Below are 144,179 nucleotides of genomic sequence, written 5' to 3'. Positions count from 1 at the left end.
TGATTATATCTCCAGACCAGCCTCTGCAGAATCACAGAACCGTCTATCCCCAACACCAGTAACGATAGCAGTGCACTATTATTTACCAGACCTATAAGTCACAGGTCTTCAAAGCTCATGTATGTTGCAGAAACAAGCTTTCTTACTTAGTTTTAGTACCATATGTTCAAGTACTCTCTCCGTTATGTCCAGAAAATTATTACTCATAAAAGCAGTTGCTTTAGCTAATTGAAGATAGGTGTTTCGATACTAGTTGAGTCCAAACATAAAGGACTTGAGTCATAAAGTACTATTAAAAACTTTACCTGCCATTTTGATTCAACTCATTTCTGCCAGCAGCAGAAAAGACCAAGCTGAGTTATACTCCAGAGTATTTTAAGTAAAGACGAAAAGAAATGTAAAAGAACAGTGTCATTCTGTATTTCTTTCAGTAAATTTAATTTACTTTTATTTGGAAGGGAGTTAATGCAAATCATTCACAACCATGGCTCCAAAGACCTCCAACGGAACCGAGGCCATGGAGGCATAACTCTCTTGGGATATAACTCAAAGAGGCAATCAGAGTTTTGTTTTCTGGAAGGCTGTTGGATCTAGGCAAGCAACAAAGATTAAACCTATGAGAAATGAGTGGTGCATCCTCTCTGGATCTCCTTCTGACAGTTAAAAATTCCCCTGGCTTCAGAAGAAATCCATCTCTGTCTAAACTCATCACTGGTTCTCTGGGAATAAATGTTGACAAAGAATTATATAAATTGATGCTTTAAATCAAGCTTGTCCAACCCACAGCCCACAGGCTGCATGTGGCTCAGGATGACTTTGAATGTGGCAAAACACAACATTATGAGATTATTTTGTGATTTTTTTTTTAGCTTATCAGATATTGTTAGTGTTAGTGTATTTTATGTGTAGCCCAAGACAATTCTTCCAATGTGTCCCCGGGAAGTCAAAAGACTTGACACCCCTGTTTTAAGTGGTACTTTTAATTTTAGAGATTTTGAGAAAATTTGATAAACTTGGGGTGAAAGAAAGCAAATGTGGAGAAGTAATTTATTGAACTACTAATTAATGGATTCCACCCCCCTTTCCCCACCGTATTTCTATGGGAGACTTAAAAACCAGAGAAAAATTCTATTTCCTCTTCAACCCTAAGGCTGTGTTTGCATATTTAAAAACTGAGGTTTTGTTTAGTTTGTCACATTATTGTTATTCATTTACTTTCCCTGGAGAGAATTACACCAGCTCCTGGAAGGGGATGGGAACCAGGGACTGCAGGGAAGTGATGTGTAAAGCAGAAGAATGGCTCCCCAATTATGTCCAAATTCCATTTCCTGGAACCAGGAAATATGTCACCTTACATGGCAAAAGGAAGTTATAAAAGAAAAATGTTCAGAGTGAATAAAATAGTGGGACTCATCTACATGCTGTTTACAAGAGATAACCTTGTTCAGATACAGTGGCTCACACCTGTAATCCCAGCACTTTGGGAGGCCAAGGCAGGCAGATCACTTGAGGTCAGGAGTTCAAGACCAGCCTGGCCAAGATGGTGAAACCCTGTCTCTACTAAAAATACAAAAATTAACTCAGCATGGTGGAGGACACCTGCAATCGCAGCTACATGGGAAGCTGAGGCAGGAGAATTGCTTGAACCTGGGAGGTGGAGGTTGCACTGAGCTGAGGTTAGGCGACTGCACTCTAGCCTGGGCAACAGAGCAAGACTCAGTCTCAAAAAAAAAAAAAAAAAAAAAAAAGGAATGCTGGGAAGATGGCCGCCTAAGAACAGCACAGGACTTCAGCTCCCAGTGAAGGTGCAGAGGGTGAGTGGACGCCGCATTTCCAGATGAACTCTTATTGCCCACAGACCAGGAGATACCCAGGCAGAGGGGTCGCCAGCGTCGCAGTCCCAGCGGGTGCGGCTGTTTTGGCCCCTGTGGGGGCTGATTCCGCCCGCGCAGCTGCTGTGACCACGCCCTGTTGCTGCAGTTCTCCGTACAAAAGCCACTGGTCAGGGAGCCCTCTTAGCTGACGAGCAGAGCCCTGAGACGGCAGAATAGCCCATTCATCTGAAATAGCGAGCCGGGCCAGGAGATTCCTAGGCAAAAAATCCGCCAGGAGCCAGCGCCGCAGTTCGAGCCGACTCCGTGAGTCGCAGCACGGGAGATCCCGGCGCCTTTTCAGCAGGCGACCCAAACGCGAGGTCCTTCAACTTAAAAGAAAAGACTCTGAGTCAGGGAGCCAGGTGATCAGGCTCGGTTGGTCCCACCCCTCCACCCCCAACAACGAAAACAAAAACAGTAATTGGAAACCCTCTGGGTTGAGCCCTCCAAACCAAGCACAGCTGAACCTGGACGGTCCAGCTCCGTGGGGGAGGGGCTTCCGCCATTACTGAGACTCTCCACCACTACAGAGGCAGGCTGCCGTTGCCGAGGCAACCCGCCGTTGCCTAGGCAACCTGCCACAACAGAGAGAGTCCGCCATAACAGAGGCGGGGCCACCATTGCCGAGACAGTTCTAACTACGCCCATATAAAAAGGACTACAGGGAAGAGCTCAGGGCAGCTGGGCGGAGCCCACAGCAGCTCAGCAAAGCCCCTGCGGGCAGGCAGTGGCTAGGCCTGCTGCTAGCTGGGCGGGTCAGACCTGAAAGAAAAATCAAAAAAGGCAGTAGTGCCACGGAAACCCGTAAAGCTCCAACTCCCTGGGACAGAGACAGACAACAGGTGGATAAACCCACAAAAATGGGAAGAACCCAGCGCAAAAAGGATGAAAACTCCCGAAACCAGAACATCTCTCCTCCTAAAAGGGATCACAACTCCTCACCAGCAAGGGAACCAGACCGGATGGAGAAGGAGGGTGATGAAATGACAGAATCAGACTTCAGAAGGTGGGTAGTAAGAAACCACAATGAGCTAAAAGAACATGTTCTAACCCAACGCAAAGAAAATAGGAACCTTGAAAAAAGATTGGACGAACTGCTGACTAGAATGGACAGCATAGAGAGGAGTATAAGTGAATTGATGGAGCTGAAAAACGCAACACGAGAACTTCGTGAAGCATGCACAAGCTTCAACAGCCGAATTGACCAAGCAGAAGAAAGGATATCAGAGGTCAAAGATCAACTCAATGAAATAAAAAGAGAAGGCAAGAACAGAGAAAAAAGCACAAAAAGGAATGAACAAAATCTTCAAGAAATGTGGGTCTATGTGAAAAGACCTAATCTATGTCTGATAGGTGTACCTGAATGTGATGAAGAGAATGAATCCAAGCTGGAAAATACTCTTCAAGATATTATCCAGGAAAACTTCCCCAACCTAGCAAGGCAGACCAATATTCAAATCCAGGAAATACAGAGAACACCACAAAGATATTCCTCAAGAAGAGCAACCCCAAGGCACATAATCATCAGATTCACAAGGGTTGAAATGAAAGAGAAAATGCTAAGGGCAGCCAGAGAGAAAGGTCGGGTTACCCACAAAGGGAAGCCCATTAGACTCACAGCAGATCTCTCAGCAGAAACCCTACAAGCCAGAAGAGATTGGGGGCCAATATTCAACATCCTTAAAGAAAAGAACTTTCAACCCAGAATCTCCTATCCAGCCAAACTAAGCTTCATAAGTGAAGGAAAAATAAAATCCTTTGTGAACAAGCAAGCACTCAGGGATTTCATCACCACCAAACCTGCTCTACAAGAACTCCTGAAAGAGGCTCTACACATATAAAGGAACAACCAGTACCAGCCACTCCAAAAACACACGAAATGGTAAAAGAGCATCAACACAATCAAGAATCTGCATCAACTAACCAACAAAACAGCCAGGTAGCATCAAAATGACAGTATCAAATTCACACATAACAATACTATCCCTAAATGTCAATGGACTAAATGCCCCAATCAAAAGACACAGACTGGCAAATTGGATAAAAAGCCAAAACCCATCAGTGTGCTGTATCCAGGAAACCCATCTTACATGCAAGGATACACAAAGGCTCAAAATAAAGGGATGGAGGAAGATCTACCAAGCAAATGGAGAGCAAAAAAAGGCAGGAGTTGCAATTCTCATCTCTGATAAAATAGACTTTAAAGCAACAAAGATCAAAAGAGACAAAGAAGGACATTACATAATGGTAAAAGGATCACTGCAACAAGAAGAGCTAATGATCCTAAATATATACGCACCCAATACAGGAGCACCCAGATACATAAGGCAAGTTCTTAATGACTTACAAAGAGACTTAGACTCCCACACAATAATAGTGGGAGACTTTAACACCCCATTGTCAATATTAGACAGATCATCCAGACAGAAAATCAACAAGGATATCCAGGACCTGAATACAGACCTGGAACAAGCAAACCTAATAGACATTTACAGAACTCTCCACCCCAAATCCACAGAATATACATTCTTCTCAGCACCACATCACACCTACTCTAAAATTGACCACATAATTGGCAATAAATCACTCCTCAGCAAATGCAAAAGAACAGAAATCATAACAAACCGTCTCTCAGACCACAGTGCAATCGAGTTAGAACTCAGAATGCAGAAACTAACTCAGAACCGCACAGCTTCATGGAAACTGAACAACTTGCTCTTGAATGTTGACTGGATAAACAATGAAATGAAGGCAGAAATAAAGATGTTCTTCGAAACCAATGAGAATGAAGACACAACATACCAGAATCTCTGGGACACATTTAAAGCAGTCTCTAGAGGAAAATATATAGCAATGAGTGCCCACATGAGAAGAAAGGAGAGATCTAAAATTGACACCCTATCATCAAAATTGAAAGAGCTAGAGGAGCAAGATCAAAAAAACTCAAAACCTAGCAGAAGACAGGAAATAACTAAGATCAGAGCAGAACTGAAGGAAATAGAGACACAAAAAACTCTTCAAAAAATCAATAAATCCAGGAGCTGGTTTTTTGAAAAAGATCAACAAAATAGACAGACCACTAGCCAGATTAATAAAAAAGAAAAGAGAGAATAACCAAATTGATGCAATAAAAAACGATAAAGGGGATATCACCACAGATTCCACAGAAATCCAAACCATCATCAGAGATTATTACAAACATCTCTATGCACATAAACTAGTAAACCTGGAAGAAATGGATAAATTCCTGGACACCTGCATCCTCCCAAGCCTAAACCTGGAAGAAGCCGAAACCCTGAATAGACCAATAACATGGTCTGAAGTCGAGGCAGCAATAAAGAGCCTACCACCCAAAAAAAGCCCAGGTCCAGATGGGTTCACAGCTGAATTCTACCAGGCATACAAAGAGGAGCTGATACCATTCCTTCTGAAACTATTCCAGACAATCCAAAAAGAGGGAATTCTTCCCAAATCATTTTACGAGACAAACATCATCCTGATACCAAAACCCGGCAGAGACTCAACAAGAAAAGAAAATTTCAGGCCAATATCCATGATGAACATAGATGCAAAAATCTTCAATAAAATACTGGCAAACAGATTGCATCAGCATATCAAAAAGCTCATCCACCATGATCAAGTAGGATTCATCCCGGGGATGCAAGGCTGGTTCAACATACGCAAGTCCATAAACGTAATTCACCACATAAACAGAACCAAAGACAAAAACCACATGATTATCTCAATTGATGCAGAGAAGGCTTTCGACAAAATTCAACAACGCTTTATGCTAAAAACCCTCAATAAACTAGGTATTGACGGAACGTATCTCAAAACAATAAAAGCTATTTACGACAAACCAACAGCCAATATCATACTGAATGGCAAAAACTGGAAGCATTCCCTTTGAAATCTGGCACTAGACAAGGGTGCCCTCTCTCACCACTCCTATTCAATATAGTACTGGATGTTCTAGCCAGAGCAATCAGGCAAGAAAGAGAAATAAAGGGTATCCAAATTGGAAAGGAGGAAATCAAATTGTCTCTATTTGCAGATGACATGATTGTATATCTGGAAGACCCCATCATCTCAGCCCAAAATCTCCTGAAACTAATAAACAACTTCAGCAAAGTCTCAGGATACAAAATCAACGTGCAAAAATCACAAGCATTCCTATACACCAGTAATAGACTTCAAGAGAGCCAAATCAAGAACGAACTGCCATTCACAATTGCTACAAAGAGAATAAAGTACCTAGGAATACAACTAACAAGGAACGTAAAGGACCTCTTCAAGGAGAACTACAAGCCATTGCTCAACGAAATAAGAGAGGATACAAACAGATGGAGAAACATTCCATGTTCATGGTTAGGAAGAATCAACATCGTGAAAATGGCCATACTGCCCAAAGTAATTTACAGATTCAACGCTATTCCCATCAAGCTACCAATGACCTTCTTCACAGAACTGGAAAAAAACACCTTAAACTTCATATGGAACCAAAAGAGAGCCCGCATAGCCAAGTCAATTCTAAGCAAAAAGAACAAAGCAGGAGGCATCACAATACCGGACTTCAAACTATACTACAAGGCTACAGTAATCAAAACAGCATGGTACTGGTACCAAAACAGAGATATAGACCAATGGAACAGAACAGAGGTCTCAGAGTAAATACAACATACCCACAACCATCTGATCTTCGACAAACCTGACAAAAACAAGCAATGGGGAAAGGACTCCCTGTTTAATAAATGGTGTTGGGAAAACTGGCTAGCCATGTGCAGAAAGCAGAAACAGGACCCCTTCCTGACACCTTACACCAAAATTAACTCCAGATGGATTAAAGACTTAAACATCAGACCTAATACCATAAAAACCTTACAAGAAAATCTAGGCAAAACCATTCAGGACATAGGTGTAGGCAAGGACTTCATGACCAAAACGCCAAAAGCAATGGTAACAAAAGCCAAAATAGACAAATGGGACTTAATCAAACTCCACAGCTTCTGCACGGCAAAAGAAACAGTCAGTAGAGTGAATTGGCAACCAACAGAATGGGAAAAAATTTTTGCAGCCTACCCATCTGACAAGGGGCTGATATCCAGAATTTACAAAGAACTAAAGCAGATCTACAAGAAAAAAACAAACAAGCCTATTCAAAAATGGGCGAAGGATATGAACAGATACTTTACAAAAGAAGACATACAGGAGGCCAACAAACATATGAAAAAATGCTCATCATCACTGGTCATCAGAGAAATGCAAATCAAAACCACATTGAGATACCATCTCACACCAATTAGAATGGCGATCATTAAAAAATCGGGAAACAACAGATGCTGGAGAGGATGTGGAGAAATAGGAACACTTTTACACTGTTGGTGGGAATGTAAATTAATTCAACCATTGTGGAAGACAGTGTGGCGATTCCTCAAGGACCTAAAAATAGAAATCCCATTTGACCCAGCAATCCCATTACTGGGTATATATCCAAAGGATTATAAATCATTCTACTACAAGGCCACATGCACACGAATGTTCATTGCAGCACTGTTTACAATAGCAAAGACCTGGAACCAACCCAAATGCCCAACGATGATAGACTGGATAGGGAAAATGTGGTACATACACACCATGGAATATTACGCAGCCATCAAAAACGATGAGTTCACGTCCTTTGTAGGGACATGGATGAACCTGGAAACCATCATTCTCAGCAAACTGACACAAGAGCAGAAAATCAAACACCGTATATTCTCACTCATAGGTGGGTGTTGAACAATGAGAACACATGGACACAGGGAGGGGAGCACTACACACTGGGGTCCGTTTGGGGAAATGGGGGAGAGGCAGAGGGGTGGGGAGGTGGGAAGAGATAGCATGGGGAGAAATGACAGATACAGGTGAGAGGACGGAAGGCAGCAAACCACACTGCCAAGTGTGTACATATGCAACAATCTTGCATGTTCATCACATGTACCCCAAAACCTAAAATGCAATTAAAAAAAAAGATAAACTTTACATATAAAACATAAATAATTTCAAAGAAAAAGGATGAGATGATATACACTGTTAAAAGACTTAGGCACATTCGAGTTGTAAAAAGTTTATTTGAGCATTCAGCAATTCATTGAATTGGACAGTACTAGACCACAAGCAGTTCATGACTCCTTAGAAAAGTCTCTGGTTAGAAGTTAATTGGTGGCTTTTGATTAGTTAGGTTTAGGTATTGTTTTCCTGCTTACCCTGAGTGAGACTTGGTTTGCTTACATAGAAACTCAAGGCACTGGAGGCATTTTAGCCCAATGGTCTCCCGAGTAGTTATTTTAACAGTATCAGGTGAAAATATAACCTTTAACTAAAGGCTTTCTACTTTAAACAATCAAATATTTTCCTTGGGTTGCTTTAATGAACACCTTATAAAAGGTTTCCCCTCATGCCCACTCTGATGTTGTCTGGGGCCTGGCTCAGCTGGATGTCCCAGAGAAAACTCCTATGGAAAAATTAATATTGACAAAGTAAGTTTCCATACCAGAAATAGAGAAGAACATTTAATAATGAAAACAATCAATTTATGAAGAAGACATAACGTTTCCATATGTACACATACATAATCTAAAATCAGGGCTCTAAAATATAGATAAAATCTGTATCATAAGGATATAGATTTTAACACCATTAGCCAATTTGTGGTCATCAAAATTGATGAAACACCACACTCAAAAATTGCAAGGGCATTTTTTTCAAAACTCCAAATAGGAACCTTCATGGACCCTCCATTAAACAGGGCCACAAATTAACTAGTCCCTCCTCCCTTCAAGTGGTACAGTTTATTTTCCCACCTCTTTGATGTGAGCTGGTCTTGTGACTTGTATGGCAGAACTGGTATTCTACCACCTGTGAGTCAAGGCCACAAGAGCCCCTGACACTTGCTCTGCCCCCTTTTGGAATGCTGCCTCCACTGTGCAAAGAAGCTCAGGCTGATTGCCCTGAGATGAAAAGAGCACATGGAGAGAGGCCCAGCCGTGCCAGTGCTCCAGCTGAGTCAGTGTCAGCTAGCCCTCTAGCTGAATGCAGCCTCGTGAGTGTGATCAAGGGAAATTAGCAAAACAGTCATCCAGACAGCCAACAGAATTATTGAAAGATCATAAATGGTTGTATTTGGGCCACTAAGTTTTGGAGTAGCTTGCTATGAAGCAATAGACTGCTGATACCTAAGAAAGACCATATACTTGGCTATAAAAATATCTTCATACATTTCCATGGATCAAAATCATACAAAGTTTCTTTTTGACTACAGTGAGTTAAATTCTAAATACTACAAATCAGTAACAAAAAAAAATCTAGGAAGGCCATAAATGTTTGGAAATTAAACGACATAGTTTCGAATAATTTATAGGTCAAAGAAGAAACTGCAAGGGAATTTTTTATGAAATGTTTTGTACAGAATAAGGAAAAGAATATCAAAACTTGTAAGATGCAGTAAAAACGGCACACTTAGAAGAAAACTTATAGTTTAAAGTGTTTAAGTTAGGAGAAAATAAAGCTGGGCGTGGTGGCTCATGCCTGTAATCCCAGCACTTTGGGAGCCCGAGGCAGGTAGATCGCTTGAGCTCAGGAGTTTGAGATCAGCCTGGGTAATAAGGCAAAACGCTTGTCTCTGCAAAAAATACAAAAATTAGCCGGGTATGGCGTTGTGCACCTTTAGTCTCACATACTTAGGAGTCAGAGGCAGGAGGATTGCCTGAGCCTGGGAAGTTGAGGCTGCAGTGACCTGAGATTACACCACTGTAATCTAGCCTGGGTGACAGCCAGCCCCTGTCTCAGAAACAATAAAACATTTTAAAAAAGGCTTAAAAAATAAAAAATAAATAAAGGCTTAAAATCCATAATCTAAGGTTCTATCTTAAAAAGCTAGACAAAGGACCAAATGTGTGCTTCATGTCTGTAATCCCAGCACTTCGGGAGGCTGAGGTGGGTAGATTACCTAGGGTAGGAGTTCACGACCAGCCTAGCCAACATGGTGAAAACCCATCTCTACTAAAAATACAAAAAATTAGCCAGGCATGGTGGCAGGCATCTGTAATCCCAGCTACTGGAGGGACTGAGGCAGGAGAATCTCAAACCCAGGAGGTAGAGGTTGCAGTAAGCCGAGATGTTGCCATTGCACTCCAGCCCTAGCGACAAGAGCAAGACCCTATCTCAAATTTAAAAAAAGCTAGACAAAGAAGGCAAAAATTAAACCCATGTTTTATAGAAAGAAGGAAATAATTAGTCATTATGTACTGATGTAGACTTGATCGGGTAGAGAATGCCAAGGAGTCAATCAGCAGCAATAAAAGCCTATGACAATAATTAGTGGAATTAGCAAGTTCAACATAGAAAAGTCAATTTTGTTTCTATGTACTAACAATAAACAACTTAAAAATAAATAAAAATACTACACTGTATACAAAAACAAGAACATATAAAATACTTAAAAATAATTTTAACAAAAGATGTAAAAAACCTCTACGCTTGAAACTATAAATGTGTACGAACACAACCTTCTAAATAAACACCGAACCTTTTGGATAAATGCCTTTTTTAAAAAAAACAAAAGGAAATTTTAACCCTCTTCCTTTTATTCCCTTTTATTTAGAAGGCAAAAGGGAAAAGCGAGGGAGGGTTACATGATATCACAGTGGTGGGAAAGGTGTGCAAGGAAGTTCATAGGCCTTTTTTTGTAATAGCTTCAAACTGGAAACAGTTCAAATGTCCATGAATGGGAAACTGATACACAAACTGTGATATATTCATGTAATAGAATACTATGCAACAATTAAAAAAGAGCAAATAACTGATAAACATAACAACATGGATGGATCTCAAAAACATTTGAAAACAAAAATTGTCAGATACAAAAAGTATGTACAGCAGTATATGGTATGTACATATTTTATTTATATGAAATTCAAGAGCAACCAGCCCCATTTTCTCCATCAATAACTCAATAGACATTACAACAGCTTTTACATCTGGGAGGCAATGGATCTCAATAGATGTTACCTCTGGGAGGCACAGAAACTCACTGAAAAGAGGCAAAAAATAACTTTCTTGGGTGGTAAGTTTGTTCTGCATTTTTCACTGGGATATTTGTGGCACATGCATATATATTTTTCAACTGCAGTTTAGCTTGTGCATCTGTAGTCTGTACATTAAAACTCAATGAAATTAGATTATAAGAGAAATATGAATTTTCACATCAGTCAGGGGTGTTTTCAAGGCCTGGGACAAGTAAAACCTATAGGGAAGACAGCCCAAAGCCTGGAGCTCATTGCAAGGTGACACTGGCAAGACTAGGAGAGATTCAGATGGCGGGTGGTCCACTGAGAGCCAAGATGGGGATGGCACAGTGGGGAGTAATAACCAAAGTGCTTTGGAGCAACCGCCATGCATGATGAGGTGACAGAGGAGGCCTTCGGGCTACCAGTGTAGCAGATGCGGTGAGGCGCAAAGCCTGCTCCCAAAGGCTCAGGGCAATTAGTTCTGCCCCAGACAGAGACCAGTGGGGCTTATAAGAATCACAAGGGGACCACCAATGTCTCTTCTCCCATCTCTGCAGGATTACATATAACCCTTCCTCCCTTTTTCCTTCTGCCTTCAGAGTTAAAGGGGAAAAAAGGAAGATGGATAAAGATTCCTTTCTGTTTTAAAAATGAAATTGGGCCGGGCGCGGTGGCTCACGCCTGTAATCCCAGCACTTTGGGAGGCCGAGGCGGGTGGATCACGAGGTCAAGAGATCGAGACCATCCTGGTCAACATGGTGAAACCCCGTCTCTACTAAAAATACAAAATATTAGCTGGGCATGGTGGTGCGTGCCTGTAATCCCAGCTACTCAGGAGGCTGAGGCAGGAGAATTGCCTGAACCCAAGAGGCGGAGGTTGCGGTGAGCCGAGATCATGCCATTGCACTCCAGCCTGGGTAACAAGAGCAAAACTCCTTCTCAAAAAAAAAAAAAACAAAAAACAAACAAACAAAAAACCGAAATTGACCCCAAAGATACAGTTTTTTATTTAGAACATTGTTTTAGACCAGAAGAAACTGAGTTGTCTTGACTGGAAAATTCAAATCCCTTGCCCCAACTCCAGCTCCCACCTTCAGGGAGAGTGGAGACTCCAGAACCACTTGAAGCCCAAGGCTACAAAAAGTAAAGTTCCTTTTTGTTTTGTGTTTGAACTGTTGGGTTGCAGTGTGCGATTTCCAACTCAGGTCCATGCTGGTTTTCAGTCTCCATTCTGGCTGGAGTATTGTGTCCATGTGGGGTCATGGCAAGAAATGAAGCTGGGGAGATCGGAAGGGGCCAGGCCCTTGGGTACCATGTGAAGGAGCTTCGATTTTATCCTGAAGGCAAAGAGAAGGCTTTGGAAAAATTTAAGTCAGACAATAACATGATTAGATTTATGACTTAGAAAAATTATTCGCAGAAATGTGGGAAATAATTTGAAGTGACAAAACTAGAAGCCGAGAGAGTAGATAAGAGGCTATAGAAGAAAAATAGGCCGGACATCTGGAGGGTGTTTATTAAGGTGGTGGCAGTGGGCATGGAGAAAATGGGATTGGATGTTATTAAGGAAGTAAATACACAAGTAAGGTGGAAGATAACAATGATGCCTCTATCCTGTCTTAGACGACTAGGAGGATTATGCCATTTACTGAGGAAAGGAATACGGAGTGTGTGCATTTGAAGGCCTCCGGGAAGGAAAGATGACAACGTATTATCGTGTGTATTCGTCTGTTCTCACATTGCTATAAAGAACTACTGGAGCCTGGGTAATTTATAAGAAAAAAGGTTTAATTGGCTCACAGTTCCACCGGCTGCACAGGAAACATGGCTGGGGAGGCCTCAGGAAACTTACAATCATGGCAGAAGGCGAAGGGGAAGCTGGAACTTCCTACGTGGCTGAAGCAGGGGGACAAGAGAGAGAAGTGGGAAGTGCTACACGTTTTTAAACAATGATCTCGTAAGAACTCACTCACGAGACAGCACTAGGGGTATGGTGCTAGACCACGATCCATCACTCCTACTGGGCCCCACCTCCAACTATATATAGAAAGTATACGTATATGCCTTCTCATCCATAATTTTGAAATAGTATTCTTAAATTTATTGTAACATTTACCATCTATAATAAATAAGTAAATAAAAATGAAAGCAAGTGAAATTCGAACGTGATTCTGCTTACAGGTCTCTCTGATCCCATTTCATTGCCAGTGAATTCTACTGGGCATCTTAATTCAAGAAATGTTCCCTGGGAGCTCTCTGCCATGAAGGAATGACTATGAAATTGAAGCAGTCTGCTTTGTGATGGGATCCTCCTAAAGCATAAGCAGGTAAGCAATTTGCAATTTGAGTAAAACTGCGGAGAGCAGTGCTGTCGACACTTTGCCTTGTTGCAGTGGTGGCTCTCGGTCCTGGGAGTGAGGGCAGAGCAGGACATTTCTGTTTCCCACTCATCCCTTGTTGGGCTAGTTGGTGAGCAAGACTCTATATGCTTCTAAGATTGAACTGTAAATAATTTGATGACTCAAGTATAATAAGATAAATTCTCTGGAAATGTATCTAGTCCATACAGAAAACTATACTTGGCAGTATCCATGTCCAACTGAGTCAAGCATTTGGTAGACTTAACAAAAATTTGGAGACTCAGATCAATGTGCTTGCACACGAGCTCAGACCAAACATATCTGTGGTTAGCAGAATGATGGCCCCACAAAGATGTCCTGATTACGTTTCCCTCAAACCTGTAAATATTTTACCTTATGGGGCAGGTAAACAACAACAAAAAAAAAACCTGTGATTAAGTGAATGATCTTGAGATGGGAAGATTATCTTGAATTATCTGGGTGGACCAATCATAATCATAAGGATCTTATAAGATGGAAACAGGAGAGTGAAAGTCAGAGATGAGAAGTAATGAGAAAGCAGAGGTTGAAGTGGTGTGCTTGGACGATGGAGGAAGGGACCACAAGCCAAGGAATGTGAGACGCCCACAAGCTGGAAAGAAAGATAAAACAAATTGTACCCTGGTGCCTCCTGAAGAACCAGCCAAGTTGACACCTTAATTTTAGCCCCTTAAAATCTATTTGGGATGTCTTCCCACTGTAACTGTAAGATAATACATTTGCGTTGTTTTATGAAGCCACTGAGAAAGCGGTATTTTTTAATAATAGCAATAGGAAACTAATATGAGATGTTATCTTCTGTTTGTTTCTTGGTCATGTGTCTCAGCATCGCCCTTCTTATCAATTAGTCAGCCTTACTTAGGGAGGAGGCCAGGTTGAAAGATGCTTCATAAGTAACTTTGAGCCATGAACAGCCACAGCTGCTGGTTCTTCAGACCACATCCCTCTGCTCAGTCCTTACACACACACCACTTGACTCTCCCCTTTAGACACTAGGTCTGAGTGGTAGAGCATCTAGGTCACCAGGCATAGGGTTATGGGGCTCTCCTTCCTCATCGTTATTTGAATACCAGGAAGTAGTGGCTGTTCAAAACCCAGGAAATGCAATCAGATGTGGGCACGGCTGTGGAAATTCAACCTGAGTTGAGATTCATCCAAAGGATAGTCTCAACAAGCTGCAATTGTCAAATCCAAACTTCTGACCCATACACACTATAAGTTCGAAGGAACATTTAGGGAAAAGGTATTTAAACACCGTCTCTCATATGCATTCAGTGTCAGTACAGCTGACAGCCTAAGAAGTTACTCCACCTTAAAAAAAAACTCTGAAACACCTTCTGTACCAAGTGCTCCTAGACAGACATTAAGTCACTCAACCTGGCTCTTGCTAAACGCCTCATTTTTTTGCCAACTGGGAAGACCTCTATGTAATTTCATTGACTCTGTTGATCACCAATATGCTACAGAGGGCATTTAGACATTAATTGCACAGGCATTTTTCCAGCCCATAGAGAAATCTTCAGGAAACTGATACAATGAGTAATTGATCGTTCAGTAGACATTAGACCAATTCCAGATATGCAGTAATGAAGTTAATCATAGCCTAATACATTCAACCCGGAACTTGTAGATAGCCTATCTTAAAGTATTTCCAACAGACAAATTCTTTCATCCTTTCAGAAAACTTTATTTAAGTCATAAAGGCCCCTAAGACATTTGTAGCCCAAGGATCCCAGCTGGCAGAATAACTCTTGAAGAAATAACCTATTCAGGAAAGAAAAAGTGTTTTCCAGCCGTCATATACATTGTATTTCTCCATTGTTTCTAAAATGATGGCAGCCAGAAAGAGGTTTGTTGTGGCAAAGAAGAAATTGAAGCTAATTGTGGAGTCTGATAATGGTGCGTTGGTTATGAAGAAAAAGAAAGGGAAGGAAGGAAAGAATAAGAATAAGATGGAGGAGGAGGAGGAGGGTGAGGGAGGAAACTGCCAAGTGTCAGAGCTATAAGAAATCTTAGTGGTTATATAATCTGATCAGCACGTGCATTGCAATCTCCTAGCAAGTGAATAATAGTGATTTATTTGGCTTTGAACATTGTCACATGATTCTTTTTAATGCAAAGTTTGTCCAGTTAACACTGTATGCGGTGTTGATCAAGGCATCCTTCTGTACAAGTTAACTTACTTTGTGCAAGACTTTATACTTAAACCCAGGTGTGGGGTGCACACATGGCTGACCCTGTAGAGTCACGGTTTCTGGAATCGACTGCCCCAGACAGGCCTTCTCTTCCCCAGGTCCTTTCCTTTCCCATCCTCTGCCATATTTAAACTTCCAACAATCTCCTCCAATCCTAACATCTCCTTTCTTATTGATTGCATATTCATTTAATTTAAAAAAAATTTGTCAAGAGTGTACTGTGTGCAAATTCATGCTATGTGCCAGTCATGCTAAGCAGCAGGGGAGTAGCATTGAACAAAATGTAGCCCCAGCTCTCATGAAGTTTATGTTTTAGTGGAGGAAAAGAGTAGTAAATGAACATATACTACATTGGGTGCTGGAAAGTTTTCCAGGGAACATAAAGCAGAGGGAGGGAGTAGAGATCAGGAGGCGAGCTCCATTTTAGAGTGGTCCAGGAGGACTTCAAGACAGGAAGGAAGCGAAGTGGTCCATGAGGACATGTGGGCAAGTGTGTTCTAGGTTGAAGGAAAAGTGAGCACCGGAAGATGCTTTATACGTTTCAAAGCTCGCACAAGCCGGACTGAGCAAGTAAAAGAGTAGGAGGAGCTGAGGTCACAGAGGTAGATCGTGTAGGACCTTGTGGGACTCTGCCAGGGCACGGGCTTCATTCTCAGTGGGATGGGACCCCACTTGAGTGTATTTAAGTAGAGGAATGACATGACTTGATTTACATTCTGAAATGATGACTCTGCTGCTCTGAGCTAGGACTGGGAGCAAGAGGAGTGTATTAGTTTTCTGTGGCTGTCATAGCAAATATCAAAAGTCAAGTGGTTTAAAAATTAGACACATTATTTCATGGTTATGGAGACCATAAGTCCTAAGTCTATGTGTCAGTAGGTCCATGGCCACTGCGAAGGTTCTAGGGGAGCATCCTTTTATGTTAGCTTTGGGGACTGCCTACAGTCTTGGCCCTCATGGCTTGCAGCTCCTCCATGCAATCTCTGCCTCTATCATCACATGTCACATTTTCTTGTGTGTCTGTGTCTCTCTGTGTTTCCACCTGCTTTTCTCATAAGAGTGCCAGTCATCGGATTTAGAGCTTATCCTCAGCCAGTTTGACTTTGTCTTCACTAATTACATATGCAAAACCCTATTTCCAAATAAGTTCATGTCCTGAGATTCCAGGAAGACATAAATTCTGGAGGAGACACCATTCAACTCAACACAACTGACCTCAGGGAGCTATTAAGATAGTTCTGTGAGACATGATGGTGGCTTATACCAGCAAGGGAGGTGAAGCCTGGTGATTAGATTTGGAAAAATGCTAAAGACTGATCTAATAGAATTCACTGGTAGATTGAAGATGGGATACAAAGGAATGAAGGATTTAGGGATGATGCCAAGGTCTTCTGGCTTACGTAACTACAAGAATACAATTTCGATTTTTAGAGATGACAGGGGAACAGGTTTTCAAGGAGAAGCAAAGAGTTCTGGTTTAGAGAGGTTGAATATGAAGTACCGTGTCTCCTATTTCAAAGAGAAAATGGAAGCCACCAGCAGAGTTCGCTAATTTTCTTCTAACCAAAGTTATCCAGTTACATGCCACCCTACTCCAGCTCTACTCCTTCCCTTCTGGTTGAAGTTGCAGCTCAAATGCTGTGCAGGGTTCCAGACCCCACCCCCACACCCTCCGCCCTCCTCAGGAAGGTTTATCCCCCTTTATTATTAACAATTTCAACTCCATTTAAATGTGCTCAGGGAGCTCACATGCTGAAATGAAGGAAAAGAGAGAAACAAAGAATAAAAGATAAAAAAGGAGGAAGAAAAGGAAATCTCATTTTGAGAAACACAGCCACCACCTGCTTGTCCCTGCCATTCACAATTAGACTGTAGCTTCTCCCCTACCTGCAATTTCACTGAAACTCAAGAGCACCAAGGTCCACCTTGCTGTTAAATGCCACAGGCTTCACAGTTCTGGTTTGACTTTTCAGGGACATTTGATACTCTTGTTTCTGAAGCAGTCTTTCCTTTTGGCTCCTAAATATTTAACGCCCTTGGTCTTTCTCCACACTTTGCACACTCTTTCTCCCCAACTCCATCCTCACACCTCCCACAGGTGCTGGTCCCATCTATGTCCCTGACGGATAAGGCTGTACCAGCAATCTTGCTTCTGAGTGTTGGACTCACACATCTGATTGCCCCTTGGTCATCTCTACGTTGTATTCTGTGCACACGAACTCAGCGAAGCCACCAAAGGACATAGGATCATTCTGCCAACTCCTGCTGCCCTGAGCTCCCTGTCCCAGGGTCAGCACAGGGCTCCCTCATCCTGTGACCCCAGGAGGCATCAAGGCAGCTCTCCCTTGTTTTTTCTCTCTTTTTGACTCTGTATTAGTTCATTTTTACGCTGCTGATGAAGACATGCCTGAGACTGGCAATTTACAAAAGAAAAGTTTATTGGACCTACAGTTCCATGTGGCTGGGGAGGGCTTACAGTCATGGAAGAAGGTGAAAGGCACATTTTACGTGGTGGCAGACAAGAGAAGACAGCTTGTGCAGGGAAACTCCCCTTTTAAAAACCATCAGATCTAGTGAGACTTATTCACTATCATGAGAACAGCACTAGAGAAACCTGCCCCCACGATTCAATTACCTCCTGTTGGGTCCCTCCCACAACACATGGGAATGCAAGATGAGATTTGGGTGGGGACACGGCCAAACTATATCAGCCTCTTACATGTAAATTGCCAAGTGTTCTGCTTCTCCACAAATGTGCCTGCTTTCTGTGCACACTCTGTCTGCCTCTTCAGTTGGCCCTGCTTCTTCAGGTTCTCAATTTAAATGGTTACCTCCTTCAGGGGACCCTCCTTGAACTTTTGGTCTCAGCTGCTTGTCCTTCCCATGTGCTCTTCCTTAAGTTCTCATTTCTGCAAAACAGCACTTACACCACTCTGTTCTAAATGCCAGTTTACTTGACTCCATCCTCCACATGACCATCAGCCTGTCTCTTATCCTGTGTTCCCAGCAGCCTCCCCTCCTTTTCACCTCACAGGGTAACTTTTGGGTTCATGATCGCTGTGCCCCACCCTTTCCTCATCCTCTCCTTGGCTGCCATTGCTCCTGGCTTGTTCCTCACCTCCTTGTGACGGGAAGCCACTGCAGCTCATCTAGGGCACTGATGCTCATTAACACACCCAGCAGGAGCAAGCTGGACCCCACTACAAGCCTCAACAATGGCACTGTAGGGAGAATGCTGCTGTGTTTGCCCAAGCCAAGATTAATGAATGAAGATGGGGCCATAGAGATGGAAGCATCCTGAGAGCTACAGCTAACAAAAGCAGCCTCATTATAAAGGACTTAGTTGAAGAGTGCTTTTTCCCTTCTGCTGGTCTCCTACTCCATGCACTAGTTCTTTTTAGTAAATCCTGACATTCTCAAGAGTATTACGGGAAGAGTGTCCTAGTGAGTTCCTATAGCTTCCACCCATTGTTCTCATTGCCACAGCAGCTTCTGCATAGATCTCCATGGTCCTAAAGGCCCTGAGCAGCTGTGATGAAGCGCTAACTGCACCACTGTAATAAGATGTTTCTCGTCATGGTTCCTCTTGCCCACAGCGGATGCCCCTTCTGAGGTCCAGCAGTTGCCATGAATATCCCTGCTTGATGGGTCCATAGGCAAGATTTGTAAATGTCCAGTTCATCATTACTGATGCATTAAGCTCCCTCCTCTGTATATATTAGAGTGAACATTTTTTCCCCTACATGTAATATCAGAAAAAGATAATTCCTCCCCTAAAAGCTATGTTGCATGTAGAAAACAATATGAAAAGTTGCAAAAAAAAATTGAATGACTGCTGACTCATTTTGGAAAAGAAATAGAAAATACTTAATCCCAGCACTTTGGGAGGCCTAGGCAGGTGGATCACTTGAGGTCAGGAGTTCGAGACCAGCCTGGCTAACATGGTGAAACCCATCTCTACAAAAATTAACTGGGTGTGGTGGTGCATTCCTGTAACCCCAGCTACTTGGGAGGTAATTGCATTCCAGCCTGGACGACAAGACTGAAACTCCGTCTCACACACACATAAACAAAACCAACATGATTAAAAAACACAATACCAAAATTTTATAGCAAACTGTGAATTAGTTTCATTCTCCTAGGGAGAAAATGTCTTAAAACAACTTTTTATAAAAAAAAAATATTGTTTTCTGAAGATGGAGCCTGGCTCTGTCACCCAGGCTAGAGTGCCATGGCACAATCTTGGCTGTCTGCAACCTCCACCTCCTGGGTTCAAGCGATTTTCCTGCCTCAGCCTCTTGAGTAGCTGAGATTACAGGCGCCTGCCACCACGCCCAGCTAATTTTCATATTTTTAGTATAGATGGGGTTTCACCATGCTGGCCAGGCTGGTCTTGAACTTCTGACCTCTTGATCTGCTTGCCTTGGCCTCCCAAAGTGCTGGAATTATAGGTGTGAACCACTTGTCTGGCCAAAAGAACTTTAAATTCCTTAACAAATTCACCACATAAACCTACAGGGTACAAAATGGTGCCTTTATGAAGGAATGAATTAACCTGTAGGTACCACTGGGCTCCAGAACTCTGAGCTTTGCTATAAATTATAGCATCTGCTGCAATTCTGTATCACCAACACCTGATGGAAGCATTTTTTTCTGAACTGGTAAACTGGCGCTGAGCTAGCTGCCTAAAGTATCTTTTTAAGGTCTTTAACCTATTATTTCTTAATATGTAGAATATCATATAATTTTGTATACATTATGTCATTTATGCAAATAACATATTATGTACATAATGAAATAATTATATATTACATTATTTTATTATGTATTATAGAATACTTATTTCATACATAATTTAAAACAAAATTTGCCACATCTTAGCTTGTGAAAGGTTGAACTTGGAAAGAGAAGTTTAAAATATTGGCTATTTGTAATTTACTGCTATTAAAAGGTATAAGTTAAAAACTAAGCTATATACTAAGAGACATATAGGAAAAGCAATACCTCTGTTTAAAAGTGACACATCAGGCCAGGCGTGGTGGCTCACACCTGTAATCCCAGCACTTTGTGAGGCCTAGCGGGTACATCACTTGAGGCCAGGAGTTTGAGACAAGACTGTCTAACATGGCAAAACACTGTCTGTACTAAAAATACAAAAACAAACAAACAAAACACGAGCTGGGCATGGGAGCTCATCCTTGTAATTCCAGCTACTCAGGAGGCCGAGGCACAAGAATCACTTGAACCCAAGAGGTGGAGGTTGCAGTGAGTTGCGATCACCACACTGCACTCCAGCCTGGGTGGCAGAGCAAGGCTCTGTCTCAGAAAAATAATGGTGAATGAATGAATGAATAAATAAAGAAATAAATGTGACACATCCATTGCTAGATGACAAATCCTCCTCCCATATCTACGCCAGGGAAGAGGGTACATTTGTGCATCATCAAAAATAACAGGCCAGGCTAACATCCCTAACTTATAAAGGAACAAACAGAAAAGAGAAGCAGTCCCAGTCTGAAGCAAAAGCAAGAGAGAGAGCTTGCTTTATTATGGCATGTTTTTAGTTACTGGGATGTGTAGAATAAAAAACAACAAAAAATATTGGCTGGGTGCGATGGCTCATCTGTAATCTCAACACTTTGAGAAGCAGAGGCAGGTAGATGACCTGAGGTCAGGAGTTCAAGACCTGCCTGGCCAATGTGGTGAAACCCTGTCTCTACTAAAAAATACAAAAATTAGCCAGATGTGGTGGCAGTCACCTGTAATCCCAGCTACTGGGAAGCTGAGGCATGATAACTGCTTGAACCCAGGATGCAGAGGTTGCAGTGAGCCGAGATCACGTCACCCCACTCCCCATTCCAGCCTGGGCAATAGAGCAAGACCCTGTCTCAAAAAAAAGAAAAAAAAAAAAACGACCAGATGACAAAATGTATTTACCCTGGAAATTGTTTGGGGCTCATTTAGTAATGGAGAAACTGTCCTCTACTGCACAGAGCTACGATGTGCTTTCCTCTTAAGAATGATGGCCTTTGCTGGGCTGGGTGCGGTGGCTCAAGCCTGTAATCCCAGCACTTTGGGAGGCCGAGGCTCACAAGGTCAAGAGATGGAGACCATCCTGGTCAACATGGTGAAACTCCGTCTCTACTAAAAATACAAAAAATTAGCTGGGCATGGTGGTGTGTTCCTGTAATCCCAGCTACTCAGGAGGCTGAGGCAGGAGAATTGCCTGAACCCAGGAGGCGGAGGCTGCGGAGAGCCGAGATCGCGCCATTGCACTCCAGTCTGGGTAACAAGAGCAAAACTCCGTCTCAAAAAAAAAAAAAAAAAAAAAAAAAAGAATGATGGCCGTTGCTATCATCCCAGAGAGGAAAACAAAGCAGCATAGCCCATTTGATGCCCTAGTATTTCCATTGCCTCATTGAATTTGCAGCAACTGGTGGAGAGAGAACATCCATCCCCCACAAATGACCCTGCTAAATCTTACCACCCACTGCTCGAACACCATCTTCTCTATGAGATTCAGTCCCAGATACCTATAGTGGGGTCATGCCTTCACCTGTGGCCCACGGTCCCCTACATGAAGCCTCTCCATTGCTGGAACATGCCTTTTATTCCACAGCTGTTCCAGAGTGTTCTGTCATTTGATGGGCAAGTATTCATTCATGCTTCCAGACCCCACGGCCTGTCAGCTTGTCAGGGACACCTTTCCCGGCTGCCCTAGGGCAACTGACGACCCCTCTATATTAGCACCTTGGTTCACCTGTATGATGACACATGCAATGCGGTGCAGCCTCTCTGCACACATGGAGTCTCCCTGACAACCTGGCTTATCCATGCCCCGCCACGAACGGTGCCCAGCACAGAAAGTGCTCTGTGTTTCTACTACAAATTATTGAAAAGAGACAGGGTGCATACAGCTTCTAAATCCGTATAATATTGAAAAAGATTTTGAAAATAATAATTTAAAATATTTCCAACTCATTTTCGTATTATAGATGTTTTTGACAGTCTGAAGTTGAATTATAGCTCAACTCATATAGAATGATATTAGGCATTTTAATTATTTTAAAGCTCTATTATTTAAATTCTCTAAATGCATTCCCCACCCTTGGAGTGTTTCTTTTGAGTTTCTTTCTTTTTTGTTTTTTTGAGACAGAGTCTCAGTCTGTCTCCCAGACTGAAGTGTAGTGGCACAATCTCATCTTACTGCAACCTGTGCCTCCCAGGCTCAAGTGATTCTCCTGCGTCGGCCTCCTGAGTAGACGGGATTACAGGTGCACACCACCACACCCAGCTAATTTTTGTATTTTTAGTAGAGACAGGGCTTCACCATGTTGGCCAGGCTGGTCTTGAACTCCTGACCTCAAATTATCCACCTGCCTCAGCCTCCCAAAGTGTTGGGATTCCAAGCATGAGCCACCACGCTCTGCCTCTTTGGAGTTTCCATGCAATCATTTCATGGATGGTAAATTTTGTTGAGTGGAAATTCTGCCAGATTTCTTATTCCAACATTGATTCGGGGTGTGTGGGGGTGTGTGTGTGAGAAGGTGGGAGTTGTGAAGAGAGGATGTAGACAAAAGATACATTAAAAGAGCAAGGTCTTGGGAAACAGGAAGGCTAGGTGCGTGTTTCTTTCCGATGGACATTTCCATCATCCACTCTCCTATCCATCATACCCTCATCTCCAGCCGCCTCCACCTCATGCACCCACACAATCGTCACAGACAGCAGGTTTCTCATCCTCTGTCCCTTTTTGTTTTCGAGTGAGTTGACATGAATTCAAGGGTGTGCACTGATTCAAAGGGCAGTGGAGCAGTGATAGTCTAATTTGTGTCTAAAGTGTCTTAGTCCGTATTTTTAAACACAGTGCTCTAAATCATAATGTCAAGAGTAACCACAATATTTCCCTATTAAGCTTTATATTGTTGATGATCTGCCTTACTGGTGTAATGGTTCAGAAATCTCACCCAGGACTGTGCTCATGGAACATCAGATTAAAACAAGCAATCAATCAACATTTGAAACACTGTTTAGCATTCTCACTGCCTAAATCTTCCTTTAAATAATGGCTGAATTTTCCTTCTTTTATGATTCCTTCTTTTCATTTCTGCAAATTGTCCCATCCTTATCATTTGTGACAGTTTTCGATTGGAAAAATATTACTTCAAGTTTCGGGAGAATTTGCTGTGGAGGAATCACAATGTATTCTGTGAAGTATTCCATTATGTAAACGTGAACTATTCTATTATTAATCACCCAAAAGTCATTTTTAGAAAATACAATGTGAAGCATTTTATTTTATATGATTCAAAATCTAGTCATTAATTACTTTCAACAACCAGCACGTTCAATTCACGTTTCTAGGGAAAATCTCCTTCTTGCCTTCTCGTCTGCTCTGTGGTTGTTCATTAAAATGTGCCAATTACCTCCATTAGGTAGATAAGAAGGTAGAAAATCCTCAGGTACCACTAGTTAGCAACCTGTTCCTGGGGAGTCAATAGCCTCATTTTTCGTTCCCTCTTTTCATTTAAAAAATACGTGCCTAGTGAAAGAAAAAGACTTCCCACTACTGGCAAACATATTTCATAAAACCTCATTAAACCAAGTAATAGGGTTAGCATTTCAATGATTTAAGAAGGTATGTAAGGTTTTACAAAACGAAAATCTAATTAAGATGGTGCTCAAAAAATTCAAGACACTAATATATAACCAAATTAATTGTGATAGGTCTGTCGGAAGGCTGTGCAAATGTTAGTCATTATCATGATTGCAGGTACCAGGACACAACATTTTGGTGAGCCTTTGGGGTTGTAAGTATGCACGGCTCTGCTTATGTAATATGTACCGGAGTAAAACTATTTTTATTCGACTCCTTTTTATCTTTCTACAAGCTCTCTGTTTCAGAAATTAGATAACAAGCCATAAGTCCTAGACCATGCATTCCTGGTGACTGGTTACCTCATCACAGCAAAAAGTCATCCTTCAGTTTGCCAACCAGCCCGAGGCATGAGAGCATCACCTCCGAGCTCTCCATGTTGCAGAACCAACAGGCATTTTGGAATCTGCCCGCAGCATCCTAATCGCTTACCCATTTGTAACAGGTCTGAAAAATTACACACAGAGTGAAAGCTTTCATAAAAATATATTTAAAACAAGCAAGAAAAAATAGTTTTGACCTTAAGGATAACTTCCATTGTTCTTTTAACCAAGTATAGTTAAATTATATGTGTAATGATTTCAAGTACCAACTTATAAAAGATGTGACAAATCAGACAATGAAGAACAAGAGGACTCTTTTTCTCAGAAAAATGTATTTGCAATTCAAATGTTCATATAAAAAGCATAAATTTAAAAAAGTTCCTAGATGTGTGTTTTCAGAAGTGCTATGTTCTTGCCATTCATTGCAATTACATTCCAAAATGTGCAGGGCAGTCCACACTGCATCCTCTTATGCTTTTGTCACACTGAAGTCACTCTCATCACAACCTCCCCCGAGCTGTTATCTTCTGATAAGTCTTCATGGGGTCTCATCCGATTGAAGAGGTGCAATAACACGTAGCCACACTGAAACCTTGGCGAGGTTAACTGAGTTGGGTGAACGAAGTTTCTGTTCCGCAGAGCTGTCAATGGCAACCACAAAGTCCTGCTTGTGGAAGACTCTCCCCGGCTGCTTTCTTCGATGTCTGTGGCTTTGTCATAATTTAACACATCCCAGTGCAAATTCACAGCTCGCCAGCGCTTAAACACTCTGTAAACTGCAGCTCCTTCATGAACAATGAGACCTAAAATTTGGGGAAATCAAAAACCAAAAAGACTGGTGATGATCGAAGGTTGGGAGTGTTATTTTGTATACAAGCAAGGGATCCAAAAATAGTTATGCGATTCATCATCAGCAAAGCATATGCTATTCCGTCTATTCAAATAGTATGACTAATGGCAAGTTGCTACCCATACGACACAGAAATAATCCATTTTTAAAGAATAAGAATACACTAATATGTATAGAGAGTCAAGCTATTGTGGATACAATTTCCTTGCTCCATCATGGTTCAGATTTTGCCGTGGGCATTTATATTGCCTTAGAAGCATAATCATTCTTAGAAGAATCATTAGATTCATTTATGAATTTAACACATATTCTTAAGTGCCTATTGTGTGGCCAAGCAATGTGTTAGGGGCTTGAACCCAGCTGGCAATTTAATTTAAGAAAGAGACAGACGTTAAGACCACGACAGATGCTAAGGTTACTGCTTTCCCAGTTCCTAAAACAATGCCTGATGCGGAGCAAAAACCATATAAACTTCATTTGTACTCTCCTCAACATTTCAACAAAAATGAATTGAACAGTTACTTTAGAGGTTTATGAATATCATCCCATTTAGTTCTCACCAGAGCTTTATAAAGTAAGTCCTAGCACTTCCCCAGTTCTACAAATAAGGAAACCAAGCCTTCAGGATGTTCAGAAACTTGCTCAAAAACAAGCAACTAGTCACGGTGAAGAGCAGTGATTCAAACCCAGGCAGGCTGGCTCCAGGGTCCTTGGTCTTTGCTGCTGTAAAGTGAATTGGCTCTTTCTATGTTTCTGAGAGAGACTCTTAGGAAAATAATACAGCCAACTTGGAAACCATAAGTCAGGCAGAACGCACTAGCACATGCGCCATCTCCACTATCCACCCCAGATCTACCACACACCCTGCGTTTCACACATCTGCATTTCAGTGTGTAGTCCAAAGGCTTTTGGATTTGTGATCCCTCACAAAAAGTAGTCCCTGGGGAAGGTCTCCCAGATTAAAAAAAGGAGGACGAGCTCTCCTCTTCGAGGAGGCTGAAAGTCCACTGAAGTCGGTGGAGAGATCAATGAAGAGCCTTTGGCAGATGAAGCACAGCATGTGAGCAGAGCATGTCAGTTGGCACAGCCACATTTTAATAATACATTTTAAAATGAGCAAACTCTACCTTTTAGCATTTAGACCTTTGGGTATATGCCCTAGAGAAACTCTCACAAATATGAACAAGAAAGCAAGTTTAAATATGTTTACTACCTAATCGCTTGTATTTGAGGGAAAAAAATTGCAAGGGATTTCAATGTCTATCCTCAGAAGAATGGATAAATTATTTGTAAAACCAATGGATAAGAGTAATGAGATAAAGGGAAATATAGTCATATGCATGAACGTGGATACCTCTGAAATCATAATGACAATCCCAAAGTCACAACAGAGAAAATGAAAGTTGCGGAAAGAAACAACTGGAATGAATAAATACTACATATACATTTTAACGAAGGCACATATATGTGGTAGACATGTAAAAGCAGCAACGAGAATAATAACCACTAAATTCATGGTAGTAAGTAAGGAAGGAAAGAACCAAAATTGGGAAGTGGTTTCAACATTTGGGTGTCCCAAATGTTGCATTTTAAAAACTGGGTGGTAGGGATATTAATGTTCAGCATATTATTCTGTATATTTTGGTGCCTGAAAATTCAGAATTTCAAAAATAACAGAGAATTTTCTGGAAAAGTTAATCTAAAGTGGATTTGGGGAGTTGGATGCAATAAGGAGGTCACTGCATCATACGTAAAGAGGCGAGTGATAGCAGTAAGGATAAGACAGAGAAACAATGTAGAAAATTCTTAGAGAAAATTGACAGAAACTCTAATGGAAAAAAAGGGGGAAAAATCGGAGTCCCATGTTTTTAAGACCAGAGGAATGGGTGACTGAAAGATTGGTAGTAACTTTCCAATAGGTACGATGAGGTAAGTGTTTTGAGCATGTTTTTCTTGGAGAGACGATTACATGTTTTTGTCAGATAAAACAGTGCCAGGTGGGTGACAGACATACCCAGTCCTTGGGGGTGTTGAACAAGGAGAAAACAAGGACACAGGGAGGGGAACATCACACACTGGGGCCTTCATTTAAATTAATTAATTAATTAATTTAAATTAAATAAATTAATTTTAAAAAAAGAGATACCCAGTCCTTGAAAAGTGACACCTACCTAATGTCAAAACTTAAGTTCTGTACTTCTCCCTTACCAGGAGGTAAATTTCTGATACATGTCACTTACAAGTATTCCAAACACATTAATATGGGCTACATAAAAAATGCATGTGGTCTAACAAGCAAACATATTTTAAGCCCAGTTTTTATAATGACCAAAGTACAAGGAAAAATGTAAACTTCTGTTCATCGTAACAATTTCAAATAATTGTTTTGATCAACTCCCTTTTCCAAATGAATAATCAGAGTTGACCTAACTGATCAGATATTTTCAGCAAAAAGCCAGAATGAAAAGTCAATGCTACTAGATTGTAATTGGTGGTTCTATTATTAGCTTTCTGAATTATCCATGGTCAATAATTTAACATTTCAGGTTCTACTTTCCCTCCCTAAAATGAAATTGGAATACCTAATCTTTACATTCAGCCAGGGAGTATAAAGATAAATTGGAATTCATCAACTATAAAGCCCTCACATTTTTCTGGGATGGTAAGTATATAAATACAAGACATTGTTATTAATTAAAAATCAATAGTGAATCTGTGTGGTGGGGAACACACATTCACACTAATCACAAAACAATTACAGCCTGAGACAGGTTCATCCTGGCTAAGTGCGGTGATGGGGGTGCAGGAACACAGCTTCACCAGAGAAACCACTGACTTTGCAGGATCCTATTTTTTTATTGATTTGCTTTGCAAGGGCAGAAATCAGATCATTTACTAGAGCCTAAAGTCACTTTCTGGGAATATATTCCTGGTAGCTCTTTTCTAAATACATAAATCTAACCAATATGCAGAAATAAACCCACAGGCCTTTACAGTACATTTTGAACCAAATTTAAAGAGAGAGAGCTACTTGATGTTTTCATGAAGACACAGTCCTTTTGAATTTCCAGTTCTGTGGGCTGCTTTTTAATTGCTGTAGGTTATGAATGATGTTTAGATTTTGTTTTATTCCCCATGAGCATTCAGAATTACTCCTTGCCCTCTGCAAACTCAGATTTTACTGAAATGCAACGAATTCCATTCCCACACTCAAGGCTGCTCTCTGAAATGTGCATTATCCTTCCTTTACTTTAAATGCTCTGGCATTAATGGCAAATGCCTTTTGTGCTAGTGGTTATGAGAAGGTGTGACTACTATGATCATTAAAGCCAGGGTAAGGATTCATTCAACTCTGGCTCATTCTGTTGAAAATCCAGCTTTTAAAAAACTCTATTAGTATGTTTTCTTACCGAGGATCGAATGAATTGTCACCTTGACATTTCAGGTCATATGAGAACAGACTGACTGACTTTTTCATCTGAGTCACTAAGCCTAAATGAAGCGAAAAGCAATGATCACTTCCATAAAATGTAAATACTAAATATTTTAGGATACTTGCTACATTTATTAACAGCATGGATATCCAAAGCATGTGATACATGGGAATTTAAGGTTTTGAGATTTGAGGAGGACGTGCATGTGTGTGTGTGGCTGGCTGCTTGGTTTTTGTCAGTTTCTTACTAGTAACATTTAACTGGAGCATATCCTTACTGAAGTGCAAAGAAACATTTTTGTTAGAGAATAACCTTGAAAAAGCAGGCTCAAATAACTCTGGTTTGGTTGAAATAAACAGATTTTAACATAAGAAAAACAAACTCAAAAATTTGAAGTGGTGTGTTAGTAGAAATTATTTCTGGTATTAGAATATAGGCTACTTACCCAAAGGAGTGATGGGGAAGGCTATCAGGTACATATGGTCACATGCTCACATGCTTGTGCACAGACACACACACCATTTGTCTATGTTTACTTTAACATGTGAATTGTTATAATTAATAGAGACTTAACAAAATGTATGATCAAATACAAGCAAATTCTATCTGACATTAATTACCAAACCACTGGTCAAAAAATTTCATATCGTGTTACCAGTCTCAGCATTTGTTAGATAAGTTTGGTTGCTTTCATAATTCATAAGATAAATTTGTGTCGAGAACCTATTCTGTGCCAAATACTGTGCTAAGAGCTTTACCTGCACAATTTTCATTTAATCTTGACTGCAACTTTACAAATAGATACTAGTTTTGAACAATGTTACAGTTGAGAAAATTCATACCTAGAGAGCTGTCCAGCATCACGATGACAGAAGAATCAGAGGTGAGATTGGAACACAAATTTGTCTAAAATGTAAACCTTGGGTACTGCAGTCCCATCCAACTTAAATCTCCAAAGTATAGAAGTCTCTTCTAATCAGAGAATAACCAAATAAAAGAGATTACTATGGACTAAACATTTGTGTCCCCAATGAATTCATATGTTGAAGCCCTAATTCCCAGTGTGATGGTATTTGGAAGTGAGGCCTTTGGGAGGTAATCAGGGTTAGATGAGATCATGAGAGTGGGGCCTTCATGATGGGATTAATGCCCTTACAAAAAAAAGAGACATCAGATCTGTGTGTGTGTATGTGTGTGTACATACACCAAGGAAAGTCCCGGTGAGGGCATAACAGGGAGATGGTGGTCTGCAAGTCAGAAAGAGAGCGTTCAGCAGACACCAGATATGCTGCTGGTCAAATACCTGCTGCGAGTTGTGAGTGAGTTAGGTTTCCCAAGGGTCATTTTGATTGAACAGCACACAGAGTTTTTCTCTGCACTCCTTTGTGGTTTCGATCTGAGGCCTGCATTTCCTGGGAGAGCTGAGGGTCAATGTGGCTTCCCAGGCAAAGCTCTCATCACCCACAGTGTTGCCTTCAAATAAGCCTTGCTAACCCTTTCTCCCCATGGGTGGGAAGGGAGGGGAGGGAGTGGCTGCTTCCCCTTCACTAGTAGAGGTATAATAATGTCAGTGATACACAAGGATGGTAAAGATGGAAACTCACTGTATAAGCTTACTTAAATCACAACCTTCAGAACTTAATTCACTCATGTTTTAAATGAGGGTGATGCAATTCACCTACAGCCTCAATACATCTCATATATATTTATGTACCCAAACTCTATAACACATAGATATAACCCATGTCATTCTGAGTAGTCAATGTGCACAGGAAGCAAATGAGGACTTTGGGCTCTGTTTAAGTCCATGTGCTAGAGGAGCAGTCTAGAGCCCTTTGAAAAAACTGGTGCCACTTTTGACTCCTTAATTTCTGCTGCTACTTGGTGAAGACCAGAGCATGGCTGCTTCAAAGAGGATTAATCAAATGAGACTGTGGCCCAAGACAAGCTTTGCTGTGATGATCATTGCTAGAATACAATAAAATGCATGAATCCTCTTGACACTTTCTCGACCTGCCCCAAACTTAAATATCCAAGAGTTATGGAAACTTAGATGTGAGTGTAGAAGTAATCACTTTAAAAGTCACTAATCCATTGATAGGTCTCATTAATATGCATCAAAGCAATAAACATAAGTCATGGTTACTTCCATATGTACTAATGATTTTTTGTTGGACTGAACTATATATGAAGCTATATACAAATAACTGTATATGAACTATATATAAAAATTTAATGTAAAATAATGTAGAGTAATATATAGAACTACATGCAAATATATATATTTTCAAAAAATGCAAAAGATAAAAGGTAAAGCTATAAAGACTGTAAGATACAGATATGTCATCACAAAAGTCACTGAGCTCACAAAGCAAAGCTGTCATAAATTGATATCCTAAAACCCAGATATCTCGGAACTGCAGTGTCTTAATTATATATGAGGATTTTGTGAATATGCACCTCCCCTGTTGTCCATATAAAAAGAAATAATGTAAAAAAAAAAAAGCAGCCCACAGAAAATGCACTTACAAACTATACCCTAGAACCAATGGACTTAATAGATACTTCCAGATCATTCTACCCAACTGCAGAATATACATTCTGTTCATCGGCACATGGAACATTCTCTAAGCTAGACCACATGACAGGCTGCAAAACAAGTCTCAACAAATTGAAGAGAGAAAATGAAATCATATCAAGTACTGTCTCAGATTACAGTGGAATTGGAAATCAATTCCAAAGGGAATACTCAAACCCCTGCAAATACACAGAGATTAAATAACCTGCTCCTGAATAATCGTTGAGTCAACAATGAAATAAAGATGGAAATTAAAGGATTCTTTGAACGGAACAATTATATCGACACAACCTATCAGAACCTCTGGGACATAGCAAAACTGAGGCTAAGAGGAAAGTACATAGCATGAAATGCCTACATCAAAAAGTCTGAAGAAGAATAAATAAGACTCTCTAAGGTCAGACCTCAAGGAACTAGAGAAACAAGAACAAACCAAACCCACACGCAGAAGAAAAGAAATAACCAAGATCAGAGCAGAACTAAATGAAACCGAAACAAAATACAAAAGATGAATGACAAAAAGCTGGTTCTTTGAAAAGATAAATCACATTGATAGACCATTAGCGAAATTAACCAAGATGTGTTGGTTTTTCTATTGTTGACTATAAATAGTATAGAGCTTTTCTCTTCCCAGAATGACCTAGAACCACGTAAAATTCACAGAACCAGGTTGAAAATGGCATGTTGATCATCACAGCTCACAGCTCAAGGGCTCAAACACAGAAGCATCGTTACCACTGAAAATAAAATCCTCTGTGCAAGAAACACAATAGGGACAGTGAATTATTCTGAAACTTACCATGACACAAAAACCCTTGACACAAAGGGGCTGTCAAATTTCTAAATATTGGTGATCCAACCCACTCCACCCCCAAGTAGGTAAGAGCACACATGTAGAAATGATTAGTGCAATAATGAAGATCCTAAATGAGGTCAGAGTTTCTGCAGAAGCATGCACAAGAAAACCAGTGTTCATCCTGTGACACCGACACTGTCTACATCCTCCTCTCTACTTCATGAAGTCTGCAGCTATCAGCTTGGACACAAAAGGTACCTCTGTGCTAGATCTCCAGTGCTGATGATACCACTGCCTAGAAGAACAAGATGGCAAAGCCCAATTGTCAGATGGAGACTCATCTTTTACTAATTGGCAGTGAATGAAGCATGCCCTTTTCTGAGAGGTTCCGACACAGGTTAAATTTGTCCTTGTCTTGCCATCTCTGTTGTAGTAAATGACCATCCCCCAAGTCAATTAAACCAGAAGCCTAGGAGACACCATGACTCCTCTCTCCTCTTGCACTAACTTCTGCTAATTCTGTCTTCTTAGCAAACCTAAGCTAGAAGTGTAAGATGGATAATTTCCTGGAGTGCCCACTATTATATTTGCACAATGAAGTATTAACTATGCTTCAAGGTCCAGATTCTCTCATAATTTCTTCTCTGATGTACTCAAACAAAATCAAACTTTTCCTCCTTCTACTGCGTACCACTCTACACAGGAAATATCTGCACTGATATCCTTACTACCTGTACTGTAACAATTTGCTTCTATGCCTGCAATCCCTAATCAGCTGTGTGCTCCCTGACAACAGAACTATGTCTTATTTGCCTTTGGGAACCTGTCAAAGTTCCCTGGTCAAAACTCAGTCTTCGCTGAAAAAGAGAGAGAGAGAGAGGAGAGAGAGAGAGAGAGAGAGAGAGAGAGAGAGAGAGAGAGAGAGAGAGAGAGAGGAGAGTAGCCATCACTGGGATCTAAGGGGTCATGAGGAATGACTTAATCTAGTTGTGACTGCTTTATGAAAATAGAAAAGGATCTTGAGTACTGTTCTTTGAAAGGTTAAAGTAATATTTGCAGATGCCAAAGACAAACCAAGACAGGCAGTTCATGACTAGACTGGTAAAGAGTTTAGGGATCAGGGCCCATACTACACCAGTGGGGTTTGGTCTTTAGGAGATTGGTGGGGAGCGAAGGAAAAATATGGGCAGAGGACATGGCAAGAGCAAAAGAGCTAAAATTCTTTAAAAGGATCTGTGGTCAGCCCTAGCAAACTGTAGCTGCCTTCCCCACTGTCTTGCTGGCCAGGTCATCAAATGCTTGCCGTTATCAATCACAAACTGAGATACTGGGCTGTGCCCAGGCCTAAAGCCTAGGAGGCAGATATGGATTTGTCCATGCTATTTAAGGCAAAATAGAGAGAGTATAAAGGAAGCCGCCAATTCCTCTGACCTCTTGTTTTTCTAAGACGCCAATCAATAAATCATTCATTTAACTGATTTTTAAAATTCCTTGCAGATGAGAGTATCTCCTGATCTTCTGATTAGTAACCCTGGAGCACAAACCCACTATTGGCACATTCAAAGAATACTCAAAAGCTGTGAAGTTTATACATTACAAAAAATATGGTCTATCTTTTTTCTTTATCAAATTTTGAAAAAAAAAGATTAATAGAATTCACAGGAGAGAATTATTATCTAAGTTTCTTCCTTATGGTGCTCAAGAAAAAAAAAAAACACAGATTTTTTTCCAATAAAAGAAATAAAGGAACAAGCCCAATACTTTTATAGACAGTAAATATCATAAAGATATCCCAGAGTTCTCCTATAACCGGCAGAATGGACTGGTATCACTTAAATTGCAGTTGAATGAAGTTTCAATTCCATCTCTCAATCCCTGCACAAATGAAACACCTTGCTGCAAAGGAGGAGCTTCCTATATCACAGAAGTAAGAAGATCAGGAGCCTGGCGGACAAGCACAGTCACCGAATTTCAAAATTAAAAAACAGTGGGTACAATTTAGTCTAACCCTCTCACTTTGTGGAATGAGGACTCTGAGACCCAGAGAAGTGCTGTAGTGGGGCTTGCGCAGGGGTCTGTACCTAGGAAGTGCCTGAGCCCCGAATCAGAGGTGGACACAGGATGCCTGCGTGCTTGCTCTGCAACAACTCAGACCTCGGGAGTCGTCCTCGGCCAAAGCCAGTCATCACTGGTGTCTCCTCGGCCTGTGAAATAGCCAGTGGCCAGAAGGGACATTACACTGACTCTGAAGGAAATGATAGAATTAAAATCTCTTTTTTGTAACACCAAATGCTGCGATGGGTAAACTTTTCTCTGGCCTTTATCATAAAGGGTACATTGCAGCATTTGGATAGGGCGGAGGAGGATTATGGCAACCCTCACGCTTTATGAAGATAAATAACTGCAACCCCTGATTCAGTGAAACTGTATTTGGTTTAAAAAGGCTATCCATGTCTCTCTTCTGTGTTAATTTAAGAATTTAGCATGGGGAATTGCTTTGGTAGATTTCCATTTGTTTCCCACACTCTAGTATATGGACTAAGACCAGTTCTTAGAAAGAGAATTTCTAAGACTTTCTAAGAACTTTCTAAGATAGTTGGTGGGCTTTTCCTAGTGGTAAGTGAAAATAAATACAGCTAATTTTCTCCAATGAATAAACTGTCGACTGCAAACTCACAAAAAATGATTTTAATCATTTTACGGTAAACCATACACATATTTCTTATTCCATTTTGGGCGAGCAAAAATAATATTTTAAAATATCTAAATTGAATCATCTAATTAAAACCTGTTCATCTTTGTGACTAGTAATAGGTGATTTCATTTTTGTTGGCTTCATTTTTCACTTTTCTTAAATCCTACAGGAGGAAGGCAAAAATTCCAAACAGAAACTACCATCTAAGTATAATTAAAATTTACAACTCTTCTGTTTCATTGCATGGCACCAGTAAGATGCTTATAATTGAAAATATTAATGAATTTTTTAACCTGAATATAAAAATGCTCAGACACTAGTTTCCTTAATGTTCTATTCTGTGTCCTAGTAAGAAAATTCAAGATTAGGATGTGATTCTTTACATAGATAATTCTTAGTAAGAAATGGTTTCACTCAGAACAGTGGCAAGAGAGAAATGGCTTTCGGTATGGTGTAGTCCATGCTTTCTATTCCCCCATTAATGTTTCCATTTTTTAAACTCTTTTGGACTCTGTTAATTTAGAATAAATGAATGAATACTTTGGGCTTTCAAGAAAATTTTTTTCTCCATTTCTGATATAAAATCAGTTCACCAATTCTTTAAAAAGTATTTATTGCCAATACCATGTCTTAGGTGTTTGAGAAAGTAATTTAAATAGCTTCACTTTATTGTTTATGTAAACAACAGATTGTAAGTTCTTCAAGTTATTCAGCTCAGTATATAAAGAGGGTTTTTTACCAAATAAATAGAATTATGTGGGTCATGTCAACATTCCCATTCATCACACTGGCTCTGGAGCGGCAGGGTCTGGGTTCCTATTTTGGGTCTTGTTTGCCATCTGTTTGATCTTGGGGAAATCACTTCATCTGCGCCTTCGTTTTCTCATCTCTGAGATGAGAATGGTAACAGTACCTTTGCCTCCTGAGGTAGTTGTGAGGATTAAGTAGAAAAATTGAGGTAAAGTGCTTAGAATGTTGCCCAGATCACAGTAAATGCAATCTTAGATCTATCACTGGACATGCGTCTTTAAAAACTCGATGTCAAGTTCCTCACTTGGAAGCGGCTGAAAACATCTATGGGCTTCATTTCTATGCTCAGCTGTGAGGCTCCTGATGGCCCAAAGTTTGTCTCCGCTGCCTGCCAGCACCCACGGTTCCACATCCTCACTGTTCTGCATAGAAGCATCATTTAGAAGAATGGTCGTGTCCACATTCCTTTGAGAGAACGTTCTTTGGTGCAAAATAGTACAAATCCAACTGCTCCCCAAAGGGGCAGGGATCATTCTGAAGAAGATTCATCTGGTTTTCAGGTTAAGAGAGCAGCCTCCTCTGGGCCTTCCCCAGTGAGGGATGAGGACAGGTGGCTCTTCTTGTACTGTGGCCTCTCTGCTGCACAGTCTACTTTCTGCTTTCTCTTCCAAGGAAAGCGTCCCATTCCCATATTGATTTGGCCTCTTACATAAGCTCACTTTAGATTTCCTAGGGATACACTCAGATCTCTCTGAGGCTGTGCAGTTGCTCCTGAGTCTCGTGTGTTTAGAATTCCCACAGCCTCTCTTGTGGAAAACCATGCAGTGACAAGGTAAAGCCACACAAAACACACACATGTGCACGCTCACATGTGGAATGTGCCCCACGGGAGATGTGCCCTCCTGGCCTCTCAGCTACCCTCTTTGGTGATGAATGGTTTGTCCCCTGGCTCCTGGAACTCCTCTGTCACCTGAGACCCACATGATTCAGGGGCCATGTGGATGGCTTGGCCACAGCCCAACATACGCAACCCATTACCCTCTGCTATTCCTCCTTCGCCCCAACCTAGGCCTTGCTCTTCCAGAAACCATTCCAGGTCCAAGCTCTGAAGCTGTCCCATCCCATTGCTGAAAACAACCTCCAACGCCTCCCACTCACCCACCTTCTTAATCTCAGTGCACCCTCTTCCACCTCCTAAAGACTCTGAGGCCCTAGACTGCATGATCTTTTCCCACTGCACCAGCTTCTTTCTGGCTTTGGCTCCTTCCCTAGCAGCCAAGAAAGCTCAGCCCATCCTGGAGCTATTCTCTCCTCCCTTGATTGGGGAAGGCAAGGTTGATCTTGCTGCTCTGCCTTCCAGAAACTCTGCAGAATAAGACCTGATCTTAACCCAGGCTCGCCACTTCACCTCTGCACTGACTCACTCTTCACCCCTACCTGGCCATAGCCACATGACCTTGTGGATCCAGTGGCCCTGCTCCGGTCTCAGGGAGGTGCTCAGTCATGCCCAGTGATTCTGCAGGGGGCTCAGCCTCCTCTCCCCAGTGCTCTCAGCAGCTGAGCATCACGTTCATTGCTCTCCTCCGAGCCTTTTCCCACACTGTGCCTCCGCTGTCTAAGCAGATGGCCACACTACCTACTTACTGAGAAACGAGGCGTCTTTTCAAAGGAAGCCTCTCAATGTCTCATTCTCTCAGAGGAGAATCTACAGATGCCTCCAGCTGTGCCCGCCTCCTTTCAGAACACGGGGTCCCTCTTGTGCAAGGCAAAGCCCTTCCTGGGTGCTGGGCTCTCTTCTCTTCAGTCCCAAGGACGATGAGCTACCTACCTCTTCCCATCTCTGGATTTTCACTCTTTCCTCTGATTTCTTCTGGGTCTTTCTTTCCAGCATTCACCCGTGCCTAATACTAGTATTAAAGCAAACAAACGAAAACCTTTCTCGATTCCACACCTCCCTCTGGCTTCTACCCTCACTTAACTGTCTCCTTTGTCAGCTAAGATTTGTGAACTCACCTCTGATCCCCCTTCTGCCCATCCCAGCCATTCTCAACTCACTACAGTCTCGCATCCACCCACGTTACCCCAACACTGCCCAGTCCAGGGAGTGACTGTTGGCTTGACTTCACCTAACCCTTGACAGGACTCTGGCACTGCTGGCCACCTGCACCTCCTAGGAGCTCCTCCTCCTCATGTGCCTGATCCCACTCTCTGCTTTTCTGGCCACGCCCCTCTCCCTCCCCTTCCTGTTTCTCCATCGTGTTCTCCAAACTGCTGCTCCTCTCACCAAGGCATTTCCCTGCAGACACTGGTTTCAATCACCAGACATAAATCTCCAGCATCAACCTCTAGCTTGAGTTCCAGACCCTTAAATCTGGCTGCATACTGGCCATATCCACTTGGATTCCCCAGAAACTCTGCAAAAAGAAATAGTTCAAAAGGAGCCTAAGACCATTCTCTCCCTTACCCCTCTTCTAAGATCCAGTGTTTTAGCAACTGATGGCCAGATGCATCTGCCAATCAGCCTCTGTGAATAACACCCGAGAGCCTCTTGCTCCTTCTCCCCCACCCATTCACCCTACCTCCATCCAGTTGATCACCATATCTTGTGATTCATCCCTTTTAATTCTAGCAGCTTCCCAGCAGTCTTAATGCAGGCCAATCACTGGCCTGGGTTACTGTAACATTTCTCACTTTTTCATCCTCACTCTCCTTGATGCTTCCAAGCTACCAAATATCTCTCTTCAGTATTAAGTTGATCAGCCACATTCAGCCATCCTTCTGAGGCTCCCTGAGCATTTGGGTTGGTCTCCTTCCCGAGCTCCTCCCACAGGATCCTTTTCCTTACTGCTATGCCTTAACAAACAGCTTTTGTTCTCGCCACGCCAGATTTCATACGATTTCTTTAAAAATGACATGACTTCATACTTTACTAGGTCTAGGCATTTGCCTCTCTTGGGGCCCCATCCTAATTCCTGCTCTTCCTTGAAAAATCTTCTCCCACATAGACTTCGCTGGTCCTAAGTGTAATTAACCTCTCCCATTAGCTCTCACGTACATTTCTCTCCTGGCACTTTTAGGCTATAATTGCTTATTTCCCTAGCTGTCTCTACTTCCTCAGGTGGGAAGTAGGGAATTGTCATATTCCAGTATATTCCAGGGCTCCACAAACCTTTTCTGTAAAGGGCTAGATAGTAAATCTTTCAGGCCGTGCCAGCCTTTCATTCACTGTCACAACTTCTCATCAACAGCACATAAACGGACGTGGCTGCATCCCAGCACAACTTTATCCAAGGGCACCAAAGTTTAAATTCGCTACAATTTCCACATGTCATGAAATGAAATTTTTTAAATGTATTCAACCATTTAAAAATGTCAGAGTCATTCTTAGATCCTGGGCTGTACAAAAACAGGTGGTGGGCTGGATTCGGCCCTTGGGCTGCAATTTGCCAAGCCTCGTTCTATTTCTATCTCTGTCCTGTACTCCCGGCTCAGCACACGGTAAATACGCAATGAATGTTGGCTCAACAGATGACCAGTGCAGCTTTGGCTAGACTGCCTCAATTGAAAGAGACAACTGAAAATGTCACACTATCTCCTACGGAGGAGACGAAAGTCAACAATAACAGATTTGGTCTGCTGCTCTGCAATGAGGTTAAGGTTTCTCCAGAGGAACTTGAATTGTACAAAGTCAAATAAGAGCAAAGTGTTAGGTTGGGATGTGTTCCCCGCTTAAGGAGAACTCAAAGGGTTAATTAGCCTGGAGAGACCATTCCATGCACAGCAGTGAGGGGCAAGAAGCAAAAACAAGTTCCCTTCTATGTTATTTCCCAGGATTTTAAAGGCAATGGTATCACTCATAACCAACCATGATAATAATCTTTAGAGACATTGGTAAACATCAGTATGATTAAGGCATAGAACAACCCATAATTTGTACCTCCAGAGAACAGAAAAAATAATGGCCTACTTCTCAAAGCATATAAAGGATACGCTTTGTTTCTCCTCTGACTATTTCACATCACAAAGGGCTGCTATGCCTCGGCCTTCCAGGGGTTTTCCCAGTATGTGCTCAAAGCATGAAGGATCCGAGGCAGGGACTCGTGTTGGAGAATGTGCTGCTGGTGGTGTTTCAGGCTCATCACGTTGAATCAGACTCCTTTTAAATGAAGCCAAGGCATTTCCTGGGTTGCGAAGCATGGTAAGACAGTCTGAAGCCAGGAAATAATGATCTGTGCTTGTGAAGGAATTCTACTCAATTTAAGAAATGATTCCTAATGAGCTAGGAGAACATGAAAACCCACAACAGTCCTGTCTGCATGAGTAACCGACACCCAGCACGGCCAATCTCACAGCCCAGGGCTCCTCCACTTGAGATGAAATTGGAAGGAAAACCCACAGGGATTTGAGCAAGAGGAGAATGTTCCTGTCCTTCCTGCAGGAGCAGTTTCACAAAGGTTTTCTTAGTAGTCAAACGGTGGTGCGAGGGGAAGATGTTCCCAGATCAAATTATAAAACAGGAAATGGAAGCATTTCCTGTACCTGCAGCAGAGGTGGCTGATATACATCTTCTGTCTGGAGGGAAAATTGTAGTGATGAGACGATTTCAAAAGGAAATACTAGGCTAATCAACTCTCCTGGTTATTAAGCTAAATAGTGTTTAAGGTGAGCTTTACTCTTCACGTGCTGTATGATTTATGCAGACATATTCACATTAATACTTCCCATGAAACTTGAAATGAGGCAGACACAGCAACACCACCTTCTATAACCCGCCTGCCTCCTTACCCAAAGCGTCAACATAGCAGGTAAGCAGCCTTCGGCAACCCCACTCCATGCCTGAATGCTGGCCTGTCAACCACCAAAGCTTGGCTATCCTCAGTGACCACAGGAGCTCAGATTCCAGGCGTGGTAGTGGTGGTGGTGATTGGGTGGTAATTGAGTGGGTGTCTTGTGATGAAAGTCTTTTGAATGAAAACGATGACACTTTTGAATGGGGTACAGCTGCTCTGCTTTCACAGCTCTGAGATGCACAGGGCTGCTGATGGCTGGCAGCTGTGGTCTCCACTTTGCGTAGATAAAGTATCTTCACTGTGCAAGTGGCCCAGAATCAGACCACACTGAATTCTGGTGGTCTTGGCTCTCCACAGGGAGAACAGGAAAGAGCTTAGTCTACTCAGACATTCCCCAAACCACAAAGGCCCTAAAGACTTTAGGGAACATTCTGATTGTTCTCTTGGTAGTTTTACATTCTTCACTTGAAACTATTTGATATATTTTATGTTTATTCATAAATATTTTACAGCTTAAGAAGTTGCTACCTATCTACAATGATCCAAAGGCTACACATTTTGCAAGCCTTACTGACAGTTACTCTTTCCAGCACACTCATCTATGGTTGATGAACCTGTGGGCCAATGAAAGGCTTACAATTTGCCAAGCCTTGTTCACCATATCACCATATCTCACGATATGGCTCTCCTGCATTCTTCACCAAACTCATTTTTTTTTCTGCTGTAAATTATGGCACATTTAAACTTCCAATGCTAATTTCTTTCTCTTCAATTTCAGTAAATATGTTTTTAACCTAAAATAATTTAAGAAATCATTGTCAACTCCTGAATCATGCTGAGAGACACCAGAGGGCATGAAGCATTTTATTTTTTTTCAAAGAGATAGTCTAAAAGTCATGTATTTTTTGTTTGGAATGGATTAGAATTTTTTTTTTAGCAGTAGATTTATTTTCTTAATTATGCTTTCCTTATGCTAGTTGGTTTGTATTCATACAAAGCAAACTACAAGGAGGACGAAGATGACCTAGAAGCACCATTTCAGGAGGAAACAATCCTAGTATTAAATAGACAACTGGCCATCTTGCATGTGGGAAACTTCTTTGTGATCACAGAGTTTAATTATCCTGAATTCCATTTTCAAAATTCTTTATCTTTATTCTTACATCACAGAGTTAGTAAATGTATATTTCAAGTTTCATGTCAATAAAATGTTAGATTATATAATACTTCTAGCTGCTCTATCTGGAAAAAAGTACTAAAGTGAAGCAATATCAAAGTGAGACAAAAATATGACCCTCATTTTAAAACATGTAAATATATGTCCAATATAGTCAATCTAAGACCATCAATTAGCAATAATATATGGTATTTATTATTCTGAAGTTCTATAATAAAATGTGAACATAATCCCAACTGGTAACTCTAAGTAGTAGTTTTCTTGTTTATACCAAAGCAGCTCTAACCAGAGATATTATCAAATAGGGCAAACAGATTTTCAAAAAGACTATTATAGTAACTGTAAGAATTTACATAGGTGAGGAACAGTGGCTCATGCCTGCAATCCCAGCACTTTGGGAGGCTAAGGCAGGAGGATCACCTGAGGTCAGGCATTCAAGACCAGGCTGGCCAACATGGTGAAACCTCATCTCTAATAAAAATATAAAAATTAGCCAGGCATGGTAGTGTGTGCCTTTAATCCCAGCTACTCAGGAGGCTGAGGAAGAAGAATCTCTTGAATCCAGCAGGTGAAGGTTACAGTGAGCCACGGTCACACCACTGCGCTCCAGCCTGGGTAATGGAGGAAGATTCTGGGTCATAAAAAACAGTTTACATGGATTTAAAGAAAAACCATTTCATTTCAAAGTATAGGAAAATAAAAGTTTGTTGGAGTGCATGAAATTTCAGTAGAAGGAGCATTTTTACTTAGTATTAACTATAATTGGTACAATCAAAAGATACTTTGATCTGATCCTCATTCTGGTATATCTCAGGTTATTTTTTAAAATTCCCTGATCTCTGTAGCTTTCTAAAGAAGGAAAACATAAACAATTACATTATACTTTAATTCACTATTTCAAAAGCCCCAAGAGAAATATTTTTGATTCCTCATGGGTATGTATCAGGGACCAATCAGGGATCAGAGTGTGTGTGTGTGTGTGTGTGTGTGTGTGTGTGTGCAAGTGTATGTATGTGTATGTGTGTGTGTGTGTGTGTGTGAGTGTCTGTATCTCCTCCATTGTGCATGCTTGTGCTTTAATTTGAGAAATAAAATAATATGAACAACAGGCAATAACAGAATCAGTACTGTAGCCACAGAGAGGACTATTTTTCTTGAAGCAATTTCAGGGAGCATTTTCTACACTAAAAAGAGACAGACTGAGAAAAAAAATCCCCTCAGCATTAAAAGTATCATAGATTTTTTTTTAAGTGACCCAAGGACTCCTGAATTATGCTATAGAGTGCAGGGTTTTTGAGAGGCAATGATCTCTGATCCTGATCAGTTCTTAGGATTTACAGATTAGAACTCATCTATGTCCCTGCATGTCGCACCCCTGGGGTCCCAAAAGACATCAGGCAGGATGTGCTGCACACTGGCACGACCTAGTGGAGCCATTTCTCTCTCTCTCTTTTTTTTTAAAGATAAAATTGCCCCACAAACTCAAGTGCCTATGGAATTAATTTTAAGAAAACTACTAAAATGATGCAAAACCACTGATTAAAATGTCAAACAAGTAATGATATCCATAGTTGGCATGGTATGAGGAAACAAGACCTCACCTCATATATATTAGGGGCGTACAAATTGATAATGCCTTTTGAGGTGGCAATATAAAAGGACTAATCAAGATTTAACATATGATAATTACTTAACCCAGACTTCCCATTTCTCAGAATTGTGGTAACAGAAAGATTCATATAAACCGATGTCCTTTACAGTATGGTCCCTAATGGCAAAAATTGGTAACAACCTAAAAATTCATCAGTAACAAAAAGGTTAAATACATTGTTGTATATCTGTTATAACAGGCAAAGATCTCTAGATTATATCATTGAATAATAAAAGACTATTTTCTCAACACTATGTACCGTATGATCTCATAAATAAAATGCAGAAGTATCTGTATACCTATACACATGTAAACCTAATGAAAAAATACAGAAGATAAACATCAAAATGCAAAGAGGGGACATTTCTGCAAAGGAAGTAACAGAGAAGAATTGGGAGTGTGAGTTAACTGGTCTTTTTTTTTAACTTTGTAGATTTCACAATTATAAACACAAATTGTACTTGTGCGTGCATATTATGGGGACAATTAAGAAAAATTTTAAAAGACCAAAAGCAATCCATGTTTTTAAGTGTTGTAAACATAACTAGTTTCTTCCTATAGTATTTGAGGGAAAATCGAAACATTTCCAGACTTGGATTTGCCATTAACTTACAGGGTTGATTAGACCTGACACAAGCACTACTATCTCTTTTTGCAAATATCGCTGATTACAGTTTTGGTTTGCTGCTTCTATTAAGAAGAACTTGAACTCACCTCATCTGGTCCTATCAGATGCTAAAATGACTTGGGGACTGCTGTCACTTTATAGATGCAAGTTAATAAAATCAATCCTGACATCACATGGCCCTCTTCTGGTCCCTCAAACTTCTACTCATTAATAAACATTCTTCTTGTGACGCTAGCTTCCCTTGAATCAAATGGTCAATGGAAATGATGGTCTTCTATTTTTTTGTCAATGTGCCCAGGGTGGAGTGAAGAACAAATCCTCTGCCCAAGGCTTCTGTCGGGCAGCCACTCTTCACTTCTGGGTTTGCTCATCTTCCTTTGTCCACTGTGGAAATCTCCTTCAGCAGGGAGCCAACAGGAGCTTTCTTGGCTGTTACTTCTCTCTAAATTACTGCCACTGACTACAACATCTTAGTGACTTAAAACCTTTCTATTAGTTTTCCTGGTGTACAACCATGCCATCTATTTAAACATGTACAAGGGCTCCGCAAATATAATCTCTTTACATTCCAATTTCCTTAAAACAGATGTGAATTTTATAATAAGTACACATCAAAAATTAAATTCACACTGGATCCAGAGAAGTATTCTTAAAAAGTCCAGTAACAAAAAGAGTCATTTGTCAAACATGTCTCTCCTTTATCACTGTCTAACTCTTGGCACACTTTAACACCCTTCTCTTAATTCTCAAACTCATTTTTGCTTTATTCACCTCTCTTGGAAAAGAATTCCTTATCATTTAGCAAATGCAACCCATTTATACAAACCAAGGGGAACCTGTTATTCAAGCTCTTACATACTTACCATTCTACTATCTAGAATCTGTGTCTAATATAGTAGTCACTAGCCCCATGTGGTTATTTAAATTAAATTCAAAATTAACTTCTCATTCTCACTAGCCACACTTCAAGTGCTCAATAGCCAAATTTAGTAAGTGTCAATGAAACTGGATGTCACAGACACAGAATATTTTTGTCCTTGTGGAAAGTTATTTTGAACAGTCCTGATTTAGATGTTTCAACTGTAATAGTGGCTAGACCCTTGAGATAACCCAAAACATTAATAGCAAGAAAAAAATTAATTTTGGGAAAAGAAGAAAATGTATTCATTATGAATGAAGGCAACAAAAAAATGTACCATGCCTAGGAATAAGTAAATAAATCTCCCCAAGTAAATAAACGTTCTCCAAATCGTAACTTCTATTTAACAATCCAACTCTTCCTATGCACTATATAGACTGGCTGGATGATCACATTTTTGCATTCTGAAAAAATCTTCTATGGATTTTCAGAATTATTTTTTCACATAGTATTTATGAAGCTGCCAACCCGTTTTTTCTACTTAGGTAGAATCAAGTTTGGAAAGCTTGGACAGACAGGGAAGAGGGATGTCGCCAATTATATTAATAACCTTTGAATGGGAAGCCAATCTCACATCTTTTCATGGCAAGAAGGGGGCCAGCTCTCTACTTGCCAAGCTATCTGTTCATCTGTTCATTTGCTAGGCTATCACTTCCCCAGGAAACCGGCCTGAAACCTTCCCCTCCCTATGTGCAGCAGCACAGAGCTCATCCCTCCTGGGGTGGTCCAACTACCCCTTCCTGTGCAGCCTCCCACAACCGTGCACATCCTACTTTATTCTAATCACTTACTTACCTGTCTGTCCTCCCCATGAGCTCCTTGGGGGAAGAAAAGTGGTTGACTTTTATTTGTATTCCCAGAACCTAACACTGTTCAACACATAGAAAGTTCTCAAGAAATATTTATTAAACCGAGCTGAGGAAATGGGACTCAAAGTTGTAAACCTGTTTTTCACACTAACTCTGCCTCTAAGTCTTCCAGTCAGGAGAATTTAAGGTACAGTCAATGTAATCTTTGTTACTGTCTGCATTTAATTTGCAGACATTTGAATTAATTTGAAATATTAGCAGGAGCTCTTACTGGCTGCAATCCAATTGGCTATTGGTAGCCTACGAGTATTTTGCTTTCTTTACTATAATAGTTCCTTAATTTCTTGGGGAAAAAATTAAGATATTCTCTGGGCCAGAACAGACTAATTAGTGAAATTGCCAAGTAAAATAAACAATGTTCAATCTGAATTCTTTAATATTTTTCAAAATATACAAATAGATCGCAGAATGATAAAAGTAGGATCTGATGAGCTAAAACAAGCACAATGAAAAATACTGTCTATATTTAAGACTCAGATAAAATTCTCACTCTCCAAAGTGTCTCCAGAAAAATGGCAACTGTTTTTGTTTCTAAGAAATTTGACTTTATAAAATGGGTTAATGCTCAAATTTCAAAAGAGAGGCTTGAAATTGTCATATATTACTGAAAGATTATTTGTTCATCTGCCTGTGCTCTTGAAACCAGAATTGTAATAATTTTGATTAAAATACTAACATTAGCAATCAAAATTTAAGATATAATAATTCAGCACTAAATGCAAATTGTGAAATTTAAAAAAGATCATTTCCTAACCAGGAAATGCATGATTTTTTTTTTGAGTGTTTATATTGATGGCAAGAAAGTGAACTGGACTTTTTCCCTTCTAGGCTGCACTGGGAGCTAACTGGCTCTTTGATTTTGCATCTCCCCTTTTATTATCAATGGAACACCTCATTTTATAACATTCATGCTTAAAGAGAGAATAAATACTATCTTTGAATGCGTTAAGGGATTCAAATCGTGGATCAATTTTATGATTCTTCTTTACTTAGAGCAATGCCCTAGAGATTGTATTTGAATAAAGATTTAGAACTTCCAAATGCTTTCATATGCATTATCACATTTCATGCAAATTGTTCATATACATGATTAGCTCAATTATTCAGGCAACATCTATTCAGTTTATATATTATTCAAAACATTTCATTCTTTTATTTTTTTCTTTCTGGCCTGAAATTTTATCATTTTCTTTCCTATTAGACTTATACTAGTGAGAAAGGAGGAAAGAAAAGAGTGAAAAAAAAAATCAAACAAAATTTTAAAAAATAAAATAAAATAAATCATGGCGATTGTGTTTTAAACGTTTATAAATTTCTTTTAGAAAAAAATGTCTGAAGATATTAAAATTGCTAGTCAAATTGAAGCTCTAGTAAGTAGAGATATTAAATTTAAATGATCTCAAAGTTATTCAATGTTTCCAACTTAATCAAATATACTTAATCTGCAACTGCTAATTAATAACATAATTGTTTCGTAATCATTATTTCCTTTATTTAGACTTGCATGGTTGGAATTATCCTTTTTACAGGTGAGAGAACAGAATTATGGAGGGATGAAGGCGACCTGCCCAAGCAGAGGCCAGGACTAGATACCAAGTCTTTTGATCTCAAGCTTAGCATCCATTCACTGAAGCCGGAGGTCCTCAAGCTTCAGCATGCATCAGAACCTCAGAGGGACGGTAAAACCAAGAAGGCTGGGCCCCACCCCTCAAGTTTCTAATTCAGTGGGTCTGGGTGGAGCCTGTGCATTTCTGCCTCATCAGACAGGAAACTGCTGCCAATGACGTGGAGCCCCTCTACAGCCACCCACACTGCTCTGCCCCTCGACAGCTGGTCACCATTGCGACGCCTGTGCACCTCACACATTCCACCTAAAGGCTGCATGATTGGCTTCCATTTTCTCCCAATACTAGGGAAACGACAGATGGGTCAAATGAAACACAGAAGTAACCTTTTGGTAGGGTTTATTTTAGCTAAAGTGTTTGATACTTTTTTTTTTCTAAGCCACTGAATTTATTAAGTAAAATAAAGAGACACAGTCCAGAAAAGAAAACCATCCCCAGGTCCCTAACCTTCCAAGAGGCCTTTTCTGCCCTCAGAGAATCTGCATAAGCATCATGATGAAAGACGCCCAGATGTCTGTCCTCTCCTCAAACGCACAACACAGTACTGCCATTTGCATTGGGCCAGTGCTTCCCCACCTTTGTAAAGGGCAACTGGTTTGCTCTTAGAAATAAATGACTCTCCTCATATCACTCACTCCAAATAGTTTCAACTCTTCCTCCTTTCTTTTTGTTGGGCAACATCTCACTTTAAATGGGCATTATCTTGTTAATTTTTTTTTTTTCAAACTACATGGGAATATAGATGCTGTGCTTTCCTGGCAAAGCAGCCCAATTGTGACCCGCAGGCAATCCATTAACTGGAGGACTGAGATAACTCGAACCACAACATTCTCTATTAGATCCAAATGGTGAAAACGTAATTGCTGAAAGAAATGGATTACTGACAGTGTGTTAACGTTGAAGGTCATGGTCTTACCTATGCACACTAGATCCATAAAACCATACATTCCATAGCAGATCTGAAAAAGGATGTCCTTCCTCTGCCACACTGCATAGGGGCTGAAGGCTGACCAGAGGAGCCAAGTCACACTGGCTATTAAGAACAGGGATCCTAGGATTACAGCAATCATCTGAACTTTCTCAACCAGTGTTATAGAAATGCTCTGCCACTAAAAGAAAAACAGAGGCATGTAAGAAAGGTGCTGTGTAGAATTAGAAAAGGAAAAAAAAAAACAGTTTCGATCCTGTGTTTCTTTTCATAATGTTAGACCCTTTGAAACCTGAGCAGCCCCCAAATAAATTTTTTCATTTCATCCAGGCTATAAAAAAATAGACAAGCAGATAAAGATTAATGATTTGCCTTCACTTCATTATTTTCAGTAATTTACCATTCTGTAAGTTTAACCTAGTTGGATTCCAGATAATAGTACTGAGTGTGAATAGCTAAGGAATATTTAGTACCTGGAAATCACATTATTATCTTTCATGCATGCATGAAACTAAATACACTCTGACCATTGGGTGAGGACTTCTCTATCTGGTAATTCAGTTTGCTCTTAATACATTTGGCTACTGCAAAAAGAGGGAATTATCTCTCGTTTTTGTAGGAAAAAAATGTAAAAAGCAAATAAGTTATACAAGAACATCAGTGAAAAAGTCATTTAAAATAACACACTAGAATAATCATAAGGGAGGTATAAAACTGTGCATTATCTGTTATTGGTACATTCTGTATACTCAAATATTACTAACTTTTTATTATCTAATGGGTAATGAACAAAGCACTTTTGCCAAGATTTAGAATTTGTACCTACATGAAGTATCTTTGAAGCTCACAAACATTTCAGCACATACTCTTCAGTGGGGCAAATAATTTGGTGCCCTAAGTATCAATATTCGAAAGAATTTACAGTACAAATGACCAAAAATCCTTCAAGGCTGCTATTGACTGGAGACGATTAATTAGTCATGTTCTCACTTTTGCATAATTGAAACAGAAACGAAATCAGAATTGTTATTAAGGTTTGCCAGTAAACCATGAAACTCAAAATGACCTGCCTAATCTCATTCTGTATGGAAGAGCTCTGGCTATTGCAACACATGGCTCATCAGAAGATTCTTAACCAGTTTTGTAAATCTTTTCAAAAACAGGGTAAGCAATCAGTGTCCACAGGATGAATATGAAATTTCATCAAACTCTTTACTTACCTTCAGTCTGAACTTATCTCTCCCTCATTGTATATTTCTGTCACGCTCTCCCTTTCATACACACACAGTAAGTAAATAATTTTCATGTAACACTTTAAGTATGTATTTGACCTTCCATATTCATACTATTAAATTCTCCATTTGTTAAAGATTAAATATCAATGTACATTTGAAATATTTCATTCTCTAAAGTCATTTACCTTATTTTTATTTTAAAAAACAGAACCAAACCACAAAGTTTGGTGAAATCCTGTGAGAAAGAGATTTCTATTCACTTTAATGTAAAGATAATTCAGTGAGAAATGGTTTGTGCTTTTACAATTCTGAATGAATACTAATTAAACAAATTCATAAGTGGGAGTTGAACAATGGGAACACATGGACACAGGGAGGGGAACATCACACATTGGGGCCTTTTGGGGTGGAGGGCAAGGGGAGACAGAGCATTAGGACAAATACCTAACGCATGTGGGGCTTAAAACCTAGATGACAGGTTGATGGGAGCAGCAAACCACCATGGCACATGTACACCTACGTAACAAACCTGCATGTTGGGCACCTGTATCCCAGAAGTTAAAGTAAAATAAAATAAAATAAAAATAATTAAACTAGTGGATATTATGTTGCCATTACAAATGAATCAAGATTGTATTCCAAGATGTGTTTGAACTTGTTTTATTCCTTGTTCCCCGACATAATTCTAAGTACATTTATTCCAAACTGCCAGGCCTTTGTACTTTTAATCATTTCAAATTTGGTGTCACCAAACAGATGTCAAGTGTCAGTATCTCTTGTACTTGTTCAGTTTTGATGCTCATTAAAACTTGTTTTGAATGCAACATGGTGAGAAATGAAGAAAACAGCTATCATCCGTCCTAAATGGGGCTACCATGTCCATACACATTACCTTATCCTTTAGCAATCTATTAATCACAGCAGATAGATGAAAACAAAGCATACTTTTAAGTCCATGAGGCAAAGATGTTCAGTTGTGTGTGTGTATGCGCATGTGTTTGATTTTTACGTGGTGGGCTGCATGTTTGAAATGTGTATGCCTGATTTGGAGGAATCCTAGGTAATCAAAGGTAAGTAAGGAGGATTCACCAGGAAGAGACTTTACTGATACTTATTTTCTGTTTGCCAATAATTCTATGATGAAATCTTAGGGGAGTTAAATTTGAATAGCTCAAAACTGCATAATGAATTATATTTGGCTTCAATTAGACCTACTAATTAATTGATCCAAGCCTACTTGCATGATAATTCAACATTGTGGCTGTAGACCATCGTGTAGTGTGTTAGGCCCTACTGAACACTTGGATTTGGGAAGATGGAAGTGATCGTTGGATGCACTGGCTGACGTGTTTCCTGGGACCCAGGAAATCAAGTGGCCATACACTCACCCTGAGGTGCCAGGCTCTTCCTTTTCTGTACAGCATGCTTCTGACACATGAGGTGTGGCTGCTCCAAGGTGAGGAGGGTGAATGAAGGGAGAGGCTCACCAGAAGCAAGAAACATGGACGCTTCACACTTCTTTTGGTGACAGCTAATTTACATTTGTGTACAGTTCAAATGCTTGGCAGTTTGGAATAAGTGTGTTTAAGATTACATCCGGGGGCAAGGGAAGAAAGAGCAATCCCAGATTATAGTACACTGGGAAGCTTAACTATTCACTGTCATCATAGAAATTATTTTTGTTATAAATATAAGGAGTAATTTGAGATTTTTGAAGATTTTTTTTAAAAAGGATAAATTGTACAAAATCTATAGTGAGCTCCCTGAAATTTTGGGGGGTTTTCTATCACTCTGCTAATAATGCAAATATGTAAATGTACTTAAAAGTAAACAGATGTTCCTCAAATACTGATGAACCTTAAAATTACATCATTTTTGAATAGTTAATGAGGACACACCATTACTGAAACCAAAATTGCTAAATTCAATTATAAACACAGGAATTTTCCTTTGAAGACAGCTGTTACCTTGGTAATTTCTTTCTTTGTCCACTATATATGGTGCTTTCTTATATCTACCATTATGTGTAAAAAGGAGGGCTGCTCTCATTCTTCCACTGGAAGAAAGAATTTTGCCATCAACCAGCAGAAACATTCATCCAGTGTCCTTGCCCTTGGAGGGAGGGCATCATCTAATGGGCTCAGCCTGAAGGAGTCATGTTAATGGGCCATTTGCTTCGATGATAAAAGTAGAAAATAAGTCTCATGAGACTTCTCTCTCTACCCCAATGTTACATCCAAAAGTTTTGGAAATAATCCAAAGGCCAGGATTTAAGTGCATGAGACTATTTTCAAAACTTTTGAACAAAATATTTCAATAGATAAACACAAGGTCTCCTCTAAAGAGATACATAAGAATGTGGGTGTTTGTGTGTATGTGTGTGTGTTCATACGTGCATGTGTGTTTCATTTGTGTGTGTGTTCGTGTGTGTGTGTCCATGTGTACGTGTGTGTTCATATGTGCACGTGTGTGTTTCCTATTACTAGGAAAGTAATACAACAATAACCAGATTGGCTCTAAATAGTTGCTATTGTTTTCTTTCTTTCCGTAATAGTTGAATATGTGTGACTCTTTCATATTCCCGAAAAGCTGTTTACTTCTACAAAACAATTTCATCTACTGTTTCTGGCAAAAGTGGGACCAATTGGCACCTCTTTTGAAAGTTCACCCTCATTTACTACAGTAGAAGAAATAATAAAATTTACTAAATTTTATAATTTAGTAACAATAGCTTATATTTATATAGGACTGATACATGCTAGGCATTTTTCTAAGATATTTTATATATGTATTAAGTCATTTAATTCCTACAACTCCTCTATGAAGGAATTACTATTATTATCCCTATTTTACAGATAAGTAAATTGAGGCAGAGAAGCTGAACAACTTGCTCAAGGTTCACATCTAGTCAGGACTGGAGCTGATGTACAACCCCAGGTAGTTTGGCTTCTAGGGTCATGCTTTTACCACTTACACTAGACCATGTAATAATTCCACTGAGAGTTTTCATAACAATTAATGGCATACACATAATCTCTGCAGTGCCAGGACAACTCTCCTGATGAAACTTCCCAGTCTGTCTTTTCTAGGCTACTGAAAGAGCTTTCTAGCTGAACTTGAAGCTGTGAGTCATTCCCTGCTCCTTGGAGTTAATTCCCCACGGTTCACTCCTAATGAAAGGGGAGCTGCCCCTCTAAGCTTCAGCAAGGAGGGCTAAATGTTTGGTTTAGCACATATCTTCAGAGTCTGGCAGAAGGATGAAAAAGGAATGGAGGGCGATTAATAGGAAGAGAGGAAAGGAACAAGGAATGAATAAAAGAAGGAAGGAAGGAAGGAAAGGAGGGAGGGAGGGAGGGATACCCCTCCATTCGGCTTCAAATGACTTGTTTTTATTCTCCTAAATGTACTGTTTACTTTACACTCTTTCCTCAGCATGCAATGCCTCTCTCCTCTTTTCTCACCTGATCCATCTGTCCATACCTGGCAATAAGGCCACCTCTTCTAAAAAGTGGTCCTCTCCTGCCCTTCCTCTCCTAAACAGGATCCCTCTAGCTGGGCCCCCACTGTCCACTATTTATTCTTGTGGGGAGAGATGGCTTCTTTCCTTCACACTTGAATCCCAGATAGCCATGCCCATCCCCGCTGTCCCTAGACTGCAGGTTTCCTGGTGGTGGAAGCTGAGTCTCATGCCCGCTCCTGTGCACCACACAGCTGAGTACACTTAGGAAATGCTGGAAATACACAGAATTCTGACTTTAGTTTCGACCACCAATCCGATAGCCAGGTTTGCAGCCAGACAGCTGTATCCATTCCATGAGTGCCTATGGGATACAGACCCACTCTGGCCAAGCCACCAGTTAGTCAAGAAGTGAGAACTCAGATCTGTCTCCAAAGCCTCAGTTCTTTCTAAAATGCCCTTCTCTCTGCCTACTCCCTCTGCTCTCACTCCTTCATCCTCTTCTTAAACTGACACATCCTGCATCTGAAAGGAAAACCAACATTGGCTCAAGCATACCTATTTAAAAGGTGGCTGTTGGAATGGAGAAAAATAGACACTCCAAAAGCAGTCCAACAAAGTTCCAAAATCTGGCTCATAGCTTTCTCTCTCTCTTTTTTTTTTTTTTTTTTTTTTTGAGGCAGAGTTTTGCTCTTGTTGCCCAACTGGAATGCAGTGGTGCCATCTTGGCTCACTGCAACCTCTGCCTCCCAGGTTCCAGGGATTCTCCTGCCTCAGCCTCCTGAGTAGCTGGGACTACAGGCACGTACCACCACACCTGGCTAATTTTTGTACTTTGTTTTTTTAGTAGAGACAGGGTTTCACCATATTAATCAGGTTGGTCTTGAACTCCTGACCTCATGATCCTCATAGCTTTCTAAATGGTCTCTCCAAATATTTCTTGAATCTGAAAGCTGCAGTTTGGTAAATTATTAACATGAAGAAGACAAGCTCAAGGAGTTATATCTCTTTAATTGTAATGAAATTTTGGGAGAAATTAACTCACATTGGACGTTACGTAATATTCCTTTTACATGTAGTTGTTTAGAGATGTACCAATAAGGTCCACCAGTCCTACAAAGATTCTGGAAATGTACATGGCCCAGAACTGGGTATCTTTGTGTGGAAGATTCCTTGTCAGCGGACTATTCTCCATGAGAAATTAGATAAGCACTCCAATAATTACCACAGATTGCTGTGAAACTAGGCAAATACTGTATTCTTATCAATGAAGTATGACTAATTAATGGAGGCTTATTACTGCCTTCAGAGAATAAAGGAGGGAAGAAAAAGTTGTGAATTTTCTTTAAGGAAATGGCAGGGTACTCCAAGTCTCTTCCTGTACAAATCCATTCCAGCTAGTAAGCTAAGCACTTGAGAAAGACATACACTCCATCAGGTCTCTAAAAAGCTATTTAGACAAAAGTGGACTTGTCTTTCTGTTGTCTGAAAGAGTTAATAAACCTTCTCAATTTAGGAACCAATTTCCTCTCTAAAAATAGCACATGCTCAGCAGGAACTAGGCTGAACTCGGAGGGAGAGAAGATCTCTTGAGGGGCCTTAAATCACTCAGTCTCAGGTACTGTTTCATCTTTGTTTTTACAAGGCAGGCCAGAATGAATCATAAGTTAATACATTTGTAGTACGATGATTTATACTGTGGGCCATGACAGGTGGGATTACTTACCAGTGTCACAGGAGAGAACACCTGCTCTTAAGAGGTGTCCTCTTCAGAAAATGAATTTAGCTAAAACTTACATTCAGTCATCTTTAGATGGTGTGCAAATTGCATCACTAAAGTTGAGATTTGAAATGCTGGCAGAAAACATCTCAATGTGTAATCAAGTTGACATGTAGATACAAAATTCAGTTAATTATATGCCCATTCTTTGTAGAGCTGTATTTATAGGCTCCATATTAAAAGTGATTTTCATGATTTGGTAGGAGTCCTTTCTGCTAGAAAAGCATTTTTCACAAACTTACCAAAGCTGAGCTAAAGATTAGACAAAAGGAATTTGCTTTGCTTGAGAAAGAGGAAATCTAAACAATCTTGAGAAAATTATTAGAAAACACAGAACCATTTCTCTGGAAAAACTGTTAAAAAATAATTAAATGGAAAAAGAATATAATAAACTGATCCTAAATATGGAAGGAGCAGTAAGGAGAAATTATAAATAAGTTTATGCCCATTAATGCCATAGCGTAAAGGAAATAGGTAAATAAGTTCCTTGGAAAACTTAATTACCAAAACTGACTCAAGAAGAAATGGAATGTATAAATAATTCTACATAAAAACTGAAGTTATCATCAAAAGCCTTCCACAAATGAGATAACAAACACCTCCAGGACCAGTTTCACTAGATGTTATCAAGCATTTAAAGACAAAACCGAATCAATCTTACATATTCTCTGTCGGAAATCAGAAGAGGACAGAACATGTCCCAACTCATTTTACAAGGCCAACGCCACCCTGATACCAAAACCTGACAAGAACGTTACAAGAAAAGACAAATTTCAGGCCAATATTCTTTATGAGAACGTATGAGAAAAAAATTCTCTACTAGACATTAGCAAATTGAATCCAACAACATATAAAAACAACCGTGCAGCATGGGTGAGTCAGGTTCATCCTAGAAACGCGAGGTCAATACAACATCCAAATAGCAATCAATGCAACAGATCATATTAGAAATAAAAATATCCTCTCAATAGATGTGGTAAAATCATTTGTTATACCCCCATTCATGATGAAAAATAGCAAGAGAAAGAAAATTTCTTAGCCTGAAAAGGGCATCTACAAAACACTTACAGATAGGATCATACCTAATTGTGCAGGGTGGCTCGGTGGGTGGGGGGAAGCTATCGTTTCTCTGATTAGGAATTAGAAAAAGATTTTCACCCTTATTAATACTTCTATTCAGTGTGACACTGGATGTCCTACTCAATGCAATAAGCCAAATATAAAAAGAGAAAGTATAAAGATTATGAAGGAAAAACTATAAAACTGTCTGTCTGTGTAGAAATCCTAGGGAATTTAAAAGAAAACCTAATACAATTAGAAAATTAATTTAGCAAAGCCTCAAAATACAAGATAACAGGCCAGGTGTTGTGGCTCACACCTGTAATCCCAGCACTTTGGGGAGGCAGAGGCAGGTGGATCACCTGATGTCAGGAGTTTAAGACCAAACTGGCCAACATGGTGAAACCCCCTCTCTACTAAAAATACAAAAATTAGCTGGGTGTGGTGGTGAGTGCCTGAAATCCCAGCTACTTGGGAAGCCGAGGCAGGAGAATCACTTGAATCCAGGAGGCAGAGGTTGCTGTGAGCCAAGATCTCCCCACGACACTCCAGCCTGAGAGAAAGAGGGAGACTCCATCGCAAATAAAAAGAAAAGAAAAAAAAATACAAGATAACACTTATTGATTATAATTAAATATCAGCAGCAAAAAGTTGAAAAGAGAAATCACAAAAACAATACCACATAAACAACAAAAATCATAAATTACTTAGGAATAAGATTTTTAAAAGATAATCTACAAATGGTTGTTAGATAAAATTCAAAAAGAACAATATAATATTTATTTTTTAAAACTGTTGGGGTGTTCTTGTTAAATGATCCTCCAAACCTCTTCTTCCTTGTACCTACACTCTGATGTAACACTTTTTAGCTTAATAGAAGCCATTTTCTTTGTAAACAGAGGAAAAGAAAAATGCAGATATGAGCATTAAACAAGGAATGCACACCTATTAACTATGGGTTTACGAATGGAGATTTTTAAGAAAGATGATCAAATTTTTGAGAAATATGACCCACTGATTTCTGATTTCTAGGAATATGAATTTGGACTACGATAACTATGAATTGGCTCCTGTCATATCAGCCATATGGTAGAAATTTGATACTGTATAGAGATACATTTAAAAGTGTTTCAAATTTTTATAGAATTATTATAACCCATAAAAGAGAAAGGAAAAAAGAATTCAATTGATTAAATATTATAATGCAAACAATCACTTTGCTGATTTTCCACTGATATCATTCCATTAAAAACATTTTTAAATGCCAAAAATAAATAAAACCCACATAAATTACAGCTGCGGCTAAGAAGACTCACCATTGTTCAGATTGTTATTCTCCTCCATTTTAACTTCAAAAGTAAAAACAGAAGCAAAATCGTATCAGGAAAACAAAAGCTTCTTTTTTTGTTCAGTTTATCAAAAAGTTTTTAAAAAGAGACCACTCATTTGATGTTAATCAGTGTAATTTTAATTCACAGAAATCAAAAAAAGAAAATCGTTGGTTGCTATTTACAAAAGAATCAGGCATGAGAAAATGCTCGAGACTCACTTTCCTGTGTGAAAAGATCTTCGGCTATGGGTAATGCACATCCTCTGAGGGATGGTGTCTTGACCATACATCATCATTCTGTTTAATTAAAACGCCTTGAACTCAGTCATGCAACCAACAGAAAAGCAGACAGGTGGGTTGGGAGGCTCCCCATGTGTACGTGGGAATGCTGTCAGGGTTTCATGTTATTGTACAGAATTTAAATGTCAATACAAATTTTCTTCCAGAAACCTAGAAACCCCAGGGGGTTTGAAGGGCCATGAGCATTGCAGACCCAGGACTATGGCAATGTGCTCAGTTTGATTTGCTGCTCGGGAGGAAGGAATTAAGCACCCTGAAGTATGGGTTACACTGGGGGTTCCTGGGATAAGTGTCCAAGACAATAAGACTGAGTCCCAGGATTACAAAGGAGGAGAGAAATGTTCTTTCCCCAGAAAAGAAGCCCTGGGAGGAGGTAGCCTCTAGGAAAACTTCACTCTGATAAGGAGATTTTCTTCCCCAACCTTCCTCAGGGTACTGGACTTAAGAAGAGTGGGCGTGGGAGTGGGTGAGGTTGCCCTTTAACTCCAGAACCAGGAGAATAAAGTGGTGGATGAATCAGAACAAACGTAAAACTGGCCCAGGGGCCATGGAGGTACTCCAAAAGGAGTACCAGGCCAGGGCCAGAGTGACCAGGTAAGCCAGGAAAGTTCCAAAATTCAATTCCAGGAGGAGGAAAGTTGATACAAGGTGAAGGTTTGGTTATCAAGAGAGAATCAGGACCAGCAGAGCCCAGCGATGTGGAGTAAAGAGTGATGCTAAATGGGAAGGCAGCTGTAGGTGGCCAGGGACCAGGATGCTAACAAAACGAGTGAGATGGGTCTCACAAAGAACTGTCCACCCAAGAAAATCCTTCCAGCAAAGGCTACCCTTTCCCCAGGTGCCAAGTCTTTTAGAAACAGGAGTTGAATCCTGTTTGGAGAATCTCCTATCCATCTGTCTCCATTCATAGCAGGAAGGGATATTAGAGCAGCAGAAGGTGTAAAAAGTGTTCTTAGAAGGAATAAAGATGCTTAGTAGGAAAGTTATGTTTAAATTAGAAAAATCCCTCAATAACTGAGTAGTAACCGGAGCAACAACTATTTGGACTGACTGGCAAACATTAATTTAGCAACTAAATTAATGGGTGCAGAGTCCACAGAAGGAACATCAGATTCTGGATTTTACAAAAAATGAAAAGCATATTTATTCCTCTATTTGCTTCCTCTGATTCCTCCAGAACCATCCATATCTCATCTTTCCACGTTATCTCCTCTTTGACTGTTGTAGATTTTCATATTTGTCAGAGGCTTACTAGTCCCGATTTAACAGTATAAAAGTTGAAATAAAAATGCATTTTAGCTCTTCAGTTTTCAAGAGTTTATGTAGCCTTCTCCTCTCAGTTTTAATTGTTTCTCATAACAAAAGCAGGCTGTTTTTTCAAACCAGGGAGCTCTTCCCCAAGTGTCAACTGTCTAATATGATTAGGCTTAGTAACTAGATTTTGCCCCACATGAATTAAAAGTGTGTATCTGCATGTGATGCATTTTTATTTCATTACTCCTCTCAATATTCAGTATTAATTATGTTTAAATATAGGCTTCCCAGGGGAGCCCTATCTAACTAATTAGTAGGTGGTCATAACCAGATTTACTTGTTCTCTCCTTTGCTAAAGGAGCTTATTTAAACTCTCAACAGGATATTGCTGTTTTCAACACAGCTTTTGGAACAGAATTTTTATTGAAAGCAATGACCTTCCCACTTGAAATATTTTACTTCATGTAGGCCAGTGCAATCTCTCCTGGTGGTCAGAACAACACTGTTGGTAATTAGGGACCATAGCATGAGGCAGATTACTGCTTCCATGAAATTTATGCAGAATCTTTCACAAAGTGGCTTCTCTTGGTGACAGGGAGACGGCATACTATATTGGGACAAACAGAGATTTGTGAATTGGCACTGCTACCAGGTGATAATTCTTCTCATAAGGATCTCAATCTTCCCCTTTATAAAATGGCATTGGGTCTATCTTAGAATAATTATGTGTTGATGCCTCCATGCGTTGGCCTCCTTAACCAGAGTTCTGAGAACTGAGACAATGGCTATGAGATCATAAGGTGGCTGAGTCAGTAACAGAAAAAACACAGCCCATTAAGCCGAGTTGAATGTGCAGTGTTCACTACTACATGGCACTGGGCTTTGCCTCAGTTCTTGGTTAAAGTCACACTGTGAGATGACACCGATAGGTAAAAGAGGCAGGGAAACACTGGGTAGAAGAGGGTGGGGTCCCTGGAGAGGGTTCCACCCTCAAGCCTGGACCTGCGGTCCTAAATGAGAACTTCACATCCCTGGTTTCCTTCACATCCCTGAATGTTGCCTTCCGGCCTATCACTCCCCCTGTCCTGTGCCCATAAGAACCCCAGACTCCAGACTTAACTCAAACACACAGAAGAGAGGTGTCTGAATGTCGACAGGAGAAGCAGCAGCCGGACATTGGAGACTATGGTCAGAAAGGAGTTTAGCTATGGACAGCTGAACTCTAGGGGAAGACTCCCTTCCCACTCCAACCCTGTACCAGCTCGCCATCCCACTGAGAGCCACTTCCACTGCTCAACAGAATCCCCACATTCACCATGTTTCAAGCCTGTGTTACCTCATTCCTCTTGAGCACCGGACAAGGGCCTGGGTGTGGGTCAACAGGCTGTCACGCTGCCTCTCTACTGAGCTGTTTAGTGGCTGCCCTGGGCCAGTACAGGGTTTGTTCCTGCCAGGACCCAACGGCACTTGCCCTGGCTCCTGCACTCACTCACCTGCCTGCTCCCCGTTTCGCAAGGGGTTTGAGCATTGTTAGCTAAGTAAGTGAGCCACCCTTTCAGGAGTCCCACAAAGGGGTCAAGGGAATTATCTTGTCTCAACATCACTGATATAAAAATACACATGGAATTCTGACCCTTTTAAGCATCTAATATGTATAAAGGTATTAATTCAACATACAATTGTCAGATGTCTGGTACATGCCAGACCCTGCAGAAGTCACCATGAGGTCACAGCCCAAGCAGAAAAACAAAACAAAACAAACAAACAAAAACTCCACAGACGTCACAATACAGCTTGGTATACACTGATAGAGAAAAGTGAATACGGTGCTTGCTGAATGGAGAAATTGCATCTGCTGTGGTCATCAGGGGAGGCTTCCAGAACAAGGAAGTGCTTGAGCTGAGTTTGAGTTGGAAGAGTTGGCTCGGTGGAGAGACAGCTAAGGACCAGGGAAGATGAAGGACACACAAGGAGAAGTATGTGCACAGGAGCTGGTGTGTTTGGGAAATAGTGAGGTTTTATTGTTGCTAGAGAGTAGAGTCCACGTGGGCAAGCTCAGGGGTTTTCTAGCATTAACTGTGGAGTTTGAATTTTATCCTGCAAGGCAATGACGATTACAAAGTCACAAGAAAGAACCAGGTTTGAATGTGAAAGAATATCGCAGGGACATTCACCTGCCTAGTCCTGTTCTTGCTTCCTGTATTTTCCAAAGATGGTTAAAATAATACATCCTGTCCATGTGCTTTTTTGCCACGTGGCTCTTGTCATTCCCCATCAAGAAGTTGTGCCCATTTCTCCACCCTCTGGAATACAGGGGATGCTCTGACCAATCGCACATGGCAGAAGTGGCTCTGTATCAATTCCAAACACAGATTTTAGCTGACCTGGCAGCTTCTGTTTCCCCTTTTTTAAAAGCCATGCCACATAAGAAGTACTGAAACCATCATGCCATGAGAAGCTCAAGCCGCAAGGGATTAGGCCCTAGCAGATGAGACGCCATGTGGAGAGGGAGACCAAGGAGCACTGAGGCACTAGGCATGTAAGTGAAGTTCTCATGGGAGTACATCCTCCTGCCCAAGAATCCTAGGCAGATGCCACATTGATCACAGACAAATCAACCAGCAGAACCCTTTCAGACCATAAAATTGTGAGCGAAAAAAAAAAAAAAATACTTGTTTCAAACCACTAAATATATTTGCATCATAGTAACCTCAGGAGAAACAGACTAAGATTTAGAAAACCAGACTCTTACTGTATCACCAACTCAGCTGAGCTGCCCAACTTAACCCTTTCTCTTCCTTATCGTTAAAAATGAAGATTTTGATTAAGTCATTTTATGGCCCCTTTCTACTCTACAATTCCCTAGAGTACTAGCTTCTCTTTATTATTTAAACTTTTCTTTCCTTCCCATCTTTCCCCCTTAACCCATCTCCTTTTCCCCACCACTACCTTAGGAATTCTATAACAAAAAGCCATTAAAGGTATGGGAAATGTTTTGAGGGTGATAAAATATTCTACAACTATATGGTGGTAAAAGTCGAACAAGTTTATAAATTTATTAAAAATTATTGAATTGTACACTTAAAATGGGGGAATTTTATGGCATATAAATATCTCAATAAAATGATTTTTTAAAGACCTGAAAAAAAAATCCTTAAAACAGCCAAATGCATGAAATCTTTTTGGCGATTATTTGCCTTATTGGTATGTGCTATATTCAATTGTAAAATACTTGAAATGCACTTAACTTTTAAAAGTAAATCTAACTCCTGGCACAACCCAACAGAGAGTCAACCCCAAAGAAGTCCATTTCCTTCAAGGAAAAAAGCTCAGAGTTTTTGTTTTGTTTTGTTTTCTGTTTTTTTCTTCCTGGAAGGTTGTAGGGTGGCTAATGAGTTTGGATTCTGAGGTCAAATTTCAATCCAGGGTCTGTTGCTCCATGTCTTTGCTGTATGACTTTGAGCAAAAAGAACCTATTATCCTCACTTTCAAAACTGGATAATAGTAATTATTATTTATGTAAGGTTATGGTGAGAACTAAACACACACACACATACACACACACACACCCCCACATACACACACACACATGCACACACACCCTCTCTCTCTCACACACACACACACTCTCTCTCTCTCTCTCTCACACACACACACACACACACACTCACACATACACTCACACACACATTCCCCCCAGTATCCCACAGGGTCTGGGCACACAGTGGGTGTTCAGATAGCTGTAATTTTTTTTCACAGGTAAAAGAGCACTGACAACTTCTCCGAGTAAGGCAAATCCCTTAGCCCTTCACTTCTGGAGGCTTCTAGATGAAGTCTGATGGACAAATAAGCACCAGTGTGTCTGGGCCCGGCGCATCTCCCAGTTCAACTCCAAATCATGTCTCCTTTCCTGACATCCTGTGGTGCTTTGCATATCGCATTGGTTGAAGTGCAAAGAAATCCTTCCCGCTGACATAAAGAATTGTAAATCTCTTATGTGAGATCTGGCAACTCATTAATCCTCAGTAAGGAATGGGGAAAGGGAGGGATAGCTACGATACCTTCTCATATTTTATTCTTTACTTTGAACAATATTTTAATATAACAAAAAAACAAATGTCTTTCTGTGAGTTCCTAGAATTCCTTGCAGTCCTTTAGTTTTCCCATCGATAAGGGTGGGACAGTAATAATAAAGAACAAGCTTGGCCTCACTAAAGAGATCTTCCCCTTGCTTAAACTTTAAGGCAGTTGTTCACATTTCATTGAGAATTAGCTATTTGCCAAGCCAGGAAGAAATGTACTGAGATACCCCAGCCTCTGGCCAGAACACCTGACAGTCCAGGAAGGGAGAAGATACTTGGCCAATGGCTACAGCAGATCCCCCCAGCTATATCAAGCCACAGAGAAGGTAACATGGGCTCTGGGGTTTTGAAGCATCTGTAGAAGTTCATTAGGCAGAAAGGAATGTGTTCATCAGAAGAGCAAACACCTCTCGCTCTCTGGCTTCCTGTTTTTTCTTCAATTTTGTTTTATCTTTCACTTGCCTTCTTCATACTTTTGAGTTCTCATCCCATGTCTGGTTTTGCAAGTCAGCAACAAACAGTCAAACGGTGACTTGCTTAGCCCTGTTATGTGAATAATCCAGTATAACACGTTTTTTTTTTTACCTTCGAAGAGCTCACAATTTACTTGATAAGATCATAGCACAAGAAACAGAGGGGACCAAACAATACTGCATGTCATCGAGCCATAAACTGTGCAGAAGAGACTGTGAGTTTCCTAATGGTAGCTGGGTGGAGAGATGTCAATGTAAGCTAAAGCAATTTAGAAAGGATTCCTGTAGGAGGCAGACCTCCCTGTAAATGGCAGGGAATACTGGGAGATATAAAAGTCTGAGATGAGACCTTCTAGGCAGGAGGAACTGGAATAAGGCTCCAAGAAGGGGGAATGAGCAAGGGGTGCCTCTGTGGCACCCCATTTAAAATAAGACTATGCCTAATAACTACAGAGGAGTCATTTGCAAAGCAGAGGGTCTGGACATGGTGGCTCATGCCTGTAATCCCAGCACTTTGGGAGGCTGAGGCAGGCGAATCATGAAGTCAAGAAATCGAGACCATCTTGGCCAACATGGTGAAACCCCATCTCTACTAAAAATACAAAAATGAGCTAGCTGTGGCAGTACGCATCTGTAATCTCAGCTACTTGAGAGGCTGAGGCAGGAGAATTCCTTGAACTCAGAAGGCAGAGATTGCAGTGACCCAAGATCACGTCACTGCACTCCAGTCTGGCGACAGAGCAAGACTCCGTCTCAAAAAAAAAAAAAAAAAAAAAAAAAAAGAATGAATGAAAAGGAGAAAGTGTGGGTGGCAATCCGATAGCTCTATCTACACAACATCCAACAATATGACCAATTTTTTCCCCGTAAATCCTCTTTACATACCACCTCCCTGACCGCACTGTGAGCTCTCTACCGGCAGGATGTCTGAGTTCTGTGACTTGGCCCAATGCCATGGGAGCATTAGATCACAAGACACATTGGGCCCATGCACGAAATGTGCTTTTGTTTTGTTTCTTTACATGAGTGGCTTGTGGTGACAGCATGAAAGGATCCAAAAAGCCACATTAGCTTCTCATTCTAGTCCAGCCATTCTCAACCAAGGGTGATTTTGCCCTACCCTACCCTGTCACCAGGAGATATCTGACAATATCTGGGGATTTTGTTGTTGTTGTTGTTATTACTGGAGATGGTGCCATCTAGCAGGTAGAGGCCAGGGATGCTGCTAAATAGCCTGTGATGGACAGGACAGCCCTCACAACAAAAAACCCTTCTGACCCGAACTGTCGGTAGTGCAGAGGTTGAGAAACCCCGTTCCAGTCTATCACATACAAAGACCAAACAGGGGATGTGTCTGGATTGTGGATGCTCTGGTTGTGTTCTCTTTTGATCTTAAAGCACGTTTGTCTTTTACAAGAAACAAGGGGAAAGTCACTTCATTACTTTCAAGATGATTGCACTTTGTGTCCTCGGAAACTTAGCAGCAGTAATGCCCAGTGTGTCATGGGTCACCTCATCAGCCAGCACCCGGCATTAGAGTGACTGCATCTAGAAAGTATATGAGAAACAGGTGGCACATAGAGGAAGATGCCCAGTGATGGCTAAGGTGCTGATAGGGTCAGTGTGACATGTTAAAGACATGTTCAAATTCTCTGTGGTTCTGAATGTGGTAAACTATGTGGGTATATACAGAATAACACGCTCTTTTTTTTTTTTAATGATAAGTGACTCAATGAAGAATTGATAGAGAAAGAAAAGCACATTGCTTAAGGAAAGATTTCTTTGTAACATGGGATGGATGGATAGAAAGATGGATGAATATACAGAGATGACATAGATATATGCAGATAGAGATAGATAGATAGATACATAAAGATGCGGACTGAACTAACCCTCACCCAAGGCCACAGGTCACTATAACTCTGTAATACTATATGTCCATCCTGATTTGTGTCTCCATAAGCTGTAATGACTCAGATTAGAACAGCTGGCCTTTTCTGACTTTGATCAGGAGTTGGACAAAAGGCTATCCAAAAAGGTTAGGATGCTAATATTCTGGTACCAAACAGCTTCTGCATCTGGCCACCCACCTCAGGCCTCAAAGAGGAAAAGCAGCCCAGCAGACTGAATGACAGCATTGATCTGGAGATGGAAGAATTCGTCACACAGGACAGAAAAGCAAAAAGCAATCCAGTTCTGAAATAGTGAATGGGTCCAGGAAGATAGACTTCATCCTCATCCAGATTGGCACATACACAATTTAGAACTTATCCTCACAAAAACACAGTTGGAAAAAGGCAGAAAGTAACTTGGAGGTCCTTTATGTCAAGGTAAAGAAAGAGTGGCCTGTGCAGGGAAGTTAACTGTGGTAACACGGCCCATGAGCCGGCTGTGGGATGCCCACATGACCAGTGGAGTGGGTTCAGTGCTCCTGTCACTCTGCCACAATGCCTCTGGCTCACCCTGAAACTTCTCTCCTTCTCTCTGGAGTCATATCTTCTCACTCCTACTTATTCTTAATCTTTCTTGCCAATTCAAGGGAGGTGGCCCACTACTCATGGAAATGGAAGAAACCACCTGCCCCATGAACGTCAGATAGAGCCAGGCCCTGGCTCAGGTGAGCTGTGTTATGAGTTCCACCCATACTGCCTGTACTTCTGACAACATTTCCAAATGCCCCTACAAATATTCCAAAATAACAAACATTACAGAAGAAATGAAGATGACAGCATCCATGTAACAGCCGAACACCTTAGAAGCAGCTTTACTTAGGACCAGAGCTTATCTGATATAAGAAGTGCCGGCAAATTTTCCAGAGTTTTTCCTCTTTCAAGAGTTGCTTAGAGTGAAAAAATAAACTAAGTGGTTTGGAAAAGAGAGGAGGGCTTGATGGAAGCATTATTGTTTTTATTAAAAATCAGATTACCATATTATTGCTTTTTAGGCAGTTACGTTAAAGATTAAGGAATAATTTAATCTTCAACAAACGTCTGTGACTAAAGTTTTGTGAATGGGAGTACTGGAGTTAAGCATGTTTTGCAAATAGTAAATTAAAGTGGCTTATATCTCCCAAGTAGCTAATAAATTATTAAAGAGCCACAACAACATTAAATGTGATACAGATAAGAGACAGAAATACTGGATAGAAAAGGGTGGTTCCCCAGCAAAGGCCCCACCCTCAAGCCTGGATACCTTCAGCCCTAAATGATGACAGGCATTCCTGTTTTTGTTCCCCAAAATTTGTCTTTTGGCCCATCATGCCACCCTATCCTGTACCCATAAAAATACCAAACCCCAGGCTCTAAAAGCAGATGAAGAGATGAGGAGATGAGTTGACAAATGGCTTCTAGAATGGTGTGGCAGAGAAAGAAAGAAGGGAAGGGGTGTCTGAGTGCCTAGAGGAGTTCTGCTGGGGCAGTCAGAGAGGAGTTCGTCTGCTGGATGGCCAAACTCCGGAAAAAGATCATCTTCCCATTCCATCCCCCTTCTAGCTCCCCATCTATTCTGTTGAGAGTCACCTCTACCACTCAATAAAACCCCCACATTCATCTTTCAAGTCCATGTGTGACCTGATTCTTCCAGGACACTGGACAAGAGCTCAGGATACAGAAAGCTGTCACACTGGCACTCTGCCCTTGTGAAAAGACAGAGGGTCTACTGAGCTGGTTAAACACTCAAGCCATCTGCAGAAAGCAATGCTGAAAGAGCACACTGTAACATGCCTACTTGGGCTTTGGGAGTCACAGACATCTACCCCTAGACACAACCAGAGCTGGGGTGGGGTTGGGGCCCAAAGCACTCGCCCACTGGAGCTGGGTGGGGCTGCAGTGCTCGTCCAGGCTCTAACACTTGTCTGTCTGCGTGCTCCCTCTCCCATAAGGGGTTTGAGCTCAAGGGGGCAAAACAGAACCACACCCATGTAGATGTCCTGCAAGGGGGGCCAGGGAACTCTCCCTTTTCAAAGGTGTCTTTTATTAAAAGAAATAGGCCTATATCTGGGCATTTTTTAGTTAAGAAATGGGAGGGAAGGCAGGCACAGGTTGCAGTGGTGGGTACAGAGCTGGGAGGGTCATGTCTTGACATCTGCCAGGGAGAGAAAGGGACTGTGGGAGGCAGAACTGTTCCCAGGACCCGCATAGGGAAAAGAAGGCTGAGGGCAACAGACATGTTTACTTCCAGATGCCCCAGCTGGCCTGAGGTAGGGGAGATAAGGTAAAGACAAGGCTGCAAAGCCAGTCACCAGGATCTTTGGAAGCTGCTCTGGCCTTAGAGTACAAAGTCAGGAGGGTAGGAGAGTGGGCAACACAGAACAAGGCCAGTTTATCTCCAAGTAACTGAGTTCCCTGAGGAAGCTGTGCTCCAGGGTATTTTCCTCCTGCAGCCACAGAAGCAGAGCTCTGCTTGAAGTCTTTATGGAGACAGCATTTGTGAGGTACATGCATGACTCTACCTGTGTTCTCCACCTGCTGGTGATGATGGTCAAGGTCATAACCTTGAAATGGTCAAACCTCAATGAGAGTCTTAACTGCCATTTCTTATATAACCTTGGAAATTCCCTTGATCTCCAGATCCCCAGTTTCCTTATCTACAAAATAGGGATAATAATACCTGCTTCAGGGATTAAGACTTGTTTGGAGCATTTGTGACATAAGAAATACACTCACACAGACACACACATATTTGGTCTTTGCCCCATGTCCTGGAACACAGCTCCTAGAACCCTTGGAATTTTCAAAGTCCTAAATGTCTTATATTCTAATAAGATGACTGGTGACTTGGGACTCCTGGATGGCCTCAGGATGGGGGCCGGTTATCTGGGGAACCAACTTCATGATTAGAGGGCTAATGCTTTTAGCCCTGCTTCCTGAACTCCACGGAGAGAAGAGGAGCTGACGGTTGAGTCGGTCACCAATGAGCGATAATGTAATCAATCATGACCATGTAATGAGACCTCCATAAAGCCCCAAAAGGACAGAGTTTGTTGAACTTCTGCGTGAGTGAACACATGGAGCTGCCTGAAGGACGGTGCCCGGAGAGGGCATGCGAGCTCTGTGTGCTCCTCACATTCCTCGCCTTATGCCTCTCTTCCACATGGCTGTTCCTGAGTTGTATCCTCTATAACAAATGGGAATATGTAAGTAAAGTGTTTCTCTGAGTTCTGTGAACCATTCTAGCAAATGACTGGACCCAAGGCATGTGGGGGGAGGTATGGAAACCCACAACTTACTGCCGGTCATCAGAAGCTGAGGTGACAACATGGACTTGGGGCTGGTGTCTGAAGTGTGGGCAGCCTTGTGGGACTCAACCCTCAAACCTGTAGAATCTCCAGGTCAGCTGTGTTGGAATTGAGTTGTGCATACAGAATTGAAGACTTGCTTGTGGAAAATTCCCCACATGCCTGGTGCCAGAAGTGAAGTGAAATAGCAGCAGCTTTTCTAACTCAGCATCACAGGAGGTAATTTTCATTAACACACTCAGCACCATCTCTGTAACATATGTGCTCAAAGAATGGATTCTAGTTACTAATTGTTAAGAAGGCCAACTTCCCAGAAATTCAGCCACTGTGCTCTGATGGAAAACAATCTCAGTGATGTTTTATCAAATGGGCAATACTGTACCTGCCATATTTTCTCCAGGCCCATTAGCATAACATATAAGTGAAATCTCATTTAAGGAATATGTTTTTCTCTTGGTTCTCTAGAAAACTGGACAAATTATATTCATATTTTAAAAAATTAATTTAGAAAATTGTATAATATATACAATTGTAAAGGTCCCCTTTAAATTACAAAAATTGTAATGCAAAGAGTCTTGGGGTAGGACACTGAGACATCATGCAGTATCTATATACATAAAATTGCTTTGCACAAATACATTATTAAAAGGAGACCAGACACAGTGCTGGAGACTGACCAGCCCACCTACTTTTGCGTTTTTGCACTGCTGACTTACAGGCTGCAAGCCACAGGCAAAGAGCAGCATCTTCATATATGAAGGGCACAATCACAATGCAACACAATGAAATCATATTAAATGAATATTTATTTGAACTAGAGGATATCACAGGTTTCTTTTTTTTCTTTTTCTTTTTCTTTTTTTTTAAGAAATAATCTGGTTCAAACTCTTAAGAAACTGAAGACCAAGGGAAGATGATCTACCCAAGATGACACAGCTAATGGCCAACATAATAAAAATTATAGGTATTTACATTATTATTATCAATAGCAGATTCAGACAGTAGTATGGATTTCTATCTCTAATATCCAGCCTATAAAGTAATAGTTTACTGTCTTTCTCCAAGTCTAACAAGATAATTGTATCATATCAAAAACTACCAAATTTAAAAATGATACAACCTGACTTGGTTTGGCTGTTTCCCCACTCAAATCTCATTTTGAATTGTAGCTACCATAATTCCCACATGTTGTGGGAGGGATGGGTAGGAGATAACTGAATCGTAGGGGTGGTTTCCCCAGTACTGTCCTTGTGGTAGTTAAAAGGTCTCATGAGATCTGATGGTTGTATAAGGGGAAACTCCTTTCACTTGGTTCTCATTCTGTCTCTTGCCTGCTGCCAACTTAAGACTTGCCTTTCACCTTCTAAGACCTGCCTTTCACCTTCTGCCATGATTGTGAGGCCTCCCCAGCCACACAGAACTGTGAGTCCATTAAACCTCTTTTTCTTTATACATTACCCAGTCTTGGGCATGTCTTTATCAGCAGCATGAAAACAGACTCATATAGTAAATTGGTACTGTTAGAGTGGGGTACTGCTGTAAAGATACCTGAAAATGTGGAAAGGACTTTGGAACTGGGTAACAGGCAGAGGTTGGAACAGTTTGGAGGGGTCAGAAGAAGAGAAGAAAATGTTGGAAAGTTGGGAACTTCCTAGAGAATTATTGAATGCCTTTGACCAAAATGCTGATAATGATAGAGACAATGAAATCCAGCTGAGGCAGCCTCAGATGGAGATGAGGAATTTATTGGGAACTGGGGCAAAGGTGACACTTGTTATGTTTAGCAAAGAGACTCACGGCATTTTGCTGCTGCCTTAGAGATTTATGAAACTTGGAACTTGAGGGAGATGATTTAGAGTATCTGGAAGAAGAAATTTCTAAGCAGAAAAGCATTCAAGAGCTGACTTGGGTGCTGTTAAAAGCATTCAGTTTTAAAAGGGAAACAAGGCATAAAAGTTCAGAAAATTTGCAGCCTGATGATGCAATAGAAAAGAAAAACCCATTTTCTGTGGAGAAATTCAAGCCAGCTGTGGAAAGTTGCATAAGTTATCAGGAGCCAAATGCTAATCAGAAAGACAATGGGGAAAATGTCTCCAGGGCATGCCAAAGACCATTGCAGCAGCACCTCCTATCATAGGCCCAGAGGCCTAGGAGGAAAAAATGGTTTTCTAGGCTGGGCCCAGGGCACCCATGCTGTGTGCAGTTTAGGGACTTAGTGCCCTGTGTCCCAGCTACTCTAGTCATGGCTAAAAGACGCCAAGGTTCAGCTTGGGCTGTGACTTCAGAGTGTGCAAGCACCAAGCTTTGGTCACTTCCATATGGTGTTGAGCCTGCAGGTGCATAGAAGTCAAGAACTGAGGTTTGGGAACCTCCACCTAGACTTCAGAAGATTTATGGAAATGCCTGGATATTCAGGCAGATACTTACTGCAGGGGCAGGGCCCTCATGGAAAACCTCTTCTAGGGCTGTGCAGAAGGGAAATATGGGTGTGAGCCCCCACATGTAGTCCCCACTGGGGCACTGTCTAATGGAGCTTTGAGAAGAGGGTCAACATCCTCCAGACCCCAGAAGGGTAGATCTACTGACAGCTTGCATATGCACCTGAAAAAGCTACAGACACTCAACACCAGCCCATGAAAGCAGCCACACTGCAAAGCCACAGGGGCAGAGCTGACCAAGGGTATGGGGACCCACCTCCTGCATCAGTGTGACCTGGATATGTGACATGGAGTCAAAGGAGATCATTTTGGAACTTCAAGATTTGACTACCCTGCTGGATTTTGGACTTACATAGGGCCCATAGCCCCTGTGTTTTGGCCAATTTCTCCCATTTGGAATGGCTGTATTTACCCAATGCCTGTACCCCCATTGTATCGAGGAAGTAACTAACTTGCTTTTGATTTTGCAGACTCATAGGAGGAATGGACTTGCCTTGTCTCAGATGAGACTTTAAACTGTGGACTTCTGAGTTAATTCTGAAATGACTGAAAATTCTCGGGGACTGTTGGGAAGGCATGATTGGTTTTGAAATGTGAGGACATGAGATTTTGGAGAGGCCAGGGGTTGAATAATCTGATTTAGCTGTGTCTCCACCCAAATCTCATCTTGAATTATAGTTCCCATGATCCTCACGTGTTGTGGGAGGGACCTGGTGGAAGACAATTGAGTCATGGAGGTGGTTTCCCCCATACTGTTCTTGTAGTATTGACTAAGTCTCAAGGGAGCTGATGGTTTTAAAAGGGGAAACCCCTTTTGCTTGGTTCTCATTCTATCTCTTGCCTCCCCAACCACATGGAACTGTAAGTCCATTGTACCTCTTTTTCTTTATAAATTATCCAGTCTCAGGTGTATTTTTATCAGCAGTGTGAAAATGGACTAATAAGCAACCAGAAAGCATGAATTTTATGGTACTGATGATAGGAAATTACTAATACATGGCCAACACCATTAGTAAACTGAAGAGTAAGAAATGCATGATATAGTCACCATAAACTTGACTCCAGCAGATCTACTGTTTTTTCTCAAAATCATTAGTAAATACCATGATCTATAGAAAGCTCTGTATATATTGGATTGACAATATTCAATGTATTCGGCATTGGAGAGTAGAGGATATTTCCATTCTAAAAGAGGCAATCTACATCGAAGATTTGTTTACTATTTCAACAGTTCAGTAACAACCATAATTAATGTTGACCAGTGATCATATGAAAAGTATTACCAAAATTTGGTAGAATACTCCTGAACATGCTGAAGAGATTCAATGTTATTATTGCTTGACTTAATAAACTAGGATTTTACATAGTCTTGTTAGATCAAAGGCTACCTTCCCTAAATGAAACATACATATATGGCAAAAACCACAATTACTTTTGCATCAGGGTAATATTTGAATAAAGCTATTAAAGGAGCGTAATTGAAGAATGATACTTCTTAGAATCTCAACAGTATAGTTCCTTTTTAAAAAATGTAATACAGTATTTTTATTGAAAGGTAATATTTATGGATATATATGGGGTATATATTTTGATACATGCATACAATGTGAAGTTAAGAAATCATGATATTTACAATATCCATTACCTCCAACATTTATCACTTGTTTGTTTTGGGAACATTTCAAATCTTCTATTTTGAAATATGCAAGATATTGTTGTTAACTAACATCTCCCTACTGGGCTATTAAACACTAAATCTTATTCCTTCTATCTAACTTTATGTTTGTACCCACACCTATCTCTTTGGGAGGAAACTCACTTCTTTTCAGCCCCCTTCCTACCTTTCTGAGCCTCTGGTATTTGTCATTCCACTCTCTACCTCCACAAGATCAACATTTTTTTAGCTAAGAAATATGTCTGTGCAAATGTGATATCTGTCTTTCTTTGCCTGGCTTATTTCACTTAACATAATAACCTTCAGTTCCTTCTATGTTGCTGCAGATGACAGGATATCATTGTTTTTCATACCTGAATAATACTCCACATTTTCTTTATCTATTTGTCTGTTTACAGACACTTAGGTTGATTATGTTTCTTGGCTACTGTCAACACCAGGATATCTTTGGGAAACCGTTAATACATCCTCCTCCTTAATTCTAATATTTTATATTCAGAGTATTTTTATTTTCAAAAGAAAGCAATGATCTTACTTTTCTCAGAGGTAGTTTATGTTACAATTTAAAGTAACAGAAACCTGGGCTTTAAGATGAAAACTGAGATTACACAATTAAAGAAAATACACGGGAATCTAAAATCTGAAATTTTTCCATTTCATTTTTGCAGTGATTATGTTTGCAGACAAATAGCCAACATATCCTAAATTTTTTTGTTTTGTTTCTTTTCTTACTTCCAGCTTGTTTCCCAGAAAGCAGCATTACCCTTGGTACAGTGGTAATCTTCCCTTTTCGTTTAGAATCACTCTATCGCCCAAACAGTAAGAACAGAGGATCCACTGCCTGTGTGTCATAAGGGTTGATATTCTTTGAAGCTTTTTTTTTTTTTTTAAGAGAGGAGGTCTCACTATGCTGCCCAGGCTGGTCTCGAATTCTTGAGCTCAAATGATACTCTCACCTTGGCCTCCCAAAGTGCTGCAATTACAGGCACGAGCCATCATGCCTGGCCAGAAGTTTTACCTTTATAATCAAGAAGAAATGGCCCCCATAATTATTAACATGGAATGTAATGCAATGTGGTTTTTTTGTATTTTTCCACTGAGTAAATTTACTTTGATTATTTGGATGGCTAAGAATTAAAAGCTTGTAATGTGAAATCAAAAACCATTTACCTAAGCTCGTCTACTTGATGGTATTTACTTACAGCATTTAACTGCACGTCATGTGTCAGGCTGCTATGATTATTTCATTTTTTAGCAGGGAAAAAATTTTTTTGCCCTCAGTGAGGTTCAGGAATTAAATCATGAATCTTGACTACAGTATCATTTTTAACAGAAGCTGAGGGACTTTTGTAAAGGGCATTTTGCAAGAAGAATAACTTACTTAAAATCATGTATCAAGCCAATTTACGTAAGACAAAATTTGTGAGTCTAATTTAAGCCATTATTTTGTAATAAGTGCCCTCTCAGTTCTTAATTCATCAATTTCCTGCATAGACCTTGCCCCAGATAGGCACTTAGCACCACTTCAGTGCGTCCGTGAATCTCATATTTGGGGCGCTGGCTTCCTTCTCAACTGAGGACAACTGTCAAGTGAGCCTGATATCACAGCCTCATCAGTTTATGGGAAAAGAATGAACTCATCAATCAATCTCAATCAAGAGCCCTGGAAGGTGGAAGACAGGATAGAAGCAACAGGGCACAAGGAGAATTTTTATTTTAAAGTCGCATATTCAGAAAACCTCCATGGTAGCAAGCATCTAGTATTTTTAATACATCGAGTAAGAGGGAAGGAATAAAAAGGCGTACAAAAATTTTGCGCCAGTTAAACTGAAAATTGGACCTTGTTTACTTTTTTACATTCATATCTTTCTCTGGGAAAGTTTCAATGAAAGTGACTTTGGGGTTGGTAGGCATTCTGTAAGGCAGAGAATCATGAGCAATGAGATGGCAAACATTTAGTGGCATCATTGTCGCCGTTGGAACATGAATGTGCTTATTCATGACTACCAGAAGACACATGGCAGATGACAAAGGAAATCAGGCTCTTTTTGTTTATCAAATCACCAGGTCAATGAATAGTATGCTTGAACGTATTAACAGTATCCTCGTATGAGGCATTTCAATCACACTTTCTGTCTAACTCTGTACAGCCACAAAGTTGAATCAATTTCTGTGAAATCAAACGGATCACACTTCAGTGCCAGGGACTGAGAGATTTTCCCTCCCCAGGAAATAGACGGCATCCACTAGACTACCTCCAATTCCATGCTCTATCTAACAAGGAGTTGAGATTGCACAGTTTTTCATGCCTACAACTTTATCAAGAAAACTGAATATCTCAAATAGCTTAGTTCTGTGTTACCGCCACCCTCCCAATTGCAGAGAACTGTTTTACAAGTGATTTAGAAAATAGTTTCTGCTACCATACAAACTTCTAAAAAAAGAAATGCTGTGCTATTGGTTTCACTCTGTCTACACTGACAAAATAAAAAGACCCCATAGTGACTTTAGAAAAACTGATCTAAGGCTACCAGGATTGAAAAAAAAAAAAAGAGTAAAATTTGCTATCAGCCTACCAAACGATGGTACAACATTTTGGAATATTTGGAAAGAATGCAAAGATCCATCATGATGAACAGCTGATGATGAACAGCTGCACAAAAATACCTCAACCTACAAATGAATGTTTAAGAAATGGGATTTGGGGGAAATGCATGAACAGCACCTTTATAATAGAAATTGATTTCTCTGAAATAGTCCCTCCATCCCATGTATGGCCAGAGAGTGCGAGGTGCTAAGACTCATTTCAAGTACAGGGAATAAAAACTCAGAAGAGTGAACGCTGCCCAGATGAGACATTTCAGAAGGACAGAGATAATGGGAGGGAACTTAACACTAACATAAATCATACTGGAGGTTATAATTTTAGACCAATTATTTGACAAGTTAGAAACATACAGAGGACAAATACACTAATACTGCAGTAGTAACTGCAGCAGGAGTTTTACCGATTAGTAAGAAGAGCAAGAGAATGGGTGAGTTTTGCAGTAGCTCTGTCTAAGAACCACCTAACTTAACACACAGAGCAGGGGACTAGCTAAGCATTAAAACTGCTCTGGAAATTTTTCACAACGATTTTCTTCGATACAGAAATAAATAAAATATGACTGAATTGGCTGTGCTAAAGAATATGGTTCATTTGGGATGCTGTGAATTATTCATTCTTATCTATTCATTCGGTATGCTTTCACTGATCTTTTAAAGCCATCTGATAAAATGGTGCAAACTGTTCTTAGATTGACTCATTTGGGTAGACATGTTTAAGGACTAGCTTCCTTCTTTGCACTCCTGAACTGAGTTTCATTTACACCTCTGGAGAAAAACAGCATACACGTAGGCAATGATTTGCAAGGCAGCACTGGTCTTGAGCCTACAGGAAGGCCCCACATGAAGGCAACAGGCCCACAGAAGTTGCTGACTGCTTTCTTTAAACTGTCAGCTGGGTGTGGTAGCACACACGTGTAATCCTAGCTACCCAGGAGGCCAAGGTAGGAGGATGGCTTGGGCCCAGGAGTTAGAGACCAGCCTGGGCAACAAAGCAAGATCCAGTCTCAAAAAAAAGGCAAAAAACAATTCAACTGTCTTCCAAAATCATGTACAAAATAAAATTTACTCACTCATCCTACAGTAACCTCGTGTTCACTTTGTTCTTGATGCTGCTCAGACACTGCTGAAAAGATAGGCCAGTTCCTGCTCATGCGGTACTTGGAAGATGCAGATGTTAGACCACAAAGGCAAAGAGTGAGTATGCGCGCTACTATACATCATAGCATAGTGACAAGTTGGAGACATACTGAGAAGGACAACTATACCAATATTGCAGTAGTAACTGCAGCAGGAATTTTCCAATTAGTAAGAAGAGCAAGAGCAAGAGTTTGGCAGTAGCTCTGTCTGAGAAGAACAACCTAAGTTAACAGACAGAAGAAGGGGACTAGCTAAGCACCAGGATTGCTCTGGAAATTTTTCACATTGATTTTCTTTGATACAGAAGAAAATACATCGTGACAAGTTTTATGAGAAAGCACAGGCTGCTCTGAAAGAGGAGAAAAAGAGGAACTCATCTAGGTTTGGGAGTTGAGTGAGGCTCCTTTGATCAAAAGGCATTTTATCATGACAACTAAAAGATGGATAAGAATTCACCTGAAGAAGAACAGGGACAGGTGTACCTGGCAAACAGAAGAGCAACAAGCATCTCTGGCAATGCTGAGGAACACGCAGAACCGTAAAGGGGATGCGTGGGGGGAAAGGATGAGCTACAAGAAAGGAGCTTGAAACAGCAGGCATGGCTGAGTCAGAAAGAACCTGTGAGTCCTTCCAAAGGGCTGTGAGGTTTTCTTCCAAGCTAATCATGGAACCAACCACGAATGGGTTTCAAGGCAAGAAGTGACATCTCCTTCACTGCTCAAGACTGGATGTGAGCAAGAGAGAATTAGAGAATCCATTCAGAAGGTCATCCAACTGGTCCCAATAAGGGGTGGAGTGACTCGAACCAGGCGGAGGCTTGCAAAGGCAAGTGAACAGGGGTGCTATGCACTGAGACTAGGAGATTGGAGAATGAGGAGGTTTCGAGAAAAAGACAAAGAATTCTGTTACGGACATACTCAGTTCGAAATTCTCATTAAACAAGCAAAGAGACAGTGTCAAGTAGGGAGTGGGATTTATGAGCATGAAATAATTGCCGCATTGATAGAGGAGGGATCAGGATTTCAGAAATCTAAACTACACTAAGCCACGAGCAAGATAAAGGGAACCCACGAGAGAGGAATCAGGAAAGCAAGTGGGCAAAGGAGGACGCCACGTACCGTGTTCAGAGGTGTCTTAGGATCCCTCTCCCAGGTCATGATTGGCTTCAGCAAGGGCAGTTTTGAGAAAGCACTGCAGTGATAAATTGCCTTGGAGTCGCTGAAGGAGGACAGGGCAGTGAAGAGGTGGAAAGAGGGAAGTGTGTATAACACTTTTAAGGAGAGTGGCTGGGAAAGGAGACTACAGCAGTGGCCGGGACAAGGAAATGTTTCTCTATTTGGTTCTTGCTTTTTCTACTCTATTTCTTTGAATGAGGGCATGAGAGGCTACATAACTCTAAATAATGACTCTTGGAAATAATACAATAGAGAGGCACTTAAGAGTCAAGGAAGAGTGGCTGGGTGCAGTGGCTCATGCCTGTACTCCCAGCACTCTGGGAGGCCGAGGTGGGTGGATCACTTGAGGTTAGCAGTTTGAGACCAGCCTGGGCAATATGGTGAAACCCCATCTTCACTAAAAATGCAAAAATTAGTGGTGGCTTGTGCCTGCAATCCCAGCTACTTGGTAGGCTGAGGCGGGAGAATCGCTTGAACCCAGGAAGCGCCACTGCACTCCAGCCTGGGCAACAGAGTGAGACGCCACATTAATTTTTTTTTTCAAAATTGAAAGAAGGGAAGAAACAACTGAGGAACAAAAGCTCTGAGCTTTCAGCAGGGCTGAGCTCTGCAGCAGGAATAGAAGAATGTACCCTGAAGAGGCTGGCATTTCCTCTCTGCTTCCTCATTTGGTACCTCCAGGTGCCTCTAAGAGCAAGACATCACCCAGGGACCACAGCCCTGACATGTTCCACAAGGGGTCTTTCAGGAAGAAAAAAAATTATTTTATTTTTTTCCAAATCTCCAGAGCATGATAATTGGAAGGCTTAAGGGTTTTAAAATGTTAAAGAATGCCTATTCATGAACACTATGTTTTGGGATGCTGAGGTCCTATTAGCCAACAAAACATTTATGTTTACTGATTTGCTGACAATACCATTTAAGAGCCCTCAAATTCTGAGTTTATTCTACCAATTATTCCCCTAAGGCATAAACCCCCCCAAGACTCTGTGTTTTATTATTTCTATTTATAGCAATAAAAACTCAATCCACAGATTCAAATAAACAATGCAGAATGCAAGGAAGTAAAATGAATGCACTTAAAATGCATTCTAAATAACCCTTCACAAATGAATTCCCCTAGGCTTTATGTCTGTATATATGCCGCTAAGTGCTTAGCTCAAGGACACTCCCATCCCAGCAGACATCCAAGGACAGGAGTGAAGACCTACATCTGTGCAGCAGGCCAAGAACAGCCTGGAGCTAGAGGAGTATCCTAAGGAGTTTCTGCGAATGGGGCTCTTTCTGGTTTCTGCAAGTTCACCTTGGAAATGTAAAGCTTCACAGATTCATTTGCTCCCTCTTTAACAAATAGTTATTGAATATGTATCAGGTACCAGCCGTGGCTTTAAGTGCTGAGAACGTTGCATAATAAAACAATCCTTGCCCAGAATGAGCTTCCACTCAAGATGACTGAAAGAACGAGTCAACAGAAAAGGGCAGTCAATGCATGCCTGGAAAGAGTTAACTTCTCACCACCTTTGTGGCTACTTCCCCAGTACAAGTCTCACTTAGATTGCTACCAGAGTCCCCTCTACCTAGTCACTCAACTTTCTCTTGACCCCTCTAGAGTTCTCTTCTCCACAGAGCAACCAGTGGGTTGCTCTTCAATTATCCTGCTAAAGCTCTGCTTCAAACGCTCAGATGGCTTTCCAACCCCTATTTACAATGGACATTGTGAACAAAATGTAAACTTACATTCACACCTTACAAAGGCTCCACTACTCTCTACCTTCATATCTGGTCACCTTCCCTAGGGTAGACTGCAAACATGGCCACATGAGAGGAAGCTCCTCCCATCAAGAGCTGCTGTCTATTTCCCCACCCACTTGAATCTAGGGTTGGCTGTGAGACTGGCTTTGACCAACATAAAGTGGGGAAAGCCACCTGCCACGTCAACAAACATGAAATAACCTGTTGGAGGATGAGAGACCAGTGAGGACGAGAGAGAAACCAACCCTACTTGAGATCTCAAAGATCAATCAGCACTCAGTGCTCTGGCAACTGCTAGAGATACGCGTGAGCCCGGTCAAGACCGGAAGAAGAACTGCCCAGCTGGGCCCAGCCAACTTGCTAATAGGTTAGTGAGCTAAATAAATGGTGGCTGTTCTAAAACAAGTTTGGGGTGGTTTGTTGTGCGGCGAAAGCTAACTGATACATCCTTCTTAATCTACTTTGTTCCCCCGACAATGACTTCCTTACTGTTAATAAAAATATGACAAGTATACTTTGCACTTCGTGGCCTTTGTGCTTGCTCCTCCTGACACTAAACAGCATCCCTCAGACAGACGGCCACAGGTAGATTTCTGCCCAACTGGGATCCATCAGGGAGGTCCTCCCTCAATACATTCATTACGTAGGAGTGCAAACCCCATTCCAGCCAAGCACACCTTTGCTTTTTGTTTTTGCCTGAGGTTTATCACCATCTGGCATACTATATTTACTATTTATTTATTTATTCATTTTGAACATGCCTTGCTCATCAGACTGCAAGTCTCATGAAAGCCAGGACTTTCTCTCATTTGATTCATCCCTTATGTCTCTAGTAACTAACACAGTGGTTGGCACATAGTAGGAACACAATATATGTTGGTTACATGATCAAGTAAATAAATGAATGAAACAAATCAGAAAATCTAAAATGGTAATAACTACTATAGAGAGATTTCAAATCAGGTGAATTAATAAGGTAGTAGGAAGCAGGAGCCTACTCAAGATTGTTGGTGACAGACGGTATCACTGAAGAGGTGAAATCTGAGTTGAGTGGATACCTGAATAAATTCAAGTTCTCCTACTTATAAAAGGTCCAAGGTGCAAGTGTCACACTAGCATTGTTGCTGTTCTCGACAGCAGCTAACTGGGCTGCAATAGCCCAGTGAACAGACTCCATTCATAGATCCAAAAAGCGAAGCTAATATATTTACGCTCAATAAAATAAGCTTACCTCTCCTGAAGCGGGCAGACTTTATCTTCACCACTCCATCAATCCTACCATGAATATTATTGTAGCAACACTATCACAGCTGTCCATAATAATGCTAACACTTTTGAGCAACTGCACTTTGCTGGGCACTAGTCTATGCACAATACAGGCTTCAACTCATTGGTACTATTATTATGCTTATTTGAGTACTCACTGGTACTCTTTTTATCCTCCTAGAAACTAGAAGACAGAGAATTTAGGTACTCTGTCCAAAGGCACATGGCTAAAAAGCAGTAGGATTGGATTTATATATAGGCAATTTGTCTCTGACATCCCTACCCTTTCTCACCCACTGTATGTTACTTCATATCAATCATCCACACCAATCACTCAATGCTTTATTCAGAACTTTGACAGTAGGAAATTCCTGAGCCTCGATCCCTAAGAATGTTGCTTTTCCTGGGAAAGCACACACACGTATAAGCATGCACCAGGCCTGAGTCTGGGAAGAAAAAGAAGTTCCTCCAGGGAGAGAACTGAGAGGCTTCTCCACAGTCTTTGCTAGGAAAGCCAGGCTTGCTGTGTCACCTGCTGTCCACGTTCAAGGATCCTCCTTTGTTCAGCAACCTGGAATGGCAGTGCTCACCATGTGTGTGATCTTTCTGTTTACCATCTTAAAAGCCAAGCAAAGGTAAGTAATATTTGTATTTTTAGGACAAGAAGAATTTAACAAATGTTAGCAATTCACAATATGGCCTTCTTGTCCCCGTGCCCAATGACCACCTTGCCTTTCTATCTCAAAATGAGGCCCATAACAGTTTTGCTACACACCGTCTGGGTCCCCTGTGCAGTCCAGTAGTCTCCCCTCCCTCATCTCTGGCCTCCTGCCCTGACATCACACAAGTCGCAGTGGCCTTTGGCCTCACCACCCACTGCCCCCTTGTTTCAGATTAAACCTCCTTGGCAGCAAGGTGAAAAGTCAGGTGGGATGAAGGTTTGCTGGCCTCATTTCAGAGTGGAAGTCACAAAATCAAAGGAGAGGGCCACGGAGATGTTTAAAAACCATCAGACCCTACACTCATGTCCATGTTCCTTTAAGAGATACCACTCCAGAAGCCACACTGTGCTAAGCCAGAAAGGCTGGTTTATAACATGTTGGTTTCGCATGTATTGCTCAGACAAGTGTTTCTTTCAGTGTTGATGCTGGGACGCTGTAAACGCAATGGGATTTCCTCAGGAGGTGGCTCTTGTCCCTCCCACCGAAAACCTACTTACTCTTCGAAGTCAACTCCTCCAACGCAAGCCATTCCCTCTTCTGAACCCTTTTGCTTCTTGTCTATTCAATTCATTTCCCACATACAGTATGTCATGGGCTGAACGGTGACCTCTCAGATATTTATATGTTGACATCCTAAGCCCAGTGCTTTAGAATGTGGCTGCATTTGAAAATAGCGTCTCTGCAAAAGTGATTAGAGTGAAATGAGGTCCTCCAGGTGGGTCCTAACCTCAAATGACTGACCTCTTCCTAAAAAAAGGAGATTAGGATATAGGTCTTTCCCTTCTCTGTAGGGAAGACCTCACGAAAACCCAGGAGGACTGTCCTCTGCAAGCCGAGGGGACAGGCCCTGGGCAGACCTACACAGCTCTCAGAAGGAAGCGATCTTGCTGACACTTTGGTCTCTGATTTCCAGCCTCTACAAGTGTGAAAAAATACATTTCTGTTGTTCAAGATGCTTAAGTTTACTTTGTTACAGTGGCCCACACAAACAATACACCATACATGGCTTTGGGATAGTCCTGTGTGACCTTGTCACTGAACTCCTAGGGTTTCATTTTATAGCTTGATTTGGTTGCATGGTGGTGTTGCGGTGAACTGTATGATTATTTAAACCGTGTGGGCTCATTTCTACGACAGGAGATCAGGCCAGAGCCATGTATTCATGTACTTCCTCCTAGTTACCTGCTGCAGCAGCTCCTATCATCCTCATCATGTCAGTGTTTAGCAGAATGTGCAGAATGAAAGATGGATTTGCAAGAGACTATTTTTAACGTGTGCTGCCCTGCTACATTAAATATAAGTCACAGTCTTCTTTAATTAATAGGGATAGAGACCCACCTTTTAGAAGTCAACACGTGACATGAAAAATGCACAGATACGTATGGGTCCATGGGATAGAACATTTAAATCAGGACTGAGAGGGAAAAGTCCAGCACAGTCCCCCGTGCTCCAAAATAAATGGGAATTGCAACATAGTAGGTTTTATATGTCTACGAAGTTATCAAGCTGAAATCTTTGAACCAGGCTAACATTTGAACTCGGGAGACAAAAAGAATGGTGTCACGGGCCTGGGGAGCTCATTTTAAGAGATTCTGAGCATGGAATCACCAGGATGGGAAGGAGCGTGGCCTGGGAACAATGGAGAATTCATGAGAACTTGTAAGGAAAAAAAAGATGGCAGAAGAAAACGAGGAACTGCCACCTAGAGCCTGAGGGTTCTAAATGGCAAGCAGTACCTACGTAAAGTGACTCACAGGAAGGACTATTAAGAAGGACAAGGCAGGACTGGATGACCGGGATTGATGGAGAAGTTTCTGGAATTGATTTCTGTTACAGAAACGGAAGAAATGTTCACACAGAACTCTAGACAGTGGTTCAAGGGTATCACTTGTTAGACTATACCGGGGAGGGGATTTTAGGGAGCTTAGTTCAACCTGAACTCAAAAGTAAGACCCAGGAATCCAGGCAAAATTGACCTTTCTTCATCATCCCAGGAGAAGAACCATCAGTCAGGATGCAAACAGCCACCAATGAAGTCCTACATGCATCTGTGAAAGGGGTTACTTAATAGATTTGCAGAGAATACAATAGTATGTTTTCCAGAAATGGAGTCAAAACTGGAGGCAGGTTCTACTTCCCACGGAGAAGGGTAAAAGATGCTGTCTCAAGGAACTTTACTCCCATTCACTTCAGTGATGCCTACAGAGAGTTTAGTATTTGGGGGCTGTTCTTAGTTTGTTTAACCTCAGTTGCATCATCAAATTAACCTTCAAGGTAGCCAGATTCTTAAGACATTCGGTCACCAATTCAGGACAATTAAAATCTCAAGATGGACCAGGAGTGGTCGCTCACACCTGTAGTCCCAGCACTTTGGCAGGCCAAGGCAGGAGGATCACATGAGGTTGAGAGTTTGAGACCAGTGTGACCAACATGGAGAAAATACAAAATTAGCCAGGCGTGGTGGTGCATGCCTGTAATCCCAGCTAGTAGGGAGGCTGAGGCAGGAGAATCACTTCAACCCGGGAGGCTTGAAGTGGGCCAAGATCGTGCCATTAAACTCCAGCCTAGGCAACAGGAGTGAAACTCCATCTCAAATACAAACAAGCACCCCAGATAAAATCTGAGTTTGTATCATTAGTTTATATCTTGAACACAACATGCTTAGGGGCAAGATCCATAATTAACACTGGAATATGTAAATCTGTACTTCTAATAGCTTCTTAATCATTTCTAAGTTTTTGGCTAACATTCTGTCAGATCTCATTAGACTGTCATTATTTTCTCTAGAAACATGGCTGCACTAATGTCAGAAATGTCGACTTGGCCAAGTTCCTGTTGTTTGAGTGCATTATTGTAATTGCCTTCAATCTGAGGTTTCTTTGCAAGAATATTTTCCGGACTCTTGGCAGTTGGGTGATGGCAAAGTGAAGTTGAAGCCATATATTGTAATTTGCAATTCCAACTCAATAGCTCCCAGATAACTGTGATATGTCATGCTGGGCTGAAATGTAACACATGAGGGTGATACTGCTGACAGCTCAGTGATGGCCATCTGATGTTTGAACTGCATACTGGGCCCCAAAGCCAATCTGTATATTAAACATTGGTAAAGCTGCTGTGGTATGACTTGAGGATAATGCATGCCATTATCCAGAACCGGGATATCTCACAGTTCATGTTCAACACATTCTATTATCATCATTATCCTGGAGCTCTCTGTGCTAGAAGGAGTCCCCCAAATGGCCCCCTACCACGTGGGTTTTAAAGCATAGAATTAACTTCCCATTAATGCCTGGGGCTGCCATGAGGAATTCAGTCTCAAGCCTAGTCCCCAGGAATGGACTTGGAGCTTCTAAAGGCAACAGAGACCTTAGGACTAGCTTCTCCACAGTCAACTCTCAGCTGGTGCACCCTGGTATACACACACACACACACACACACACACACACACACACACACTTATGTATACATGGTGCATGTATATATATATATGAAATGTTCATACTGACCACTGCTGTATTATAATATCAAAGGGCCCATGTCAAGAAACCAAGAATAACTGGCCCAACTATGAGGAGATCCAATTCCATTTGCTCTATGAAGGGAAGAAATGCTACATAAGAAAGGCAGACGAAATTTCATACAAATCCCTTATGGGTTAACTTGTCAAACACCAATAGGTCTGCAAAGTAACCTGCCCTTTTACTTCAATCCATAAGAAAGACACAGCAAAGATGTGTTCCGCTTGAAATATGTAGATACTAACTCAGTGTAATGAGAATTTCCTCATTCTGATTTGTGAACATCACTTCTTGCTTGCAAGTTTTAAGAGACTGCTTCGAATAAGTATTCACCATAAGGGATTCAGATGAAATCCTTAACTGTTAGATTCATTAGTTCGGGTTTCTTAAACAGCATCACTCTGGCCAACAGTTACTGCCCACAATTAAGTATTGTGACCTAGTAGAGTCAAGCAGTCATTAACAAAGGGATAAAGAATCCATCATTGCAACACAAACTACAGATGGTCTTAAGCCGGGGTAGTGAGTGAAAGGAGCAGGGATCACAGAAAGAAAGGAAAGATAATTGAGAATTAAAAGAAATCATTTTTTGATTAGCATGGTTCTCCCCAATTCCATGAGGCAATATGCCAAGAGTGTATCAAATAAATGCCACTAATTAACAACAAAGTAATTTATTAGAAAATGTTGGCAGATAAACTAATTCCTAATTTTTAACACATGAATTATTTTGGACTTTATTCCAAGTTATAATACTTTGCATCTGGAATTAAGCTTAAGTTCTTAATGGCAAAGCCCCTATTTAATACTTCTCATTGCTATGACAGCTACTTCTTTATGTCCTGCATAGACATTTTATAAATAAGAACTGACTGCTTACAATAATAAGGAAAAATTATGAGTATATGGTGGTCCTAAATTCCCTAGGGCAAAAAAGCTAAAAGATACGATATCTTTCTCCAGTCTTTGGTCCCGTGTACAGCATTTCAAATGTTTTAAAGTTTCTCATGCAACGAGACACACAGAGTTCAGATTCTAATGAGTACTGACATTAAACCACTTCACCCTATGAACTACTCACCATAATAAAATTCATTGTTTAAGGGATGATATTTTCAAAAGCTCTGCTTTTGTTAGCATCTACCTTTACTAGATTTTTAACATTTTAGAAGAAGTCAAATTAACAACTTGATTAAAGCATTAAAAATTGGGGGAATATTTTTAAGGGGTCATAAATTTTTAATAACAACATAAATCTACCTGCCTACATCACCTTAGCTCCATCAGAATAAAAGCGTCTCCCCAATGGCTCGTCCAAATAATGAGTTGTGGTGATAATTAAAGTAGCACATCGAGAGCAATATAAAATATTGAAGTTTCACAGGGTAAGGTGGAAATTCCCAAGACAACAGGACTTCATAGATATGTACAGTCATAGAGGTTGAATACTCAATTAGTACGTGTTAAGGAGGCCAGGCTCACTAGATGTTATATTCATCACTGAGTTTCAGGCACAGAACAGAGACTGTCAATGTTCACGAAACATCCCGCCTTTTCTTGCAGTCAGGTTGGTGCAACGTGACTACATAAGTGGTCAGTAAGACTTAAGTGACTAGATGTCAGTCACACAACCAAAGGGCATAAAAAAACATCTTATGTGATCCTCTCCCTCCCTTGGAGGCCCCAGGTTCCAGAGGGTATATCTACAAGATAGAAGAAGACCTTGACTCATATGGAACTTGAATGTGAGGGAACAGAACTTTTTATTGAATTAAGCCAATGAGACAGATTTGTCCCCAAATCACAACTAACAAGTCATAGCTGAACAGATCTGGTGAGCCACCTGGGTCAACACAGCAGAAATTTATTTGTAGCTGCAAATAACTTCTGGATAAGGACTCAAGGAACACAAGGAGCACAATTACCACCTGCCATTGTTCCACAGCAGGGAGGGACCATCCCACCTGCAGTGAGGCATCAGCTCTGCAGATTCCTACTCGGATGCAGCTCCTAAGGCACACACCTAGTGTGTTGTAGGAGAGAAGAGGGGAGAAGAGGTATGCCAAATACTCCTGATTTGGCCCTCCAGACCTCATGTCTGTCTTGCTCTGCTTTGTTCTCAATCATGGGAGCTGCCTTCCCCTCTGAGTTCTGGTTGAATGGGGTCAATGGAGAAGACTACCCTGTCAAAGGGAGAAAGTGGAGTGGAGTGAAGTCAGGATAGCTGCTCTGCTTGCTTCTTCCCTTTCTGGCTATCAACTTGGCAGTGGCTACACTTTCCTACACCCTACTCATCCTCTCTTTCACAGCCACACCTGCAGTAACTCTGTGCCTGCCCCTCCCAGCTGCTAGTGCAGTCCCTGGGTGCCTGCCATCTCTTGCTTCTACTTTTAACCCTACTCATACCACCCACAAAACCTACCGAGGGCTCTATCTGCTTCCAACCAGGGCTGATGCAGGCTACCTATATTTCTATTGAAATTTCACAGTACAAGGCTACACTGTTTATCAGGTAAAGCACCACCAGACAAGAAGAGGGAGATGCTCTCTGTACTCTGACTCAAGGCTCAGTGCAGCCTGGCTCTTTGAAGGCTTCCAGACACACACTGACACTTGTGAGTGACTGAATAACACTCACATCTCTGGAGGTAAAAGGACCCAGCAGGGATCACGTTTGTCTGCAGGCAGTTCAAATGCAGGCACAAAAATGTTGGCTGGGTACTTCTGCACAGTGTTGTAAATTGCTGAAGAGCTATCAACTGCCAAGGCATGCCCAGATTCACTTGGATAACCCCTAGGGATACCCAAACAGAGATGGAAAAGGGTTTAAAGTTGATCAGGGTCCCAATGAAAGAAGGAGGGGCAAGAACCAGGGAAATCAAATTTAATGTTCTTCATTACCACTTACGTGATTCTAAGCTGGTATGACCTAGGGGATAATCCTTTTTAGAAGAAGTGGGTATGGGAAAAAAAAATAATTGAACATAGAAGGTGCCCTGACAAGATAACTTCTTTGGAATAGATTTTAGTTCACTGTTCATATGCCAAAACTTGTGTGTTTATGTGTGTATATGCATGTGTGTGTGAAAACATCATTTCAAATGTGTCATTCAAAGTCCATAATCAAATGTATTCAATATTCAAAAATTTAGAAGAAAAATGTGAGCAAGCTTGGCCATCTGTTCATACCAGTAATTCATAAAGCATCAACTGTAGATGGATATTTAAGCTCTAGACATTTACTTATTCTTCCCTGTTGTACTATTTTAATGTTCAAAATTGTCTTTTATTTTGTATATACGACCACACCCTTTTCAACATTTATATTTTTATGTAAAGAAGTCCACTTGATTAGTCAGAGTTGATTAGAAGACAAGCTTATTGCTTGAGTGGCTCTAATTTTAATATCATCATTTAGTCTTTCTACATGGCAATCAGAACTTACACATTGTTCACCATAGTTCATGCCATTGTCATGAAACTGACATGAGCTGGCACTCTGCCGTATACCTCAGCACAATATTGCTTTCATCTCTGGAGCCAGGTGTCTTACAAATTTAACAGTGTAAACTGGGACTGTCCAAACACATTTATAGGTATGCAATATTATAGCATGGCTGGAAATATTTTCTATCATCTTTGATTATCAGTGTTTGTTTGGTTATATTGGCATTGCTTAGGAAAGCTTTATCTAGAATAAAGTGTGTCTTTCATTTCTTTCTATCAAGCAGTATATTAAAATATACCATTTTTAAAAATCATCATTAAAATGGGAACAAATTCTTTATTTTTAAGTCAATTGTTTTATAATGAAATAGTTATGCCAAATTAAACTTGAAGATGTTCATATAAAATATTGTTACTTTATATTCCCATTATATCTTAATTAAGTAAATTATATTCCAAACAACTTGTTGGCTCAGCAATATTTTATTTCTACACTGAGTTTTAGCAACTCTAAAAAGGACTTTGTAAAAATTAACTGTAGAGTAGAATAAGATACTTGCAATATCCTTCTTGAGTTTATTTTCAGGTATTTCAATAAGACATAGTAATATCCAACTGACATTTATTACAATGAGTTACACAATTCTTTTGTTTGAGAGTATTTTATGATATCTGCACCAACTTACTTTTATCTTATATGGCACCAGAGATATGTTACCAAAGCAGGAAAAGCCTATCAATGAGACCAGGGCCAAAAAACATATAAATAAAAAGTTTTAAAAAGAAGCAGCAGTCAAATTTATGCTATAAAATCTGAAATCAATAAAATTACCATCCCTTCCTTTTCTAACATTTCAAGATACATTTTCAAGAAAATCAGTAGAGACACATTATTTTGAAAATTACAGAAAATGAGAGACAAATATTTATTGCCCACTAACCTTCGGTCTAACTTCATTGGGTAAATACAGGTAAACTCTCATTTTAACAAATTTAATAATTATATCCAGATTCATTTTGGAAATCTGGTCCACTTCTCAGCTAATAATTCATGCTAACTCCTGTGCTGATTAAAAAAGCATAAATTCCAGGTACACACACACACACACACACATACACACACAAACGCACACACACACACACACACACACACACACACTAGATGTGTTCATATTTTTGTTAACCTTTACTGTGTATTACTAGCCAATGAAGATTGTGAGCACTTCAATAAGATTCAAATCCTGAACTTGAATACATTTGCTATGCTAAATAGTTAGGAAATTGTGATTTAAAAATGTGCTGGTGATATGTGGGCATTATGAATATTAGTTTTGTTGTTTTATACACTTCTGTAGAGATTATGGCTGGGAAGTTACAGAATACAATTAGTGCAGTGTGCTATTAAACAGAGAAAATAAATTGTTCTTGGGAAAGAAAACTTCTTGGTTCTGGTAAAAATTCTCTTGATGATGTCATATATGAAAGGAGCAGACATAAAAGGACAAATGAAAATAGCGATTTTATCAGTGAAAACAATCCAGAAAGTGTCACTGAATGGAGTCAGGAATGCTCAAGGTACTCTTCTAATTCATATTGTCATTTTTGAGGTAGAAGACAAATGCCATCACAGCCAAGGATCAAACCATGAACTGACGGTCTAACCCTAAATATGTTTATGTATTTTTTATTTTGAGATGGAATTTCACTCTTGTTGCCCAGGCTGGAGTGCAATGGCATGATCTTGGCTCACTGCAACCTCTCTGCCTCCCAGGTTTAAGTGATTCTCCCACCTCAGCCTCCTCAGCAGCTGGGATTACAGGCATGAGCCACCATGCCCAGCTAATTTTGTATTTTTAGTAGAGATGAGGTTTCTCCATGTTGGTCAGTCTGGTCTCTTAACTTCCTACTTCAGGTGATCTGCCAGCCTCAGCCTCCCAAAGTGCTGGGGTTACAGGTGTGAACCACCACGCCTGGCCTTATGTCATTTTTATTAGGCATCACATTTTCTATTCTCACTGAAATCAGTTCACCTTCTAAATCTTTTCCAACTGACACAGCTTATTTTAATGCATATACCTGAAGGCTTCTCTTAATTTACCAGGCAAATATGATCTGATATAGTATTCATTTTTAATTGATAAAAATAATGTTGAATATTTACACATGCTTTTAAATATACATGTGAAAGCCAGCAGTACCTTGAATATTTCAATCAATAGAGGGTAGCCTGAATAATAGAAGAGAAAGGTAAATTAACACAAGTCAACATGTAATATTAAGGAAAGTGCTGTAACAGTTCAAAGTAATTCCTGAAATAAGTTCAAAATTCTGATTTTGATGGCAATGACTCCTAATTAATGTTTAAGGAAGAAAGCAAATAACTGTCATGAAGAGGTAACATGCAGCAATGTACTTTAGTTCAGTAAGCAGTAGCATAACCCCTTTGAATTATCTTCTTTGGAGAAATGGGAGTAGAAAACGATTAACTAATAAACTGGTTTGTTATCTATAATTTTCTAGACAACAAGAAATCAATTATGGAAATATATTCAATCCATTTTGAATTAGAATAAATATACAAATGTGTAATTATACTAAAAGAAGGGTGAAAAACTTGGTGACCCTGGTACTAGAAATGAAAGAAAAAATGCACTTTAAAACAAAATGTAATGTTATTAAAAAAAGAAATGAGAAGAACTGGGGGTGGGGGGGGGTTGGGCAGGGGTGGTAAAGAAAAAGGCAGAGGATTTAGGAGACCTGGGTATGAGATCTGTCTTTCAATTACCCACTCTGGAATCATGAATGAGCCACTCAACCCCTCTGGGGCTCTGTTTCCTCTGATATAATAACGAAGTTGAACTTGGTGGTCTCCCAGATCCAGTTCAGTTCAAACATTCTGGGAACGCTGCCATTTCATGATGGACAGCTTAAATGAAAAGATCACTACTTTGTGCTGAAGAACTGGAGTATTTGTCCTTTTGTTTTTCTAAATACCTACTCAGTTCTAACTTTTGCTGGGGTCTGATGTCAGATATTAAGTTGTGGTGATGTGGCATTATTTAAAGGGAGACACAGTAATTAAGTAGCAGGTGCTCAGTGGTAAGGCAAAGTTCACCAATGTAGAAAGAACAAAAAAGGAAAGCAGCAAAGAAGCCGCCGACTGCAATCCATGAATTTCGTTCAGAGACTGGCTATGGGGCATTCATTTCATCCCTGATCCAGAGCCCCATGACAAGGGCTCAGCGCATCACCAACTGTGACTGTGGAGATGACCCAGATGGTGCAGGGGGATGCAGAATGTGTACCAGCCTACAAACAGGTATACCTCCATGTTGAGAACCAAGTACCAAATTAGTTATTCTCCAGGTGTTTAAATGGCCTAAGAGCAACAATAACAAGAGGAAATAATCATACATCTGAGACAGAAAAGGGACATGGTGTCATCAGTGGCCAGCTGGCTATGTTCCTTTCTGGCCGATCTCATCAACCTTCAGGCTAGCCTGGTGGGTCCCAACAGTCCAACTTAGTACCTGTGTCAGGGTTCCACTCTTTTTCATTTAGGAGTTTTTATTTCACTTTTTTTTTTTTTGAGATGGTTGAGATGGAGTTTTGTTCTTGTTGCCTAGGCTGGAGTGCAATGGTGCGATCTTGACTCACTGCTACCTCTGCCTCCCGGGTTCAAGTGATTCTCCTGTATCAGCCTGCTGAGTAGCTGAGATTACAGGCATGTGCCACCATGCCCACCTAATTTTTGTATTTTTAGTAGAGATGAGTTTCTCCACGTTGGTCAGGCTGGTCTCAAACTCCTGACCTCAGGTGATCTGCCTGCCTCAGCCTCCCAAAGTGCTGGGATTACAGGTGTGAGCCACCACGCCCGGTTTTTCACTTCACTTTTGTCTTCAGAGTCTTCCTCCTTAACATGGACCTCATGACCTTCCTACAGTACCTAACTTCACACAGTCAATGATGGATAGTTTGTACATGGAACTCTAGTTGTCAAAGGAATGTTTTTAAAAAAGCAAAGCACTAGGATAGGGCAAAAACATTTGACTAACAAGGAAACAAGGGGTTGTACTTGGATGTGGATGATTTACATACAAAGTGTTGGAGAACAAAATAGTGTGAAGTGTTGGCCTGAACACCAAGAATAAGAGAGCTAATGTTTTATTAAAGAAAACAAAAGATTGTGAACTTTCCTTGGAAGGAGAAATGGCCAGACATGTGATTATACAATTCAGGGGCTGTGGCCAATGGTCTGAATGGTCAAGGACTTGGAAGGAATATGACTTGAAAGACCAAGTCTTCCAAGAAGACCTACATGGAAGACCTCTCTAGGATATTCTAGAAAACTTCTTGGAAATCTAAGAACTATGAAGGAAGCTATGCTTTATAAGAAATAGGAACAGAAAATAACAAGGAGAGGAAAAATCTTCAGATGAAAAGTTAGTAGGAAGTTAGAGGAAAACACAACTGTCAGCAATGGAAATAAAGATAACATAACAGGCAAATCAAAATTCACACTGCAGTGAGCAACCGACATAAACATGAACAGGAATAGATGCAAAAAATAAAAACATAGTGAAAATCTTCATGCACTTAATAAAATAATAAAATTAATTTTTATAAAAGCTTGACATATCCTAGAAAATATACTGAATCAAAAGGATGAAGAGATATCCCAAAATGATTTTTTTTAAGTTACCCACTACGGAAGATTGAAAAAAAAAATAAATGGCCCCAATTACTCACTCTTCCTTGCATCCATGCCCTTTGTAACATACAAAACTTGTAGTTCCTCCCACTGAGAAGTTAAATCTGTTTCCCCATCCCTGGAATTTGGTTTTCTTCTTTGACTTGCTTTTCTCAACAGAATGTGTCTGAAGTAGCTATGCACAAGTTCTAAACCTTTCTTGGAACCCCACCATTTGAACAAGCTAAGCTAACTTGCTGAAGGAGAGAGAGCCCCCCCTAGTCTAGCACCATCAGAGATCAGCCAGCTGGCCAATACCCCAAAGGCAAGAGATCGCAGCTAAGATCAGCAGAAACATCTCTTCACCCCACATCTGACCACAGAGGCATGAGAGAATCCAACAAGACCAAGAGACCAAAATGACACATAGAAACTGACAAACCATAACAAAGAGTTATTGTTGTAAGCCATTTTTTGGATATTTTCTTACACAGCACTAGTCAACTAATTTACACAAATAGAAACCAAAAATTGTTACATGCACACGCTCATGAATAAAGGCACATAAACATGCAAACTCACACACATACATTTGCAAAAATATGAAAAAATATGAATTATTTAAAAGAGGGTGCCCAATCTTTTGGCTTCCCTGGGTCATATTGAAAGAAGAATTGTCTTGGGTCACACATTAAATACACTACCACTAATGACAGCTGAAGAGCTTAAAAAGTTTCTTTGGTAATGTTTTAATAAAGTTTACAAATTTGTTTTGGGCTGTATTCAAAGCTGTGCTGGGCCACATGTGGCCTGCGGGCCATGGGTTGTACAAACTTGATTTAAAATGTCCTTAAGGGAAATAACCAAAACTCTAATACCCACCCAGAAATTGGGCAAAGGACCTGTTCAGAAAATTTTCAGAAGAAATACAAATAACTAATAAACATAAACTAGCCAACCTTATTGATAAAAAGAAACAATCCTTAAAGCAATGGAGGGTCACTTTTCCTACATTAAATTGAAACAGGTTTAAAAACTCATAAGGTTAAATGCTGAGGTTGGCATGGAAAGGCAGTCACCCATAGTACTGGTGTGAATGTGAAACACCACAGGCGCTCTCATAAGCCATATCCTATCGCTGTGGTTGACTGTGTCCCTCAAAAAGCATGTGCTGGAAATGTAATACAATCATGTGGGATGTGGGGCCTAACGGGGAAGGCACAACCCTTATGAATTTCTTATTGCCAATTACAAAGGGCTTGAGGCTGCAAGTCTGATCTCTTGTTGCTCTCTCTTTGCCTGCTGCCATGCAATGACACAGCAAGAAAGCCCCTGCCAGATCAGCTCCTCATTCTTGAAATTCCCAGCCTCCAGAACCATGAGCCAATAACTTTCTGATCTTTATAAATTACCTAGTCTGTAGCATTCTGTTATAAAGGCATAAAATGTTCAGGTTTATGTTATATAGCTATATGCAGTATTTTGAAATAAAACAACAAAAAGAAATTGACACCAAAAAAATTCTGGCTTATCCTTATATTTAACAGTTATGCAGCCATTACAAAATCCATATATAAAGAATATTTACCAACATGAGAAAGCATAATACAAAGAGAAAAATGGAATACAAAATTTTAGGAATATAAAACATAAGTACAATTCAATAAAATTATATGTGTGCACGTATATTTAAATCTAGAAAAAGCACAAAATCATGCCAACTAGTCTTTATACCTGCAGGATTATAAATGATCTCTCTCTCTCTCTCTCTCTCTCTCTCTCTCTCTCACACACACACACACACACACACACACACACACAGAGAGAGAGAGAGAGAGAGAGAGAGAGAGAGAGAGAGAGAGAGTTTTTTAGTGAACTTAGAGGTCAGTTCCTGGCCAGTACATTTCAGAATATTTTTATCAATGACTGCAGAATGGCAGAACATATAAGCTCAACAGCTCAACAGCTTAGGGTCTGTTACCAAACCAGGAGGCTTTATGAATTCATTTTGACATTGTTAAATGCTGAGGTGAACAGAAATAAACAAGATGAGATTCAAAAGGGTCCCCTGTTGGGTCGTTTACAGAGGATAAACTAATTTCACAAGATAAGGTAGAGAATGAGTGTAGGTGTGTCCAACACAGATCTAGGAGTTAGTGGACTGAAACTGGACATGAATTGGAAAGCTGGTGCATAAAATTAAGTACATTATTGAAAACAAAATTGAAGAATTAAAAAAAAAATTTGAAGAATTAAACATAAGATTAATTCCTCTGACCCTACTGGTCATCTACAATCTCTTCTGAATATTGCCTACAGTTTTTGGATCTACAATTTAAAAAGAAAGGTATCTTTTAAGAAATGAGATCATGCAGCCCAAGAGGGAAACACTGTTGCAGAAACTTTAAAGTGTTGAGATAGATGAAAAGTAATCATGACATAGATGGCAATGGACAGATAGTCTACTGAGAAAATACCAAAAAGTATGAGTATATCACACTATGTAATACATAGTTTTATTTGGGACACTTATTTGGAGCAGTCACACTTTTGTTTGGAATGCTCTCCTCAACGCAAAGATGTGGAAAAATACATCAAAGACCACAGGAAAGGAAGCAAGCAAGCAAGGAAGGAAGGAAGGGAGGAAGTGAAAGAGGTTTTTAAAAAAGGAAGGAAGGAAGGGAAAGAGAAAGAAATAGAAAGAAGGAGAGGGAGGACAGAGGATGAGAAAGAGTAAATGCTGTGGGAAGATCTTCAATAGGAATAAAGGTGTTCTGAAATGGAGGAAGGCAGACCAGAGCTTGAATCCTGGCCACCTGTGTCTATACTATGACTCAGTTTCCCATCTACAAATTAAGGAAGGTGATAAATTAAATATATTCTTAAAAATTCAGGAAGAAAATGATAGTATTTAGGGAAGGAGATTCTATATATGCATAAATGGTGTCCCAGAAAAAGAAAACAGAGCAAATAGTACTACATAAATAAAATGTAATTCAAGAAAATGTTTGAGTAATGAAAGATTCAAGGACACACTGGATATCAGGGGAAAAAAAACTAATATGTAATAATAAACATGAAGTAAATGAATTTCAGTGACAAAGAAAAATCTTTCTGGCATCCAGACAGGATAGAAAGATAAATCTATCTGGAAGGGAAACACATAAGAAACTGTGGGCTTCTCTGCAGCAGCACTCAGTATCAGAACATGACAGAAAGCCTCCCAAGTCCACAGGCAAAGAAGGTTAGGAGACAAATGAGAAACTACAGAAAAATGACTATCAGAGATTACAGAATACTTTTAAACAAAAAATGAAAAGTAAAGCAACTGTGAGAACTATGGTTATAGAACAGAGATGAGCTATGCTTTCACAAATGTGAAATGGGGTAACTGACAAAACTTGGGGATAGACAGAGCAGTGGAGAGGTAACGAAGTACTTTTAATTGACTCATCTTTTATAATTCAAATATGGTAAAGGAAAATAAATGTAAGTTTATTAAAAATATTAAAGTAAATGGTAGAATAGCTAAAAAAGTATAGTCAACTCAAATTAGAAGGAAAGGATGCATGGTGGAAATATGTGCAAAAACGCTTATTTCCTCATAGGTTTAAGGGGTAATAAGCAGTATCTAAAGAAACATAATGAACTAAATATATCTGTGGATCTAATCTAAAAGAGTTACAACATTACATGACCTTTCCAAATAACAATAAAAAATATAAAATCAAATCTAGACTATGTAATAAAAATTAAGTAATAAAACAAAGAACAACATAAAATACACTTATGGTATTAAAACTAAACATATCTATTATATAAATAAGCTTTTATTATGTTCAAAACTCTGAAGAAAAAGACCCCTAGAATGGCTCCTGAAGGGCAAAAAATTAGTATGCTGATATGGTTTGGCTGTGTCCCCACCCAAATTTCATCTTGAATTGCAGCTCCCATCATCCCCACGTGTCACAGCAGGGACCCAGTGAGAGGTAACTGAATCATAAGGGCAGGTATTTCCCATGCTGTTCCCATGTTAGTGAATAAGTCTCATGGCATCTGATGGTTTTATAAAGAGCAGTTCCCCTACATATGCTCTCTTCCCTGCTGCCAAGTATGATACATTCCTCCTTTGCTTTCTACCATGATTATGCAGCCTCCCCAGCCATGTGGAACTGTGAGTCCTTTAAATCTCTTTTTCTTTATGAATTACCCAGTCAGGTATTTCCTCATAGCAGTATTGAAATTGACTAATACAGAAATTGGTACTGGTAGAGTGGGATATTGCTATTAAGGTACCCAAAAATGTGGAAGCCACTTTGGAACTGGGTAACAGGCAGAGGTTGGAATGGTCTGGAGGGCTCAGAAGAAGACAGGAAGATGTGGGAAAGTTTGGTGCTTTTTAGAGACTCATTGCATGGTTTTGACCAAAAAGTCCAGGCTGAGGTGGTCTCAGTTGGAGATGAGGAACTTCTGGGAACTGGAGCAAGGCTGGTTCTTGTTATGCTTTAGCAAAGACACTAGCAGCATTTTTTCCCCTGCACTAGAGATCTGTGGAACTTTGTACTTGAGACAGATGATTCAGGGTATGTGGCGTAAGAAATTTCTATGCAGCAAAGCACTCATGAGATGACTTGGGTGCTCTTAAAAACATTCAACTTTATTCATTCACAAAGATATGGTTTGGAATTGGAACTTATGTTTAAGACGGAAACAGAGCATAAAAGTTTGGGAAATTTCAACCTGAAGATACAATAGAAAAGAAAAACCCATTTTTGAGGAGTAAATCAAGCCAGCTGCAGAAATTTGCATAAGTAACAAGGAGTCAAATGTTAATCGCCAAGAAAATGGGTAAGATGTCTCCAGGGTATGTCAGAGGTCCTCACAGCAGCCCCTCCCATCACAAACCAGGAGGCATAGGATGGAAAAACGGCTTTGTGGGCCAAACCCAGGGCCTCCTGCTGCTTGCAGTTTTGGGACTTGGTACCCTGCCTTCCAGCCATGGCTAAAGGGGCCAATAAACAGCTCAGTCCATTGCTTCAGAGGGTGCAAGCCTGACGTTTTGACAGCTTACATGTGGTACTGGGCCTGCAAGTGCACAGAAGTAAAGAACTGAGGTTTGGGAACTTCTGCCTAGAATTCAGAGGATGTATGGAAATGCCTGGATATCCAGGCAAAAGTTTGTTGCAGGGGTAGAGCCCTGTTAGAGAACCTCTGCTAGGACAATGTAGAAAAAAATATGGGGTGGGAGTCCCCACACAGAGTCCCCACTGGGCACCAACTGGTGGAGCTGGGAGAAGAGGGCCATTATCCTCCAGACCGTGGAATGGTAGATCCATGGACAGCTTCACCATGTGCAAAAACTGCAGACAATGCCAACTTGTGAAAGCAGCCAGCTTGGGAGCTATACCCTGCAAAGCCCCAGGGCTGGAGCTGCCCAAGGCCATGGGAGTCAACCTCTTGCATCAGCGTGACCTGGATGTGAGACACGGAGTCAAAGGAGATCATTTTGGAGCTTTAAGATTTGACTGCCCTGATGGATTCTGGGCTTGCATGGGGCCTGTAACCCTTTTGTTTTGGCCAATTTTACCCATTTGAAACAAGTATATTTACTCAATGCCTGTACCCCTATTGTATCTAGAAAGTAACTAACTTGCTTTTGATTATAGGCTGATAGTCAGAAGGGACTTGCCTTGTCTCAGATGAGACTTTGAATTGCAAAGTTTTGAGTTAATGCTGAAATAAATTAAGACTTTGGGGGACAGTTGGGATGGAATGATTGGTTTTAAAACATAAGGACATGAGATTTGGGAAAGGCCAGAGGCAGAATACTACAGTTTGGCTGTGTCCCCACCCAAAGTTTTTCTTCAATTGTAGCTCCCATAATCCTCCTGTGTTGTGGGAGGGACCTGGTAGAAGTTAATTGAATCATGGGGGCCAGTTTTCCCCATGCTGTTCTCATGATAGTGAATAAGTCTCATGAGATCTGATGGTTTTATAAATGAGAGTCCCCTGCTCAAGCTCTTTCTTGCTGGTTGCCATGTAACATGTGACTTTGCTCCTTATTTGCCTTCAGCCGTGACTGTGAGGCCTCCTCAGCCCTGTGAAACTGTAGGTCCACTAAGCCTCTTTTTCTTTATAAATTACCTAGTCTTGGGTATTCATAGCAGTATTAAAATTTACTAATACATATGGCTATATGTAAGAAAGATCTAAAATAATGTGATTCAGAAAAGTTGAAAAGAGCTTGGGTAAAAGTGTATCAGACCAGTACCAACAAAAAATCAAGAATCTTGATCTTATTATCAGACACATTAAATTCAAAACAAATACAATCCAATAAAAAAAAGCTACTTTAAAAGTGTAGAGAGTATAATCCACAATGAACATGTAACAACTATAAATATGGTATCAACATTTACATAGCAAAACCTATTGGGACTACAAAAGTATTTTTAAAACTACAGAAGTAGTATTTTTGGTTATTTAAGAGTTTATCTCATTTATTGGCCTTCCATTTCTTGACTTGATTGCTTATTTTCTAAAAAAAGTTATGCATTTTTTCTTATTTACTAATATAAGTAGTTTAGGCTGTGAATTTTCCTCTCAGCCCATTATAGCCATGCACAGACATTCTAATAATATTTTTATTTTAAAAAGATGTTGAAATTAATCTCTTCCTTGAGAAAGAATGATCAAGTAAGTAAGAAATAAGAATAAAATTACCAAGCCATTCTAATTGATACATTTCGTGTCTTAAAACAGAGAATGCAACTTCTCTACAAATTTTTTAAGGAATGTTTTCACCATCAATCCAAAAACAAAGCCTGAATAAATCACAAAAGTAGAAATTAAATAGATGATAATTTCTGTTCACAATGTAATAAAAATCTATAACAAATCAAAAAACCAAAACACCATGCCATCTGTAAAATTTTAGTTCCCCAAAATAAACTTTGTGTCAAAAATGAAATCAAAACCAAGAATACGGTATTTGCAGAAAACTGAAAATAGGATGTCCTCTATTGGAATCTCTGTATACAGCTGTAACAGGCTGAGAGAAAAATTCACAGCCTAAACTACTTATATTAGTAAATAAGAGAAAATGCATAACTTTTTTAGAAACTAAACAATCAAGTCAAGAAATGGAAGGCCAAAAAATGAGATAAACTCTTAACCAAAATAAAAAAAAATAGATGTCAGAATGTAGAAATAACCACCGATTATTCACAGACTATGTAAATCATAAAAACTTCTTGTCTCAAAAATATTATAATAAACCTGAAAACCTGGATGATGGGTAATTGCATATATAGCTAATTACCACAAATAAAACTGCGATAAATTGTCAAAGAATACCCCTTCCAAAATGCACCAGACAAAATCAACTTCACACAAGTGAATTCTATGAATTCAAGAAACAGCTCATTCCAGTGCTATTTACAAAACATACAGAAAAAGAAGGAATGGTTTTGAACCTTTCTGTGAAATCAAGATAACCTCTACACCAACCCCCTACAAAGACAGCACACACACACACAAGGAAACCACAAACTTCCCCTAGGTTCTCAATGCAAAAAATCTTAAACAGAATCTGTGCAAGTCAAATTGTGCAGTACTGTTCGACATTTTAAAATACGTCCATATAATTCTTTATATGAGTAAGTACGAAGAGAGAACAATTTTCTCCATTAATGCTGGAAAGGAATTTGAAAAAATTTAATAAAACATAAAGTTTATCCATTCTTGATTTTTCAGAACTCTTAATAAAATAGAAAAGCATGGAAACATCACTAATATCATAATACTAACATTTATATAGTGTTTATTATGTTCCTAGCATCCTAAGCAGATGTGTGCCTGTTCAAAAGTTATTTCTTTTTTCCTGAAGTAATGCTGAGGTCAAGCAATGACAGTCAGTGGGAGTGTAGGGGCTGTGGGGGCTGGGCCAAAGCTGTGGGAGTCCGGATTTATTCTGTGAGTTGGAGAATTGTCTAGTCATCACACCAACAAAAGAGTAAACCTCTAACAGCACCTCCCTGCTTCTTCCCACCCTCTGGAAGGAGGCATTGAAGAGGGTTTATCTAATGACTGATGTTTGACACATCAGGTGCAGGCATACTCACTCAGGGTGCAAATATTTACTAAGTGTCTCCCTGGGGCCATGCAGTATTCTAGGTGCTAGACATATACCACTAGAGAAAAGCTGTCCTCATCTGTCTTACTTTCTGATCTTAAATCTAAAGGCAAGAGGCATTTAGCAGCACAAATCATTTTCATCAGCAGTCAACACTCCCAAAGTTTCAGGCACTGAGTAAAATAAAAGAAAAACTGTGGCCCTTTCCCAAGAGTGCACAGTGTCCACAAGGATGTGAAAGCCATCTGGAAACTGATAAACTGCAAAAGCTCAGCCATCGTCTGTTGGCAAAATAAAAGAAGGATGTCTTTGGATAGTCATCAAATGAAAATGTGAGAGAAACACAGCCATTAGAAGCTAACAGCTTGGGACAACCTCGTCCACACAGCACGATCACTGTAATATTTTGAAGAAAATTGATGTTTTTAAAAAACCAATAAAATCTACTTTCCATTCACCTTGAAAATGTGAATTGAAACTCAAGAGCCAAAAAAAAAAAAAAAACCACTATATGCTGACCCTGCGTCTCGAAAATCTGTATTCTGTGCAAAGCACTTTTCAGTACTCAAGTACTTCACATTCATTGCCTCGCAGCATGAGGACCCCTTAAGGCCCCTTAACCATCAAGACATTGCTAGATTTGTGGAGGGGTTTCCTTCCCATTTTTCTGGAAAACCACTTTTCATACAAAGATTTTAAAAGGCAAAACAGAGCCAACCCATGGTTTCCACATGAGTCATTGCCAAAAGTTTAGAAGACAGCCTTGTGATCATTTTTAAGAGGAAAACGGCAGATTCTATCTCAGTCACACGGAGTATCAACTCAGGCCAAAATGACAAAACCTCACTTGAAGGGTTGGCTTCACTCTTTCCAAAACTAAAATAGTTATCAAGTGGTTAAAATTGGGGGAAGATCGCGCTGTATCACGGTTTAGAGGCAAACCACTTGCAAGTTAAGATTTTAAGAGGCAAAAGCATCCAAGAACTCATAACCATGACATGGTTTTCTGTTCTACCTGGGACCTCTGTCATCATCCCCTCCACTCACGTTCACCTCTTTTTTAAAAATAGCAACACTGGAAGTAATGCCCGTCTAGGAGCATTGGGATGGATTTCAAAAATCCTTCTTCTGAGCCCAATAGTGTCTTAAGCCAAGGAGACAGTTCGTAGGGTAACCACATTAACAAAATGTATTCTAGAGCCCCACCATGCAGGCTGGTTTTCCCGTAAGGAATCAAACTGTAGCATGTTCTGGATGCAGGTTTTGAGGGAGCACAGTGAGCTGTGCAATCCGGTGAACCAAGGGAAACCCACAGTTCTGGCTTCCATTATCCTGGCCTCCCTCTTTTTTTGCTAGCTCCACTTAAAGGGAAAGCCCTGTGTACACTTTTTATATTTTACCTTTTATTAGATAAAAGCAAATAGTATCAAACCTTAAACAGGGCAGAATACCCTACATCCATCTCTCCTCCCCTCTACTTTCTCTGCTCATTAGTTTCCTTACCAGTCCAGCCCTTGACTCTTCATTCTGTGTGAAGCCCTTGTATATGACCCCTTTGCTCTGGCTCTGGTTCTGACTCCTATAATCGACTTGTATGGAGTCAGAGACCACCATGGATATGGTGGAGTCACCAAGGCAGAGTCGTGTGGGAGAGGACAGCCGACAGGGAGGCAAGTCTCGACCTGACCTCCTTCCCCATTTGCCAGCCATTCTCCGTCCCTCTAACAATGCTGGGTCTGGGCCGTTGGACAGAGGCAATTCGACCACGCTGGCTCACTCCGGCTGATCTGTTCCTCCTCACCATGTCCCAGGAGCTGGCTCACGAGGCCACTGGATGTCGATATTCTCCCTATCCCACGGGAACTCCTTTCAACCTATTTCTTTCGCATTCCATTAGTGTAACAGCTAATCTGATACACTGTTCAGCCAGAATGTGCCTTTTGAGGAGACCTGTCCTAAGCAAGGGGTAGGCCCTGGCCAGCATTCCAATAAACAAAGGCATTTTTTCCTCAAATCTGATTCTGTCTTTCTGCATAAACCAGAGAGACTAATTGCAAAATTATGCAAAGAGCAAAAGGCAGATCTTTGAGAAATTTTTTTCTGGGTCCTGGGGAGTATGGTGGCATGGAGTGGAGGTACAGTCAGAATCCAGGCCTGGGTTTGGGTGACACCTCCAGAGACAGTCTCTGCTTGGACATTCGTGTAGCAAAACCTCTTCAAAATACTGGCAGGACTTCAGAAGTAGTTTGATTTAAGTGGACTACCCTTTAAACTCTAAGGGCTGTAGTCAGGAGATCCCACAGGTTCAGCAGTCCCCAGCAGTGACGATGCCCACTCCATCTGTGTTAAAAATCAACTGCATTTCACTGAAGCCAGCTTAATTTCTTAGTTGTTTATCTATGAACAAGTAATCCAGAATAAACAGATTACCCTCCCTAAGCCTCAACGGACCCATCTTTGAAGTAGAACTACTAATAAAACAAACAGCACGGATTTTTGAAATAAGGAGTTACTGAGCTAATACATACAAAAGCACTTTATGCACAGAAAAACAGCAAGAATATCTGTATAATAACTTCTGAGAGAAACTCAGAATGAAAACTGTGAAATAACTTTAGAAAACATAAAAGTCAAGAATATGTCCTTGAATAGTCTCCAAATATTGATTAAGATAACAATGAGTACCCTTGAAAATGAATTTTAACAAATTGCTCCTTGATGCCCAGACCATGCATATACTCTTCTGGGGTGTTATTCATCGTGATGTTCAGCCATCAGCAGGTCCTCCGTGCCCTCCTCTTACGTAACAGAACACTTTCTAACAGCATCGCTCTGCAGAGCTTCTATTCTCCCTTTTCTTTAATCTCCAGCACTAACCACTCAACATGTGCTCACTGATGCTGCCTCCTATCCCATCATCCTCCCTCTTCATCCGCTTGTTTGATGGATTTGGGGATTTTAACTTTTTGTTAAAGCGTGCATTCTCATTCTTAATCAAAGAAACATTGAAATCTGTGTATCCAACACACAGAGGAATGTAGAGATATGAGTCACACAGCTCTACACCCGGTGAAATTATATCAAACTATTAGCCAAGTGAGGAAGTCATGGTGCCAAAGTAAGTATATCACTTCACAGTGCAAACGCTGTGATTAAAAAATCATTTTCAGTTCATTATCTGAATTTTTGGGCTGTTAAGCCAACAGTTAAATTAAGCAGAAACATGGGGATCACTAATTAGCTTTTTCAGTCTTAATCTGGGTTTTAAATGCCATGTGCATGCCATAGAACACCAACAAAAGGAAAAGTGACAGCTGATAGAAATGAGAAAAAGAGGTTGTAGGTAGAGCTTGTGGGAAAATCATTAGATAAAATCTTCTCATTAGGATTAGGATAAGGGATAGGATTGGCGTGCACTTAGACATTACAGGTTAGTAGAACGAGCTGCGTACGTTCATTTTTAAAGTCCAAGATCCTCTACCTTTTGGGTGTGGGCTGCACTTATGGTATAATTTCAAAAAGCAGATTATGGAAAGAGGTGGAAGAGAAAGAATAATTTGACAGTAGAGAAATCCGCCAAACACTACCTCAAGCAAGATGCTATGGTTTGAATGTGTCCCCCAAAATTCTTGTGTTAGAAACTGAATTCGCAACACAGCAGGGTTAGTAGATGGGGCCCGGTGAAAGGCGGAGTCCTCAGGAACTGGTTAATACTGCTATAGAATGGGCATTCAGGAGGGGATCTGCTTTCTCATTTGCTCTTCTACCATGTGGGGACCCTTCTCCCCTCTGGAGGACACAGCATCCAAGTCACCTGAGAAATCTGAGAAACTGGGCTCTAATCTGACGGTGCCTTGATCTTGGACTTCCCAGCCTCCAGAACTATGAGAAATACATTTCTATTGTTTAAGCCTCCAGTTTATAGTATTTCATTACAGAAATCCAAGAAGACTAATACAGTTCTTTAGGGCAGAAAAAGTACTTTTAGAATAAGGGACAAAACATATGTGTGCTATATAACATGATACATGTGTTGAAAAGATCAGTCTGTCAATAATGACAGAAATGGATTTTGGAAAAATATAAACCATGTCACTTTTTTTCTCATTCCGGTACATGATTTGATGAAAAAAAAATACAGAAAGATGAGCTACTTTTAACAGAATCACCATCTCCATATTTGAATATAGATATGACACACGGCCCTCAAATGGGTGTGTTAGTAGTAAACTCCTTTATGTTTCTAGGTAAGATTTATCTACATTTGTCAAAAGTAAAGAATTAGATACAACTTTACCTTTTTATGAACTGAATCTCTGAGAGGGTTTATGTGAAAGCATTTCAAATCCCTTATGGCCAATGCAAACACTGCCCCTAACACTCACAAATTCCATAAATGGAGTGTACCATTCAGTGTCATTGATGTAGGGAACATTTTAAACCAAAGCTCACAATAATTGTCAAGAACAGAAGAAAATTGCTTGAATTTGTAAAGAATCTCAAGAATTGAGGCATAATGTCAACCTCTTCAACCACGAGTGGGTGATAATCTTGTTAATCTCACTGTCCAGATGTCAGGAACGTTTTTGTTACTATTCTATCAAAATAAAGGAGCCAGCAGTGTCCCTATAACCTCTTGCAGTGGCCTTCTTTATATTACACTTAATCATTCAAACACATGGAGGCCAACACCTATTACTCATCAGTTAGCTTCCACTAAAACCAAAAATAAGCAAAACAAGGTGCAGTTAAGCAAAGCCTGTCTCCTTTGCTGAAAGCATTCTATTTCTTCTCTTTCCACTGATAGTTTAGAAACGAGTATTCATGTTGAGGATGATCTCAACTCAAAAGTGTAGAATTCTCTCTGGTTCATCACCACTTGGAGAACAGTAGGAAAGACCACTGGACTCAGGGACCAGGCCCATAGGGTTCATTTATTCCTTCAGTTCTATGACCTTAGGAGTTTGGAGTATATGATGTCTAAGGTACATCATTTGGAGTGTATGATGTCTTCAGCCCTTGGAGCTGAAGTAATTCAATGTTTTTGGTTTGAAAGGCTGTCAGAAGCCAGTTATAAGCTGTTTGGGGTAGGTTGTTTCCAAGTTTTTAAGTCTGTGGCACAGTAGTTAAACTGGGAGGACAATCAGTAATCTCAATTTAGCTTTTAACTATAACACAATTTGAAGGCAGGCCAGCTAGTGCAGAAGCAGACATACAGGCTGTAGCAGTCACATTTCTTAAGAAAGAACAACTCTTACCTTTCATTATAGCACTTTGCAGGAGATGAGACAGCAAGAGGCATAACCAGAAGTCTTAGATTAGCTATCCTGTGCTAAAAATCTTAAAGAGACTGAGACAGAGAGAGAGAGAGAGAGAGAGAGAGAGAGAGAGAGAGAGAGAGTGAGAGAGAGAGAGAGAAAGAAACATACTCAACTAACTGCATTTCAGTTAACCAGGATGAAACTACTGGAAGTATTTCAATAGTTCTCACAAAAATTTACCAAAAGAAAGGAACCTTTCAAAAGACCATCTTTCATTTGATATTATAGTAGATGTCATCGTTGAGGTGACTGCATTTAGAACTGGGCACAGTCACTGGTTTTGCCTGGTCAATCTGTGGAGAGTTCCAAGAACTCCTTGACAATCAGTACTTACTCTCTATGCTTAAACTGTAGGGCCCTTTATTTACAAATCACTGCTAAAGCCAGGTGACATTTACTCGGTGCTTTTTCCATGTGTCACTCTGCTGACTGCATTATGCGCATCATTTCATTTAATCTCCCCAAAACCCTATGACGCAGTTACTACTATTATTATCTCCATTTAATAGCTGAAAAAACTGGGACACTCAGAGGTTAAAATACTGGCCCAAGGTTACAAAGCAAGTAAATGCAAAGAGACTCACAACCTGGTCTGTGGGCTTATTAAATCATGCCCTCAGCTATGAAATCACTTTTAAGACACAGCAGGTCCAGCTACTAACTATCTCTGGGAGCTTGGCTACCTCATCTCCTCTTTGAGTAAAGAGGCTTGGTCTAGAGGATCTTGAATGTGTGACAGAAATCTCAAATTGGGATTTCTCAGATATGTGAAGTGAACATGAATCTGTCCTCAGTTATTCCATAGGAGTCACTCCTGGACAGTGGGATCTACTGGACCTGTTTAAGCAACTAAATACTGTATAGCTTACAGAGCAATCCTAATACTCTTCACATTGGTTTGCAGTTACTTGGGTTCATTGCATATGTGCTACTAGAAATTCTTCAAGACAGAAAACATAATTCATCATTGTACTCCTCCCACACTGCCTAGCCACTGCCTCGCCTATGCTATGCATTCAGTGAGTGTACCTCCAATGAAATGAATGGAGGAGAGACTGCTGGTTCATGGTTCATACAATTGTATATTCCAAAAGTATCTATCCCACCAAGAAGGCTACGTGACAGCAATACATCATGGAGAAATTTCCATAACGCATATTTTTCTTCATCTTCCACCTCATTTTTATATTACGCACTTGAGGAAATTTAAAAAAAATTAAGGAGAGTGCACTGTATAACTTTCAACAGTATATTCATTTAACAAATGATCAGAGGAGGAATTAAGTATACAAAGTGCTAGGAAACAGAAGGCATGAATTTATTTTTTGTTAAAAGAAAACCAGCTGGTAGGATTAAATTAATGAAGAAAGTACATATAATGGGCGGAAACATACAGACATCATAAATGGAGCTTATTTCATAATCCTACTTTTAGACACCCCTTACAAAAGAATGATTACTTAGAAAGTAACCAAATTCAGTGGCTACATGGGATTTTCCTCTTCACTTTTCTTCTTTCCTCACTGGCCTACACAGACCCACTAACATTTAGCAATCTTTCCCTGGTACCAACTTCCAAACATAATCAGTATTGATCCTTGTCCAAAAGCAAATGCAGAATGGCAGGTGTGATGATGGAGACAGAGAAGGAGGAAATAAGCATCCGTCCTTTCATTGCCTGTCCCCACCCCACCTATGGATCTTCCTCCAACCAACTGTCAGCCACCTGTTAGCAGTTTTCAGGGAAGCCAGCTAGTGCAGAAGTACACACAGGCTGTAGCGGCCACCCTTGTTAAGCAAGACAACACTTGCCCTACATTATAGTGCTCTGTAGCTAGCAAGAGGCATAACCAGAAGTCCTAGCTTAGCTATTTTGCACTAAAAATCTTAAAGAGACAGAGGCTACCAGAAAGAGAAAGGCAGAGAGAGAGAAACAGACAGACAGACATGCTCAGCTAAGCGCATTTAAGTTTACCAGCATGGAAACACTGAAGATATCTCCATAGTTCTCAGGTAAGTTTTCTCAAAAGAAAGGAACGTTTCAGAAAATGACCTTTCATTTGATGTTATAGTAGATGCCTTCTTTGAGGTGACTGCATTTAGAAGTGGACACAGCCACAATGGAACAGGTTTTGACTGGTTGATCTGTAGAGAGTTCTAAGAACACCTTGAGAATCAGTATTTAGTCTCCCTTTATGCTCAAGCTATAAAGCCCTTTATTTAAAAATCATGGCTAAATCCCCTCTCATTTTCTCGCCTAGTGTCCTCCTTACCCAGTGTGGCACTACTCCCCAAGGACGCCCTAACTTCAACTTCCAAGGCTTTCCTTTAAATGTAAGGTCTTCTTGGAAGATCACTAGTGCATCTTGTTTTAAGGACCTAGGGCCTAAATCCAATGAAGAGGAAGGGTAATGGAAAGTTGAAATGAGGAGGGAACCCTTTTATATTACAGATATTTCCTGGCTGCTGAGGTCAGAATGAAAAATCATTAAGAATTCAATACCTAGTGTTGGCGAGAATGTGGAGCTACCAAAGCTCTCTTACAGTGCTGGTGGGAATACGAACTGGTACAAGCACTTGGGAAACTCTTTGGTAATATCTGTTAAAGCCATACATACATATACCCTAAGACCCATTGTCACTGACTGCTTTATGACCCAAATTCTTCACTTCACCCTGCATTCATGCCCTTGGCCATGTAACCCTGCAGTTTCTTCCACATCCATAGAAGAACGGTATTTCCCTGCCCCTTGACTTTGGACCCAGCCATGAAATTTGCTATGACCAGTGAAATGCTAGCAGACGTGTATTTGCTTGCTTTGTCATCTTCTCTTGTGCTTCAGCCATCTCCTTAAGAACAACATGCTCTGAGAGGCCCACTGGTTCAAGAAGAAAGACAGCCGCACAGCTGACCAGTGGACCCGCACCTGTGGTACAGCCGTACAATGGAACACTACACAGCAATAAAAAGGAGCACACTACTGCTGCACTCGACCATGCAGATGAATCTCCCAAACACAATGTCAACCCAAGGACGCCCAAGACAACTTGGGTTACTCATAATACTGAGACATGATATTCCATTTATACAAAGTCCATGAATAGATAAAACTAATCCATTTTGATAGGGGTTACCTTTGAGGGGCTGTCTACTGGAAGGAAACACCAGGGAGCCTTCTGGGAACTGAAATGTCCTCTATCTTGATCTGGGTGGTGGTGACACAGGTGTACACATGTGAAGGATTTATCAAGTTATCCACTTTAGATTTACGTGCTTCATCCTCTGTGGGTCAGTCCTTAATGAGAAAGTACATTACTACAAATAGATTATATAATTCTTAGATTTTAGAATGGAGAGCAGGAAGCTATGAGAGCCAGTTCCTGCTGCAGTCTGTGCTGCTCAAAACTAGTATGCAGTGTGAGAGCCTTGCTTTCCAGGCCCTGGAAGTGTATCACAAAGCTGGAAAGAGCGGAGTTGAAGATAAATGTGCTCCTGCCTACCTAAATCCAAAAATCAATCCACCTTAGAAACGTAGCATGTGGTTCTACCAAAAAGACAGGCTAAATGGCCTCCATGGGCAAGCCTGAGAGGCCTGCATTATCTCTGTGAGCGGGAAAAGAATTGGGATTTACAAATAGGTTTAACACATCACCCGTTCATGGGGTAGAGGCAGCCTTTTGTATCAGTGTAATGTCAAGTCTGCGGTACATTCATGCTTTTTCCCCCGGTATTATTTACTCTCCCATAGCCAGCTCATCCTCTGAATTTCCTCTCATGCTCACCTCTTCTAGAAATTTCCTTCATGTAGCCCCATGCCCTCCACCTCTATTCCCCATATCCAAGGCTCAGGTTAAGTTCCCATTTTCAGGACTCCCACAGCACCCTGGGCACGTCTTTCATGATGCATTTTCCACACTGGGTTGTAATTTATGAGCTTTTATTCTATAAGCTTCTTGAGTCCCTAACTTGTATGAATTCTGAGTACCAGCTTCAAAAGAACACTGTGGAAAACATGCTGTTCCTGCCGCTCCACCCATTCAAATCCTAACTACGATAAACGAATAAAGTCAAGTGCTTCCCACTATATGAGACCCTTCTTTGATCTTCCCAGTTAAATTTTAATTGCAAATGTCAATATTCTAGTAAATGTTTTTTCTAGCTATTGTTCCACATTCATAAGCATGTTTAGCTATATAGAGATAAATAGCTATCTTATCTATCTATCTATCTATCTATCTATCTACACAACTACTAAGAGAGTTTAGAGCATATATGTGTTCCATAACCTAATATTTGTCCCTGAACAATAGTTTGATTGGCTTCACTGTAACCCACTGTATTCAGGTTCCATAATTTACAAAATCATTCACCAGCCTTTATGGATGAGCATTTAGGTCTTTTCCAATATTTCTCTATCACAAACAAGACTAAAATCAATATCCTCATGCATACATTGTTTCAAACTTGCATAATTAAATCCTTAGCATAAGCCTCCTTAGGTGTCACTGTCAAGTCAAAAGTTGCACATTTTATACTCACACAAACATTCCTAGACCATCTCCAAACACAGTATCAGCTCAAAGGCCCCACATCCTTTTCCCAGAAATCATTCCCTTGCCGCATCCCACATTTTCAGGCGGATCCTTTTTTTTTTTTTTCTTTTTTGTCTCCTAGCAGGACAAATACCTGACAGCTTATAGTCTTGTATCTTTGCAGCTGCAGCAGGAGCTTGTCTCTCTCTCTCTCTCTCTCTCTGTCTCTCTCTCTCTCTCTCTCACTCTGTGTGTGTGTGTGTGTGTGTGTGTCTGTGTGTGTGTGTATGTGTCTGGAACTATTGAAAGCTGATGTCAATCACAATTCTTCCTTCCCTGTCTCCAGTTATTGCTGCAAGTAAATATTTAGTATAATCTCTTAACACTGTCAAAAAACCTTTGAAAAGAAATCCAAGCTCCCATTAAGCAAAGAAATGCAAATAAAATAATGAGTTTTTTAGTTTAGTTTTGTTGTTGTTGTTGTTGCTTTGGGATAAGACAAAGGGTAATATTCTTTATCAATGCAAGTGTGTTGAAAAAGAACTTACGCCCATTTTTTGTTCTAGCCTAATTCCGTTACCTAGCACTTCCAGAACAATTTCAAATAACAATGAGTATAGCAGAAACTCATGTTTTTGATCCTAATGTTAATAGCTATATTTCCAGTATCTCACTCATTATGAATGCAAAAGTTTTGAGCTTTACATTTTATTTCTATTTTACTCACAGTTATTAATAAATGACTTTTCCCAAATGCATTTTTTTGCATCTCTTGAGAAGAATACACAGTAACTGCTAGACTTGTGATGGGTGTGCTATAAACCAGACAGTTTCTACCTGCTCACCCATCTGTCTATCAAAGAACTGTTCCCATTTCTAAAGATGAGATTTGTCCCAAGTTTCTGGGACAAGGCTCAAAGTATAGTTTTAACACATGTTCTAAGTATATCTATAATACAAAAGTAATAACTTGTTATCAATATCCATGTTACAAACCATATCAAACCCTGCTAATTAATTCATCTTAAAGAAACTAAGCCAAATGTTGTCAGGATCCAGTCTGATGCAAAGAAAGCCTGACTAAGACAAGAATAGGTGTAAGGATAATATAACTTACGAATGGTTTTCACAGCAAAAGCAGACATTCATTTCTTACCCTGATTTAGAGACGAAACTGAAGCCCAGGATGTTTCATCACTCTCTCCCCAAAGTTTATGGGATAAAGTGTCCCCTGATGAATCCAATGGCAGGAACTGGCATTGTTTCTAAGTTCTGCTTCCTCTATTTGGCTAAGAATAAAACTATTTAAATATTAAGATATGCCAGTAAGTGGTATTGCCACCACCTGCAATGTTCTCTCACCACCTGCAGCTAGTTACGCTGTCTTTGAACTAAATGTATCTCTCTACTTATTACTATGATTAAACACCAATAATGTCATCCAGACCACATAGAGTATAAATTACATTAATGTAATAAGGTAATTTACATTGTATAAAGTAAATATTACAGCACTGAACACACACATTTTAAGAGCAATAAATCATTAACTTCAAACTCCCTTACAGATGCATTGTCCAATGTTCCACATAGAGCAAGTCACTGCAGAGGATGGAAAAAGACGTCAGGCCCTGATCTTGCCCTCAAGGGCTTCACAACGTAGCGGAGAGATAAAAGGGTGTCCACAATGGCAGAAGCACAGAAAAGATAAGGGCCATGGACGTTCCGAGGGAGAAGATTACAGACAGGTAATATGATGTGATCGGAAATTGCTTGAAGGACAAGTGGATTTTGGAGTAGACATGAAAAGCAAGAGGAGATTTATCCATGTAGAAAATAGAGAAAGGGTTTTCCTGGATGAGAAAAGAGTGTTGTCAGCACAGGAACTAAAATGGGATTCTGGTTTGTGCTGTGAAAACAAAGACAACTGGTTTGTCAGGATCACAGGTAACATGACGCACAAGAAGTGGGCATACATCTAGTAACTTCAGGGTCTAACTCAATGATGACCCTGACTACCATGCTAGGAAGCATGACTGTCACTCTAGGCAACTGGGAGATGCCAAAGAAGCTCTTAGGAAATATACAGCATGCTCATGCTGTATTTTAGAATGCAGAAAAGGTGGAAGTCTAACTATTTTAACAAAGATCACATGGGGTCAAGTGCAATATTTATTACACTGCAAGACATCTGTATTCAATAAACTATTGATGGAGCTATGTGTTGATAGAATTTGTTACAGCAGAGAACGCTAATTGTGGCTCAATATCTATCCTTCTCTTAGTAAAAAATAAAATCTGAAAAGTAAACAGGTCACAGACTAACTAAAATAAATATGACATTTTCTAGTTTGCCTTGCAGTTTGATGGATCATATGACTAAGTTGTGGTCCATGTGATGTAATCTAAAGTGCTCTGTGCAACTTCTGAGAAATGACCTGTAGACTTTTCTAGACATCTCTAAAGAGATGTGCCTCTTTTTCCTCACATGGGGAATGTGGATGTGATGTCTGGAGCTAAAGCAGCTATCTTAGGCAGACAGATAAACTTAGGAATGGAGGCCACATATCAGGACAATGAGACAGGAGAGAGTGGACTTGACAACACAGAACACTTCACAGCCACAGGGCACCTTACCTGATACTGTTATGGAAAAAAGAAATTATGACCCTTTCTGAGCTTCAGATATTTGGATTTCCACCATTAGCATCTAAACCAAATCCCATCTGGTATTTTTGGGAAAGTGATGCCAGGGGTTTTCTGTAGCTACATGTCTAACAGATCTGCCAGGTTCACCTTGGGAACTCACAGAATTCTGTAAGGAGGAATGTGAGTCACACTGGACTATCCAATTAAACTCAAAAAACTGCACCCAATAACTGAAGAGAACACATTATTTTCAAGTATGCAGGCCATGTTTACAGAAATTATCCGTGTATTTGGCCAATACTCAAGTTTCAGTAAATACTGGAAGACTGAATTCATGCCAAATATATTTTCTGTTTTCTAATCACAAGGCAATTAATAGAAATTAATAATATAAAGGTAATCCTAAGATGTTCAAAAAGTAACTGTGTGATGATCTGTTAACGTTTATCTCCCAATTACATTGTAAGTTATGTAACAGCAACTGACAGACTAAGCTGTCACCTCCCAAAAAGGGGAGGGAACTTTGTAATAATGTGAATATACATTTAAAAATTAGTGTTTGATTTCAATCAAAAACACACAAATAATATAAACATATAATTCACACATACATTGATCTGCAAATGGTCAGCAAACAGAAAGCAATGTTCGACCTCACTAGTAATCAGCAAAATGCAATTTAACAACATGGACAGTTGGCTGGCAAGATGGCAGAAAACGAATAGCCTCGGTCTGCAGCTCCCAGCGAGATCAGCACAGAAGGTGGGTGATTTCTGCATTTCCAACTAAGGTACTAGATTCATCTCATTGGGACTGGTTGGACCATGGGTACAACCCACAAAGAGCAAGCCAAAGCAGGGTGGGGTGTTGCCTCACCCCAGAACCCCAAAGGATCAGGGGATTTCTCTCCCCTAGCCAACGGAAGCCATGAGAGACTGTACTGGGAAGAAGGGTGCATTCCACCCCAGATCCTGCACTTTTCCCATGGTCTTTGCAACCAGCACACCAGGAGATTTCCCCTGGGTTTCAAGCACAAAACTGGGTGGCCATTTGGGCAGACACAGAGCTAGCAACAAGAGTTTTTTGTTTTGTTTTTTTTCATACCCCATTGGCACCTTAAACACCAGTGAGACAGAACCTTTCATTCTCCCAGAAGCAGGGCTGGAGCCAGGGGGCCAAGTGGTCTGGCTTGGTGGACTCCACCTGTATGGAGCACAGCAAGCTAAGATTCACTGGCTTGAAATTCTTACTACCAGTACAGCAGTCTGAGGTCGACATGGGACTATTGAGTTCGGTGGGGGGCAGGGGGAGGTCATTGCTGAGGCTTAAGTAGGCGGTTTTCCCCTCAAAGTGTAGACAAAGCCACCGGGGAAGTTCAAACTGGGTGGAGCCCACCACAGCTCAGCAAGGACTCTGCAGACAGACTGCCTGTCTAGATTCCTCCTCTCAGGGCAGGGCATCTCTGAAAAAAATGCAGTAGCCCCAGTCAGGGACTTATAGATAAAACCCCCATCTCCCTGGGACAGAGCACCTGGGGAAAGAGGTGGCTGTGGGCACAGCTTCAGCAGACTTAAGTGTCCCTGCCTGACAGCTCTGAAGGGAGCAGTGGATCTCTCAGCACAGTGTTCGAGCTCTGATAAGAGACAGACTACCTCCTCAAGTGGCTCTCTGACTCCCATGTATCCTGACGGGGAGACACTTCCCAGTAGGGTCTGACAGCCTTCTCATACAGGAGAGCTCTGACTGGCATTTGACAGGTGTCCCTCTGGGACAAAGCTTCCAGAGAAAAGAACAGGCAGCAATCTTAGCTGTTCTGCAGCCTCCACTGGTAATACCCAAGCAAACAGAGTCTGGAGTGGACCTCCAGCAACCTCCAGCAGACCTGCAGCAGAGGGACCTGGCTGTTAGAAGGAAAACTAACAAGAAGAAAGGAATAATAATAACATCAACAAAAAGCAGGTCCACTCAGGGACCCCATCTGAAGGTCATGAACATCAAAGACCAAAGGTAGATAAATCCATGAAGATGGGAAAAAACAAGAGCAAAAAGGCTGAAAATTCCAAAAACCAGAATGCCTTTTCTCCTCCAAAGGATCACAATTCCTTGCTAGCAAGGGAACAAAATGATGGAGAATGAGTTTGACAAATTGACAGAAGTAGGCTTCAGAAGGTGGGTAATACCAAACACCTCTGAGCTAAAGGAGCATGTTCTAACCCAGTGCAAAGTACCTTGAAAAAAGGTTAGGCAAATTGCTAACTAGAATAACCAGTTTAGATTTAGAACATAAATGACCTGATGGAGCTGAAAAACGCAGCAGGAGAACTTCGTGAAGCATACACAAGTATCAATAGCTGAATCAATCAAGTGGAAGAAAGAATATCAGAGATGGAATACCATCTCAATGAAATAAAGTGAGAAGACAAGATTAGAGAAAAAAGAATGAAAAGAAACTAACAAAGCTTCCAAGAAATATGAGACTATGTGAAAAAAACAAATCTACATTTGATTGGTGTACCTGAAAGTAATGGGGAGAATGGAACCCAGTTGGAAAACACTCTTCAGGATACTATCCAGGAGAACTTCTCCAACCTAGCAAGACAGGCCAACATTGAAATTCAGGAAATACAGAGAACACCACAAAGATACTCCTCAAGAAGAGCAAGCCCAAGACACATAATTATCATATTCACCAGGGTTGAAATGAAGGAAAAAGTGTTAAGGGCATCCAGAGAGAAAGGTCAGGTTACACTCAAGGGGAGCCCATCAGGCTAACAGCAGATCTCTTGGCAGAAACCCTACCTGCCAGAAGAGAGTGGGGACCAATATTCAACATTCTTAAAGAAAAGAATTTTCAACCCAGAATTTCATATCCAGCTGAACTAAGCTTCATAAGTGAAGAAGAAATAAAATCCTTTACAGACAAGCAAATGCTGAGAGATTTTGTCACCACCAGGCCTGCTCTGCAAGAGCTCCTGAAGGAAGCACTAAACATGGAAAGGAACAACTGGTACCAGACACTGCAAAAACATACCAAATTGTAAAGACCATCAGTGCTAAGAAGAAACCGCATCGACTAATGGGCTAAATAACCAACTCGTATCATAATGACAGGATCAAATTCACACATAACAATATTAACCTTAAATGTAAATGAGCGAAATGCCCCAATTAAAAGACACAGAGTGGTAACTTGGATAAGAATCAAGACCCATTGGTGTGTTATATTCAGGAGAATACAGCCTGTACACGGGCTCAAAATAAAGGGATAGAGGAATATTTACCAATCAAATGAAAAGCAAAATAAAAAGCAGGGGTTGCAGTTCTAGTCTCTGATAAAACAAACTTCAAGAAAAATCAAAAGAGACAAAGAACGTCATTACATAATGGTAAAGAAATTAATGCAACAAGAATAGTTGACTATTCTAAATATATATGCACCTAATACAGGAGCACCCAGATACATAAAGCAAGTTCTTAGAGACCTACAAAAAGACCTAGACTCTTACAAAATAATAGTGGGATAGTGGGAGACTTTAATACCCCACTGTCAACATTAGACAGATCAACAAGACAGAAAATTAACAAAAATATCCAGGACTTGAACTCAGCTCTGGACCCCGTGGACCTAACAGACATCTACAAAACTCTCTGCCCCAAATACACAAAATATACATTCTTCTCAGCACCACATCACACTTATTCTAAAATCAACCACATAATTGGAAGTAAAAATACTCCTCAGCAAATCCAAAAGAATGGAAATCATAACAAACAGTCTCTCAGACCACAGTGCAATCAAATTAGAACTCAGGATGTAGAAACTCACTCAGAATCATACAACTACATGGAAACTGGACATCCTGCTCCTGAATGACTAGTGGGTAAATAACAAAATTAAGACAGAAACAAAGATGTTCTTTGAAACCAATGAGAACAAAGATACAATATACCAGAATCTCTGGGACACATTTAAAGCAGTGTGTAGAGGGAAATTTATAGCACTAAATGCCCACAAGGGAAAGCAGGAGAGATCCAAATCCACACCCTAACATCACAATGAAAAGAACTAGAGAAGCAAGAATAAACAAATTCACAAGCTAGCAAAAGACAAGAAATAACTAAGATTAGAGCAGAACTGAAGGTGACAGATACATGGAAAACCCTTCAAAAAATCAATGAATCCAGGAGCTGTTTTTTTGAAACAATGAACAAAATACACAGACTGCTAGCCAGACTAATAAAAAGAGAGAGAGAGAAGAATCAAATAGATGCAATTAAAAAAATGATAAAGGGGATATAACTATCAATCCCACAAAAATACAAACTACCATCAGAGAATACTATAACCACTTCTATGCAAATAAACTAGAAAATCTAGAAGAAATGGATAAATTCCTGGACACATACACCCCCCAAGACTAAACCAGGAAGGAGTCGAATCCCTGAATAGACTAATAACAAGTTCTGAACTTGAGGCAGCAATTAACAGCCTACCAATCAAAAAAAGTCCAGGACCAGACAGATTCACTGCTGAATTCTACCAGAGGTACAAAGAGGAGCGGGTACCATTCCTTCTGAAATTATTTCAAACACCTAACTAATTTTATGAGGCCAGCATCATCTTGATACTAAAACCTGGCAGAGACACAATAAAAGAAGAAAATTTCAGGCCAATATCCCTGATGAACATAGATGTGAAAATCCTCAATAAAATACAGACAAGCTGAGCCCAGCAGCACATCGAAAAGCTTATTCACCACGATCAAGTTGGCTTCATCCCTGGTATGCAAAGCTGGTCCAACATACACAATTTCTCATTAGAGAAATGCAAATCAAAACCACACTGAGATACCATCTCATGCCAGTTAGAATGGCGATCATTAAAAAGTCAGGAAACAACAGATGCTGGAGAGAATGTGGAGAAACAGAAATGCTTTTACACTGTTGGTGGGAGTGTAAATTAGTTCAACCATTGTGGAAGACAGTGTGGTGATTCCTCAAGGATCTAGAAACAGAAATACTATTTGACCCAGCAATCTCATTACTGGGTATATACCCAAAGGATTATAAATCATTCTACTATAAAGACACATGCACATGCATGTTTACTGAGGCACTGTTCACAATAACAAAGACTTGGAACCAACCTAAATGCCCATCAATGACAGGCTGGATAAAGAAAGTGTGGTGTATATATATCATGGAATACTATGCAGCCATAAAAAGGATGAGTTCATGTCCTTTGCAGGGACATGGATGAAGCTGGAAGCCATCATTCTCAGCAAACTAACACAAGAACAGAAAACCAAATACCACATGTTGTCACTCATAAGTGGGAGCTGAACAATGAGAACACATGGACACAGGGAGGGGACCAACATACACCAGGGTCTATTGAGTGGTGAGGGGCTAGGAGAGTGATAGCATTAGGACAAATACCTGATGTAGACGACGGGTTGATGGGTGCAGAAAACCACCATGGCACGTGTATACCTAAGTAACCAACCTGCATGTTCTGCACCTGTACCCCAGAATGTAAAGTATAATTTTAAAAAACATATAATTTTATGCCACATTCATAATTTATTAATAACAATTCATAATGTCTGTATTACTGAGGATGGGGAATGGGCACTAGCCTACATTGCTGATGGAGGTTCACACCAACACACCGCTGATGGTGGACAATTTGGAAGTATCTACCAAAAGTTTAATGGCGCATACTCAAAACCCAACATTCCCACCACATCTGACCCAGCTCTACAGTGATACACCTGATGTGTGTGTACAGTTCAGCACATCATTTTTATTACAGAGGAAAATTAAAAACTATCTAATTTTCCTAAGTAGGAAAACTGTTAGACAAACTGTTGAATTCATTCTAAAGAATATAATGAATTGGTTAAATATTAGAGAGCCAAATGTGTTTATTACTAGACTATTAAGTGAAAGATGCTATAGAACAATGCAGGTAGAAGTTTTGGAAGGAAATATTGTAAACACAGATACATATGTCTATATATGTAAATGCACTTTTCAAACCTCTTAGAAGGCCATACCACCAGGAGGCAAAATGGATTGGGGTGGGGCCAGAGGGGTAAGTAGAAGGGATTTTCCATTTTTTATCCTGTTGGTATCTATACTAAATGAATTATTTACCTTTTAAAATGCATATTAACAGTATTATGTTTTCCTAAATTATTTATGTAGTGAAAATAGTTTAGTAAATTATTAGATTTACCCCCAACTCCCATAGTGTTGCTCAGTGGTGCATGCAATGGGATTCAGACTCCCTGATTGGACAGAATTCTTTCCATTTTCCCACCTGATTTAAGGTTTTCTGAATTTCAGAGGTCTGACTGATCTTGTGTATCTTGGTACAACTGAAGCACCTAAAAGTAAAATAGAATTTTCCGAAACTGATTGTTCTTGCCCAGGTTTTTGAGAATTAAGTCACGCATCCCTACTAAGCCCTTTGCAGGTTGCCTGATGCATTAAGAGCTCAACAAACGGCAGCTATTATTGTCAGCAAGAAGTTCTAGAAGTAGTTATTGTATTGTAACACAAATGATAAATGTGCTTCTTGTCTGAGCACACCAAAAGTTCAGTCCTAGTCAGCCTGCGAAACTGCGCTTTGTGGGGAAATGCTCAAACAGACTCGTAACCTCCTACTCCAGATGATTCTCAAACATCCTTAATAAATGTTTCAGTCCTGGAAATAACATGTCGGGATTAGCTTAAAGTAAATGCTTGTTTAGTCCACATCATCGTCCACTGTAGTTTGCTATGCTATTGTTGGTTTTAATCCATGAATATCTGTAAGTTTGTAAAGAAATAAATTCTTTGTACTGAATTCTGAATATATTTACTGAATAAATAACTGCATAACTTAATCACTGTAAGATCACTTGGTTGACATGGTTTGGTTTTGATCAGACATCTGACAGAAATCCCACTATTAGACTCTGATGAGTTATGAGAAATAAGCTCTCTTACTTCTAAATTACTGGCCAAATTCTGACTCACAAGTGATAAGAAGTTCTGTGCTACTTTTCATGTCATAGGACTGTCACCCAAACATAGTTAGCACCTTATTTTAAGTTAAGACTTTGTCTTCAAAATATAAACTAAAACTGCCTTTAATAGTGCCAATATTCTCATAGTTGTTTATAACTATCCTAATCTTTTGTCAGTGAAGAACTACTAGGAAATCATTCAATGAATATATTTTAATACAAACATGCAATTCACGTATGTTAATGCAAGCATTTCTTTCCTCACTCTCAGTGACACTTTATGCCATTTCGTTGAATATTGTCTCAGTTGTGTGCCAATACTTTGCTGCAATATTTAATAATAATATGGTCACTCATTGCTTAATGATGAAGATATCATCTGACAAATATGTCATTAAGTGATTTTGTCCTATGAACATCAGAGTGTACTAACCCAAACCAAAATGGTATAGCTTACTACACACCTAGCCTATTGTTCATAGACTACAACTCATGCAATATATCACTGTACTGAATACTGTAGGTAATTGGAACAAAATAGCATTTGCGTATCTAAAATAGAAAAGTTGCAGTAAAAATACAGTATTATGATCTTATGGAACCACCATAGTCTATGTGTTCCATCGTTGATGGAAACCTTGCTAGGTGGTGTATAACTGTAATTATTTTATTGCCAGACAAATTAATATGCTCTGCATTTTGCTAAATGTTTAGCTGCTAAAAACATGTTATTGACCATGCAAAACACAGTGAACTATTTGAGAATAAATCAATAAAACAATCCTATTTACAATAGCTACAAAAAAAAAAAAAGGAAAAAACAACTTAGAAATACATTTGACCAGAGAGGTGAAAGACATGTGCACTGAAAACTCTAAAACATTGATTAAAGACATTGAAGGAGACACAAGAAAATGAAAAGATATCCTGTGTTTGTGGATTGGAAAAAATTAATATTGTTAAAATGTCCATACTAGACAAAGTAATCTATAAATTCAATGCAAACCCTATCAAAAGTCCAGTGTCATTCTTCAGTTAAATAAATAAAAAAAAAATCTTAAAATTTGTATGGAACCATGAAAGTCCCTGAATAGCTAAAGCAATCCTGAGAAAAAAGAACAAAGCTAGAGGCATCAGACTACTTTACATCAAATTATACTACAAAGCTACAGTAATCAAAACAGCATGGTGCTAGCATAAAAACGGACATATAGATCAATGGGACAGAATGGCCCAGAAATAACATGTTCACGATCAATTGGTTTTTGACAAAGATGCAAGAATACCAAATGAGGAAAAGGTGGTCAGGTGGTCTCTTCAATAATTGGTTTTGGGGAAAGTGGATATCTGCATGCAAAAAATGAAGTCAGACTCTTAGCTCATACTATATGCAAAAATCAACCAAAATGGATTAAAAGTTAAACATAAGAATTCAATCTATAAACCTGCTAGAAGAAAACACAGAGGAGAAGCCCCATGACATTGATCTGGGCAATGACTTTTTTTGAGTATGATACCAAAAGCACAAGCAAGAAAGCAAAAATAGGAATTACATCAAACTAAAAAGCTTCTGCACAGCAAAGGAAACAATCAACAGAGTGAAGACACAACCTATGGAGATGAGAGAAAGTATTTTCAAACCATTTATCTGATAAGAAGTTAATTTTGAATATATATAAGGTATTCGAACAACTCAATAATAAGAAAACAAATAATCCAATTAAAAAGGGGCACAGGACTTAAACAGACATTTCTCAAAGGAAGACATACAAAATAGGCATATAAAAATGCCTAGCATTACTAATCATTAGGAAAACACAAATTAAAACCAGAATGAGATATCATCTCATACCTGTCAGAATAGCTATTATCAAAGAGACGAAAGGTAAGTGTTGGCAAGAACGTGGAAAAAGGGAGTGCTCACAACCTGTTGGTGGGAACGAAAATTAGTACAGACGTTATGGTAAACAGTATGATGGTTACCCCCAAAATTAAAACTACAACTACTGAATGATCCATAGGTATCTGCACTCTCATAGACATTGAAGTATTATTCACAACAGCCAAATATAGAATCAACTTGTGTCCATCAACAGATGAATGAAGGAAATGTGGCATCTATATATAATGGAATATTATTCATTTGCAACAACAAATCAGGGACACTATGTTAGGTGAAATAATCCAGGCACAAAAAAGACAAATAACACATGATCTCCCCTGTATAAATCAAATATAAACGGAATCTACAAGTCAAATTCATGAAGCAGGGTGCAGAATGGCAGTTACCAAGGGCCAAAGGTGAGAAGATGTTGGTCACAATATAAAATAAGGGTTAGATAGCAGAAATAAGCTCAGGAGATCCACTGCACAGCATGGTGACTATAGTTAATAACAACATATTGCATTCTCTTTTTTTATTGTATTTTAAGTCTCAGGGTACATATGTAGGATGTGCAGATTTGCTACATGGGTAAAAGTGTGCCATGGTGGTTTGCTGCATCTGTCAACCCATCACCTAGGTATTTAGCCCAGCATGCATTAGCTATTTTTCCTGATGATCTTCCTCCCCACACCCCCCACCACAGGCCCTAGTGTGTGTGTTCCCTCCCTGTGCCCATGTGTTCTCAACAATGTACTGCATTATTGAAAATTCCTCAGAGTAGACTGCCCCAACAAACAGTAAGTATGTGAGGTAATGTATATGTCAGCTAGCTCAGCTTAGCCATTCCACAAATGTATGAATATTCCAAAATATCATGTTGTACATAGTAAATAAACACTTCTATTTATCAATTTAAAGTGATTATTTAAAAAAAATAATAAAAGTGTATTGACAAACATCATATTCAGTAACATTAAAATTCAATGATCTACCTTGAAAAGTTACGTAAATGAACAAAATAGGTTTAGTAACTTTTACGGCACACCATCATAAAACAGAAGCTTCCTACTCCTGAAGTCGGTTCCAGAAGCCGCGGCTCCACCCAAAAGACCACTGAAACCCACAGTTAAAAAGGTTTTCCAGCCAAACGCGGTGGCTCAGGCCTATAGTCCCAGCACTTTGGGAGGCCGAGGCAGGTGGATCACGAGGTCAAGAAATCGAGACCATCCTGGTCAACAAGGTGAAACCCTGTCTCCACTAAAAATACAAAAATTAGCTAGGCATGGTGGTGCACGCCTGTAGTCCCAGCTACTCGGGGGGCTGACGCAGGAGAATTGCTTGAACCCAGGATGTGGAGGTTGCAGTACGCGGAGATCGTGCCATTGCACTCCAGCCTGGGTAACAAGAGTGAAACTTCGTCTCGGGGAAAAAAAAAAAGAGTTCTCCCTGATAGAGCACAGCATTCCTCCTAACTTTTGCCACACTTTCAAATAGTTCTTGGTATATGAGTTAGACAATAAGGCAGAGACAGTACAACAAATTGAGTTCTTTAGAGCTACTTGTACACCATTCATTTTCAGTAACTAACAGGTCATATTCTCTGTGCATCAAACCAAGAGCAATTTTGGCCTCATTGATCTTAAAATGATAGGTATGCGCTTTCAGATAAATAATACTTGTCTAATACTCATTATTAATATTCTTGAATTGCTTTATGCCTCTGAAATAAAATTATATTTCCGATTTAGAAAAATAAAACTATTTCTATCTCTTCTTTTTTCTTTTTCTTTTTTATTTTCAGCTATTTCCAGGGCACAGAGCCATTTTCAGGGATTCACAACCAGTCAGAGAGGCTCATTTTCCATACACCCTCCCAATTAATGACTGATCCTCAGGAGATGGTCGGTGCCTCAATAGTTACTGCTTAATTAATATTCCTCTGGTTGTTAACTAAGAACTTAAGCTGCCTGGAAAAAAAAAATTTCACCCTCTAGCAGGATGGCATGTCATTAGTAAAATAATCCTTAGTAATTAAAAACCTCATTTTCAAATATAGTTCCTAAGTTTTACATCATGAAAATGGTTTCTCATCTAATTCTCTTTTAAAAATGTTGCCCTAAGCAAAATAAATGCCATCTTTGAAAATCTAAAGCCAAACAAAAGAAGCCAAAACACAACCACTTTCAAATAACAAAACTTTCCCAATAATTGGTCAGTGGTTGTTTTTAGATACATTAATCCAAACAAGTGATATTCTCTAAAGAATTTTTTCTTAGTTGAGAAAAATATCTAAGATATTTGATCATCAATATATTACAAATATTTTGGCAGAGACAACTAGATGTTATAATTATCTTTTACTTTTAACTTTTGAACTTGTTGCACTCAGCTATACAATGGACAATCAAAATTTGAATGTATTCACTACGGTAACTTTAAATGGATTTAACATTGTGCCTGAGGTCACATGCTTTATACTCTTAAGATAGTTAAGAAGTAGTTGTTTCAAAATATCTGAATAGAGTGAAGATTTCAATGCCCAAATTACATAGTAGAATTAAAAAAATGGACAATGACTGATTAAATCAAAATGTCATCAAATAGAGAAAGAGACACCTTGGTTTTAAGCAAATTAGGTGAGCAGTAACAAATGGCAAAGCTTTTGAAGTAAATGGAACCTGGGTCACATTTACTTTCAAAAAAGGTGAAAAAAAAAAAAAAATACATAGAAACGTCTCTAACCTAATAGAGCTCTGTGCACCCTGGGTCAAATTCCAAGAACACAACTGTAGTTCATGTGAAACACTAGAGGGCAGAGTTGCACAGTGAAGCTCTTCTGATGTCTAACCGGGGAAATGGATACCCACACTTAGGATGCTGGCTCCTATAAACCCTCGGAACACATTGGCTTATTTTGAAAGGTTTTAAACTTTTAACAGATGATCTAAACTATGAAAGCAATCAGCCAAATTCAGGAAACCCGAACAAGGGCTCCATGGAGAGCACTTATGCTAAAAATGCCCTGCCTTCCTGCATGTGTTCATAAATAGCACATCGTCTGCCTCATGAAATGACCATCACTTTTCTCCTGAATAAAAGATTCTTAATAACCCACTTATGCTTACGGAATCTGAGAGCTAAAGGTTTTAAGTGATGGATGACACTTCCCATCATATTTGTGAAATTGATTATTCCATTTTGGTTGACGAAGTACCATAAGTGCAAACAAAATGTCTCCAGATTGTTAAAGGTTTTGCAGAGAAAGGAATCTTCACCCTTCAAAACTCCTTTATATTCATATCCACTGTCAATGGCAGAGATTCAAAAATACGGGCTGCCCAGCATCTTACCACACTGATAAATGGAAGCCATTTATTTCAAATGGATTCTGGAAGCCCAAATATCAATTTGTGTAGCTCCAGGAGCAACATAAAAAGTTATTTCCCGTCTTTAAGCCATTGTGTGTCTTTTCTAGTGGTCAAATCATGTACAAGCCACTTCAATATCTCTCAATTACATTATCTTGAAAATTACAGCCTCAAATATTCATTCTCCAAATAGCCAAGTTCCTAGAGGGCAATCAATGAGATGATGAAGCTTCTCTTCAAAATAATCCATCTTAGAAACTAAACTTTTAACAGCAAAACCATACTTGTCTAAGGAGAAAACAGGTCTAAACTTATTTTTCACTTGCTGTACTATCACTGTATTTATAAAATCAACATTAAAAATAACTATAATCCTAGGGAGAACTAATTTATCATATACAGAAGCTTTTGAAATACTAATGCTTTGATAATTCTATAAACTAAATGCTTAAAATGGTAACATAAATAAATATTTTAAATAACTCAGAAGGAGCAAATTGAGCACCTGTTTCTCAGAATCCAGTATCTATTTTCATTGTTCTTTTTCTCTTAATGTCTGCCTGATTGTACTCATTTTTCCATGTCCCTAAAACCAACGTCTTGAGTCTTCCCTGTAATATACTGGATATAAAATAGATTGAGAAAATTGAACCTTTATCAAGGCTTTTCACATATTGATACAAACTATAAAACTATAGACTATAACTATTGACCTCTTCAGTTAACTCATTGAAAGCTAAAACCCAGAATGAAATATACTTCAGTAGGAAAACAAACCATAGCAAATATTCACTATCATACCCTATTTCTAGAAGGCAGTATGTTTTGAAAAATCTGTCAGTCAAATCAAAGATCATGGATTGGTGGCCTTCACTGATCACTCCATCTAAAATTGTAACAATAGCTCTCAACAATTCACATCCTCCATCACTGCCCAACGTTTTTATTTCTTATCATTAATTCTTTTACTAGGAATTTCTACTTATATATTTTCAGTCCGTTTGCAAAGTATGAGCGTAATGGCTGAGATTTTATCTGTTTTGTTTACTTTCATTCATCCCCAGTGCCTAGAATACTGGTAACCTGTAGGTAATTAATACATATTTGTTGAAATATTAAGTGGATGAATAAATAAATGAATACACAACAAATCCAAAATCTAACACAATTTTATGTATTGCAAGTCTTGTTCTAATAAAACTAGGAGTCAATAATCAATAAAAGACCATCAAATGCCAAGCACTTTGAAAATGCTACTTGATTTAATCCTTCCAACAACATTAAGAAATTAAACATATAGCAGCACTGTTGCTTATACAGCTGAGTAAGTAGCTGAGCTGAAATCTGGACTTTGGTCTTCATATTGTCAAAGTCCATGCTTTTTTCATTATATTACAGTGATTCTCATACTATCTCAACTCTTCTAGAAGATGCCTAACAAATTTTTAAAAGTAGTGCTTGAACAAAAGCTAATTGTGTCAACTTAACTTCTTAATCAAGGTGCTCCAGAGACATAGAAGAAGCACCTAACTATGAATGTCGATAAGAATCTCCTGATTACTAGAAAAGAACAGGTTCCCACAACTCCTCAGTTGCTCACAACAGGTCTCAGGTAGTGGGGGAAGGAGAAAATAGGGAAAGACAAAACAGCTCCTTCACAAGTTACAGAAGAGGACAACTGCATAAATACACAGGTTAACAGAATATTCACAGAAATTCCAACTAGGGATTTAAAAAACAATCTCAGACAGCACACATTCACCATGATTAGGGAATCTCAGACTGTGCTAAATTGATAATATCACAATCAGAAAGCAACGTCTACAATATTTGTTGATTTTCGTAAGGATGTATTCCAGGAATAACTTCATACAGGTCCAAAATCCATTACCCTATAATCCAACTAAATGCTTTTTTTGTAAGAGCCACACTTTATATGCAAAAACCAAATAGGTTGAAAGTAAAAGGCTAAAAAGACAAATCATGCAAATAGCAAATAAAAGAGAGCTGGAGTAGCTATATTAACATCAGACAGAATAGATACTAAGACAAAGCTTGTTATTAGAGTGCTATGATTTGCATGATGATGTCCCTCTAAAATTTGTATGCTGAAACTTAATCATCAATGTAATAATATTAGGAAGTGGAGCTTTAAGAGGTAATTAAGTCATGAGGGCAAAGCCCTCACAGATGGGATTAGGGCCTTTATAAAGGGCTAGAGGGAGTAGGTTTGCTTCCTTTTGCTCTTTGCCATGTGATAACACGGCATTTATCCCCCTTTTGGCTTTTGGCCTTCTGTCCTTTCCATCAAGTGAGGACACAGTGTCTGTCCCCTCCAGAGGATGCAGCAACAAAGTGCTTACTGGAAGTGAAGACTGGGCCCTCATCAGACACCAAACCTGCCAGTGGCTTGATTCCAGCCTGCCAGCCTCTAGAACTGTGAAAATGAATGTCTGTTATTTATTAAATTGCCCAGTCTGGGGTATTTTGTTATAGCAGCAGAAACAAACTATAACATAGAGGCAAAGGGCATTCTGCAATGATAAAATGGTCAATCAATCAAGAAGAGAGAACACTTGATAAATATATTTGCACCTAACAACCAAGTCACAAAATATGTGAAGAAAAATACACATAATTGAATGGAGAAATGGACAACTCAGCAGTAAGAGTTGTAAACTTCAATACCCACTTTCAATAGACAGAAGATTAACAAGGAAATGAAAGTCTTGAACAACACTACCGACCACTACACCTAACACTATAAATCAACTACACCATACAGATATTTACAGAACACTTCACTCTCTAGGACAGATTGTATATTAGGCCAAAGTCTCTTACCCAAAACACTTTGGGCCATATGTGTTTCAGGATTCCAAATTGCCTGGATTTTTAAAATACAATATGGGACATTTTCAGTGTATTATAAAACATCCACATTACCATCAGACATGTTAATAATGTTTCATCAGGATTTAGGCCCACACCCTGTAACCAATCACAATTATTTCTACAGCAAAATATGTCGTAACTATTGACAATAAATGAGATAAAAACTATAAATAACTTGAAATTAAAGTCCAGATGTTTTTGCCAAAAATAAATTGTAAAAACAAAAACCCATTGCTTCAGCTTTAAAGGTATTTTTCAAACGTATCCATTTTTCTTCATCTCTGCCATCCTCCTAGCAAAAGTCACCATTTTGTCCCTTTTATCCATCAAAGGAGCATTTTAATAGTATCCATGCTTCTAGCCTGCTTTTTCCAGTCCAGTCTCCATGAAGCAACTGAAGGCATCTACCACTATTATTATTATTATTATTATTATTATGTTAATAATGTTTCTCTGCCTGAGATGCTCCAACACCTTTCCACTGCTCTTAGAATGAAACTCCAATTCCTCATGACATCTTCTACACCTCTTCACTCAAAGTAGTCCAGCCACAGGGTCTTTTATTCCCTCAAACACCCAACCCTTCTCTGCTTAGAGTCTTTGGTGTCACTCTTCCTCTTCCAGAATGCTCTTCAAATGATTTTTCAAAGGTAGGATCGGCATCAACCTTTAGGTCTAATCTCAGCGACGTCACCTCCTTAGAAAGCCTTTCCCTCTCCCTTCTATCTAGCCTTGGTCTTCCCTACATTATCCTTGTTGTTTGTTTTAACAAACTTCATTTTAGAGTAGTTTTTTATAAAAGTTATAACTTTATAAAAGTTACAAAGGTTGTACCAACAGTTGCCATGCACCCTGAACCCAGTTCCCCTATTGCTAATATCTTCCATTGCTATAGACTTAAATTTGTCGCAGCTAATGAACCAATGCTGGTGTGTTACTAGGGACTCAGCTCCATACTTAGCTTTGTCTCATGGCCTTTTTCTTTCTAAGATCCTATTCAGGAAACCACATTACATTTAGTCATCAGAGCTCCTTGGTCTCTGGTTCATGACAGTTTCTGAGACTTACCCTGTTTATTCTTCAGCTTTGAGACATACTCCTCAAGTTATTTGGTAGACTGTCCCCAATTTGGTTTTGTCTGATGCTTTTCTCGTGGTTAGACTATAGTTATGGGTTTTAGAGAGGAAGACCCCAGAGGTCAAATAATCTCATCACATCATACCAGGGGCACATGCTATCAACATGACAGATCACTGATAATGCTACCAGTTATCACTGATAATATTTAACTTGATCGTTTGGCTACAAAGAATTTGCTAGCCTTCTCGATTGTAAAAGTTATTCCACATCCTTTCTATTCTATTACCAATTTACTCTTTGGAAACAAGTCACTAAGTACAAAGGATAGGAGGAATTGAGCTCTACCTCCTGAAGGGGAGATTTTATACATAAATTATTTGGGAGGTGAGAATTCTACCATTGAACCACCAGTGCAATTATTTGGAATTCTGTAAGGGAGACTTATCTTTTCTCCCCCATTTATTTATTTGTTGATCTTTTATTTATATTGGTGTTCACATACAGATTTTATATTATAGTTGAAGTTACAATCCAAGTTACACTGTTGCTCAAATTTTCCAGCTTTAGTCACTGGGGGTTCTTCCAGGTTGTCTCTTGTGCCCCTTTGATGACTTATCCCCAAATCTGTTGTTTTTGGAGCACTTCTTTACATTCTGGCACTACAAGAAGTTCCAGTCCCATCTTGCATGTCACTATTTTTTTTAATGGATAATGATGTTAGAAACTGAGGTCTGGTGCCAGGTGCACTTACTCTCTCACTCAGGTATCACTAATACCAAACCCTCTCAACAGACAAGGGCTAGGAAGCATATATACATACACTAATCAAAGTATAAGCACCTATGTGTAAATATTTCTATATTTAGCCATGCATATCAATATAGATAAAATGGATCACTTGATACTTGATTAGAGTGGGCTACATCAAAATAAACTCATGCTTTGCTTAAGCCTGAGTTTATGTAAACTATAAAAAACATTTCTATCAATATAAAAACTGTATTTCTATGAGTTTATAGAAACTATAAAAAACATTTCTATGTATATTGATAGAAATGGTTACATATAGAAACATCTACAGATACATATAGAAATTTCTATTATGTAACATTTATATATATATTTCATAGACATATATATAAATTTCTATATGGTTATATACAGTTCTATATGTCATCATTTATATAGAAATGGTCACATATATGAAATGTAGATGTGATTACAAATGTATAGTCAGTATAGAAATAGTCACAAATGTGTAGTTTATATAAACCCATACTTAAGCAAAGCATGAGTTCCTAAGAATGAACCCCACTCTAATCAAGTATTACATGATCCATATTAGCATACCCTTTCTAATAATCCAGTGTATTTGTCAGGTTTCACCAAAGAAACAAAACCAATAGGATGTGTGTGTGTGTGTGTGTGTGTGTGTGTGCATATGTGTGTACATATACATATGAGTGTGAGGAACACAAAGATGTCCACTGACTTATGAAGGGTTTATGTCCCAACATTACCCATTGTAAGCTGAGGAGCATGCTGAATGCATATCACTTTCACATCATCATCAAATTGAAAAATTACAAGTCAAACCATTGTAAGTTGGCAACTGCCTGTATATACACGTGTGTGTACATGTGCATATGTGTGTGTGTAAAGAGTTATTAAAAGGAATTGGTTCACACGACTGTGGAAGCCAACAAGTTTCCAAGATCTGCAATCAGCAAGCTGGACACTCAAAAGAGCCAAGGTTGTGGTTCTCATTCAAGTCTGAAGGCATGAGAATCAAGAGGGTTGAAAGTACAGATCTGAAAGCCTGCTAGTCCAAAGGCTGATACATTCAAGACCCAGAAAGATCCAGTGTTTCTTCAAGTCCAAAGAAAATAATGATGTTCCAGCTTGGAAACAGGTAAGCTGAGTTCCCTCTCATTCAAGGAAAGGTCAGCCTTTTTTATCTAGTCAGGCTTTCAACGGACTGGCTGTGGCTCCCCCACAGGAGGGAGGCCATCTCCTTTCCCGGGTGTTTTATAGGTCTACCAATTCCAATGTTCATCTACCCAGAAACACCCTCACAGACCTACCCAGAATACTGTCTGACAAAATACCTGGGCTCCCCATGACAAATAAAATTAACTCTCAAACCCAGTTTATTTTCATTAGCATCATTAACACAATCTATAATTAGACATTTTTTGTATTTATTTGCTCACTTGTTTTTCTTCTGTTCCTCGCCCTCAATAATTTAAGTCCTAGAAGCAGAGGCCTTGCTTGTTTTAACCAATTCTGTAACTCTAGGGCCTGGAACAGTGTCTGCTATGTAGTAGCGGTTAATGTGTTGAATAAATGAAAAAAGAATCAATAAAAAACTACCAATTATATAACTCATAGTAGAAAATAACAGAGAATACTTTGAGGCTACCTCCAGATCATGAGTCAAATCATCTTCCAGACCAAAAAATAAGGAAATGCAAACACATACTGATCTGTCACTGTGTCATGTTATGTGAATAATCATGCATCCATCATCATTTCATACTGGAATTCTCCCCACAGGCACTTCAAGGGATGGTTGGTGTTTTCCCCTGAAGCTTATTGTAGTAGAGCTTAATCATGCTCAAAACAGAGAACCATATTTCTTTTTCAAGTTTCCTTTTCTGTAACAGATACTACTTTCAGTCTTAGTAGTATTCAGGTTGAGGGGAGGAGGTAGACGAGAGGCAGAGAGATTCATCACCATGCTTATATGTTTCACCAAATCCCTCAGAAATGTTTCAGTATCAAAGCATCTTTCACTCTGTAGCCCAGGAACCATGTCACCCACAGCTACCCAAAAAATTCTGGCACAGTTAGTTGTAATCTTGTTGGCTTAGCATTTTTTAATGTCTTTCAGCTTCTCAAATTGCTGAAAATCGTCTAGATTTGAAAATGAATTTAAAGAAGCTGTGGTAGTATGAGTGAGAGACCACCGTGAAAGCTAGGACTGTTTAGGAGGACATGGAAAGGTGGTTTCACATTCAAAGTTTCTTCCTGCTTCCAGGGGAAGAAAGATTGGCATAGAGTTGGTCCTAGAGAATGCCACGCAGGCAAAGACTTCCACCCTGTTCATTGTGCCCGTCTCTCCATCGGGCTGCAGGTCTCACTGGAAATCTCCCACCTACTCATTCCCACACAAAAGATGAGAGTCAGGTGACTTGAGGAAAAGGAGGAAAGAGATGGAAGAAGGATGAAACAGGTATTTACTGAATGCTCAGTACAGACCTGGAAAATCTTGTGCTCTGGACTACTCTAAGATTTTTATTTCCTTTATTAAAAAAAAAAATAGAGAGTGCACTTGTATACATATTCATGTTTGTTTTTTTTTAATCTACAAATGTAACATAGGAAACAAGTTAATACTAGGGAGAGAGCTGGGGGAGGAAACAGGGCACAAGTATTTCCTGTGGTCTCTGGAAATTGGTTAATAAGAATCTAAGTAAAATCCCCTGATGTTTTGTGCAAGATGTTTCCTTCTTAACAGGTTGAACAAACCAACACAAACCTGTGTAATTTTCTGAAATAATCCCTTATTCGTTTGAACTATTCTACAGCTCAGAGTCAAGACACAAATAGAGTAGGGAGATGAAATCTTTCACAACCTCAAGACCATATAAAACATAAAAGTGCCAGGAGGGTTTCTGGAGTAAGAGCTGGATCCTCATGGGCAGCAATCCCCCACAAACACTCTGTGCCCAAATAAAGCACTTGGCCACCTGTACAAAATCAGTATACTGAAAACAGAAGAAAAATTAAAAGGCCCAATAAGGCAACAATGGAACTCTGCTATTATAATGAAGATACATTGTCCAGTTATCATCAGTCAAAACGAACCAACTTAAAGAGGTAAAAACTAGAGAGAAAGCAGCTTTGTAGATGGTGGTTTTCAAAGCATTCCACTCCTAAGGGAAGGATGGAGTAAGAAATGTGTCCTCAGTAAGGTCCCTTATTGACTTTACCTATAAGAAATGTTTCCAGGCTTTTGTTATGTCTTCCCAAATAACAGATTCCAGTCCACCTCTTCTTGCATCAACTTTATTTGGCTAAATCATGTGGAATGGCTTTTGAATGATGAGTTATGCTCACAGGGAAGATGTTGTCAAATATCCAAGGGTATAGAAAGCACAAACCACAGTGCAGCTTTTCTTGGCCAACTCCTCTGTGTCTGCCATCCATTTACTTGTAATTGTAGGTGATTATGTACGCATCAGTCCATTCCCTGCTATGCTGAAGGGTCGGAAGCACTCTCATTTTGCCCTCAGAGTCATCCCATTCTACTCTCAGAAGGTCCCAAAATAGAAAGAAGCTGAGTTTCCTTTATACTGATCCCTTTAGCAAAACATCAGTCACATCCCAGCACAGCTACACGCCAAGCAAAGCAGGAAATTAGTGAGGAGGAAATAGCCTGTTCTCTGGCTATATCTCCCTGGGTTTGAGTATTGTACTCACCAGTGGAAAATCATTTTTGAAGTTATGTTACAACTGTGCAGACTGCTCATCAAAAAAGTCACCTTGTTTTCAGCCAGGTGGCAGATTTCACACCCAAAATGTATATCCAGTAGACACTCTTAGCAGCTCATCTATATCCATGATCATACGGTAAAATTTCTGACAAATTATTCAAATTCCCTGAACAAATGCTAGAAGAAACCCTTCAACCAATGACAATCTCAAGAAAGCGAGGGTGTCACACATGGGTAATTCCACATTCACAGTCTTTTTTCATGACATTTTATTTTTTGAAAAGAGCAGATACATCTCAGTGGAAGCTTTTATAAAAAAAAAAAAAAAAAATCTAGGTTTAAAAAAATAGATCCCTGTGTTACTCTCAAGGCTTTTTCCTAGGGTCTGAAGAACTGAACATATTTGCCCAGGAAACTTGAGAATAGCATTATTAGAAGATCAAGTTGAGAACAAATGGAAAATTGACGACTATTAGATGGCTAATATATGAGTAATTGATGCAATTTGATTTTCTTAAGTCATATTCTCACGGCAAAAATAACATCACTTCCATGGCTCTGGCCACCTTACAAAAACACTCATGTGGCATCTATTCATTCATTTATTCATTCATACCATAAATACTTATTGAATGCCCACAAAGTGGCCAAGAAATGAATGTCAGCAGTATTGAGCTTGGTTATATAATGAGCTCTGAAACCTGTCCCACTCACTGCTATGCTTGTCCCTCAGAACATAAGCCCAGAAACCCTGAGCAAATTAAAATCATCTCATTTCGAAACATTCAGAAGGGAATACGCCAAGGATATTTGCTGGGCTGCATATAGCCTGGGGGTGGGGCATAAGAGCATTCTCCAAAATGTGTTCCAGGACTCAGGGAGAGAAAAGAACGGTAGCCTGTCCCAAGGACACTTAACTCTGAGACGCCCCGGCTTTCCACTCCTGGCTTAGCCAAAGGGACTCCTCAGAATTCAGGATTTGAGTCTGTTACAACCAAGAAACTGTCTCAAAAAAGCAATGGTTTTAATATTTAGAAGTTAACAGCATTTCGTTATGGAGCTAAAATGCCATCATTTCTAAATAATGTTAAGTTTACAATGAGATCGTTCAAAATTACAAATTAACATAGAAATTCAGAAACATCCCCCTCACTGAATTTTCTAAGAGGTCATAAAAATCCTAAGTCCATATCAATACTTCATCTGTTTAAATTACTACCAAATGCAGCTGGATGAACCCAGCTTGCCCCTGTTTTTGTTTGGCCCATGAGTTTTTACATCTTTTAATGGCAGGGGAAACATTTTTAAAAAAAGAATACTACTTCTTGATACATTAAGGTGACATGAAGTTCAAATTTCAGTCTCTATAAGTAAAGTTTTACTGGAACACAGCCATGCTCATTTATTTACACAGTGTCTACAGCTGCTTTCATACTACGACGATAGCTTATAATGACCCTCCTAGCCTAAAATATTTCCTGTCTGACCCTGTAAAGGAAAAGGCTTCTAACTACTGCTGATTTAAATAGTAATACAAATGTTACCCAATGAAGACAGCTTGGAGCCATGACAAGATTCCTCTACCCAACCACTGCCAAATCCTCTTGCCATCCTGACTTCCTTTAACCCATAAGTCAACCCATTTCTGCCTAGGAATACACTCTTTCTTCTACAGGAAGCTCAGTGGAGGGGCAAAGAAAGCAGAGAAGAGGAATGTGTCTAGGGGGATGCATTTAAAAGGGCTAGAAGATGTGTAGAGAAGGAAGTCCTGAGGGGTATCACCTATAGGATCCATATTGTCCCCAAGCTTCATTCTAACTAGTTAAAAGCAAATACCAGAGCACAATGCCCTAAATGGCCTTCGGCTCCTTTTACCACTGTCTCAGAACCATCTGGCCTACGAGAAACTGTAAAATCACTGTACATGTAGTCAGTATAGTCAATTAGATGGCTATAGTAGTATACAAAGTAAAATTTACATATTTTATTCAGCAGAAAATCATTCATCTGTTCTCGTGAGTAAAATGCAGCTTTTTATGTTTTGAAAATTAGTAAGCAAATGAAACAAAAACAACCGCTAAGGTGAGAAAGCTGCCTCGTGCTATGCTGTTCATTGTGACATTTTTAGTCACCTACAAAATATTCCAGGATAGACGTTTAAATCTTACATCTGAGCATCTTTTTTTTTTTTCAGTTATTCAGGTATGGTAATAAAAAGTCTCCTCTCAGCTTGTCATTTGCTATTAAATCTACAGAGAATGGTAGCAAGAGCAGCAGTTAGAGAAAAAGTCAAAGGGGTGGCTCACCATGTCACGGGGTTGCACACATGCAGACAATTTTAAGCCATGAAATGCAAATGTCTTGAATAATTTCAAGTGACAGCATGCAATGCTGATAGTTCATGCTCTGATGTTTTCTTCATACATTTTCAAAACCAAAGTCAGTTTTCAATGATAATTTGTCAGCTCCTTCTAGTGTGTAAGCTACCACCTTCTAATAGTCAGTTTTGAAGGTGGAAATGCCCCTTTCATGATGGAGCTCCATTTTGAAAAGTAATGACCACGGGTTCCTCGGAAAGTTAATTAAAGTTCTATTTATGTCCTACAAGAAGGTCTGGAAACTGTACCTAAGAAGGATAGCCAAATAAACCTCCACCTGCTATCTAATTCCCCACTGATTCAAATCCATTATGATAAATCCCAGGGTTTTCAGAACATGGATAAAATGAAAAAAAAAAAAATCTCAAGTCCTTCTCATTGCTAAGAGATTCCCGAGTCATTCTAACTGCTATAAGAAGATCTGCTGCTGACAGCACATTAGGAGTTTAAATGAAAAGCAGTAAGGGAGAGGCCAATAAAAAATATTACAAGCCAATAACAATGGCCAAAGCCTAATTCCTGAAAAGGCCTATGGACCACATGCAAGTCTCAATCCCTTCCCAAGTAGGCAAGGCAGACAGATAACACCAGTCCTTTCCTCTGGTGCTCCAAGAAAAGGAGGAGGAGGAGGAAGAAAGAAAGCTGGTGAACACCATGACTCCCTGTGACTGATGCTCAGCTACTGCTTCTTCTGTGACTGTCCCCCGGGGATCTCAGACTTCTCGAACCTCCCATCTACTCACAGGTTACAGGCACCCCACCTGACAGGAGCTGTTCCAAATCATAAATGAAGTATGGCTCCCTGACCTTGAATAGTGCTGCCTTGCGCTTGGCCACATTTAAAAGCATCTCATTGCTCCAATTATGAGCAGACTCCAGTAAGGACATAAATAAGACCCATGGTGAGGGACATCTGGAGAGTAAATATGCTCACTGCACTGAGATCATTATATCTCATTACACCTGCTTTAAAAAAATGCTGATTCATTCATCATGGATGTCAAGTGATTTGGTCAGAAACCAAGGTGGGATCCCAGAAAGAGCAGGGAATAAAAATCCAAGGGTAAAGAATGATATGGAAGAGGAGCCACTAACTTCACTTTGGTGACACAATGAGAAGTAAACAAGAAGGACCTGTGGCAGTGAGCAAGTGAAGATCCCCATCCCTTAGCTGACTGAACAGATCATAATATCCAGAGCCAGCAGTTAAATGGAACCTGCTATGGGCCAGGTGTTATTCTAAGCATTTCATACATATTTTGTGTCTAATTCTCAAAATAAGGGATAAGACAGGTATTGTCATCTTCTTTCTGAAGATGAGTCAAGGGAGATGCAAAGAGTTTAAGCAGTCTAAAATAACATAGATATTACCTTAAATTTACATATCTTTTTCTTTGTCTAGGCAATACAGTCTGTCTTTCAGACAAAGTTCAAAATTTCACATACAATACTTTATCCCATAAATGTTACCTCTTCGAAGATGCATCATGCCTCTGGAAAAAATACTGAACCCATTTATAAGCTGGAATATGGCTTAATTAATGTATAATGCTCCCAACATCTCAAAATAAAACCGATCTTACATGTTCATCGTTTCACTAATTTTAGACCAGATTCAGAACAGAACTAGCCTTTACTCTTAAATTGTCCTTAATGTGTCATCTTGGATATGTTAATAAATAAAATAGATTCTGCAAGTAGATGCATTTTAATTGCCTCAAATGTCTTAATTAATTCCTACTGCTAATGATACAGCAATTCAGGTTTAACTATGTTGTACAGGATGCATCTGCTAGCTTTCTATTGGGTCACGTTGCTGAGCATCAGTGAAATCCAATGAAATTGGGAGGTTAGACCCCAATTCTTAAAGAATTCAAATGTCAATGAGACCAACAAGTAAAACTAAGGTATTAGGCTCACTGCAGCACATTTTCCTCACACACACCTGCTTCCTGGTAACTGCTCCTTGCCCTTCTTTGTCCTCATCTTTCTCTGAGCACAAGGAAATACAACATGGTAATACTCAATTGTGAAATTGCTTGAGGTTATATATCAAGCACCAATGGTGAGTGCTTGCATACATCGTTTTAACCTCCTTTGGTTTAGAGCCCTGGAAAGGAAGTTACATTGATATGTGCTGAGCTACCTGGACTTCATGAGGACCAAATGCAGAGAGCAGGTCAGGAATGCAGGGCCATTTTAGAAGCTATCTCCTATGGTGGATAAAGATGGCAGAAGGGCCAGACTCCAGAAGTGGAGTCTATTTCCCCTTTGAATCTGAGTTGGGCCTGTGTCTAGCTTCACACAAGAGAATCCAGCAGATGTGAAACCACGTCACTTCCAATCCTGGTACTTAAGACATTTGTAACTTTCACTTTCATGTGCTTGGAACTCAGCTATCACAGTGAGAAGCAGGAGCCACATGGAGAGAGAACTAAGACACAAGGTGGCAGCCCCAACTGAGCTTCTAGCCAAAACCAGGTCAAATGAGCAAGCCTTCTTGGATGTTCCAACCTGGTTAAGCCTTTGGATGAAGATAGTGCCAGGTGATGTGGCACGCAGAGAAAGACCTCTCAGCTGACCTCCATCAACCCATAGATTCTTAACAGATCATAAATGACAGTTGTTTGAAGAACCAAGTATTGACATGGATTGATATGCAACAATAGGCAGTCAAAACCTTTCCAACCCATCTTAGAGACCCAGGTTGAAACTAGTTCCCGCCTTTTCCAGGACAAGTCATGATAGACCCAGAAACATCAAGGTGGCTAGGATGGAACTGAGAGGCATGCTCTCCAACAGGGCAGCTAAGACAGTGGACCCTGGGCCAGACTGACTAAGCCTGAATCCTGGCTTTGCCTTTTATTAGATAGGTACCTAGTAGAAGTTACTTAACTTTACCATGCTTCAGTTTCCCTTCGAGTAAAATAGAAATAATATTCCTCAACTCTAGACTTGCCATGAAGATTAAGAATCAATATCCATATACATAAAGCATTTAGAACAGTATGTGGCAAACTGTTTGTGAATATCATTGTTTATTCTCTGTATATATACATCCAAGAAACCACCTGCTTACAAGGGATTGGCTCCACACCAGCAAGGGAGAAAACTAAGAATCTGAGTGAATGCTCAGTTTATGAGTCATTCGTAACAGAAATGTCAGACAAACAGCTAAACTTTATCTGAGTATAAGCTACTCCTATATGTTAGATTTCAAACTTGGGGAAATTTACAACTGATTTCTGTTCATTAAGAGTACCAAGCTTGATGTGTGTCTGATGCAGTCACGGAAAGTTATTTCATCCCCAGCATGTTCTGAGCTGTCATCACCACATTCATATCAGCTTTGTTTCTAAATATGATTTTGTAGGTCACTACAACAATCAGATCAGGTTACAGATAATAGTAGTATTTATAGATGTCATAATAAAGTTAATCCTACATGGGTTAGTAATACCACATTAGTTTCTGGTTTTTAGTTCTTTTGGGGGAAAAGGAAAATCATATGTAAGTTTTTGGAGTTACTTTTTAAAAAATAACCATTGAATCTTTTGTAAATGAAGCAATAGTAACCAATTCTTTTTGCTACAGGATTAAAATTAGTAAATATATTTTTTTTGCCAAGCTCTTTATCTCTTCTCTATTTGAAAATGTACATCAAGTGCTTATCTCTATTTACTTCAAAATTAATCATCCCAAATGAATTAACATATAGTTGCCATAAGTTCAAGTTTCTGAAATAGTCTTCTCTTTCAGCCAATGAGAGTCTGACCACAGCTCTTCTCGGGGAACTTTTGAGTCTAAAACTCTTATTATTTTCTCGCATATTTTTATTGATAAAACTGTTTTAAATCCAATTATACTACCTATATACTAGTCTTTGAAAATGGTTTCATCTGTTTTTCAAGACAACTATGATGCATTCATAAACTGATACCCAAGTAATTCAATCAGAGGTTCTGGGAAAAGGTGTCAGGTTTGTGCTTGTCTTCAGCATGGTAATATCACTCATCCATATTGTCTATGCTTTCTCTTTCCAAATTATTCATAAACCTTAGGTCAGCTTGAGAAATACATATTTTCATTTTGTGCTTGCTAATCATGACTTAAATGGAGACTATCAGAGATGCAAATTAATTGCAAACTATATAAAGGATGCAAACATTTTAAACTATGAAATTTAAATTATTAATGCACTAGTAATTCAGCTTCCAGGTTCCTTCAGCAAACACTAATAGTTCCACCTATATCACATTGTTGAATAAAAACCAAACTGGGTGATTTAGATAGCAACAAAGAACACTAGAGTTTATTACATTTTCCCCCTCCCAACTTTGCAATTCCCTATGATTTTTCCTTTCATTACTCCTTTATCTCTGCTTTGAACCCTATTCTTTTGTGTCTGCTTAACTTCAGCCTACCAGATATCATAAATTACACAATATTCTGCTTTTCCTTAAGATGTCATTCCTAATATTTTATATTCTACCTGTCTGTTCAAAGAACCTGAATCTGTTTAACAATAAATTTTTAAGCCTATTTTCCAGGGCATTTGTAGATTTATGTGTATTGTGTTATCATGTGATTATACACAAGAAGTTTAAGAATGCAAGAATACTATTTCAGTAGTATTGTTGAGAGTAACTGTTGGGAATACTTCTGCATCCACTCTGTAGTTGAATACAGCAAAGAAGAAAATCAACCAAAATTTAACTGCAAAAGAACATCATATGAAAAAGAAAGCCTGGGTAAGTGGAAAGAGCATTCAGATTAGAACTAATAGGTTTAACCAAAGTTTTCATACCAGTAAAGTTTTCCTTTACTCGTATCTGTTTTCCGTAAATGGAGCCCATTAGGGCTTAAATGCTTAAGTTACCAAAATATTAATAAAATCAATTGTGTAGCATTTCTAATGAATAAAATTGATTTAAGTGAGGTATAAGTCATGTTACCAACTTGCCGTTTTAGAAAATGTGTTTTCTAATGAATAAAATTGATTTAAGTAGAGTATAAGTCATGCTACCAACTTGCGTTTTTAGAAAATAAGATGAGTATCATTTTATGAATAAGTAACAAATAAAGGAAACTATTTGATTAAAATGTCTTTTGAGTTTCTCGGATAAAATGTCACGGCTTTCTCAAAACACATGTTTACAAATTCTAATCTTGGTTTTACTGTAATTTGCACAAAATATTTTTAAGTAGTATAAGTAAGTATCCTTAGTAATAACTAAGCTTAAGTGCTTTCATGTTAACAAAATTATTTCAGGAAAAATAAATGTTGAAGCTGCTTACCTGGCAAGGTTGTTTCATTTTAATGGCTATAACATGGTATCTATAACAGCAGAGTTCACAGGTCCAGGAACCTCTCTCACTGATCCACTTTAGCAGGCACAGCTGATGTGTATACCGAACTGACCCATCACATCGGCAGGGGTTTAACAGTTCACCCTAAAAAGAAAACAGCTCAGTGTGAATACTCGTGTCTGTGTATTTATTGTAAAAACCTAATGCTTCCTTTCTTTTCTTTCAAAGCCATTTACTTAGGATACAGCATCAGGCTCTATTATAGAAAATGAAATTAAAATTTTATACCTCTGGTGGGACTGAAACTAAAGTCTTAAAACTATTTCAAAGATATTGCTTAGAATTATGACATAAACGTTCTACCAACATACAAAATGTCTGCAAGATATAGCTCCCAATGCCCGTGGGGGAAAGCTGTACTATTAAATCTCTTTAATAACTTTTAAGTGGATGGTCAGATGCATTTCCTCTGCAGTTATTCTTAATCATTGCTAAAGAAGAAACGCATAGCATCCCAGAAAGCAGCATTATGCTTTTATTTTTTCTAAATGTAGCATCATAAATATTGACTTAGGGCACTATATTCCTGAAAGCCCGTATATTCGTATGCAATTTCCTTACTTTTAAAAATATTACACTTAATGTTTTCTCAGACCACACATTTGTGAGGGACATAAACTTATTCTTTCTTCTGCATGATTACTCTCATATAAGTTTGCATGCCCCTACAATGATGTTTATAATTTTAGAATTGTGTTGCTGACAGAATATAAAGTACATTGTTGGCATAACAGCCTTTCTTTCAAAGTACATTCCTATTTCTCTTGCAAAAACTATCACATGCTTTTCACATACGTGAGATTAAGTCACCAAAATTTGCAGTAAGGAAAGATCCTGCCCTTTCTGACTGTGATATGACATCCGTCTCAAGATACGTTTGCAGAAAATGGACTTCACCTTACATCTGACAGGTTTGCTTCTATGCATAAACCAAAATCCATCGAGTAATTCACAAAATATACTTTTGGCATGATCAGTAAAGCACCTGAGGAACATGTAGCTGCTAAGCCAGGAAGGAAAAAGAAATGTAGATGAAATTAAACTCAGTATTCCACGCTGGGACATTTTTATTTGCCTTCACAGTAAGGGAAAGGGGAAAGAACGCACGCTGGAGCCAACGCTCAGAGTGCAGAACCAGAGGAGCCTCATCCGAGGCAAACTGAGACAGAGGTGTGCGCTGTCCGTGGTGCTGAAAGCTGGACCGGCGCGAGTGGGAGCCGCCGCCGGCTGCCTCGGGGTCCCGCCAGGCCTTACCTGTTCCGCGCCCTGAAAGCAGATCTTGCAGATGGGCTGGTGGTGCTGGTGCCCAGCACGTTGGTCGCCGCCGCCACTGCTGCTGCTGCGGCTGCTACACACCGAGCGCGTCTCGGGCTGGTCGCCCGCGCCCCGCCGCTCGCCCTCGCCTCCCGCGTCGGCCTCAGACTCCCCGGGGCCGCCTTTCACTGCCACCGCCTCCGGGAGGCGCCTCGGACCTTCCCCGGAGTCGCCAGCCGCCGCCACTTCCTGGCCGGCGAGCTGCAAGGGCTGCGGCGGCGGTGGCAGCTCGTCTGCGCCCCTGCGCCGCGGGGCCACGTCCCCGGGCGGCTCGCTCGGCTCCGCGGCGCGCTCGGAGGTCTCGGGGGGTGCGGGCAGCGGCGGCAGGTAGTGCGGGGCCGCGGGAACCTGGGCCGGCTCTCCGGGCGGCTGCGGCGACGGAGGCGGGGGAGGCTGCGGGGGCGGCTCGGCGTCCCCACTCTCCGCCCCGCAACACCGACTGCCGCCGTGGCAGCCCTCAAAGCTCATGGCTGTGCCGCCGCCGCCCTCCTGCCCGCCCGGCTGGCGGGCCGGGCTCTGGCTGCAGGCGCGGAGAGCGCGGAGGGGGCGGGACGGAAGAAGGGACGGGGGAGTAGGGGGAAGGGGTTCGGGCGCCTGGGGCTGGGGGGCGGGACGGGGAGGGGATGCGGAAGGCCAGGCGGCGAAGACTGGGGCTGCCGTTCCGTGGAGCCGCCGGCTCGGCTCTGATGGAGGCGGCGCCGAATTCGGATGCGCGTGAGAGCCGCGCCGCGGAGGAGGGGGGGGCCAGGGAAGTGAGGGGGCGGGAGGGAGGAGCGGCGCGGTGGGGGTGGCAGGGGCGGCAGGGGCAGCGGGGGGCGCGGAGGCGGGGGCGCGGGCGCGGGGAGGGTGGGGGTCGAGGAGCTGCGGGAGAGAGCTCGGGGTGCGGCGCCGAGGGGCTGGGCTGGAAGTGGGGGATC

The 144,179-nt window shown here is 40.0% G+C and overlaps 1 protein-coding gene across 1 annotated transcript; it reads right to left on the bottom strand.

The window, feature by feature from the left end:
- Positions 1 to 24,638: 24,638 nt before the first annotated feature.
- Positions 24,639 to 143,947, bottom strand: MARCHF11 (membrane associated ring-CH-type finger 11). The gene is made up of 4 exons (XM_010343083.3): positions 143,203 to 143,947; positions 141,877 to 142,032; positions 48,173 to 48,365; positions 24,639 to 25,297 (listed from the first exon to the last, which is right to left on the bottom strand). Exons 1-4 carry the CDS (start codon positions 143,728 to 143,730, stop codon positions 24,975 to 24,977), a joined length of 1,200 nt encoding a protein of 399 aa, XP_010341385.2. The 5' UTR covers positions 143,731 to 143,947; the 3' UTR covers positions 24,639 to 24,974.
- Positions 143,948 to 144,179: the final 232 nt, after the last annotated feature.

The sequence above is a fragment of the Saimiri boliviensis genome, chromosome 1 (genome assembly GCF_048565385.1).
Source record: "Saimiri boliviensis isolate mSaiBol1 chromosome 1, mSaiBol1.pri, whole genome shotgun sequence".
NCBI lineage: Eukaryota > Metazoa > Chordata > Mammalia > Primates > Cebidae > Saimiri > Saimiri boliviensis.
The sequence above is the reverse complement of the archived record's forward strand: the minus strand, read 5'-3'. Positions and strand labels throughout refer to the sequence as shown.

What these genes read in the sequence shown, in the direction of transcription:
- MARCHF11 (XM_010343083.3), bottom strand. Translation starts at nt 143,730, where the DNA reads ATGAGCTTTGAGGGCTGCCACGGCGGCAGTCGGTGTTGCGGGGCGGAG. An exon ending in AAATGAAACAACCTTGCCAG is followed by an intron (nt 48,366 to 141,876) that starts GTAAGCAGCTTC and finishes TTTTTCTTTTAG; the next exon opens with TGGCAGAGCATTTCTATAAC. An exon ending in TATGGATCTAGTGTGCATAG is followed by an intron (nt 25,298 to 48,172) that starts GTAAGACCATGA and finishes CCCAAATTTTAG; the next exon opens with GTCTCATTGTTCATGAAGGA.